The following is a 144,179-nucleotide window of genomic DNA, read 5'->3' as shown; positions in this document are numbered from 1 at the left end:
GAATTGGTGTTTCGTACATAAAAATAAATAGGGAATTTGAGTGAGAGAATCTGAAGGAGGGGAAATAGAGGAGGAGAGGGCCCAGCAGGGGGGAATTGAAACTTGAAAATCATATTTGTGGAAATTTTAAAAACAAGGATGTCTAATTTTTGATTACACATTTTTTTTGTGAGTGCTGTAAACCTTTCCCTCTTCAATAAAGACTCCCTCTCTTTCACTTGTATAAGTGAGTGTTAGGGGAGAAGAGAGAAATTGTGGAAAAGATGCTGAGTTCCTTGTTTGTACTGGCACTGACAGCCCACACAGGATGGTGAGGTTATCCATAAGCTAAAATAATTCAGTGGAAGCGGGCGATTAAGGAAGTCCTCAGAAGATCGGGGCAGGAATGAGGATTGTACATCGCATGTAGGACAGGGTCTCAAACCAATTTTTATTTGACCCTCAAAAAAATGAATTCACAAGAGCTCTTTGGTTAGAAGTGACAGAAATGGATTCTGGCTAACAAGCAACTAAAGGTCTTCACTAGGTAGCTTCTCGCTCGCTCATAGAGCTGACAGCCAAATGGGCCCATCAGCTCCCAAAGGGCAGGAACCAGAACCTCTCCCGGGCATCCCCATGGGGGAGAATCAGCCTAGGCTTTCAGCATGCTAATAAGGTTCCCACCAAGATCAAGTCTCAGAGAGGGAGTCCTGGGGACAAGTCTGGGTCAGCTGTGCCACTGCCCACCTCTTTTGGTTGCAGTAACAGGGAGTAGGGGTGTCATCATTTACCATCCTCTCAGACCCACGTGGGAGAATAAAGGGAGACTTTTCAAAGCACGGGGAAGGGGGTACTTCAGCCAAAATCAGAGGAAGGGATGCTGGGCAAGCAAAAAGAGCAGATGTCCACACCCATGGGGTATCTCAGCTCTGAGATGTTACTGTGGACACGTTATGGGGCAATGCGTAAGCTAACAGCCCCCCCCCCCCTTGAAACCAATTTCACAACAGGCCTATGGTCAAAACAGAGCAATGCTCCAGCATGTGGCTGGCAAATGGAGGAGGAAGGAAAGGGCTGAGAATCCAGTCCCTCATCTTCCAGTGCTCGACCTTTCCTCTCTAATAAGCTCCCTGGCACCCCCTGACCTCTAAACTTTTGCTTGACCTGTGTCCTCTGCCTGGAAGTCCTTCCCCTTTCTTGGTCACCTGTTCATTCACTTTGTCCTTTAAGACTCAGCCTAAGAGTATCACTGAAAAGAAACCTTTTCTAACCATCCCCTCCTTTCTGGGTTAGGTGTCCCTCCTCTATGAATCCCTTGATCTTTTTTTTTTTTTTTTTTTAAGATTTTATCTATTTATTCATGATAGACAGACAGAGAGAGAGAGAGAGAGAGAGAGAGAGGCAGAGACACAGGCAGAGGGAGAAGCAGGCTCCATGCAGGGAGCCCCACGTGGTACTCCATCCTGGGACTCCAGGATCACGCCCTGGGCCAAAGGCTGAACTGCTGAGCCACCCAGGGATCCCCGAAGTCCCTTGATCTTATTTCATCTTTAAAGTAGGGATTATTTATCAAAAGAGTTAACATAAGCACATGGTACAAAGTTCAGCCATGGGAAAGATATAAAGAGAAAAATTGGGTTTCTCTTCACCTGTGAGCTTGGTTTGCCCCATAGAGGCCACCACTCTTTTCTGTGTCTCCTTCTAGAATACACACACACACACACACACACACACACACACACACACATTACCACTGTCAAGGTAGGGACCTGCCTCGCAGACTCTGAGCTCTCCGAGGACAGGGCCTCCTTGCTTGCCTCTGGGGCCCTGGCAGCTAGGACCTGCTGGCTCTCTGCAAAGGTCAGCTACGGACTGCTAAGAGCCACCTTCCCACAGAGGGAGAAGTGGGAGGGAAGGGAGACAGCTCCTGTCTGAGATCACTTGGTGCCACGCTCTGTGATCTACGAGTTGCTTTTAATTTCCTGTGCTTGGCCGCTGGCGGCCTGATGAAATGAGGCAGATAGCGGGACTTCAGATGTAGCCCTGCCGGGCCCGGGCTTGTCTGCGTGCTGCAGGGCCATGACCTCCGGACCTCGGAGAGAAGAGTGGGTGCCTCGCCCATCCGTCCAACCCCAGCCCCGCTGGGGGCATCACCGAATGAGGCAGCACCCCATGGTTTCGGGGCTGGGGAGTAGAGGTGGTGCAGAGTTCACTGCCTGGGCTCTGGGCCAGCAGAGGTGCTGAGGGTCCCGGCTCTGTCGCCTCCTGGCCTCGGCTCTCTGAGCCTGTTGCCTCCAACAGAAGTGAAGGCTATTAGTAGTGCCCATGAGGACTCAGAGAGAATGAGTTCAGTGTGCAAGGCTGGGAGCCTGGCACACGCGCTGGCATTGCCGCTCCCTTTACCACATGGTCATCAGGATCGGCCTCCGAAAAATGTCCCATCAGAGACTGTCATCTACCTTTCCTTTAGGCCCTCCTTTCCCTTCCAGGGACCGTGTGTCTCTATCATTCCTCATCTCTCCCCCTGTGGACGGTAGCGCCCGCCACTGCTGCTGCCACTGCCGCTGCCACTGCCACTGCCACCCAGTCAGTGTTGTTGGGTCTGTGCCAGGCATCTGGCCCGAGGGTGCGGTGTGCCCCCTAACCTTCACCACCGTGGTGACACTCGCTTCAAGCCTGGGAAAAGGGAGTCACCGGGAGTCGTGGGATGCCACCACGCCCGCTCCTTCCGTGTTCCTGTCATCCCTCTGCTCCTCCCCTCGTCACCTGTACGATTACACACCCTGTAAGCCCCCCTGGCTTCCACCCTGCCTCCGAGCATCCATTCTCCATACAGCAGGAGCTGACTTTAAGGATTTGGTTAGAGAGACCTGGAGAGGACCTTGCACCGCACGCCACTTCCTTGTTTAAAATCCTCATCAGTAAGACGAGGGTAATGAGCACACCTACCTCCTCGGGTTGATACGGGCAATCAAGGAGAGGCCTCCGCTCAGAGGGTTGGCAGGTGGCGAGTGCTCCGGCATGGCAGCTCTTCGTATGGGGGACATATGGGTCCCTGCCCTTGTGGACTTTTGATACTAATTAGGAGACAAGAGATCTGTCCTCATTTGCTCTGCAGTCTTGGGTAAGCTGCTTAGCAACTTCTGAAGCTCAGTTTTGTCATCCGTGTAGTGGCAGTAATGATAATACCTGCCTCATAAGGTTGTTCTGAGTGTCAAGTGAGATTATGCATAAAGTGCTTGGCATGATTGATTCCTGTCCCATAGTAAGTGCCAAACAAATGGTGACTGTGAGTTCCTGTTACAATTGCTACATCTTGCTGCCTTTGGGGGATGGGGCTGGTTTTCACCAATCCTATGGGTCGCCTATGGTGACCCCTACTCGCATGATTGCTGTAGTCCACCCACCTCTAGGGGAAGGACTAACACCCTCTATAGGGCAAGTAAGATGAAGGTGGACATCCTAGGAACATTTTTTCTTGTATCTGCCTTGACTCCTTGCTATTTCAGGGCTGTGTGCTGTGTGCCTTCTGCAGGTGAGGTTATTGCCATAGCAAGACTGGGCCACCGTGCGCCGGGTGACTGGCTCTGGGTTCTGCACCCTAGTGTTGACTTTGGCCTTTGGGACGTTGGAGAAGGGCTGCCATGGTCACATTCTTCAAAGCAACAAAGAGAAGAGAAAACAGCCCAGCTCTTGCCAATTTCCTTGAGCTCCCAGGGAAAGCAACAGAAACAAGTAACATGAGTAACAACACGAAAATGAGATTGGAAGTGTGTCGGAATGAGCTGAAAGCCTTAGGGGCATGCTTCAGGAGCATGGAGGTTCCTACTTGGCTGCCCAGGGTTTTGTATCCTGCTGGGGGTAGTGTGCTAGCTGGGGGGAAGTAGAATTTCACTGTTGGAGGGGTGGAGACAGCCCTGGGGACAGCCCTGGGGAGATGGGGAGATCATGGGAAAACTGGAAAAAGAAAGCAGGGATGTCTACAGGAGACAAACAGTTTTTCCATGGATTATGTGATATAACCCTCTCTCCACCTCGGAGTTCAACTTACAAATATACCTGTACTCATCTCAAGCGTATGGGGCATTGGGCTTATTTTGAGGGATGTGGTAAAGGGCTGAATGTAAACTCCAGACTGGCCTGAAGCAAGAGCAGAGGCAGTCAAAGGGGACCCTACACAAATTGACCGCCCTTATATAAAGATGCTGTAAACTGCTTATGATAGAGATCTCACCTTCCGCAGGAAATACAAATGTGTCATACAGAGAGCAGTCAGATTACTGTATTAGTGTGAATTAATAAGAAAAAACGGGTTGGCCTAAACCTCTCCTCCTCCTCCCCTCGCCCCCTGGAAAGAGAAGCCAACATTGTATAGCTAAAGTCAGGTTAAAGGAGATTACACGGGATCTTCTGTAATGGGAGGAGGAGAAAGGAAATGTTCCTTGAGACTAGAGGGAGCCAGAAAGAGTTGTTGACACCTCAAGACTGGTGTTCTTTTTATCTATTGCCACTTAAAGGAACATCCCAAAACTTGGTAGCTTAGAACAACAACATTTATTTTGCTCGTGAATTGGCAGTTTGGCCAGGGTTCGGTGGGAACAGTGTGTCTCTGTCTCTGTCTGTCTCTCTGCACTCAGCTGGGGCGTCTGGAGGGTTGGGATTGGAGTCCTCTCATGGTCTGTTCGCTCACAGGCCTGGCTATTAATGCTGCCTGTCAGCAGAGCTTTAGTCGGGGCTGCCGGCCAGAACACCTACACTTGTCTTTGTGACCTGGCCTTCCTCCTTGCCACATGGTGGCTAGGTTCCAAGGACAAGCACCTTGGGAGAGAGAACCAGGCAGGAGCTGCATTACCTTCTCTAGCCCAGTCTGAGAAGTCACACAGCCTCCCTTGGACTGCATTCTGCTCATTAGAAGTGAGTCACCAAATATGTCAATTTGCTAGGGCTGCCGCAACAACATACCTCATAGACTGGGAGGCTTGAGCAAAGGGAATTTATTTCTCACGGTTCTGGAGAAGTCCGAGATCAAAGTGTCATCATGGTTGGTCTCTTCTGAGGCCCCTCTCCTTGGCTTGTGGGCAACTGTCTTCTTCTCACGTCCTCACATAAGGACGCCAGTCAGATTGTATAAGGACCCACCCAAATCGCCTCATTTTAACTTACCTCTTTAAAGGCACTATCTCAGTTAGTCACATCCTGGGATACTGGAGGCTTAGGGCTTCAATGTATGAATTTTGTGGGGCAGAGGTGGCGGGGAGAGACACAATTCAGCCTATAACACCAAAGCTGGTCCATATTCCAAGGGAAAGGAATTAGATCCCCCCCTTTTGATGGGAGGAATGTTAAGGAATTTGCAGATGTGTTTTAAAACCACCACAACTGGGTGTCGGGGTTTGGGCAAGTTGTCTAACTGGTGAGGCCCTACGATCCCTTTCCACCTAGCACCCTGCGAAGGTTCTGGAATCTCAGAGAACAGTCAGATCATGGCTACCAGAAGAGATCCAGTGCCCAGAGGTGTGAGCAGGATGATACTACTGCTCATCGTCAAAAGGGTCAATGATTTAAGAACAGCATTTCAGCAGTAAGGTGACTCAAGACCCTTCTCTGGTTACCCAACCTCCGAATAAGATCCTGGAAACTTGTATGAGTTCAGGGAGTGGAAGGACTCTCAAAATCACAACTCAAATTAAATTTTCCATCAACCTGGTAAGCGAGGGCCTAAGAGTTAGATTTAGACTTGAAGTAACGGTACTGCCCCTTCTAACTGAGCTGTGGAGCAAAGTTCATCCTCCTTCCTTGGGGTCAGAGCATATGGATTATAGTGGGATATGACTTACATAAGCTTCTCACTTTAGGGAACTCTGTGCTGCCTCTCTTCCATTCACCCAAAAAAAGTGAAGTAGTCAGAGTTCTAAGCTCACCATCTCCATTCTGACACACGATTCCAAGCATTTCCCCCAACAGCTAGTGGCATAGGTGTTGTTTAAAAAATAAACTCAAAATAGCATTTTTAGATGGGATGGGTTAGGAAGTGGGCACTGACTGTGGGGCAGACCACTGGGCGGGGGAGGAATGTGTCTCCACCCCACTCACTTCCCTCCCACCCTGCCCACAGGTACCCTTTCCCACAGACCTGAATGTTTTTTTTACCTCCCCTGTTATATTTCTTGAAATGCCACCAACACAAGATTCAGCTAAGTTGGCACATTCCTCTGGAAGGCTTAAGAGATGATTGATTTGTTCGTTAATTTTATAATAGGACATTTTGGTTGAGTCAGAGACTCATTACCAACTCCTCCATTAGTATGAAGGGGCTTTGGTTTCTCCTGGATGAGATGGCTGAGCTATTTGCACCCATATAGTTAAGAGCAGAGTGGGGCCCCCAAGAGAAAAGGGACGAATATTCCAGGTTAATCTCCTGGACACTCAGAGTTATGATATTTGCTTGATGGTCTGTAGTGACCTCATCATGGTCAGGTTGTAGAAAGGGCAATGAGGTCCCAGAAAGAGAATTCTCTGTGAGGGTAAAGATCAGACCTATGGTCTGTTTTTTGTTGCAAAGGTGAGATGTGAAAGGAGTGTGGTTCCTAGTCTGTGGGGGTGGCTGACCCAGTACCATCCCCAGTACTCATACCCGGTGGACATACAGCTCACAAACATCCCATCCACCCTGTCTTGGCCTCTGGCAGCTCTGACTCTCTGGGTCTACAAAGGACCAACCGGGCAAGGAAATGCTCTCTGAAGTGGATAATCTCATTGCTGATTCTTCCCCCATCACCCTGGTCTTTATAAAGCAAAAAAAAAAAAAAAAAAAAAGATTCAACCACATAAAAATTAAAATGTCTTTATGGAAGCAGACTCCATGGATCAAGAGACAAATGATAAAATGGTACATGATATCTGCAACACATATAACAGACAAAAAGATAATTTCCTTATTTTACAAAGAGCTCATACAAATCAATAAGAATAACTATGAACAAACCAACTGAGAAATGGACAAAGGATATGAAAGGCAGTTCACACACACAAAAACAACCTGCAAATAGCCAAAAAATGTGCAAAAAGATGTTCAGCTTTCTTCTAATTAAAGACATACAAATCTAAGTAACAATGAGATGTCATTTTTCACCTATCAGATTGGCAAAAATCTGAAAAGTTTGATAATAGTTCATGTTGTTCAGTGAAAAAGGAAACAGGGACACTCATTCACAGTCAATGGGTGTACTACTGATGTAATATTTTAGTTGGGCATTTTGGCTATAATTGTAAATGCATATACCCTCTGATCCATTGGTAATAATTTAACTGACATATATATTTGCAAATTATAGATTCAAGAATGTTCACTGCAATATTGTTTGTAGAATGTAAAAATGGGAAAGAGCCATAAATAGGATTTGTTATTTTAGTTATGGCACATCCATATGATGGAATATTATGCAGCCATTAAAAAGCATGTGCTAGGGGGATCCCTGGGTGGCTCTGTGGTTTGGCACCTTCCTTTGGCCCAGGGCGCAATCCTGGAGTCCTGGGATCGAGTCCTGCGTCGGGCTCCCGGCACGGAGCCTGCTTTTCCCTCCTCCTGTGTCTCTGTCTCTGTCTCCATCTCTCTCTCTGTCTACCATAAATAAATAAATAAATCTTAAAAAGAAAGACTCTCAGAGAGTCTTAAAAAAAAAAATGTGCTAAATAATTTCCAAGCTGTTAATGGAGAAAATCAAAGTACAGGAGAGTTTGCACAAAAAAGTCCCATGTGTGAATTAAAAAGAATATATATATATATATTTATATTCTTTAGTATATATATATATATATGTATATATATATATATGCTAGCATGTGCATAAAACATTTCTGGAAAGATTCACACAAAAAGTTTTGGGGATGAAGTAATCAAAAGTGAGAGAAAGCCATTTTGCTTTTTGTTTTACATACTTTCACTACATTTGTGTGGGTGTTTTTTAAAAAAACATTCACTTGTCCTGCTTCTATTGATTTATTTTTTTAAGGTTTGCAGAAATCCCCCTGTTGTATAGTAGCCTATTTACACGTCTGTGTTCCATATAAGTCTGAATTTCCTGGTTAGGGTGGTGCCCAGCAAAAAACATCCCTGTGCAGGACACATGACATTTGGTAATGTCAGCCTGATTTATGCCATCACACGAAGTGCTGGAGGGAGGCTTGGGAAGCTGAGGTCCTCCATGAACAAAGTGGAAAAAAACAGTGAAATATGTGGTTTCATATTGAACTCCTCTGTATTTACAGGCTCGTGACATCTTGGAAAAGTTGGATCACAAGAATACATGCTCTTTCTCATCTTCTGGCTAGTTCTGGTTAAAGTTTTAGGTAAAATTGCAGTCTGAGGCAGAAGTTAAATAAGCCTTCCATTATTGAATAAAAACAGGGTTTTGTAGATGTCAGTTCTTGAGCGTAAAACTCCAAGGATAAGAGAGTAATCCTTCAACTTTATATACCATCTTGTGGCTTATGGCCTATTGGCCTATGTAGGGACCAGACAGAACTCTTGTAGGGCGATTCTTCATAAGAGCAGAATGAAGATGCACGGCATCCAATGACTCTTTATTTCGATGAATGCTGGGAAGAAAAGTGTAACCTGGTGTGCCTGGGTGGCTCAGTGGTTGACTGTCTGCCTTTGGGTCAGGTCATGATCCTGGGGCCCGGGGATTGAATCCCATGTCAAGGTACCCACAGGGCACCTGCTTCTCCCTCCACCTGTGTCTCTGCCTCTCTCTCTCTCTCTCTCTATGTCTCTTATGAATAAATAAATAAAATCTTAAATAACAAAAAAGGAAAAGTGCAACCCTATCATTTTGGTGATCCACATCCTCTACTCTTACAGCCAAATTGTGTGGCCAAAGAAAGAGTGCGATAGTTTCAAATGAACTCAAGATATTTTAACTCTGATTCTCATTTCTGTGGAAATAATATGTAGTTCATAATAACAGTTTTCAAACTAGCAGGCATCAGAATCACCTGGAAAGCATGTTAAAAAGAGATTGCTGGCTCCCATCCTCTGACTATCTGATTCAATATGTCTGAGATGGGGCCTGAGAGTTTGCATTTCTAGCAAGTTACTAAATGATGCTGATACTATGGGTCTTGGGACCACACTTTGAGAACAACTGCTTTAAAAGGACACAACATCTATTTTTTCTCTCCCATCAACAGCCCTCACATCCTTTAGCTGCTCTCCTGTTTTAAAACTCACCTAAAACATTCTTTATGACCTCTAAATCTTGTACCTCTTTTCCCCTTTCCTTGTCTTGCCAAATGCTCATGTCAAAGAACCCAGGTGGCAACCGTAGCATACTCCTGAAGGAGTGTGGGGAGGAAAAAACTAATTGGGTAGAGGACTGGGGACATTCATGTGTTAATTTTTGACTCCTCACCAGGCAAGTGGACATTTAATCCCTGCAGGACTGGGCACAGCAACAGCAGCAGCAGCAGGTTGCTGTGGTCTCTGAATCTGCCCCGTGGCTACCTAAGGATGGGGACCATAGAGGGTCCATGTGGCCTCATTCCCAGAAGGGAGGTTTTGGCAAGAGTAGAGAAAAGCCATCCAGAATGTTTGTTTTTAGAAACTCACTCAGTGGGGCCTGGTGCCCTGCGGAGCCCTTTCAGCCCCTTCCCTACTTCTTCATCGCCCCACATCCAGGGCCTCTCTTCTGCATCTTCAGCTGGATGGCTCCAGGGGGCTGTGTTCCTGGGTATGTGCCAGAGCACATTCCCCAGGGTTATCCCAGAGGGGACTGGGCCCCTGAAGAAACGGGAGTGAAAGAATCCTTTGTGGGAAGATGGTAAGAGTTTTTCCTCTCCATTTTCTCAATGAAGAAGGAAGGAAGGAAGGAAGGAAGGAAGGAAGGAAGGAAGGAAGGAAGGAAGGAAGGAAGGAAGAAAGGAAGGAAGGAAGGAAGGAAGGAAGAGAAGGGAAGGACAGAAGGGAAGAAAAGAGGAAAGAAGGAAGGTAGAAAGCCAAGAAAGGAGAGAAAGAATCCAGTTAGAGCTTACTTAGGTGTGTGAGCTGAACAAAGCCTGTTCAAAAAGCCATATTTCCACTCTCTGATGCCATTAATCTCTTAGGTGGATGCAGCTCTTGATGGAATTCAAAGGACTTTCCTAGAAGGAGAAGAAACTCAGTCTAGCAATCAGACCTGTGGTTTCCTAGAGCACTGCATTCTAAACTTTGAGGGTAGAGGAATCCCCTAGGGACCATGGTGAACTTCTAATTCTGTAACTCTGGGTGGGGCCTGAGTGAGACTCTGCATTGCTACCATCTCCCAGGTGATGCTGAAGCTGCTGGCCTGTGGACCACACTTTGTGTAGCAAGTTTGTAGAGTACTTAGAACAAGACACAATCTTAGGGATCAGTTTGAATCCAGACTTTTCACAAATTAAACAACTGGAGCCCTGAGTTGTTGTGACTGCCCCAAGGCTACACGTGTGGGCAGTGGTAGAACCAAGTCTAGAACACGGTTCTCACAGTTCCATACTCTTTCTGCGTCCTCAGGAAGGAAGCAGGGAAGGAATAGAAAGCAGGTGCTGGACATACCAGAATATGAACATTTAAAAGCAGTGTCTGGACCTAGGGAAGCCAACAGCAATATCCACTCTGCCAGTGGTCACCATGTTGGGACCCTGGGGTGAAGACCTCTTCACTAAAGAGCTAGTTGCTATTACCCATCACCTAACAGCCACAGATTTGGGGAAAGCAAAAATTTTGGTGTTTCCTCAAGTCCTGCTTGGACCTGGTAATTTATGGTGGTTGTCAAGTTAGAATCTTTAAGTGGGTGCCTTTAGGGTCCATCGGGCACCTCCTGGGAAGACAGAATTGCCTAAACTATGAAGCTGGGGCGGGCAGCCAGGATCCTCACCAGGGCAAACCCTCAGGAGAAAACCTAAACAGCTGTTGGGCATGTTAGACCCTGAGGAATGTTCAATTCCTGAGAGCCCTCATACTTCCTGAGTCCCACTCATTTTTTGTTTGGTTGGTTTTTTAAAGATTTTATTTATTTGACAAAGAGAGAGTAAGAAAGAGTGCACAGGCAAAGTGGCAGGCAGAAGGAGAGGGAGAAGCAGACTCCCTGCTGAGCAGAGACCCTGACACGGGGCTCAATCCCAGGCCCCTGGGACTATAACCTAAACCGAAGGCAGACATTTAAGCGACTGAGCCACCCAGGTGCCCCCTACTTGTTTTTTTATGTCATTGCTCTTCCTCATTGTTTAGAAGGTAGCACTTTGTCAAGATAGCTGGGACTTCTGCAACTGGAGGTAAAACTTTCCAGGAGGCAAAAATATTTGGTCTGCTCTGTTGACCGGGCCAAACCACTGTGGTAAGCTATGTTGCTACTGGAAGGCTCCCTGGATGGGATGTTTAAAGACCCACATTTCAGGCCTGGCTCTGCTAATTATCAGGCCTAGAAAGGGCTTCTAGGAAAGAACTCACATCACTCATTTACTCAATCAACAACCGACTCATGTGCCAGAATTCAAAGACACGAAAACCCCTCGGTGTTCTCAAGGGATTCACAGCCTCATATGGGACAGCCTCATATGGATAAACCAACTACTAATTATGATATAGCTATAGCTATGAGAGGGGCAGGAAACACAGTATTTGGAACATAAAGGAGAGAGAGTGACATAGGATTGATTGGTGGAAGAAGGCTTCCTGGAAGAGGTGCTAGTGGAACTGAGACTTGAGGGAAGAGCAGTGAAAGATGGGAGGCACAGAATGAGCCTTCTAGGAAGAGTGGATGGCATGCAAGTGGCCAGGCCTTAGAAGTGCACAGATCAGGGGTGCCTGGGTGGCTCAGTGGTTAAGTGTCTACCTTCAGCTCAGGTCATGATCCTGGGGTCCTGGGATGGAGTCTCACATCGGGCTCCCCACAGGAAGCCTGCTTCTCCCTTTGCCTGTGTCTCTGCCTCTCTCTCTATGTCTCTCATGAATAAATAAATTAAAATCTTAAAAAAAAGAAGTACACAGATCACTCAGGAGATGGGAGGTTGTTAAGTTCAGTTGGACCACAGGGTCTCGGGTCACAGAGGCTCAGCTTTACCTAGCCAAAGCTGTGAAGAGAAATTTTATGTAATTAGTTATAATAGTAATCATTGTAATCATCCTCCCAATAACTGCATTCATTAAGCCAATTGCGAGCACTGAATCCTCACAGCTAACCTGTGGGGTAGGTGCTGACATTATCCCTATGGTACAGATGTGGAATTGGAGAAACAGAGAGCATGAGTAACTGAAGTTCTGACACCGCCATTCCCCGTGTCTCAACCCTGCCAAGGTTCAGAACACCCCTTCATAACACTTCTCGCTCTCCCTTTATTATTGTGACACCAAATTCAAACGTAACATCCATGCCGACACATAATTTCCAAAGATATTGTAACGCCCATCTGTAATAGAAATAAAAAAAAGAAAATTAGATCTATGATAAAAAAAAATACGTGTTGCAATATAGAAAAGCATAGACCTGATTATTCTGGAAGAAGTATGAAATGGTTGATGGCTGTACTTGTACGCAGAAACACTTTGAATGTGACAGCCCAGACGCAGACTGCTATCTCTGTGTTTAAAGAATGAAGTAAGTACCCTGAGCCACAATGCTGATGGTGAACCGATTTTGCAAAACTGGGAGGGTGGTCCTGGAGGCTTTCTCATACCTCCATCTTACCAAACACATCTCTGTGGTGACATTTAATAGATTCCCCTGTTCTTTGTGTAATTTGGTGGTTGGATGTTGAATTTTGATTAAGTTTACAATCGTTTTTTGGCAAGGCTGCTTCACTGAAGGTGCTTTGTTCTTCTATCAGGTCTGATTATTTCTGTAATGTGAGCAGTCAGTGATCATTGCTTAGATCCATTGATTCACACTGCAAAATGATGATGGACTAATTCTGGGTTCCATCTTTTTTTTTTTTTAATATCACTATGAAGAGAAACTTCCCTTCATCAACTATTTGGTTATGCCAAGGCATAGTTCTTACAGAAAAATATAATTAATGCTTGATTCTTTCCCTTTCTTTTCTAAATAATATCTTAATTCCACTGCAACCTCTAAGGGCAATTAATAAATGTTTTTAAATATCATGTATTGAAATATATTAGAAGTGATTTGCAGGTTAGATGCTCAAGTTACTCTATCTTTGGTGGATGAGAGCCTCTACAAGTTGGCTCCTGAGTCCTTTTGGCACAATCCTAGTAATCTTTGATAGCTTCCTTGCTTCCTGGTATGATGAATTTTCCAGGCTTACTTTGTACATTTTCTGCCCAGACAAGAAATCAGTCATTTCTCTGAGGAGCCCTGGTTTCTTTTAGTGAGAAATGGAATTTAGAGATAACAATCTAGACCAAGCAGGGCTCACTGCTCCTGGATTGTTGTTTCTAGGCCTTTTCTGAGGATAGAACTAGGAAATATGTATCATACTGATATGTATCATGCAGATCGCTTTTATTCAAATTCAGCATTATAGGGTTTGTACTCACCACCATCTGTCTTACACTTGGGTTTCCTTTCTCCCACATTGAAAAGCTTGGTTTCCATGATACTCACAAGATTATTCATTTGAGATATCCTCCACTATATTCACATTACCAACACTATTGTCACCAATGCAATTACTAACAACAGGTTTTTTTTTTTTTTTTTTTTTTTTACCAGTTCCTTTTTCCTTAGGGTAAATCTTTGTAGGGATGTGCAGCCAGGTAATTGTGCTTTAAAGACACTTTGAATGAATAGTTCCTCCCTATCTGGTTAAGCCAACAACCGGTTACACACTTACATTCCTTTGCTCCACTTTACCTTGGGATTTTTAGGGAGTGCTTTTATTGTTAACATACCTTGTTTTGAAGTCTCTGCCACCTTGACCAAATTCCTTCTTCCTTCCTGTAAGAAACCACTTAAAAGTTTTTACAGCTGATTTTTCTATTGCATAGGTATTGACATGGATATAGATCAATCAATCAATATGTGGGACGGCCTGAGGCTTTGGCCATGACAGACTCCATTTTGAAAAAAGCCTTATTTTCCTTGCTAGAACAAATGGCTACTGGACTCTTGAACTGAGCAAAAGGGTCCTTGGACTGGGCCAGAAGCAGTGACTGTTTTACAAATAATTGTAAAGCCAGCAGGACAAGTGGCTTCCTGACCATAAAACTGTTGGTTTCAGACTTTCTGGAGACAGAATAGTTAGCCAATGCATCCCAGGAATGGTTCTATTTGTTAACACCAATAGAAAAGTCCATCAGGGGATCCCTGGGTGGCGCAGCGGTTTAGCGCCTGCCTTTGGCCCAGGGCGCGATCCTGGAGACCCGGGATCGAATCCCACATCGGGCTCCCGGTGCATGGAGCCTGTTTCTCCCTCTGCCTGTGTCTCTGCCTCTCTCGCTCTCTGTGTGACTATCATAAATAAATAAAAAAAATTAAAAAAAAAAAAAAAAAGAAAAGTCCATCAGTAGATAACCAGCCTGACGGCCTGTCCGTACCAATTGACAATTTGTTTCTCTTTTATCCAAGTTATGTAATCGCTCCCCTTCCTGTTTCTCAAAAAAAGTCATTGCAGGTGGGAGACACTTTCCTGGTTATTGCTGGAATCTCTACTATCTGTGTAGCAACCTTTTTAAACAAATTTAAATGCAATTTAATTAACATATGCTGTATTATTAGTGTTAGAGATAGAATTCAGTGATTCATCAGTTGTATACAACAGCCAGTGCTCATTACTTCAAGTGCCCTCCTTAATGCTCATCACCCAGTTACCTCATCTACCCAACTACCCCACCTCCAGCAACCCTCAGATTGTTTCCTATAGGTAAGAGACTCTCATGATTTGCCTCCCTCTGCTTTTTAAAAAGATTTTACTTATTTATTCATAAGGGACACACAGAGAGAGGCAGAGACATAGGCAGAAGGAGAAGCAAGCTCCCTATGGGGAGCCTGATGTGGAACTCGATCCCAGGACCCCGGGATCACGACCTGAGCCAAAGGCAAACACTCAACCACTGAGCCACCCAGGTGCCCCAGCCTCCATCTATTTTCATCTTATTTTATTTTCCCTTCCCTTTCCTTCCCTTCCCCTATGTTCACCTGTTTTGTTTCTTAAATTCCACGAGCGAAGTCATATGGTATTTGTCTTTCTCTGACGTATTTCTCTTAGCATAACACCTCTAGTTCTATCCACATCATTGCAAATGGCAAGATTTCATTCTTTTTGATAACTAAGTAATATTCCATTGTGTATATTTATACCTCATCTTCTTATTTATCTGCCGATGGACATCTGGGCTCTTTCCATAGTTTGGCAATTGTGGACATTGCTGCTATAAACATTGGGGTGCATTTGCCCCCTCGAATTGCAACCTTTTGATCCCAAATAAATGTTGCTTCCCATTGTTGGCTCTTTATTTTCAAGTAGACAGGTAAATAATGTTTCCTGTGTCTAAGTTGTATCCACACCTCCTCTTTCTTAGATAAATTGTAGTATATTGTACACACTATTAACCATTTTATCTTTTTTTAAACTTAATAATATATCCTGAATCACAAAAAAACAAAAAACCAAAACTGGGTTCAAATCCCACATCTGTCACTGACCTTGGCATGTGTCTTATGCTCTCTTGAGGGCACCTGGGTGGCTCAGTGGTTGAGTGATAGCATTATGATCCAAGCATCCTGGGATTGAGTCCCCCATTGGGCTCTCTGCTCAGTGGGGAGCCTAACACAGGGAGCTGGCTTCTCCCTCTTCCTCTGCCTGATGCTCCCCCTGCTTGTGTGCTATCTCTCTCTGTGTTGAATAAATAAATAAAATCATGCTCCCTGAGCCTTAGCTTCCTCATCTGCAAAATCACACCCACCTTCCAGGGCTGCTGTGAAAGTTATGTGTGCAGCCATGAGCCCAGTGGGTGGTACATGTATAGGATCTCTAATGGTTTTATAGATGCTATATTTAATACATTTTATGCATGTCCCACTTGACGAGACCCTTGTCATTTCCCATCAGTGTCCCACAGTGAAGTGTAAGAGTGGTGGGTGAGCAATTTGAGAGTCACTGAGTAAGGACTCAAAGAATTAGATTAGTACTGGCAAGAGCACCGAGAGGCCTTAGTAAGCATCCTACATATTTTATGGGGAGAGAAATAGACACCAAGAGAGTATAATTTGCCCAAGGCCACAAACCAGGATGGGGAAATCTGTTGGGGGTGCCCAGTTCAATTCTTTTTCAAGGTAACTTTCTCTAAAGCAAAATTCATCTTCTGCAGTGGGTAGAAGTTTCTCTGTACATTCTTGCCTTTTCTCTGTAAAAGGAGAAATGGGGTGAGGGATGGGTCAGGGAAACTATGCCTTGAAGAAGAATTTCTTCCCTCCCTGGGTATGTAAACATAGTAACAATGACTAGGGCTGATCTCTATCACTGAGCAAGGGCTCATGAATATATCCAGTTGGGAATTGGGATGTGGAATGATAAATGAGTTCAAGGAACAGTCCCTTGTCCTCAGGGGGCTTTAAGACAATTAAAACAACTTCAAGCTCATTGAAAAACCAAACACGGCTGTAAAAGTGTGTGTCAGTGCTTGAAATAATAATCCACTGTAACAGCATTATCTTATTTTCATTACAACCACCTTTGGAAATGGTTACTATTATGACTTCTTTTTTGTATATAAAGAAACTTAGGTTTCCCAAAGTTATGCAGCTGATGAGCAGGAAAAACTGGGTCTAAACACCCATGCTCTTTATCAAATGCCAGTTTCGAGTCAGATAAACAAGAGCAGAGTTCTCAAACTTGAATATGCCATTAGTCAGTTGAGGATCTTGTTAAAATGCAGATGCAGAGTCAGGTCTGAGATGGGTCCAGAGAGTCTGCATTTCTAACCAACTTCTAAGTGATGCTGAAGCTGCTGGTCCACAGTCCATACTTTGAGGAGCTAGGCTTCCTAGCTCAACTCACGAGCTGTGTGACCATGGGAAATGTACTTAATTTCACTTCTTGCCAGGTTCTTCATCTATAAAGTGGGAGAAAGTAATGCCTACATCATAGGATTGCTGGTTTTACAAAATCAGATCATGTATGTAAAGCTGCTTGCCACAGCACCCACCATGTCTGCAGGTATAAAGGTACTCTGATAGTACTACTATAATAAAATTTCCACTGATTCAGAATCTTAGGAGGTGGGATGCTGGGAATGTGCATTTTCATCTAAGATCTGTAGGCGACTCTTACACATACAAAAGTTCAAAACTTTGTACACATACAAAACCCTGCACTCTGTCTCTGTCAAGGACAGGAAAGTCCCCAAGCTAACTTGAGGTTTCCAAATCCCACATGCATCCAGCTTAAATAAGTTTGATTCAGGAAGCCATGTGGTGATGCCTCTTATAAAGCTGTTGCTCCCCAAACAGCATAGGTAATGAAAGTTTTGTGAGGCAGCTTTCATTGCTTTCTAAGCAAATGTACATTGGAGGACATTTGTTTCTCTGCAAGGTGTCAGAAAGAGACTTGAATCATCAAATCAGAAGTATGACCGTAACTATCAGAGCATGCATGCCAGGAGATGAATGGGAAGAGGTGCCTGGGATCGAATGCTGAGTCATAGGCTCAGAGCCCCTCACCATGACCGAAGTTCCTGTGGGAAAGAAAACCATTTATACAACAAACCATTTCCCTTTCTATGTGGGGCCTCTGGCTGTAAACTGACCTGGATTTGGAATCTAAAGTTTTCATTTATTGAGTTTGGGGAATGTAATTCAACAAATATTTATTGAGCATCCATCATGCCAGGCACCGTGCTAGGTATAAAGACACAAGAATAGCAAGACATTTAACATTCCTGGGAGGGGTGGCAGCAGTTGATAAGTAAGTATATAAACTAACAAATAAAGAAATAAGGCCATTCTAGATTCCGATGTAGGCTAAGAAGGAATAAGCAGAGAAATAGAATAGAAAGGGACAGGGTGAGTCTATATTGAAAAGAGTCAAGAAAGGTCTCTTTGAGGAGCTAATAGTTGAGGTAAGTTGCATAATATGAGCATGAATTGGCCCTTCAAAGAGGAAAGGAAAAGCATTCCAGGAAGAAGGAAAGCACATGTTAAATTTTGAAGAAGTAAAGAGCTTGGTTTATTGGAATAACTGGAAGAAAATCAATATGGCTGGGAAATTGTGTGTATGTGCGTGCGTGCGCATGTGTGTGGTAGGGAGGTGACTTAAATGAAGCTGAAGAGATGACCAGCAGTAATGCATAACACTTCTTGAGGGTTTACAGTGTGCCAGGCCCCATTCCAAGTGCTTTGCCTGTAATACTCCTTTACTGCTCACAATCACAAATCTTATCATAGCCATTCTGCAGATGATGAAACTGAGGTACAGAGTGATTTACCAGGGTCAAAACCAGGTGGGACCCGATCTACTAACAATTTGCAGTGTCTGTACCATGCAAAATGTGGATCAGAGCACTTCCTTTGGGGACCCTTGCCCCCATGCCCTGTTTTCTCTACACCTATCTCCTCACCCTTTGGTACTGTTACCATTTCACCCCCCATCTTCCCATTGCCATCCCCACTGGTTACACAGAATACTAGAAAGAAGAAGAAGTTGAAAAGAGAAAGAAGAAGTTGAAAAGCTCAAAACTGTGGAAGTGGGGCATCTTCTACTTGTTGGACTACCATGCCCAGCCAGCTAAGTGTTGCTAATAATTTTTCTCTTCACATATAATGATATTAAACACACATTCATTAAATGCAGTGTGGCAAAGTGATTAGGGTAAGGGATTAAGACGGAACAGATCTGAGTGTCAGCTCTACCATTCATCATATATCCTAGAGCCTAAGAAGCCAGCAGGTGTAAGATATATCTCTAAGGCGATAAAAATGGGCCAGAGGAGGATCTTATGCGAAGTGTACATCAGTTGTGAGATCATCTTTGTTCCAGAGATGTTCAAATGTGAGGGAGAATAAACATGGTGTTTTAGAATCAAGGAAATAGGGTGTGACAGTGGGGTGATTTCTCCAAACCTTAGGTGCCTGTAAAGTGGGTGCAATGTCGCCTACTTTGCTGGTTACTGTGAGCAGTTCTAGGTTTGTGAGCTCAGGCAGACTGAATATGTGCTTAAGGTATTAGCAAGGAAAAAAACTGAAATGTGAAAAGTTCAGCTTTGATGAAGGAATTCCAAATTTTGCAATGATACATCTAGAAAGAAGCTATTTTCATTTTGAAACGCATGCAGGCTTCTTTATTTGATTTACCACAAGTAGTTTGTTTTAATGTTGAATATGGTCAAGGGGGGTCCACTGTAATCTTGTCTGTGTTCGTGTCTCCTGGATGTCTTATCTGAGCCCTCTTTGGGCTTTGCAAATGTTTTCATCATTATTTCTCCACATCGGACCTTGGGTTTTCCACCAGAGAAACATGAAAAGCCGTGAGTAGTGTGACCCTAGAATTGTCACCCAAACTGGAACAATTTTAAGAATGCAAGAAAGTGCTATTATACAGTAAGGATGGGCATAAAATGGGGCTGTATCTGGCACGCTGGTACATGTGGTTTCTGTAACCACAAACCCCAGACCCTATTGTTTGGGAATTTACCCGCTAATGGAGAGCTCATAACAAACCCCACTGTTTCCACAGTTCAAAGAATTCAAAACCTCTCTCCAATGCATGGACAATTATCTACCCATTTGAGATTTCTTTTTTTTACTAAAGTCAAAGTTTCACATAACACAATATTGCATTTGAGCGTGTGATTTCATTGTAATAGACTTTTTCTTTGCAAATGCTTCAGCAAGACATGGGTATACAGATTCTGTGTGATATAACAGTGAAATTCCTTTCCTATCTAGGGAAAAGTCTCGTTCTAAATTACGATGTTACAAGGAGAAGAAAGCCAATTAATTTCAGACTCCACTAACCTGGGATTTATATTAACTTGGGCAGAGTCTGGGACTGATATTCCCCTTTGCTTTAGCTATTGATAAATGAATTTGTAAAAATGCATTTTTCCCCATGTGCATGAAGAGGGGCCAGATACAGGGTTCAGAGAGTTAAAAAAAATACATAGTAATAATAGCTGATAGATTTTGAGTGCTTGCTATGTCTCAGGCACTGGGCTAAGCCTTTCATGGATATTAATTTATTTAATTCTCCCCTAAACCCTATGAAATTGGTACAAGTGGTAAAAACCAGGGCCTAGAGAAGTTTGTTTAATTTTCCAGCTGGTGAAAAAATTAAGCCAAGAAGCAAGCCACTATTCTCCACTATCTCTTCAGAAAACTGAAATATTTTACTTCAGATAACTGACAGGAGAGGGGATGTAGAAGAAATAAAACAGTGTAGCCCAAACCTTACATTCACTGAGAAACCCAGAGTAACTTTAGGTATAGCTTATATTCTAGTTATAAGTTTTCATTTTTGTCTTCCCTCTAGACTTTGAGCAACTTGTAGTTATATGTAGATCTGTCATATTTGGTGTCCAGCACATCACCTGGTGCTCATGACTTTATTAATTGATTTAACAAATATTTATTATAGGCCCTCTATATGCCAGGCACCCTGCTCGGTGCAGAGATAAACAATGAAGGCCCACCTGTCTCTTTCCCCTTTGAGTTCATTATCCCCCACCTCGAATGCATCATTGTTCAAGAAAAATTGCAGGAAAGACAGATTGAGCCATCAAGCTGGAGGAGACTTCATGTCCTCTAATTTGCCCCTAGACTCAGGTGGCACAGAATCTTCAGGTTGAAGATAAGAAGGAAAGATGGGCTGTTGACTAGGCAGGTAAAATCAACATAGGTTTCCTCAAATCCCAGAGTGTATACAAATCATCTGAGGCCCTTATGAAAATTGCTGATTCTAGGCATTGATCCCAGAAGATATGATCTAGTGGGTCTGAGGTACTCCCAGATAAGTGTGATTTCTTTACTGAACAAATACTTCTTAAGATCCTACTGTGTGCCAGCTACTATTTAGAAGCCTAGGCTTTAGCAGTTAATAAGCTAGACATGCCTTTACCTGGAGATACTTAGATCTGTTCCAGCAGAGAAGATAAAGATGAATAAATTAAGATCATTTCGAACTGGGAAGAGTGGGTGATGGATCAAGAGTGGCTTGGAGGGGATAAGGGATTAATTTACGCTTGAGGACCAGAGAAGCCTCTGTGAAGAACTGACATTTGAGTTGATTCTTGAACCATGAGAATGACCCAGTCATGCAAAGAGTTAGGGAAGAGGAGGTTCTAAGGGATTGCCATGTTCAAGAAACAGAAAGGAAACCTGTATTGGACTAAATAAAGTGAGCTAGCTATGTGATGACTTCAGACAGGTAGGCAGGAGCCAGATCATATCAAGTCTTGTAGGCCTTGTTGATGACCTTGGATTTTATCCCAAGAAAAATGTGAAGCCTTGGAAAGCATTGAAGCGACAGAAAGCCACAGTCCTACACTTTGAGAAACACTGATACTGTGGCTTGACCTCAGCCAAAGAGGATCCTCAGGAATCTCATCGTATTACCTTTCCGCCCTGTCGCCAATGTCTGCTCTCCTCAGAGCAACGTGTGATGGTGGCTCTCCTTCTCTGTCCCTGTTGTTACCTGACAGCTAAGTGGACATGTTTGGGTGAGGACCCGTGACAAACAGTTGACACAGTCACCTCATCAAATACTTACAGCTGGCTAAATAAGGGGCAAACGCTCCTTCAGAGCCCCAGTGTCCCAAGGAGAGAAAGAACAGCTGTTTCCTCTGCTCTCATTAAGGACTTAAGCCTTCTTCATATTGAAGAGCTTCCATAAACAAAACCAGAGATTACTGGATGTTCCCACAAAAATTGTTTGTGTAACTGAAAGGCGTCTGTATAAAGGGGAGCTCTTGGTGTTGGCGAATGGCATGACAAATGTTCTATCCAGAGGCCCGGGGGGCCAGAGGGCCAGGGCAGATTCCCAAGCTGCATGGGATGGTCTTTCCTGGATTAATTTCATTCTTTAAGATGAGTCCTGGGCTTGAGGAAGTGATCATAATAATGCCTGTTTCCCAGCCTCTGCCTTATACTGCTGATCCAGCGCTAAGTTTATCTAGCATGGCCATGTCTTCTCTTAGGCCGCTCTGGGTCTCATCTGGGTTAGGAATGCATCTGAGTTAGTTAATTTCCCCCAGGTGGCAGCACACTATTCTTCTTGAGTTCCTCTTATCTTGAGCATTTCTGTCTTATATCCCCCAAATGCAAGATTATCTAGAACTTCTGGAATCTTCCAGAGAATTCAGGTGACACTAGATGTTTCTTCTCAAGCCATTTTCTGTAAATATGGAATTATATATCCTTGCCCAGGCCAGTCCTTCATCCTCCTCTCTGAGGACTGCCCTCTTCTTTGACCACCATATTTATAGAATGTGATCCTTCCCTTCGTAGCCAAGGCAGATTGGATGAGATATGGATACTTGACTCAGTGTGGGCCAAACAGATTTTCTGTCCTGAAAGACTAAAATGGATATTCAGAGAGGTTAGCCATTCCCAGCTGGTTGCTAGAATCAAAGAAATGTGAACTCTAAATCTTTGCTGTCCAGTAGCCACTAAATACTGGTCATATGAACTATGGCCAATCTAAATTGAGATCTTCTGTTAAGTGTAAACTACACATTAGATTTTAAAGATTTAGCATGAAGAATTCAAAATATCTCATTAAAATCTTTCATGTTGATAACATGTTAAATTATATCTTGAATATATTGATTAAAGGTATATTTTCAAACTAATTTTTCCTTTTTAAAATGTTTCTACTAAAAATTTTAAAATTACATTTGTGACTTGCATTGAATTTCTATTGGAAAATGCTACTCTTATTAGAGAAGAGGAAGAATAAGGAGAAGAAGTGGGGGTGGTGGTACATAGGGAGCTAGAAAGAGTTAGAGAATCAGAAAAAGAAAATAACAGGGAAAATCTGCCCGGGTTCCTAATGAGAGTTCAGTTGTTGGTTTTAGTGCATGTATTGGCTTGTCAGCATTTCTGGTCATTGGGTTCTATGAGATACTTCCCTATTCTTATAATAAATTTTCTTTTTTTGGCTTAGGTGTATTTGAACATACTTGCAATGAAAAGAGATACTTCAGAGACATAACAGTCCATAGATTGCTGAAATAAAGGGATAAGTTTAAGAGTATAACTATCATGATATAGCATAAGATCACAAATGACTGGCCCATTTACTACCACTTTCTTCTCCGGCCATGTCAGATACTGCTAATCAATCACAGCCTTGGCATGACCTTAGAGTCCTTCTCAATGCTAGATCTCTGGGCAGCCACCACCAATAGATTAGAAATGGCATATGAGGAAAATTCTATTTGTTATTCTTGAGAAAATCATTGAGGTAGAAGTCCAAGGAGCTACAGATCTTTGGTCTGGCTGAAACATAAGCTTGTTTTTTTCATCATTTCCTTTTTCTGAGCCTCAATTGCCTTGCCTATGAAATGTCTATAATAATAGGACCTAAGCACAGGGTTGCTGTGAGAAATGGGGGTAGTAGGAGACATGAAAGTCCCTAAAAGCATTAACATAGGAGTGAGCTGCTGTTCTGACCAAGACTCTCAGCATTCAGGACCAATAGAGTCTCTCCTCTGCTCTCAGCCTTAAGACAGCTTTGTAGTAGAGGGCACTGCCATAAGAACCTGGGTTTTGGAGGCAATTCTCAAAATACATTGTAGATGAAATGGAGTTGTTTTTAGAAGCCTGTAGGACCCATCAATTTCATGTCTTATTTTCTTATTTTATTTTATTTTTATTTTTATTTTCTACACAGAAGAAGCTGGCTCTAAAAGGCAACACTGACAAGGGAGATTTTGGAAAAATGACTCATCTGGAATTTGCTGGAAGAGCCTGAAATTGGTGGAACTTCAGCCTTTGGGGAAGAAAGGATGGGTGTGTATATGTGTGTGTGTGTGTGTGTGTGTGTGTGTGTGTGTGTGTGTGTGATTTATGCCCATAAGTGCTGTTCTGTCCCTGAAGCATCTAGAAAGCAGTTCTCAGGGAGCAAGGGCACAGTATATGACTGGATCTGGATCTAATGCAAGTGGCATTTCTTCTTGGGCTATTAAAGTGTTTGTCGAAGGGGCAGGACATGAATTCAGGCAAATGGAATCTCCCCATAATTACAGCAAGAACGTGGGACAGTTTTTATTTCATATTATCTTTCCTACTTACCTCATAAGTGTGGCCAGAGTTGTAAAATCATATAGCCTAATTTGGGGTTCTGAAAATATGGTCACCATATGCCTAATGCACTGCTTTACTTCTTCAAGCCCAAAGGAGATTACCATCATGCCTGCTCCTGAATTACATGGTCAAGGGGATTGTATGTATCAAACAGTGTCCACCTTCCCATGTCCTAGCTTTAAGGGCCCCTCATCCTAAAAGAAGTCAGGAAACAAAACAGTGAGTAATTTTGATAATAACCAACAGTTATATCGCACTTATAATTTGCCTCACGCTGTCCTAATCATTTTACATGTATTCATTTATATGTGTTATAGATGAGGAACCTGGGGGCAAAGAGAGATTAGGTGATATGCCTGAGATCCCAGAGCTAGTTAATGGAAGGAGTCATGGCCTTAGTGGCCCTGTGAAGACCTAGGCCACAAGGCAGGGAGAAGTGAATTCCAGAGCTATCATGAAGGAAGGATCAGTTATACTCATCTCCAAAAATAGCAGTGCAGAATGTCAGAATGGAAAAGGAAGTCAGTGACCACACAGTCCTCCCAGCTTATTTTAGAAATGAGGACTGAGGTCCGCAAAGGTTAAGTGATTCGTTCAAGATCATGAAGAGAGTTAGTGGCAGAGCCAGGGAGAGAACTCGAGTTTCCCGGTTCCTGTTCTGTCATCCATCTGTGATTCCCTTGCTGCTGTGTGGGCCTGAGGATAACTCCTGCCCAACTGGACTTGTATCAAACAGTGTCCATGGCCTTCTGGTTTAGGTCTCTTCAGATGCCTCCCGATTCTACTTTGGCTGGTCTTTCCTGCAAAGTGGGAATTGAAGTCTCAGGCTTAAGAGTTTCCATGTCATTGTTGACTCCTCTCTTTTGTCTGTCATCATCAATTCACATTCCCATCAGATTGTTTTTTCTCATGTCACTGCTAGACAATTCATTCCATCTCTGCTCCAGAGCCTTGACTGTCCTCTATCGCTTTAAGGATATGGTGATACAGAGGACCACAGACCTGGGCCACAGTGATGGGTCCAGGGTTGTGCGTGTGACCGCAGCTGAACCAAAGACACTCAATCCTGGAACTTAGCAAGAGGCTATTCTCTTTCCTAAGGAGTTGCTAAGCTAATAGGATATAAGCCTTATAGGCAACTGGAAAACCTATTTGAGATCAAGGCACCACAGTGGCAAGCTGAACCAATTGAGGGATTCTCAGCAGCATGGAACAATCCATGAGCTTCTCAATTACACTAGCCAATACTTTCATTTTTCATCGAAGCCAGTTGGAATTGGATTTCTGGGAACTTAGAACCAAACAATTCTGATAATACTCCTTATCTCAAAACAAGGGAATAGATTTGTACTTTCTCAAGTTTGTTCCCAGACTATCCATTAATTCTGTGAATGTTGAGTATCTATAGTAAGTATAGGTAGCAGAAGCCAATAAAGACAAGAAGGACATATTCCGTGCCTTCAAGGACCTAATAGTCCAGCAAGGTAGCCAAGACTCATACATAATTGTCTATCATATAAAGCAGAACCTAAGTGGCCTGAAGAAAATGCAAACAGTATGCTATGGAGGTGTAAAGAAGGAGGAGTCCACACTTAAGTGGAGAGCAGATGAGACATTCCTTAGAATCTATAGGATTTGAGATAGAATTTGAAGATTGGGGAGAAATGAGAAGAATTCCAGACAAATAGACCAGCATATGCTAAGATGTAAAAATGGACATTTTCTGGATAAAGGAAATAAATGGATAATCTGGGTTATTCAGAAAACGGATTTCAAGGAAATTCAATTCATTGTGCCAAATAATGTGATCAAATTACTATTATGTAAATGTTGTCCCACTTGGGATGGATTAGGGCCATATCTGGGGAACAGTTGTATAAAACAGTTTTTGAATGAATGACTCAATGTTTTCCCCTTTCTCCACTACATAGAAGCTCCATGAAGGCAGGGAGCAGTTCATCTCAGTCTTCATCCCCACTCCACCTCCCACCCCACCAGCTCCTAGCACAGTGTCTGGCATAGAGTGGATATCTGATAAATGTTGTTGAATAAATTAATGAATATCATGGAAGACTTTCAATATCAGACCAAGGACTTTGTATCTAACTCAACAGATGATGGAGGGTCCTCAAAGATGTTCAGGAAAACCTATTATTCAGGAATGTCTACTGTGGTTCACTCTGCAGTTGTGTGACCTGATCAGGGTGGCACTTTAGAAAAAAGATACTGTGTAGCAGTGAAAGAAGAGACATTAGAGTAGAAAGTCCATGTCACTATTAACACACTGAACATTGTTTAAATCTTATCCTGAAGAGAGAGTTATGAGAATAGAAAGCAGAGGGCAGTCGTAGAAGCAAAATGTCAGAATTTGGTACCAATCACAGAAAAGAAGTCAGGAAGAGCATCTGAGGGATAATATGGCAAATTACATTTTCCAAGGACAGATACAACATTATCTTCTTCCCCACCACATAAGAAAATACAGTCTAATTCCCCTATTCTAGAATCCGAGCACGCTCATCATTTGCTTGCAACCAAGAGAATATGGAGGAAGGGGTACATATGACTTCTCATGGGAAGTCATAAAAAGTGTTTCAAGTTCTGTCTTGCTGTCTGGAATAATTTAATCCTTGATATCCTTAGTCACTGTGTAAATTGCCTTCCTACCCAGAGGCTCTGCTATGCTGTAAGGAAGCCCAAATTTGCCCCCATGGGAAGAGCACACAGAGAGACCCTAAGACCACACTCAGAGAGAAAGAGGAAATGCTTGAACAGATCCAGTAGGGGCAGCCCCTCATTATTCCAGCACTGTTAAAGAGACCTCAGAGGAGAGCCACCCAGCTGAGCACTTTCTGAATTCCTGACCCACAGAAACCATGAGAAATAATCGATGCATTCAGTTCATGTTATGCTGAGTTTAGATAAACAAATGGATCCTGCAGGCATGATGTCCAGCTGTCTGCTGGGAATATGGATCTGGCACTTGGAAGTGAGGGCCAGACTAGGGAAATAGATTAAAGGGTCATTTGAAGAGATACGAAGCTATGGGAATAGATGAGAATTGTCAAGGGAGACAATTTGGCCAGAATAGAGGAGGGCCAACATTTGGTTGGATGAGTAAGAGGAGTTAGTGTAGAATAAAAGAATGTTAGGGACGCCTGGGTGGCTCAGTGGTTGAGTGTTTGCCTTCTGCTCAGGGCGTAATCCCAGAGCCCTGGGATCAAGTCCTGCATCGGGCCTCCCTGCGAGGAGCCTGCTTCTCCCTCTGCCTATGCCTCTGCCTCTCTCTGTATGTCTCTCATGAATAAATAAATAAAATCTTTTTTAAAAAAGCAATGTTAGATACATGATTATCAGTTGGTTCGTATGTTTATTACTGGCTCCCCTGATTAGACTATCCGATCCATAAAAGCAAGGATCAAATCTGCTTTTACTGCATTGATGAGTGCATTAGCCAGGCTTGCTACAGTCACTACCTCATAATCTCAGTGGCTTTCAGCAGTGGACACTTTTTCTCCTATAACATGCATGCTCCACTGCAAGCAGCTCCACTGCTCCATGTGTCTTCTTATTCCAGGATTAGGTGAAGAGTACCACTTCCGTCTGGGACATTCTGTTTTCAGGGAGGAGAAGAGAAGCAAGAGGTCTACAGGAACTGGTGATGCCTCTAAATGCTTCTGTTTGAATGTGGTGTATATTATGTCTGCTTTTTTTCCATTGGTCAGAGCTTGACCCATGGCTAAGCCCAACATAGCCCCCAGAAAGCACAGCGAGTTACATGGTGCTAGGTGAACATGTAACCTTCTTATAGATATGTGGGTAAGAGTGAGTGATTGCAAAAGGTAACGTACCCTCCCACCAAAATAGTCCCCATGCTAGTACAACCCCCGGCACTTAGGAGGTGTTAAAAATTTTTGTTGAAGGAATGAATGAATGAACATGGTCAGAGACATGGGAGAAGATTGAAAGATAGGCAGTATTTAGAAACTCAAGGGCAATTTGACCTCCAATTCCAAAAGGAATCTGGGAGCAGAAAACAGATTTTATGAATCCAATGAGGTCATATACATAGACTGCACTTTATTTTCTACCATTTTTCTACCATTTTTCCATGGGAAATCTTATAGACACACCTGTCTCAGGTATGGATTCTGGGAGATAATTCATTTGTCCAAAGTTCCAGGACACTTCTATTCTGCATCTTCCCTGAATGCCACCCCTCCTTGCTTGTGAATTCCATTTAGATCTCTTGGAAAACGGAGCTGTAGGTGTGAGACTAGAAAGCAAATTCTCATTGAGCAGCATCCCACAAATCAAAAGAACTGTGTCATGGGAAGGAAGCTGTTCTCCTCATCTTCCCTTTGGAACAAGGTCGGTCACACTCTCCAAGGACACAGAGAAGGCACTGCAAAACTGGAGGAGCTCCAGACTGGGGGAGGTAGGGGTGGGGGCAGGGGAGAGAAAGCCATGAGGTTCAGCTCTATAAACAACAGAATGAATGACAATGTTGCTGTGTTTTAATTTAGAAATATCCATGCAAGCCATGCTTGTTAGCTTTTTTTTAAATGTTTAATTCAAACTAATGAAAAATTGAAAGGAAATGAGATGTTCCATGAGATTTAGCAAACCACTGAATAGGTCTTATGGAATCTGACTGTAAAATTAGTTATGGAGAACTTTGGGCAAAAGCCACTCCTGAGATTAAAACGCTGCCCACCTGTTCCTAAAAGGTGGTGGTGCACACTATGAGGCCTCCGGTGGGGCTGTGCAAGGCCACTGTTCTTGTCCCATTACTAATTACCTAGAACATGAAATTTTTTTAAAAAGTGCAACTTTAGGGCAGCCCGGGTGGCTCAGCAGTTTAGCGCTGCCTTGAGCCTGGGGTGTGATCCTGGAGACCCAGGATCGAGGCCCACATCAGGCTTTCCTGCATGGAGCCTGCTTCTCCCTCTGCCTGTGTCTCTGCCTCTCTCTCTTTTCGTGTCTCTCATAAATAAATAAAATCTTTGAAAAAAATAGTGCAACTTTAGTCTACGAGCTGTGCTCAGTTGAGGTTTCTTGGCCAAAATACCACAGATTAACCAATGAAGAGAGAACTTTTTAAAAATCAGATTCTGAGATTATTTGTGTGTATATGTGGTATATGCATATGCATGGGTATTGAGATAGATGGAAATGGCACACAGATGTGACAATCTGTGAATTAGAAACCGCAAGAAAAGCCATCATTGAATAGTTATAATACTTCTCTTGCATGGAGCTGAGTATCTCATGAATTTGTTTATCTTCAAAAGCTGAAACAATTTGGGGTAATGAACTTTCATCCCCTGAGTGTCTAGACTTAACCTTACCATGGTGCCTTCATGTGAGTGGAAGGGAGATGTTTGAACCTACTACATATTCTCTTCCTTTCCTTCTAGCTGATGGGGAATTTAGTAGAATTCCATGTTAATGCAGCAAGAACCTGTGAGTTAAATCCAGTTAGTTTAGTTCTGTTATTTAGATTTTCATACATCATTCTGGCTTACCAGCCATCTTGAAAATTGGCTAGAACAATGAATACAGATTATCCCTTGTTGCTAGCAAGCCTGTGTGTGTTGTGCCCCATGCTCTAGGCACACTGAGCTTCTCTAAGCAATTTCCAGGCTCTGGGCTTTTGCAGGGCTGTTTCCTTGGCCTGGCCTGCTCTATTTTTTTCTGCCTTTCTTTCCTGGCTAACTTCTCAGGTTGCAATTTTAATACAGCTTCTACAGAAAAGACATCCCTGACTATCTATACTGCTCCCATTGCATCTGTACCAAGTTCCTCCTCCATAGTGCTCTCTTATAGCACCCTGCTCTTTCATCACTTGTGACTCTCTGTGTGCTGGCTTGGTTGTTGACTGTTGTTTTCTACCACCCTGTAAGGGCAGGGACACTTTCTGTCTGGTTCCCACTGCTTCCCCAGCACCTAGCAGAGTGTCAGACATATGGACACTCAGTTGCTGAATGGGTAAAAGTTCTGCCAACAGAAGGTAGTAATCTCTAGAAATGTTTTATTGTGGGGATAGAAATCCCTTAGAGGTCATGTGACTCTAACTAACCGTTGGAGACATCAGCTCCATGTTAACTGGTTGCACTTTGGTTGTTTTCATTCTCTTCTACAGGTCATTCTTCTGGCAATTGGCATGCAATGTGTGTTTCCAATTTCTTGCTATAAGAAACAATGCAGCTGTCAATATTCTTACATATGTTTCATTGTGCACATTTGCAACAATTTCCCCAGAGCCTATGCTTAGAAATGGAACTGGTAGGTAATAGGATATGCAAATCCTTATCTTTACAAGTTAACACCACTTATTTTCCAGAGTAGCTGTTCCAATCATCACTCCCAGTAGCTGTATCTGAGCGTTCCTGTTGCTCCACTTTCTTGGCAAGTTTTGATTTGAACAGATTTCTTAACATTTGCTAATCTTGTGAGTGCAAAATGGCAGGTTTAATTTTCATGAGTCCAATCTGTTTGGCCCAGAGGTTGCACACTGGTTGTGCATGGCTGAATGGGGCCTGTGATCTGGATGCCATCCATGGATGTGTTTGTTTGACCAAAGGATATTTTTTGAACCAAAAACTTGAGTTGGTTGCCAACATTTGAAAAATGGAAGATTTCACTTAAGAGTCTGGACTTCTGCTTTTTTCTTGGGGAAAAAAATGGGAAGACATCACTACACAGGGCCCATGTTCACACATGACAACAACTGGCAGTAGTTGAGAAGCAGCTACCATTGCTGGTCATTCAAGTGATAACTCTTTGCAATTGGACACAGTCTTACAGCCAGCCTATATCTTGTGGTTATCTCAGCGTTCTGGCCCCTGTAGACTTTTAAATTGTTTGCCCTGTTTTGAGCCTTTGTAAAATTGAGAAAGGCCTTGATAGATGGGTGCCCCCTTCACCCAAGTTTAACCAGGAATAGCCTTGCACAACAGCACTGGACACGTGGCTCCAGATAAAGATTAGAACAGTTGCAGGGCTCAGGTCTACTTCTTCCCTAAAACTTCTTCCCATTCATTTCCCTCTGCTGTGTCCTGCTCCTTTCTTTTATCCCTTCCTCAGATGTGATCTTCCCTGACTCTGAACTTCCTAAGCCCCTTTGTCTGTACTCCTCCTGAAACATCTATTTATTTTCATGAACTATTATGGTTATTCGTGGCCTTCCCCCCTTTCTTCTCTTTTGTGGAAAGCCCCTTGAGGTTTGGGACCATGTATTTACATGTCTGTCTTTTTAATGCTTGTTTATTTGTTTATTTTTGGTCCTTCATGGTACTTTAAAGTGGTGGCTTACACAGGGAAGTCTTATCTATTCATTTCAATACACATTTACTAAGCGCTCATATACCAGGCATTGTGCCGGGCACTAGGACCAGGAGATGCCATCATTGCCTTCAAGGATCTAATAGAATCCTGGGGGAAAGGACTACATTTGTTCCTTCCTTCCCTCCTTCCTTTAAACAACAAAATATGGGGACACCTGGGTGACTTACTGGTTGAGCATCTGCCTTTGGCTCAGGTTGTGATCTCTGGGTCCTGGGATCAAGTTCTGCATCAGGCTTCCTGCATGGATGGAGCCTGCTTCTCCCTCTGCCTATGTTTCCGCCTCTATCTCTGTGTCTCTCACGAATAAATAAATAAAACCTTAAAAAAATATGTTGAATGCTTACTATGGGCCAGATACCGCCCTAAAGGCTGGAGAGAGAAGCAGACAAGATCCTATCTCCTGGAACTTACAGACTAGTGATGGCACAGACGCTCAGTTGCCTAAGACCTAAGAAGCTAGCCTACCCTGGGAGTCAAGCATGGGAAAGAAGCTAAGACCTGAGCTGATCTGAATCTAACCAGATGGGCTAACCAGATGAGCTTCTGGCTATGACAACCTCCCCACGAGAATATGTCCCTCTCAAAGGACCTTCCCCACCTATCCCTAGAAGAGGAGAAGAGGAAGCACAAGAAGAAGTACCTACTGCAGAGCCCCAGCTCCTACTTCATGGATGGGACATGCCCAGGATGCTACCAAAACCACCGTCTTTAGCCACCACAAGCAGTGGTTTTGTGTGTTGGCTGCTCCACTATTCTTTGCCAGCTTACAGGAAGAAAAGCAAGGCTTACAGAAGGATGCTCCTTCAGACAGAAGCAGTGCTAAAAGCATCCTGAATCAAGATGAGTGAGAAACTATCCTAATAAATACATTTTGGATTAAAAGAGAAGCAGCAGCAGCAGCTAACCAGATGAAGTGGGGAGGTGGAAAGGAATATTTCTTCCATGTCCACGCAGAAGAGCTAATGTGTAAGAGTTAGTTATGGTGAGATGGAGGCCCAGCTCTCAGGCGAGGGAGCGGAGTCAATGTAAGCTGGAACTGAGAGTGTCGGGCACCAGGACAGTGGGACATGAAGCTAGAGATGCAGGTAAGGGTCAGACCCCAAAAAGAACTGAGTGCAATCAAGCATTTAGCTGTTAACTAAAGGTGCATGAGACACTCAGTTGTTGATTGAATTAATGCACAGGTAAGTGAATATATAGCTGAGTATTCTGGAAACTTACCATCTGCTAGAGAAGTTAGGAGGTTGGGTAGAAGTTGGAGGTTGCAATTGTTTAATCAGGAGGGGAGAGAATGGATGTCGAACATTTCAGAGACCTAGCTACCATGACAAGAATCCTGTGAGCCTGGAGATTTATTAAAGATGGATGGCTCTTTGCCCTCACACCTGACTGGAAAAGGAATGGCCTTCCTCAGGCTTCCATAGTTCTGGAAAAGAGGAGGATTGTTGCCTGGGGAGGATTAGCTGAAATAGGTCCATAATGAGCCAGCCCTAAGTCATTGACAGCACTTGGCATTTAACTGTAAGGAGCGGGTCTTATTTCCTAAGCTCTTGCCTTGCTAGTGTACCTCAAGGCTTCTCATGCGAACAATCCTAATAAGTCGATTTTTTTCTCCTTCTGCTGCATTGAGGCTGCCTGAAAGCTTCCTGCCCCTGAGTTGATATTCTAGGCCATGCTGGTGGCAGAGCTTTCTCAGGCGCACAATTGAAATCTAAAGCATCCTTGGGGAAAGCTCCCCTTTGACCCAATGCAACTCTTGACTGGAAGAACTTTCTTCTCACGGGGTTTATTACAATTGATTCCTGAAAATTATAGCAAAGTGTAAGGCCCTGCTGGCCTGTGACTGGTTTGTGTGTCTGTTCATTCTGTTGTTAATTTACCCAGTATTAAGAAAAAGAGCCTCCTGTGGCCCTCTACTTGCTGCCATCCACCTCTACCCTTTTGTGCTCTCTGGACTTTTGTTTGGAATGCCCTCTTTCGTTTCAAGGGCCATGTCTTCCATAAAGTCTCTCCAATAATCCCAGACCACAATGCTACATCTCCTTCCTGACCTGCTCGTAACTCTTACCAATTACTCTGTATGTGTTGCATTTGATTATATTATTTATTTGTACACCTTTTTATATGTATGTGCCTTGAGTCTGCAAGTTACAACTTGGTAGTAGCCCAATAACTATTTGCTGAATGTATTAATGACGTATAAAACTGAAGGATGAGGACTGAGTGATATCCCTCTTTGCTTGCCCCTGCTATGCTGCATCCATTGATGGGACCATAAGAAATACTCAGTGAATATTTTTGAAGCAAATGAAATAACAGAAGTTAGACTGGAGGGTAGTACATCACAGTGATTAAGAGCATAGAATATCGAATCAAGTAACTCTAATAAGTTACAAGCTAAGGATGTAGATGAGTTCAGTAACTTCTTTGTGGCTTAGTTTCTCCATTTGTAAAATGGGGTTTGTAGCAGTGTCTACTTAAAAACGTTTTGCTGGAGGTTGAATAAGGTAATGACTATATACAAAGCTAACTAAAGGCAGCTAAAATGAGCCACAAAGTGGGCTGTGAACAATTTAACTGCACAGGTATGTTGAGGGTTCGACTAAAGCTTTGAGATTGAAAAGGGAAGCAAAGAAGTAGACAGCTTTGTTGGAGCTTAGAATCAACCTCAAAATAATACAAGCCTCTAGGGAACATTCCAAGTTAAGTGACCTGTAACAGATAGGGACATCAAAAAGTAAAATCAAGCAGGATGGAGCAGACTAGTTGTTCCCAAAATCACACCCCTCATACCCCTTGTGGTTATTCCCTTTTAATTCTTTTTCTATACTCAAAGAGAAAAATTTGATGGCATTTTCATTTGATGGAATCTTAGTTTGGTGGTTCTCATCCAGCCACACTTGAACACTTGCTGATCTTTACCGTGGAGGAGAGCCTTCACCTCTGGCTGCAATCATTTGACAGCCCATTGTATATCTTAGCCAGAATTCAATGTCATTGTTCTGCTACTTATTTTTATGACTATCTTTTATTTAAGTAATACTGGATTTTCCATTAATAGTAATATAAAGTTTCCTTTTACATTTTGAGGAAAAAAAGAAATCAATAATTAAAAATTAAGTAGATCTTAAGTCTCGGAGGTCCACAGTTAAATAAAATATCATGAAAGAGTTCTAGGAGTTATGCAACCTAGGCATTTCACTTCGTTTGCCCGAGCCTCCCATTTTCTGGTCTATAACGTGAATGAGTTGGACAAGAGAGAATTGCTGTGGTTCTGTCTCGCTTGTATGTTCAAGCATTTGGTCGGGGGAGGTGTTAGAAAAATTCTCCTTGACGGTGGAGGGCTGACTTGGCTTGGAAGAGTTTGCTTTGCAGGGAGGTGGTGAACGGTGAGGCTGAACAGATGCACTGTGCCAGGGACACATGGGGTGTATTTATTCTCTGGCTATGTTTATTCATGTGCACCAGCCCCAAGTTTGCCATCCTTATTTTAGGACTGAAAATGTTCGTTTCAGACCCAAACTTGGAATTGGCAAGTAAAACGACACCAACATGTGGCCAGTTGAACTCTTATTTCCCCATATTTCCTTCGACCATATTTCCATATGACCTTGGAAAAGACAACATTTTCATTCCTCTTAAAGAAATGGCTCTAGGTGGGTCCTGTTCTCTAATTTCTGTTATGCTAATAGCTATCATTTACCTAGCTTTTAGTAGTACCTGGCGCACTGCAAAGCACTGTAAGCATTTTATATTGCTAATCTGGCAACAGTTTGAAGAGGGAGACACTGCTATTCCTCTTTTACATTGAGGTAACTGGGGCTCAGAGAACTTAAGTGACTTGCCCAATGTCACACAGCTCGTAAGAGACAGGAATGGGATTCAAATACGGCTCCGTTGGGTTCCAAAGTCCGTGCTTTGAAATCGTTACGTTATACATTGTTAGCATTTTCTGTATCAGATTTTTTTGAATCTTGAGATGAAAAATCTATGAGTTGAGGACTTGAATTCAAGGGTTACTTTTTGTAAAAGAAACTTAATGTATTCGAGAAATGTTAACCGAATGGAATACTATCAGGTTATTAAAATCACAAGCGTAGGGACCGCACTAATGCAGGAAAACGTTCATGTGACATACCACTCACACTGGTGAAAAGCCAGTGTGGGGGGAATGTACATACTGATCACAATGCTGCTAATATAATCTTAATATATGTCGTCAGGGACCTCACAGAATTTGGAGGATATGGATAGTTCAGAGGTCAGTGTCTTTTAGGCTCTTTTTTTCTGCAAGATTAATATATAAATTTATGCAGAGGAGTGAGGAAGGGTTTTTTTTTTTTTAATGGGACTAAACCAGCATTCATTTTAAAAGAAGTATAGCTATGGCTAGAGCCCTAAACTTGCACATTATGGGACCACCTGAAGCAATGACCTGCTGCTTGGGACCAGACTGAAGTAAAAATCTCTCCTGAACTTCCACTCCTCTGTGGTCCTGAGTCCACTTCATGGAATCAGAATTTGGAGAGAAGCTTCCTCGTACCAGAAGTTTGTAAACGTTTTGGGTAACTGACCTCAAGAAAAATCCATACATGCATACGCATAGAATACTTTGCAAACCCATGAGCCCCTGGGCCTATGTGAAGCACCTGCTAAAAAACTCTTCTGAAATCCCAGCTTGGATGGTTGGGATAAAGTTAGGTCAACCTGACAGGGTCTGATTTCATGGCAGGAAAGCAGAAACGTTCATTCTGGTGGTCTCATTGGTGTGGGGTCCTTCGCAACTGTTCCCGTGTTCATGACTATCTTCCAGGCTGGACAGAGCAAATGATGCTGTGGTTTTAAGAGTGCCGTTTTGGGAACTGGTTGCTAGGATTAAAATGCCAGTCTTGTTATTTATTACCTATATAAAACTGAGTGTGCTACTTAATTTTTCTGAACTTCTGTCTCTCCTATAAAGCGGAGATGAGCAGTGGATATGAGCTAATGGCGAGGAGGAGGACATTGAAATTTCACTGACTGGTTGTGAAAATTCAATAATACACGTCATGTAAGCACTTAGCACAGTGCCTGGCACAGAGAAAACCCTAAGTAAACAACTTACTTAAGATAGCACACTAGTAATGAGCATGGTGGAGCCTCTATCCCAGATTATTCTTCAAGCTCACTTCTCCTTATGCATTATTAGAAGTCATATAATGCATCGTGCATTTTCTATCTACGTATGGAACTAGGTAGCTATATACTAACCATATATTTTTTTCCTTTTTTCCCTTTCACATAAATTAGGTATCTTTTCAGAGAAATTAGTGAAATGAGTCAAAAAGTATGCCTGTCAATAAATTTTACTTCAACAACAGTGAAGATTTGTTCTTGAGACATTCTTGTAAAATTTTGTCATTTAAATCAAAGGCTTCCCTGGCTAAAGCTTGCTAGTAATTTATGTGAAATTGCCAGTGGTTAAGCAAGCCCTATGTCTGCAGCTACCCCCTTGTTCTCTCCAAGGGCCTCCTTTCCAGATGCTGTCTCCCTGGGCCTGCGGTGAGTCTCCCCCACCTGCATCTCTCAGTTCTAAAGTTACTTCCTCCATCTTCCTTCATCCCCACCCTGATTCCTTGTCCACCCCCAACCCCACCTAATTAGCAGTTCCTCTGCTGGAAGTTCTCCTTTATTGTATTTACTTCCATCTCTAATTAAAGTGAGTGATGATTTGACTCCTATCTGTTTTCTCCACCAGACTATAACAAACAGGAAAGCAGCATCTGTATATTGTGCATCACTTTTGGTTGAATAAGCCAATAAACATGTTCTTTGGGCACTCACTACTGCACCCTTCCCTAGGACTGAATCTTCCATTCTCACAGAAAACTTTCAGGCAGGTAGCATTTATTCTTCCTACATCCCAGAAAGCAGAGGGGCAGAGTGTATAAATAACTTGCTTCAGATTACAGGGTAGGTAAATGGTTGGGGCCTCACCTCCTCCGGTGATTTCTGACCCTCAGGCAGTGAAAGGCAGGAGTCTGCAAACCTCTGTAGGGCCAGAAGCAAAAATCTTAAGAGTTCTCTAATACCCCAGAGAATGGCAGTCTGCAGCTAGTCAATTAGAAGAGCATCATCAAAAACTAAGTCCCCCTGACTAATGAGGTGCCCCAAATTGAGATGTCACTTATAATATCTTTCCTCCTACACTATCTGGATCAAAATCCCAAGGTAAAGGAGTCATTTTCATTTTTTCTAAGGGAAATCTAAACACTTGAACATTAAAAAACAACTTGTCCTCAGAGAGAGAGAGTTAAAATAGGTTTCAGTATTAACTTCTTAATGATTTTTGAAATATGCAGATCTTGTTGGAACAGATGTGCCACAAATGGATGGTATCCAATGTCCTGTTAAAATCTGGGATGCCTCAGAGACTATAAAAATAAAATTCTAAACACAATTTCATCCTGGCAAAGGCTGGATAACCATTCTGGATTGGACCAAAATATCTAATTGGCTCGGGTGCAGAGGATCAATGGCATTCTCCAGTTGGTGAACTTCTTCTGTGAAGATTAAATGGAATCATGAGATTGTAATTAGTCGTAATTATAGCAATAGTTTCTTCTGTCTTTTCTCTTTGCTGAAGCACTCGCCTGTGATGGCTTTGAGATAACTTATTCCTGAGCCTGGAAAGAGCTCTGAAAAAGAAGTTTTCCATTCAATTCTCTAATACCCCACTTATGCTTTAGGACAAAAACCAATTGCCTTTAGAGTTAGTCATTTCAAAGGTTTTTTCTTTCTTCTGCCTCAAAGTAAAGCAGAAGCAGTGAAGTAGGTTGGGGAAGTAGCAAGTCCAGCTACAAGGTACAAACCAAACTTCTTCACTGAGGGACACTGTACCTGAGATGGAGATACTAGTAACAACAAATGAAATCAGATAGAGGCTCATTTCCTTGGGAAGGACAGGAATAAGAAGCTGCCGCTTACACCCCAGGCTCTTTGCACAACCTCTGGTTTTGCTCTTTTCCAGCTATGGAGTGTTGACATAAACTACTCCTAGGATGTCTGGAGCACCTCCCCTGTGGAATGCTGGTTTTATTCTTTCATCTCCCATCCAATTGCTGAGTTCCATACTTTTCCTCCACTCAGTAAGAGAATTCTTTGGTGAAAATACCCATCACTTCCATTCCTTTTTTGAGCCCATTCTTGAAGGAAATGTAGAGTAATATGAGTCCTGCCAGGCCCATGTATGGAAAAATTCTAGAAACTTCTTACCCTGGGCAAGGAGATTCCAGGCCCTGATTCCAGGCCCTACTGAGGTCTGGAAATACAGCAGACAGGGTCAGAGTGCATTTATAGCTTGTCTTGGAGCCTTCTAGAAGGAATATATGCCTTGTGAGATTGTTATTCCTCAGAAGTAAGAAGAATAATGAGCTACAATTATATAGTGATTACTATGTGCCAGCCAGTCAATCAACGGATCTTTCTTGCATGCACACGTCGTTGCCAGTACCATTTGCACCCCTGGGAATAAAGCAAGGAAAACGTTGCAGATCCAGTGCTTACCCTGGCCCTTATATTTGCAGTGGGAAGCTGCCTCTTTGAAGCTCCGTATTTGACATTTTTCGCTGTGAAAAAGGAATTCGACTCGCTAAGGCATTCTGGGCATCAGAGTTAAGGAAGAGGGAGAAGAAATTCCAGGGAGATGGCCAGGGTGAGACCAGTGGTTCTCAAATGCCGGACCAGACCAGCAGCACCCACAGCTGGGAACCTGTCTTAGGTACACATTTCTCAGGCCCCACCCCACAGCCACTGAGCCAGAAACTCTGGGGGTGGGGCCCGCAAGCTGTGTTTTGCAAACCCGCCACAGATTCTGACGTTTGCTGAACCTTCAGAACCATTGGATTGGACCTAAGGAAGAGTGCTCTTCCTGGGAGAGTTTCCCAGCAGCACACCAAACAGCCGCTGCCAGTGGAGCACAGTTCCCCACCACTGGGGAGTCTGCAAAGAAGATGACTTGAAGAACAAATAGAGGGTGTGGGCGTCAGCATTTCCCAAGCTTATTTAACAATGAAATAATTTTATAATTATGAGATACTGACAGGACACCAATGGGAGCTTAGGAAATAGAACGCGTTAAACAGATTGCACAAAATGCTCCCGAAGGAAATAATTGCCCTATAAATAAACGAAATAATTTGCCAGTAAATTGTAAAGTTGTTTTTTTGATACTTTATAATGTACAAACATATTAGGCCAATAAGATAATTGATGTATTAATGTGAATGCTGCTAATATACTTTATCTCCAAACCCCTTAGGACCCAGGGCTTCAACTCCCTTCTCACACCCCAGTCTTGCCAGTCTTGTCCTGTGTCCTTGCTCCCAGGAGGCCTGTTCAGGCCTTTCTAGCTTATCAATCCTGATGGGCCTGTGCTTGTCCCTCTAAGTGCAGCCCATCTGTCTGCTCACAAATCTGTTCTGATGGGATAGCAGTTGTTAATGAGTTATTGGTTCATCTCTTGGGGGATCTGTTTGCTTTTTCACTGGAGCCTTCTAGAGCCAATGCCGGCTAGGGGGAGAGTTTTAGAAAGTCAACCTGGCAGAAGGGCTTGATGTGGAGAGAATTTCTCAGGGTCGGCCCCCAGAATAATTTCCTGCCTCAGAATTATCCAGTGCTTTCTGAAAAGAAAATTCTCTCCTTCTACCCAGATACATTGAGGCACATGTCTGCAAATGTGGCCTGGATCTGCCTTTTTTAAGTGTCCCAGAGGAGTCATGGACTCCCTTACGTTTGCAAACCATGGGAGCCCAGTCTCCTCCACAGCTCCTATGGAATCATCCTTTTAAGCTCAGTCAAGTCCATATTTGACTTCTCTGGTATTTTCCAGAGAGAAGAATATTCTTCTCTGGAGTTCTGACTGCCTCAAGACCTGACAATGAAGGCGAATTATAACCACTGACTTGGCCTGAATTTGATAGGGGGTATGGGAGAGACAGGATGTGCTTGCCGTACTCCTGTCACTCCAGCAAAGTCTCAGTCTGCTACCTCTTTGGGGTTCTAAGTCTATTTGCTTTTCTCCCAGTGGGTACAGGGATGGGTGGGGATGATAGGATGAAGACAGGGAGACAGAAACACTTTATTCTGCTTTTCCTATAACTATTGTATGTGAATAGATACCTGTTTATGGTCATTTATTCTTCCCCCTAATATTTTGGCCTCATTTAGACTGGGGATTAACATGATCAAGAAGCAGCCCTCTGGGTTCCTTTGCAATAATCTAAAAATAAAGAAAGCCCAAAGGATCCATTCCTTCTTCTCATTAATTTGAAGGAAGGCAGATGGTGCCCAATAACCTGGTTTGAATTGCCAGTGAAGCTCATCATCCTATTGCTATGCACTTGCTGTTAAATTTAACGGATGGTGTTAGGTGTGCAGAATGAGCTCAGAGAAAGGTTATCCTGTGCCCATAGGGCAGGAAAGCAAGAAAGGGTGTAAGTCTGAGAAGGAGGGTGTTTTAAGGCATGTGAACAACTAAGGAAGACTCTGAACTATTGAGACAGAGGGGAAAGTATGGCAGGTGGAGATGAATTGGCAGGAAAGAAGCACTTTCTGAGAAACCTGAGGATGTCCAAGTTGTAAATTCGAGGGCCCAACCATGTCTCACTTGTCACTCCTTTCCTGTCATCCTTACATGCTTCCTGGGCAGTCCATAAATGCGAGCTGAATGAGCGGTGGATAATATAACAGGAGGAAAGAACAAAGAAAGTAGGACCAAGAAAGGGAGAGGACACGAATTCCCACCACAAAGTTGCAAGAAAGAGTCCTAGGCTGGGGGAACTTGGGTTGTAGTCCTGACCCCAATATGATGTCGCTGAGAAAATTCTCACAAATCACAGATGGTGGAAGGTGGGAAGGAACCACATTGCATAAGTAACCTGCCTCCTTCATCTGGAACTAGAACTCAAGACTTCAAACCTTCTAGTGCTGTTTCCACAGGCGTCAACAAACTTGCTCCCTCCTTGCGTGCTCAGTGAATGGTTTACTGATTTTTCTAACTCAAAATTGTTAATTCTGCTGGTTTTTTAAAATGTCAAAATTAAGTGACTGGACTGGAAGATCGATAAGATCTGGAATTCTAGTGTGTGCTCCATTCCATTTGTAAAGGGCCAAGTTTGTCTTGTTTTGTTTTGATAGTACCTAAAATGTTAGGGTCCCCGAACCAGCTTAACTCAGTTATGAGAATGGGAAAAGCCTGAGGGGTCAATTTCCCTAGAGAAGAATCAGTTGTGGCTTGGTCATCTCTGCTCCAGGAATCAGACATCTTGCTCTAATGCTGGGTTTATGTAACGTTCACCTGCCTCTTATCTATTCCTTTTATGCCGTTCATTATTACTATTCTTTTTTAAGAGAACCACCTCTCCTTCCGTCTCATGTCATGTGGTTATGGGAGGCCTGACCCTGCACCTCCCACTCCCTAGCCAGGTTTAGCCACCCGCTGGCCACAGTGTTTGTTTCAAGAATGAGAATTTAACTCAACACAGCTTAATGAGTTTCAGCCTCAGAATTTTTGTCAAAATAATTGAGATTGAGGCTTCCCCTTTCCCTAGGAGTCACTAAACTACATGAATATAAGCTTGAAGTTTCAGATGGCTATTGGCTCTTGAGAGGAGCCTGCACCTGACAATGTAGCCAACATAGGGCCACTCAAAAGTGGACAGAGATGAATTCCAGGTGACACCCAGATGACTAGTTGACAACCTGGATTAAGCCATATCTGAAGGTAGGTTTACCCCTGGAGTCTTCAGTTCAATGGGCTAGTGAATTCTCTCCTTTTGCTAAAGTTTGTTTTAATTGTATTTTTGTCATTTGAAATGAAAAATTTCCCAAATAACAGATACCTTGGTACTCAGGGCTATGTGCAGAGAGGGGAGAAAAAAACATCTGCAATGTAATGAGCCTGTACAGGAGCAGCAGCCTCTGTACAACCAGCTGCAGGGAGCAGGCTTTAGCAATATTATGTTGTTAGAACTGAAATCCAACTGACCAGTTTATGTCTGATCTGTTACAGTCATAGAGACAGTATGGTGAGGCAGGGGTTGGCAAAGCATTGTCTTCAATTCTGGAAAGTTTAAGAAGGCAGATTCCTGGAATTTCCCTGGATCAACTGATTCAGATTCTGGGAGTAGAGGCCTGGGCTCTGCTTTCTTACAAGATCCCCAGGGTACACACTGAAGTTTAAGATCCACTATCATGGTAATGAGAGGCCAGACTTTGAAATTAGAAGATCTGGATTTGAAGGTGGCCTCCACCACCTCCTTTTAAACTCAGTTTTCTTGTCAGTAAAATAGAAATGATAATAATTTACAGAATTGTGAGGATAAATGAGGTAATGTGTGCACATAAAGCACTTAAGTCGGTGTTTGTAGAGAAGAACAATCCAAATATTGTTATTATTAAAATCTAAAACTATAAGAGAAAGGAGCATGCCTGCGAAATCTCACAAGGACAGATAAACATAATGTGTGAAGTACGGTGCTCCTCAGAGTACAGGACATTACATGCATGGTGGGTAAAATCAGAGGTTCTCGAGTCAGAGTGCCTCAGTCAAATTCTGTTTCTGCCACTCACCAGCCGTGTGATCTCCTACTTGACTGCTTTGTGCCTCAGTTTTCTCATCTGTAAAACAGGATTAAGAGTGGTACTTAACACAGCATTTTGGCAATGACTAAATAGGAAAATAAATGCAAAGGACAGAAACAACACTTCCCCTTTTCTGGTTACTGTGATGCTTTTCCCTTATGCTTCACACCTACATTGCTTTATTCCTCTGGGACCCTCTCCCATTGGCTCTTGCCTCTCTTACTGAATGAGGAAATTAGATTCAGAAGGAGGGCCTCCCACTCGTAGCTCTTGACTTGAGCTGAAGCCCCGTAACGAGGCTAGCTGGGGAGGGGTAGAGATACCTGCTTTGTGGTGTGGGGGCCTGGTTCTTGTACCGACAACCTACATGTTAGGAGAAATGTCTGGAACTTCCAACTGACATTTGCAAAGTGCCAAAGTCCCAAAGCATTTCCCCTCTGATCAAGCCCAAGGTAACGTCAGGGCCCAATGTATTAATTAAGCAAATGAAGAACAAACTGCCATCTTTGGGCTGTAAGTCATTCTAACGGATGTAGTTCTCTAGTCCTGCCTGCAAGATCCGCGTAGGTATGGAACATTCAAAGATCTGTTCAATACAACTTTTTAGTGAAAAAAAAAAAATGCTAGCAAGCCATATAACAAGCATATAACTGCAGGAGAAAATGACTATTTGGCTGTGCTGTAAAAGTGCTTGGAAGAGTTGGAAGAAATGTCTAAACCTGAAATCCAGGTTGGGCCTCCTCTTCCTTACCTGTTAAATAAGAAGATGATCTTCAATGTTTCTTTTAACCTTGGTTATTTAAGATTCTTAGGTTCCACATTCTGTAATGTTATTCAAAGTTTCTTCTCTGAGGAAGTCTCTCCATCCCTCTAAATTTCCAACAGGATGGGTGACATCTGCAGTTGAAACCAGGCCATGTTGTCGAACAGTTGGCAAATGTAAGCTATTCTCTTCTCAGTAGAATGGGTGCAGGGTTGCATATTAATTTACAATTACTCATAAAGTAGACGACAAAGGCTTCTCTTTTGTCAACACTTGGACATACAAATTAGGTAATATTGAATGGGCAATGAATATTTCATTTCCACCTTGCCTCATGATGCCAATCACCTTAAATGAAACTAGATTAGCATCAGAAGTGACTCACACTTGGTTAGGTATCCAAGTCCGGCCCCTCAGACTTGCTGCATTTTGGCCTCAATTTGTGAGCCAAATTCTCTCACTGACTATGCAAGGGCAGAAGAAGAACTACATTAAACCAACTTCCAGTTTATACTGGGTATGAACTTCAGTGTCTCAAAGTAATCTCAGGTTCTGACAGTATGGCAGAACAGATTCATAGAAGGGCTGAATTAAAAAAATAGAAATAGAATTTTATAAAATTCTGGCATGACAGACAAGAAAAAAAATCCTCCGGTGCAAGGATTGAAGAGGAAAATCAAAGCCAGGATTGTAGTGGAGGGCTGGCATTTCAGCAAAATTTCTGACCCAGATATTGGCCCTAACAGTGAAAGGTTGGGGACTTGACACTTGCTAGATCTCCAGGAGATGTGGCCTCAGGCCCTTGCTGGGCAGGGAAACCAGACCTGAGCTTCAACATAAAGCTCTGAGCATTGACAAGTTACACTGTCCATAGGGTGGCAAGTATAAAATCTCCACATTTGAGTCTAATAAAGCGGGAAGAATGCTTGCCACCTGTCTAAAGCCCTAGTTTATAGAGGAAAATAAGTTATATCCAAAGAAACCAAAATCCCAAATCTGTGCCACATATAGGTGTGGTATCTAAATGTGTACTACTCCTAAGACAGCACAAGCTGCTTGGGTCAGTTGAGCCCTTAGGATAAAATAGAAGCAATTGTGAAACTATTGGAACACAAATAGCCACAAAGGATGCACACAGGGAAATGAACCACCATGAGTGAGACTCAGCAGGTGCAGAAAAAAAGAGAAAGAGCACCCTAAGAATAAGAAATAATAGAAATATCTGTAGGAGACTATAAGAATATTTGAATGCTCTTATGAAGAAATTAAATAAGAAATATTTGAAACTATTAAAGATGAGAGAAGGAATAGAATGATAAAAGAAGCAGCAGATTTTTAAAAAAGGATTTTACTTATTTATTCATGACAGACACAGAGAGAGAGGCAGAGACACAGGCAGAGGGAGAAGCAGGCTCCATGCAGGGAGCCCGACGCGGGACTTGATCCTGGGTCTCCAGGACAACACCCCCGGCCGAAAGCGGCGCTAAACTGCTGGGCCACCAGGGCTGCCCAGAAGCAGCAGATTTTAAGAAATTATACAAACAGAGCTCCCATATAGGTTGACCAACTATCTCGCTTTACCCAGGACTGAGGGATTTCCCAGGACACAAGATTTTGAGTGCTAAAATAGAGTCTCAGGTGAACCAGGCTAGTTGCTCACCCTACCTCCACTGGTAATTGAAGAGATATTAATAAAGGAACTATTCACAAGCTTATGGACATGGCTTGGGGAGCCCAACAAGAAAAGATGAAGTACTCTGAACCCAACAATAATTAGAAGCCACCTCTAAGTCTGAACAGGCAGGAAGAAGGTGTGGTTCCTAAAACCCAGTGAAATAAGTAAGCTCCATGGAGCTGACAGGAGCCTTTAGTGGAGGGAAACACATTAATTTCCTCCCACCTTCTCTCTGAGCTTTTTTTTTTCTCCCTGAGCTTATACTGGGGCCTCTCACTGGCTAAACTCCATCAAAAGCCAAAGGACAAGGGAACCCATTGACCTAGGCAATACAGATCAGCCTCTTGAGACAAAGAGCAAGGTAAAGGATGATACAGAATGGATCTTGGGGGGCAAATAGAAAAAAAAAAAACAGGAAAAATGCACAACTAAATTGGCCATCTGAAAACTCAGGAGACATCATGCCCTATTAAAGCAGGTCACACAATATCAGAATTAGAAGAAAGAAAACCAAGACAAGAGTTATGAAAGCTGAGCCCTGGTGACCTATCCAGTCATCACAATTGATGTGACTGTGAAAGCTCTTCTTTACATCAAACCACTCATCCATTACTAAATCATGGAATCTTTCTAGAAGAGTTCTCCAACTGGACATCCAGGGGTCAAATCTTATTTGTAGTGTGGTTTGTTCTACACGATATTTTTAAATAAGTCTGAATGACCCAACAATATTGAAGAAGTCAGGAGAATTCACATTAGAAAATGGATTTCTAGCGTTCATGTTTCTATGTTCTTGAGTAGCAACACTTGCCAAGGAACTAGTTTGGGCGGTCCTCACCCCACCTCAGTTCCCCACTGGCCTTACCTGGCCCTCTGTACATTTATACAACCCATTTGCTCCTCATAGGGATCTGATTTGCAACCCTTGAATGAGCTCTTTCAGCTTTCAGCTTTAACAATCTGTGAAATATAAGTCAGGCTGTATTTTTTGCATATGAACATAGGCTTTTTGAATTTTCTAATCTAGGTAGATTGGGAAGTTGGCAGGTGTTTATTTTTGCGTATCTTCCTGTATATCTTAAACACAGCACATATGCAGTTTTATGAAGCATATGGTTTTCCATGCGCATAACTACACTTTGTTGATTTTTTCTTTCCCTAAGTTCTCCAAAAGCCCAGTAGAATAAACACAAGCTGCCACTTGGAAAACAGTTCTGAGAAAGAGCCCAGCTGGGGCAGAAGAAATGAGGGGATTCAAAAAGCTGCCAAGTGACCATATTTTGGGTATAGGTTTCTACGGTTCATGAAGACCACAATACTTCTTCTCCCCTTTGCATGGTATATGGTGAGCATGAGTGTGAAGCAACCCACTGGTGGGTGCCTTGGCTTTTTTAGCTTGTGGTGAAGGAGCAGAAAGGCAAATTCAGCTTCTCTATCCATGGCAGACTTTCAGTGGAAAACACCTGGAAACATTTTACTGAGTGATGGGCCCTGGGTTATAATCTTCTGCCAGCAGCTGTGGCAGGAGGTCCCAGTGAACAGGAGATTCTTTTCTAGGCTCAGGGGAGAGATAAATTTGAAAAGGAGTTTTTCCTCCATAGACCAGCCCTGCTTAAGAGGTGCAAACAGTGAATTGTCAGGCCAGGGAACCTTAGATAAGCATTCTTGGAAATTGCAGGAACATAACCCAGAGGGATCAAGAAACTGGTGCTGTCTAGCCAGCATTCTGCGCTCAAGCTAACCGCTTGCCTGACTCACAGAGGACCACCCGTCAGCCTTCCCTCAGTGCTTCATCTGTACTTGGCTTCGACCACTGCTGGAAAATGATTAGGCCAAAGGATTAAAGTGTTGAAAGAGAAGCTCCTAACTCTTTTTCTAGAATAAACAAGGATTGTGGGATGAATATAGAATATGCATTAATTTTCCTGTAGACAAGACTGGTGCTAATCCCCTTCACCTCCAGGAAAGGTCAATGTGTTTTGTGTGTTTCAGGCTGAACTAGCACCTGCCGAAGTTGTTAAGGAGAAAAGTTTGTCTTGACATCTCCTGTTCCCTTTATGAGATCTCGTTCATTGCCCACCGTTTACCATTCCCACACCTTCCTGGATTTTTGGCCCCTCCTATCGGCTTCATGTACCTGTCTCACCTGCCAGCTACCTGTCCTGCAGCCCCCACCACAACTTCCCTCTCCTCCTTGTCACTGCGTCATGGAGGTTTCCTACTAGGTAGGATGACAATAGAATTTTATGTCCCAACTAGCACATTTTTAAGAGTAAAAGAGTGCTATTAATAATGATACCTACATGACAACATTTTACCCACCCCAAAGAATATATTTATATTTCCACAGGGTCTTCCAGAAATATTTTTATCTTGACCCAACAAAGATATCTAAGGTTGAGGATTCAGATATTTTGACATATTAGCAGGTGAACGGGAACAGGGGGCAGGTAGGGCTTTTGCAGCAGGCTATATCAAAACAAGTGAGTGGCTAGGGAGACCCACTTGGAAATAAATAAATCTGAATCATACCCTTAGGAACTTTTAATTTAATTTGGAAAGTCAGGACTGGCGGGATGAAAAAGTACTTGAGACAGGTTTGGAGAAAAAAGTGATGTATTTTGCCTTTAAAATAAAACAAATTTTAGGGGTGCCTGTGTGGCTCAGTCCGTGAAGCATCTGCCTTTAGCTTAGGTCATGATCCCAGGGTCCTGGGATTGAGCCCTGTGTCAGGCTCCCTGCTCAGTGGGGAATCTGCTTCTCCCTCTCCCTCTGCCCTTCCTACCCCTGCTTGTGTTCTTTCTCTCAAATAAACAAAATCTATTAAAAAAATAAAATAAAAACAAGCTTTAACCCTACATCCCCATTTCATTCCAATAATGAAAAACAAAATTCTGAATTACTATTGACAGAGCTGGGAACTTACATTCTGTGGTGGCAAAAAGAAGTAACTAGATCACAACATACAAAAAATTGTTAATAAATATGGTGAGTACAATCAACTAGGGACAGAAGCAAATGACCAAGAAGGGAGGAACACTTTTAGGTATAGTCAAGGAAGGCTTCTTGGAGGAGGTGGCATTTATCGGAAACCTGAAGCATGAGAATGACTCGGTCAAGTGAAGGGGCAAAGGAGAGTGTCCAGGCAAAAGGGACAGTATGTACAAAGGCCTGGATTACTAGGGCAGGCTTGAAACCCTAAGAGAAGCTCATATGCCTAGAGAAAGGGGAGGGAAGGACGGTGTGGAATAAGGTAAAGTAGAAAGGGGGCTGGTATTTTAAAGGCCTCTAAAAGTTTGAATTTTATTCTCAATGCAGTGAGGATCCTTTGAAGTTTGTAAAGTTAAAAATGCTGAAACACACAGAACTTAAGTGTGCCATTCTACCAAGAATAACAAGTGCGTACACCCTATGACAAATTCCCTAGTTGTGATGTAGAATATTTTGATTCCTTCTAGAAAATTCCCTTATGTCCCCTTCAAATCAATTACCACCCCCAATAGGTAATCACTCTTCTGATTTCTATCCCCATATATTTATTTTGCTTATTCTTTTTTGTTTGTTTGTTTTTTAGAGAGAGCATGGCACAAGATGGGGAGTTGGGTGGGGGAAAAAAGAGAGGGAAAGAGAACATCCTAAGCAAGCTCCATGCCCAGTGAGGTCTCACAACCCTGAGATCATAACCCGAGCTGAAATCAAGAGTCAGATGCTTTACCAATGGAGATCCAGGCATCCCTATTTTACTTATCCTTAACTTCATACATTTGAAATCATGTAATATGTATTATTTTGAGTCTAGCTTTAGTGCGCCATAATGTTTTGGGGATTCATCCAAGTTATTGAATTCTTTGTATTGTTAAATATCATTTAATCGTATGAATATACCACAATTGGCTCATCCACTCTCTTGTTGAAGGACTTTTATCCTTCAGTTTTTGGCTTTTCTGAATAAAACTGCTGTAAACGTTTCTGTATGGGTTTCCTTGAGAACATATACTTTCACTTCTTTTGGGTAAATAACTGGAGTGAAATTGCTGGATTATAAGTAGGTATATTACTATTCTTTCTTTTATGTTTAGAATGAATCCACTTTATGGAGGAATCATTTACAGAAAATAAAATCCACCTATTTTAAATAAATCATTTGATGAGTTTTGACAAATGTGTACAGTATATAAACATTCACCATAAGCATAACAAAGAACATTTATATGTTCTTAGGAATCTAAGAATCTAAGAAATGTTCTAAAGAACATTTATATGTTCTTTAGGAATCCTCCTAAATTCCCTTATATCCCTTTGGAGTCAATGAGTTCCTCATCCATTGTCTTTGCCAACCATTGATCTGATTCCTGTTGCCATAGTTTTGCCTTTTCTAGACTTTCATATATTAATGAAATCATGTTATATAATATTTTGTGTCTCATTTCTTTCACTTAGACTAATGCCTTTGGGATTCCTCCGTGCTGACACATGCACCGGTTGTTCATTCCTGTGTGTTGCTGAAGAGTATTCCATGTAATGGATATGCCACAATTTGTTTATTCATTCATCAGTTGATGGATACTTAGGTAGTTTATAGTTGGGGCTGTCATTAAAAAAAAAAGCTGCTATAAGCATTCAAGTATAAGCCTTCATGAGATCCTATGTTTCATTTCTCTTGGGTACATAAGAGTGGAGTTGCTGAATTATGTGGTAAATGTGTGTTCAGTTTATATGAAAGTGAAGTTTATATGAATTCCAAAGTAGCTGTGCCATTTTGCATTTCCATGAGAAATGCGTAAGAATGCCAGGGACCTCGTGTCCTTTCTGGTTTTAGCCATTCTCGTTAGTGTGTAATAGAATGTCATTTGGTTTTGATTTTGACAGTTTGATTATGGTATATCTAGGCATGGATCTCCTTAAGCTTTTCCCACCTGACATTTGTTGAGCATTTTGGATGGGTAGGTTGATGCTTTTCCTCAAATTTGGCTAGTTTTGGACCATTATTTCTTCTAGTATTCTTTCTGCCCCTTACCATGACCACCCTCCTTACAGGACTCCAATTTTGCATATTTGATGGTGTTTTCCATAGGTTTCTGAGGTGTTCCAGAGGTCTCTGAGGCTCTGTTAATTTTTCTTTATTCTTTTTTCTTCCAATTCTTCAGACTGGTTAATCTGAGAGGACCAACTTTGTATTTGCTAAATCTTTTTTCAGCTAGCTCAAATATGCTGTTGTGCTGCTCTAGTGAGTTTTCACTTTGGTTATTCTACTTTTTGACTCCATTATTTCTATTTGGTTCTTTTATATAGTTTCTATCTCTTTATCAATATCTTGTGTTTGGAGAGACATTGTTCTCATAATTTCCCATAGTTCTTTAGATGTGGCATACTTTATTTCTTTGAACATATTTAAAATGATGAATTTAGATTCTTTGTTGAACTAAGTACAATGCCTGTGCTTTCTCAGAGTTTCTATTGATTGCTTTTTGCTTTCTGTTTTTTCTCCTGTGTATGGGTCATACTTTCTTGTTTCTTTACATATCTTAATTTTTTTTTGTTCAAATTTGGACATCTTAGATGACATAATATAGCAACTCTGGAAATCAGATTCTCTCCTCTCCCTAGAGTCTGTTCTTGTTGTTTTTTATTGTAGTTATTGTTGTTAGTTGCTTAGTGGTTTTTCTGACCTATTTCTATAAAATGGATATTCTTTGTTCAGTGTGACCACTGAAGTCATTGCTTAGTTAGCTTACTGGTCATCTGATGATTAGATAGAGGTTGTCTTAAAATACCTAGAACCCATATGAGTCCCACTCTTTGCAAAGGGCTCTGCATTAATGCTGGAATATGCCTTGAACACTCAGCCAGGCAGTTAACATTTCTATCTTATCTTTCACTTCCTGAATGTACAGAGCTTTAAAGTCAATCAGATCTTAGGCCTTTCTCAGATCCTTCCTGTGACTATACATAGCCCCATGTATGCACATGGCCTTTTAGATTCTCAGAGATATGTCAAAGCTTTTCAAGGCCTTATGGTTATCTCATCCCTAACTTTCCCTTTTAAGCTTCGTGGTTAGTTCACTGTTTGCCTCAACTGTTATCCACCACCTCAGACAACCGTGAAATTAAGCAATTGCCTGTAACTGTTTTTGGCTAGTGCCTACAGTGAGGCACTGAGTTCTGACTCAAGCCAAATAAATATAGCAAGTGCAATCTTCTAGAGAATCACCAGACATATCATATAATGACAGTTCTTTGGAAATGGGGCTTTAAAGTAGCTCCAACCCCATTCTACCTCCTCTGGTGGCTGCTAGATCTGCTGGGTTTTACCATGACCTGGGGCCTGTTAGTTTTCAAAACTACTCTGGAGCTAGAGAGTAGGGCATGGGAATAGGGCAACTTAGAATGCCACAGAACTTGTGTTCTTCCTGAGTTATCTGTTTTTCTTGAATAAATGCTCCCCAGATTGCTGCAAGACTGGTTAATTCCCAGAGTTCTGAAAAAGTTTATTCTAACCATTTTTGCCAGATTTTTTTGTTACTTTTCTTGAGGAAAGAATTTTCAAATATCCTTACTCTGCCATTTTCCTCATTTGGTTCTAATTTGCATTTCTATAATGACTAATAATATTGAGCTTCTTTTCATGTGCTTATGTACCAGTCTCATATTGTCTGATGAAATGTCTGCTCAAATCTTTTTTAATTTTTAAAAAATTAAGTTATTTGTTTTCTTGTAAGTTTTGAGAATTCTTTATATATTTTCTATACAAATCCTTTATCGAATACATGTTTAGCCGACATTTTCTCCTGGTCTGCAGCATATCTTTTCAATTTTGTAACAGTAAATTTCAAAATGCAATTTTCTTTCTATTTTGATGAAGTTCAAATTTATAATTTTTTTCTTTTATGGTTCATATTTTGTGTCCTTTCTAAGATGTCCTTCCTAAACCTAAGATCACAAGGTTTTATTCTAGAAGTTTTATAATTTTCATCTTATGTTTAGATTTATGATCAATTTTGAGTTCAAAATATATGATGTGAGATGAGAGTCAAGGTTCATTTTTTTTTTTTGTATATACATAGCCACTTGTTCTTGCACCATTTTTTGAAAAGGTTACCCTCTCCCTCATTGAATTACCTAACACCTTTGTCCAAAAATCAATTTATCATATATTATGAGTCTATTTCTGGATTGTCTATTCTGTCCCATTGTTCTATATGTCTACCCATCAATCATTATCACAGTTTGATTACTACAGTGTTATAGTAAGTCTTGATGTTGTATGGTACAAGTCTTCTAATTTTTTTCTTCTTTGAAAAAGTGTATATTTAACTTTATAAGGAACTGCCTAAGTTATTTCAAAGTAGTTGTGGATTTTATCCTCCAAACAACAATGTATTAGAGTTCCAGTGCTCCATATACTTGTCAACATTTGGGTTGTCTGTTGTTTGTAATTTTAGCCATTCTAATGGGGTATAAGGTGGTATCTCATTATAATTTTAACTTGCCTTCTTTTTATAACTAATGATTTAGAGTACATTTTCCCTTGTTTTTTTTTTGTTATTCATATGTCTTCTTTTGTGAAGTTTCTTTAATTGGGATTTTTGTCTTTGTTATTTCATATATATGTGAACACACTCATAAATATACACATACACATACACATAAACATACACACGTATATTAAACCATTTTCTCAGAGCATAACTAGTGCTTTTGCTTTCTAAATTGTGTCTTTTGATTAAAATTAAGTTTTTAATTTTGATGAAATCCATTTGATCTTTTTTTCTTTTGTGGTTAGTGCTTTTTATTTCTCATCTAAATCATCTTTGCCCCCTAGGTTGTGAATTATTTTCCTAAGTTTTCTTCTAGAAGCCGTATAGTTTTAGTTTTTATGTTTATATTTACAACTCACCTTGAGTTGTATTTTTAGCCATGTAGGGGTTAGGTTCTTTTTTTCCCAGATGTTTATCCAGTTGTTACAGTATCAGTTCCTGTCTCCCTTTGAACTGCTTTGGTAATTTTTTGAAGGGTTTTAAGTAGAAAAGTGGTGTGATGTATTTGCTGATGCGAGGAAAATGAATTGGAGGTAGTGAGGAGATCAGTGAGGAAGATACTGTTGAGGTCCAGGCTCGATATGATAGTGGCCTCAACCAAGGTGGCAGGAGTGGAGATGCAGAGAATTGTTTGTCTAGACTGTTGGAGGCTGATTTGTGTTGGCCTTGCATCTGTCCCATTTTCACTCCTCTCTACAGTTTCTGCACACAGAAAGAGACAGCATAATGTGGTAGACAATTCCATGAATGATGAGTCAAGTGTCAGGAGTTTTTGTCCATGCTCTGCCACTGAGTCTTAACTAATCTTGTGAAGACTCTGTTTTCCCATCAAAAACCAGGTCATCAATAATGTCCTATTCCACCTTTAAGTTGTATGATTCTGTGCTGTTCTCTGAATGCTCCAGGAAAGGTAGCCAGTGAATTCCAGATGTCACTAAACCCTCTTTGTTCCTTAACTTATTTGAACTCTCTGTAACACTATAAACTTCACTCCTTAATACATCCCCCAAATTATCCCTTTTTGATTCCTTGTTTTAATGGCTGACACTACTACTTATGCAGCCTCTCAAATCAGAGGCCTCAGACTCATCCAGGACTCCTCTATCCTTGACTTTGCACACTAATCCCCAAATCCATTTCATCTTGATATTGTTCATGCTCTTATCTAAATTGGAACATTTTCAAGAGTGTAGTGGGCACTATTAGTAGTTATGTCAGGACAATAGGTATAAAGCAGGACTGGTCTGGGCAAACAGAGATGTGTAACAAGCCCAGAGCAGAGAAGCAGAAAGAATTCCAGAGTCATATAAGAAACATATAGCTTTTGAAGAACTGAGAATTGGTGTCTAGGTAGCATAAAATGTGTATGTGTGTGTGTGTGTGTAGTAGTAGTAGTAGTAGTAGTGAGATGAAGCTGGGAAGGTAATTGCGATGTCAAATTCTGTTGGTATAAAATGCTTCTTCTTTTTTTTTTTTTAAGATTTTATTTATTTATTCATGAGAGATTGGGGAGGGGGGAGAGAATGAGAGAGGCAGAGACACAGGCAGAGGGAGGAGCAGGCTCCATGCAGGGAGCCTGATGTGGGACTTGATCCCGGGTCTCCAGGATCATGCCCTGGACTGAAGGTGGTGTTAAACTGCTGAGCCACCCGGGCTGCCCTAAAATGCTTCTTACCTTTAGAATTAACCACAAATGGTAGATGTTATTGGTAGCCTGCTTAGCATTCATCTCCCCTCCTTCCAACAAAAGCTATTCCCCATGTCACCAGTTCAGGAGAAGCCAACCCTATCCCCAGCTCCAGTGGTGGGTCTAATTGATTTGAGGGTCAACTCTCTGTCCCTTTGCCAGGGATTGTCTCATGGAGCACATGATTCAACTCTAGCCAAGGGTACATTAGGGGAATTTTTTGAAAGGTTTCCAAGGAAAGTTTTCTCATTCCTAATAGAAAACCGCAAGAAGGGATTGTTATCTCTCAATGTCATGCCTATAATTGCTGCAGCCATTTTAATTCCAAGTCTGAGGTTGAAACACTCACTGATGGCAGAGTGAAGAGATGGAAAAAAGCAAGATTCTGGAGGACTTCATGAGCTACTACACAATCAAGCCATGCCCTACCCTCTGGACTTTGTCAAATATGAAGTGATATTTCCTTTATTACCTAAGTCCTCCTCAGTTGGGATTCTTCTGTTACTTGGGGCCAGTAGCATTCTGCTATGTCATGAAATTTAAGAATATGAAGCAATAGCCTTGACTTTGTGAGAGCTAGGGGAAATGATCTACACATGTCACTTACTGTCACTATCACTTGTTGGATAATTATGGATACTATTTATTTTACCTTGTATTATTGTTGATATTTCTATGTGATAATTTTGAAAATCCAACTAGTCTAGAAACTTTCTGCATCAAGGACAGAGATGTACCCTTTACTCATTTGTAACCCAACAACATTTTGCATTACCCATACATTTTTTTCAATTATGAACCCCCTCTTTATTCCACCCACAGATTCTTTCAGATGATGACCAGAATGCTATCCCTATTTGGAGATAATAATTAGTCTCATCTTTATTGGCTTTCTCTTCAGTGTGGAGGGAATTACTAGATGAATGAATAGGAACATGGTGGCCATGTGGCCTGTTGCCCCCAAGTACTACTTGGAGACTAGCCTGGCATGGAAATGACCAGATGTTTGAAGCTGAGCCACTGGTGAATGAAATAAATAAGTTAGCTGTCACACTTCCCATCTGCATGGACAGTTTCTGCACTGCAAAGCCACTAGTGCCTCTGATCTCACATGATTTTTAACGCTTTCCTGAACTTGGAGTTGGAAGGCTCTGGAAGGTTAATTAGACCACATAGGTGTGTGTACACTGCTGTATATCTGTTTCCAGGAGTAGTTTAACTCAAATCACTGCCTAGTTATATAGGTGCTTGTGGACCTGATGGGGATGCCTGTGGAACATGAAGAATGGCCAGGTAAAGGCAACAAGAAGGGAAGTAGAGGGATTTATTAGGTAGCTCTGAACAAGCAGAGGAAAAACAATGGCCCAAAATGTGTGGTATACCAAAAATAGGCTAGTCTTCCAGGTTATTGGAAGATAGGGCTGGGTCTCTCTTTTTCTCTCAATCTCTGTCTCTCTCTAGCCCTGACAGTTGGGTTTGTTTTTTGTTTTGTTTTGTTTTTAAAGATTTTATTTATTTATTCATGAGAGAGACACAGAGAGAGACAGAGACTCAGGCAGAGGGAGAAGTAGGCTCCCTGCCTGGAGCCCAACGCAGGACTTGATTCCAGGGCCCTGGGCATGATCTGAGCTAAAGGCAGACTGCTCAACCACTGAGCCACCCAAGCATCCTGGTTTTTTGTTTTTTGTTTTTTTCCTTCTTTTGTGATCCAAGTGCCTGACTTAAGCTTTGATTGCTGAGATATTCATTTCAAAGAGGCATCCACTACAAAGGCAGTTATCTCCAATAAACACTTGCAGGCCAAAAGAGAAACAGCCAGGCCACCTCTCCAATGGAGGCTCCTTTGTTTTAGAGATCTTAGTTGATTTCAATAACTGATCATTTGAGCCCCTTGGCTTTTCTCTTCCCACACTGTAAATTCCCACTCTTTTATTTTGAAGATTTATTTATTTGAGAGAGAGAGAGAGAGAGATCCTCAAGCAGACTACCCACTAATGCGGGGCTGGATCCCAGGACCCTGAGATCATGACCTGAGCTGAAGTGAAGAGTCAGATGCTTAATTGACTGAGGTGCCCCAGCCCGCTTTCATATTTTAAATTCACCAACAAAGAGTGAGCATGAAATACTAGGCCCCACCCTTCACCCAATAAAAGCAGAATTCCTAGTCCCTATTCCAAGAACTCTACTTGTGGCTTTGCTCTTTTGTCCCAGGTGTGCTGTGTAATTTCTGGCTCTCGTAAGTAATAAACTTTTATTTTTTCAAAATTCCCCAATGGTTGTTGCTAAAGGGCATCTTGCAATCATAATAAGAACCGTATGGGTTGGTCCAGTGGTTACATTGGTTTGGAAAGGGGAAGCATCTGTGGGAAGCTCACCAGGCCCAGGTTAGTGCCTGTAAGCATTTGTGGCCAATAGCATTACTATGAATAGACTGAGGCACAAAATTCTCTTTTTCACTTTCTCCCCCTCTCTTCTTTCTTTTGACATTGATTATTTTTCTGAGTATACTAGTAATATATGCTTTTTGTGAAAAACTCAAGAAATGGAGGAATATATTAGAACAAAAATCACCTATGTACTTATCTCCTAATATTTCAGTATATTTCTGTGCAAATTTTCACTCCTAGTTGTATGATCATTTATTCAGTCAACATTTCCACAAATATTTATGAGTGTATAGGCATCTTGCAGGCACAAGGAATACAGTTGTGATCAAACGCATAATCCTTTATCTCATGAAACTTTGGGTCTAGCAGAAGTGACATATAAACCCACAACTACACTAAGAAGTATTTACTCTCAAACTTGGCAAACTCAGCAGAGGACCATTACTGAGTCTGTTGAGAGAGAAGAGGGGTCCTAACCTAACCTGAGTGCATCAGGGAGTGTATCTAGGAATGGACTATGAAACTGAGGTCAGAATGATAAGAAATCGCTGGCCAGTAAAGATGTGTTGGGCCAAGGGGCTAGAGGTAGGGGACAAAGAGGGGACAGAGAGAATGGGAAAACCCCAGTGGAGGGAACAACTTGTCTGAGGTCCTGTTGAAGGGGACTGTGACTAGATGAGGGCTTTGTGGAAGTTGCAGAGGGAAATATAGGTCAAAACCTATAGGCAAGTGTCAGCGAACTACAAGCCATAGGCAAAATCCAGCATGCCACCTGTTTTTTAAATAAAGTTTTATTGAACACAGACACACCTATTCATTTATGTAATGTGTGATCGTTTTCACAATACCGTGTCAGAAATGAGTAGGTAGTTGCTGCAAAGACATACGGGTGGCCCACAAACCATAAACATTTACTATCTCCCTTTACAGAAAACTCACTATCTCCCTCCACCTGCCCTTTACAGAAAAGTTTGCTGACCCCTGCTATAGGATCTTGCAACTGGGCATGAGATAGAATTGTTTTATTACAAGTTCAATGGGAAGAATTTGAGGGAAAGTGGGGAAGAAGCTTAATCAGATTTTTTTTTTAAGATTTTATTTATTTATTCATGAGAAACACACAGAGAGGCATAGGCATAGGCAGAGGGAGAAGCAGGCTCCATGCAGGGAGCCCGATGTGGGACCTGATCCCAGGACCATGGGATCATGCCCTGAGCTGAAGGCAGACACTCGACCGCTAAGCCACCCAGGCATCCCAATCAGATTTCTTTTTAGAAGTAGAACTCTGGATGTGGTGGGGAGGACAGATTAGAAGTGGGGACTGTGTGTGGGTATAGTGAGACTCCAAGTATACAGGAGAGAATGGTTGGTGGTTTGGACTAGGGTTATGTGAAGTGAATAAGAGAGAATAGAGGGATTTGAGATTGTTTTAGGAGTTGTATGGGGCAGGACTTGGGGACTGATCAGATAGGAGAGAGGCATCCAGGAGCATTCCCAGATTTCTACCTGATATGCCTGCATGGATAAGGGTGTCATTGGAGGGGGAGCACTGGAGGAGAAGCAGAATTGAGAAAGAAATTCACAAGCTTTGAACTAGCACCTGCCTACTTAACCACAGTGAGTCAATATAACCCATCCCCTATTTTTGGACAGGTAGATTGCTTCCATTATTAATTTATTTATTTTAAAAATAATGTTATTATAAACTTTTTGTGCAAACCTCAGATTGTTTCCTCAGGATACAATCCTAGAAACAGAATGGCTGGATAAAAGGGCATGCATATTTTTAAGCTTTTTTTTGATACATATTGCTAAAATACCCTCCAGAAATGTTATTTCAGTTTATAATGCCACCAGTATGTGATGCTGAGGCCAATTTTGGTTCAATAAGCCCCAAATTGCCTCAGATTTGGGTGTCAGAATCTGTTCTCTGACTTAAAAAAAAAAATCTCCATTGCTTCTGGCTCAAGATATTACTGCTTCAAAATTTTCCACATTTGAAGGGATTTTTGTGGTGCAGGCCTTTAGTTGACCTTTTTTAGGGGTGGAATATTCTTTAAAACTGTGGTTGACATCCAAGGTAGGAATACTGACACATGAGTCTTTCTAGTTCCACTTCTCCTGGGTGTGATAAAAGTTCACTTACAACCTGAGTCACATTATACCCCTAATATATGTTAGCTGGTGTTCTGGGGCATATCTCCTTTCCGTCTCCAAAGAGGCTTTTGTTTTATGTGGCACATCCCTCTCCTGCCAAGCTCAACAGCCTCTTATCCAGCCTGGCAGTTTCGGCTGCCACCCAGGAGCAGCCAGACTAATGAAACCTTTTGCAGCAGGGAGCAGGTTTGTACCATCAAGGAAGCTTTCTGGGGTCACAACATGGTGATGTGGGAGTTCTGGCTTTGCAGCCAGGCAGCCCTGGACCAGGTTACCTATTACTGATTGTCTATCTTGAGAGTCCATGTGGCTGCTCTGACTTCACTTTCTCACATGTAAAATGGAGTTTTCATTGCTAGTTCATAAGTTTTTGTGAAGAGTGATGATAAAGCCTATCAGATCCTGAGACCAGTCCCTGGCACTGAGCAGGTGTGGGCTATATGGTGCTTTATTAACAAATCAAGCAGGAGTGGTGGTGTCTGTGGAGTTGGGGGCTTTTTGACCTTCTTACCTCAGTTCCCTAAGCCCTGAGACCCTGAAGTCTCTTAACACACCAAGTTGATCACAGCTCTTCATTTAAGATTGAGGTAGGATGTCTGGGAAAGGAGAAATGATGAGTGAGGTTAATTATCCTATCCCCTTTTTTAGGTGGTGGGCTCTCAAACCAAAGGAAGATAATCCTGGGTGAGGTACAATGTGGAACCTGTCTTCCCCAGCTGTCTCTCTCACCAGTGGGATATACCATCTGAAATGTCCACTGTTGATTTAGGTTAAAATGTTATCTTGTTGAAATATAGATATCTTCTAGGGGAGGTACAAGACATTAACACAAGTTCTGCAGTCAGATGACCTGGGGGTAAATTCCAGCTCTACAGGACTGACTTTGGGACCTTGGGCAAGTAACTCCACATCTTTGTGAGTTAGCCCTTCAGTTCCTTTATCCAGACAATGGGAATAATAATAGGGTTTGGGAAGGAATAGATGAGAGCATGCCTGGGACATAGCGCTCAGTAAAAATTAGCTATTATAAGTAGCTATTACTAAACCCTGAGAAGGAGGGGTGGGTGGTGATAAGACTACTGGGAACAAATTAAGTTACTTTCTCCTTACGTGGGTGAATCTCCATAGATTTGTAAAATAGGCACTGTTTACCATTCCTGTTTCACTGATGAGGGCAACTAAGTCTCAGAGAGATTAATTGAGTCTGAGTCACACAGCTTTATCAGGATGCCCTCAAGAAACAGGCTATAATACACACCCCCCAGTCAGCTGCAGCCCTAATAACTCTTGTGAATCATTTTTCTGCCTTCCCAAGAGAGGGCAAATGATGGTAGCCCTTGAAATCCACCTGTGCCCCCTCCCCCAGACAGTCTGTGTTGGAGAGCTCCCAAATGCTACCCAATTTGGAAGACTGGGCCTTTCTTTGGTTTGGAGAACAATTTGCAAAAGCAAGGTTGAATCTCAAACCAAGAAGCCATACAGATTTTACACTTAAGCTCCTATGGCGATGACTCGGCATTTAGAGATGAAAAATCGTCTCTGAGACTATGTAGGCGACTTATTTACAGACGATTGATCCCTTTGTGTACTATGGCCAAATCCACTTCTGGCCTTATGCCTGGTGACGTGGGGAAAATACCACAGCTGCTGTGTCTTGGGTACATTTCCATCTGCCGGGCATTCTCTGGGTTCCTGCGGGAAGTGAGTCAACGGTCTGTCAATACTATGGATTTAGTGTCTTCACATGAGTTCTGGTGTGAGAATTTTTATAATGCTTCACACACTCCCACCCCCATCAGCCACAATTATGATCTCAAACCCAGAGGCCGGGCACAGAAGTCCTCTCTCTCCTCTAGCTCTAGATCTTGTGCCTGATAGAATCAGAGAATCTTCATTTTATTCAATATGTGGTTAATGAAGACCTACTCAGTGCATAGCACTATCCTAGAAATCACCAAAAATAGTTAGTATGATTTAGATGTTTAGATGAAACTGAGCTCAGACAATAATAATTATTAAAATATCTCCTACTTATTTAAACATTTACTATGTGCCACCCACTGTGCGAAAACATGACAGTGCATTCTCTCCAAAGACCTTGGTTCTATGTCCTATTGTTATTCTTATTTTATTCAGTGAAAATAAAACAGAGAGCTTAAGAAGCTTGCTCAGAATGGCTCAACTGAGCAAGTGGTGACATTGAATTTCAAATTTAAGTACAATCAATTCTTGCTATTCATGGTAGTTATGTTCTATAAAGTCACCACAAACACTGAATTAGTGAATACTGAATCCTGAAACATTCTAGGGGAATTGCAGTGCTAGGTTCCTTTTTTTGCCCCATTATCAGCTGCGAACATGTGAATTGAATGACTCAAATTTTGCACTGCTTTGCGCATGTCTGCAAATGACCATGAAAGTACCATAGCTATTGATTTTGGAGTTACAAGTGAATTTTAGCAAGCAGGCAAATTTACAAATTTGCAAATAATGAGGATTGGCTGTAGTCTTATTCTAGAACATTTTTCTGCATGTCTTCACAATTTACACTGTGATCAACATCCTCTATGATGGCCTCCAGTGATCTCCACCTCCCGGCCTTCATGTCCATGGTAATCCCCTGCCTTGAGAGCATCCTGGACCTAGTGATTGATTTCTAATGAATAGAATGTGGCTTAAGGTAATAAGATGCCACTTTTAAGATTCAATTACAAGAAGACTATAACTTCCATATTAGACACTTTATTTTGCTTTCTTGTTTGCTCTGTGGGAAGCCAAATACCATGGCATGAGCTGCCCTATGGAGAGACCAACATAGCAAGCAGCTGATGGAGCCAGCAAGGAAATGAGGCTCTTGTTACAGCATGGAACCAATTCCTGACCCACCCTGTGATGCTCCCCAGTCAAGTTCAGATGAGAATGACATCCCTGACCACAGCATTTAGTTGGAGTCTTGTATGAAACCTTAGAATGGAGGCAGCAAGCTAAGCTATGTGTGGATTCTTACCCCAAACAAACTGTGAAATAATAAATTTATTATTATAATAATAAATAAATGTTTGTTGTTTTAAGCCGCTAAGCTTTGGGGTAATTTGTTACCTCGCAAAAAGTAACTAATGCAATTGCCTTCTTGTAAGCTATTTTGTTACAGTGCATGGCAATACCTACTATGAACCAAGTTCTTGTATGCTTTTGTGCATTTAATCTTCACCATGACACTGCCAGCTACTGATATTATTCCCTTTTTATACATAAAGCAACTATCCATCAGAAGGGTTGGGTAACTTGCCCAAGGTCACACAACTAGAGGCAGAACAGGTTTTTGACTTCAGATCTGCTCAACCTCAAAAGCCAAGCTGGACTTGATTTGCATAATACAGTGGAACTGAGATTGGAATGTAGACTTCCTGACTTCAAAGCCCATTTTTCTCCCTGTTTGTCATAAAACACACACACACACACACACACACACACAACCCCCAAAACAAAAAACCCATCAGGTCCATCAACCCACAGGCAAAAGAATGTTGAGATGGAACTGAGCAACACTCATTATGAACCACAGTGATGCCCAGTGTCTATTCTTCCTCTTTCCTAATCCTCATCTGCAGAAGAAGCACTTTGAGCTAAGCACTGTGTCATTGTTATTCCTCACAAAATCACCAAACCAGGAATCTAGCTGTACTAATCAGCAAGGGTGGCCATAACAAAACACCACACACTGGGTGGCTTGAACAACAGAAATTTATTTTCTCACAATTCTGGAGATCAGAAGTCTGAGCTCAAGATGCCAGTAGGGTCAGTTTCTGGCGAGACCTCTCTTCTTGGCTTGTAGACAGCCACCTTCTCACTGTCCTCACATAGACTTGGGTAGACAAGGAGAGAGTGGGCTCAACAGAGACACCAATCCCATCAGATTAGGACATCACCCTCATGATCTTGCTTAACCTTAATTACTTCCCTTGCAAAGGCCCTATCTCCAAACACCATCACTTTGGGAGTTAGGGCTTCAATATGAATTTGGCAGGGGTGAGGGTGGGGGACACTTCATTCCATAACATTAATCAACACTCCTTTATTGACTGTTCTCTTCAAAGCCACACAGAGAGTATACATGCTATTCCCAGGGCAACTGGTGCTGAAGGACTACAGAGATATATTCAGTTATCCAGTCAGCTCCTCACCTCCCAACTCCCTGCTCCTGACAGACCCAGAAAGACTCGTAAGCCCCACATGGCATGCCTGCACTTAGGGTAGATGTAGCATTAATAAAGGGTCCAAAAAGTCCAGCCCCCTCATTTTACAGATGAGGACACTGAGACCCAGAAAGATAAAATGACCTAAGCAATGTCATATGGCTGGTTAGTGGCAGGGCCAGGACTGAGTCTAAGGGCCCTAGCTCCCAGCTCTATACCTCTTCCCTTTGGCCAGGTTGGGAAATGGGGGTCCTGAGAGACCCTTAGAAGGAAAAGAGATCCTTACAGTCTCCTGGTGGGGAGTGGTGTATGTGTGGGGATGTGTAGTGTGTGTGTGTGTGTTGGGGGGGTGGTTATGTAAGGTCTTGGGAGCAATATGCATACATCGGGTGGGTGTTTTGTGTGGGGATATGTATAGGTACATGAAATGTGTAGGAGTATTTCAGGTTGTGGGGAGTGTCCATGGATGCAGGGTTTGTGTAGTGGGTCTGAGTGTGTCATGTGTACTAAGTGTGAGGATGGTGTGTATGTATGTGTGTATGTTGATTGGCAATAGAGGTCAGCTCAGCCAGCACCTTCAGCTTTCCTCTTTTGGGCCCCCTCTTCCTAAACAAAACCCCTCTTGCAGTCCACTAGAATAGGGATTGGCAAACTTTTTCTGAGAAGGACCAGTTAGTAAATATTTCAGGCTCTGTGGGCCATATGGTCTCTGTCACAACTACTCAACTCTGCCGTTGTAGCTTGAAAGCAACCCTAGAGAGTATGTAAACACATGGGTCTGGCTGTGTTCCAATAGAACTTTATTTACAAACAGATGACAGGCTGGATCTGACCCAAGGGATGTAACTTGCAGAGTCCTTGCAACTAGGGTGCTCCCTGCATCCCAGACAAACACTATGAGAGCACAGACTCACCCATCCCTATTCTTACCTCACTTTGCCAAGTTCTTAGATTCTAAACCCAAGACTTCTCGTGGATCTGTCAGCACCCCTTCCTCCCAGCTCTAAGCCTCAATGTCACTCACTATCACCATCACCACCACCACCACCAGCAGCAGCAGCACTGTCATTATCCTGCCCCATGCTAAGCACTACACCAAATACCTCCCAGGCATGATCACATTCAATCCTTCCCATAAGGATACCTAGAGGTATTATTCTCCACCTAACAGGCAAGTTGATGAGTAATTTGCCCAAAGGAACTGATGATTTAGACCTGGATCTCCTGATTTATAAAACCCAAGCTCTTAACGAATTCTCTACTAGCTCCTCAATAGATGGTTTTGAACTAGCACAAAGAAAATCACCAAAGTAAAAAGAACAAAGTAACATGTTAAATTAAACCTTTTGCTCCTAATTGCAGGCTTAGGGACCTAGAGCCATGAGATCTAGGCCAGGGGTCATGGGAAGGGTACTCATCAGACGCTCCTTTCGCACATTTTTGGTCCAGCCCCTTGAGATTTCTGATTTCATAGACACAGAGATCTGCATTTGGAACAGCACCCAAGGTGATTCTGGTGTAAGTGTTCTGGGACCAGTGGGATGCACCACAACTTCGGAGATCCTACTGGAAAACTGCAATCAGACTTGTAATTAAGCCGCTTTAGAATGCCCCCTTCCGGGCTCTGTGGTCCTGTGGGTGACTCAGGGGGTACCATGGCTCTTGCTGAGACAGCACTGATGATGACCTAACATTATGTAAGCTCCTTAGAAAGCATGATTGCCCATCATGAAGTTTAGCCCCAGGAGGACAGAAGATGAGAGCTCTTCCTTCCTTCCTTTCTTCTTTCTTTCTTTCTTTCTTTCTTTCTTTTCTTTCTTTCTTTCTTTCTTTCTTTCTTTCTTTCTTTCTTTCTTTCTTTCTTTCTTTCTTTCTTTTTTTCTTTTTCCATTCCTGTGTCCTTCAGCCCAATTCCTGACATGTCCATGCATACCAAATGAACAAATTTATCAGAAACCTTTAATGCCTTAATGTGGCCATCTCTAGCCCCACTGGGGCTTTGGTGGGGAAAGAAAGGGGATCATCTGAATTTGAACCTTCTGTAATATCACTAATACAGATAAGTGATGGCTCTATTTAACATGGGAAGAATTGGACTTTATGGGAATGTGAAGGTTATTGCAGATTCTGCACACACAATTTTCTCTGTTCGGTGATTGGGGCACTTCACTTCTCCCCTTGCAGCAGCATCTTAGCTATAGTGAGGGAAGCAGTGAGAGCTCTATTTTGGAAGATAGTCCTGTCCTTTCAAGCTGACAACTTGCTTGCTTTTTGGTCAATCCTCAGTCATCTGTTCCAGACCTGTTTTTTCCAGAGGTGTCCCACTCTCCCCACGAATGAGAAATGAATGCGCCATTGCAGCCTTGCAGGTGCAATGCATCATTCTGAGCGTATGCTGAGCTCCTCGGCTCACACTCCAAGCATGCTGCGAATGTTCAATTGGGACCAATGGATTTCTCCAACATGACTTCTCACCTGGTGGATATGGTTTATGAAGGGGTGATGGAAAGTGAGTAATGTCATATAGTTTCATGAAGATACTAGTTCTATCAAATATTTCAAGGTCCAATGTTTCAAATCTCAGCATGATATGTCCTGTGGGAAGAAATGGTGTATGTGTATGTGTAGAACAGATCGGGTTTGTCTCCCCATCTGTTAGAGTAACAGAGAGCGCAGCTCAGACAAAGATGGAAAACAGGTCAAGATGTCCCATCTGTGACACAGATGTAGCCTAGGATATTTCATGCAATGACTTAAACCTCCTAAATTCCCAGTACGTAGGAGCATAGCTGTTGGAACGAACCTTGCCTCCACTGCTCACTAGCTAGCTCTGTGGCTTTGGTACAAAGCCATAACCTTGGTAAGTCTCAGTCTTCTCATCTGTAAAATAAGAGTAATAAGTACTTCTCTCACTGGCTGGTTGCAAGGACAAAATGAAATAATATATGCAAAAGTGCCTATATGCTTGGTATGCAGTAGGTGCTTACTAAATATTAGCTTTCTATTAATTCATTCAAAATATGTTTATACAGTGCCTTTCATGCACCAAGAACCTGACACCCCACACCTAAAGAGGTAAGGCAGGTAAAATGCTACTTAGTAATAGTTACTGTGGTGTGGGGTGATAGCAGGCTACACGTGAATTGTTTTCCCCAACCACCTCCTGAGCTGTATGAGGATTGAGGTATGGGATATAAGGACTGGCATGGGAGTCCTGATGGCTAGAGAAATCTGGAATGAAAGGCAAAGAGAGATTAGTGCTGATCTGATGGTGTCGAGGCAGAGTATTTAGGGGGAAGATGGGGATGGGGTTCATTCAAGACCACACAGAACTCTGAGGTCCCCCTCTCTTTCCCTCATATTAGTTAGTGAAGGCTGGGGAAGCGGGGGTTAACAGGCCATTATTATTATCTTTGCTGTAAAATGTTTCCTAGCTTGAGATCGACAGATGGGGTAAGGAGGGCTTTTGGAACTCCAGAATATTTATGAAAAACAATGTACATTTGTGCAGGCTGAAAATTCAGAAATTTCCTCCCATTCTCAAAGGGACCCATGATCAGAAAAAGGTTGGGACTGTTTGTCTCCATGATTCATAAGAAGGGCAAACACACCAGCCCATGCCGTTTTATGTCTTGTGTCCTTGCATAAGTATGAACAGTGCTGCCTTTCACCCTCCAAGCTGTCTAGATAATCTCATAGTCACCCAAACTACAAGGCCCCTACCTCACTTCTCCATCTGATATATATCTACATCTCTGAGATGACCTTCAGCCCAGGGTTGAGAAGAAGGGTCTAGAACTCTGTTCAAGTGAAGCTGGGACTTGAACTTGTGGTTATACTGCTCATAAACTGCTCAGGCTAATGTCCCCAAGTATGACAAAACTGCAGAAGTAGGTCAAGAATGACTCTGCTTTAGAAATCAGGGGTAAGGTTTTAGAGGATTCCTTCCAACATGATGGAGAACGTATTTCCAGCCTTTTCTTTAAGTCCCCATTCCCATACTTCCTCATTCTCCAGATTGATAATTTGACATGGAGCCTATTCAGGCAGTAGGCAAGACGAAACAAAACAACAAAGCACTTGGATCATCAACAAGATAGATGATCAGAGCTGACAGCCCCTAACACTGGGGACTTAGGTGGTGAAAATCCCCAATCTGTTTCCACTGAACCAAGCTTGAGAGATGTGTCTGCAGGTCTGGGAGGCTTGTCTGGAATGGTGGCTGGAATATCCTTCCCTTCTGGGCACTTAATATGTCTGAATTTTGCTTCCTTATCAGCAAAACAAACAGTGGTAAATGGAAAGTAAATGTCAAAGAGCATAAAAAAGGAACAGAATTATAGATGGATGACCTCATTTTAGAATGCCCACCTCTCCACTTTGTACCTCTTCCCTGTTTTCTCTCTTTGGTTTCCTCATGAATTTATAACTTTCTCTGCATGAGAAAGACATGGGCTAATGGCTTTGGGCTCATCTGGGTCTCCTAACCTTGGGGAGCCAGAAAAGAAAAGTTGAGTATAAGGTAGAAGGAGAGAAAGAAGAAAAGAACAAGAGACTGAGAATCAAAGTGTCCATAGAGACAGATACTCTAGCCTCAGTCCTCTTTGTCAGTTTAGGGGGCTCAGGTTTGGAGATCTAAGGCCTTCAGTAAATCCTATTACATTTGCTCCATGGCTTTGGTATAATAGGTGGAGACCCACCAGAGATAGGCTTTCTGAACAACTGCCGTTATTCATGAAATTAGTGATCATAACAAAACATTATCTAATATAAAAGTATCTGACCTTTTAAAACCAAACCTTTTTATTAAAATATACCACCACATAGACATCCTCCTTTGGGATGGAGGAGGCACAGTACCTCAACTTTTCCATGGGGGATTGTGGTGGTTCACATAGATTTAAAGCTCTGGATGCTGTCTCTTCCAGAAGCCACCTAACCTAGCACTGGGGATTGGATCTGGAGTGAGGTCTAGAGTCCCCAGCCAGAGATATGACCCTCAAGCACCAGGAGAGCACCAGGGAAGCATGAGAACTGCATTGTGACAAGTGTCATGGTGCTATGGAAGCTCAAGGTTCTCATTCTTGGTAAACCCTACTAGTTTGACTACCATACATGCTGGCACTGCTACCTCCACCTGTCAGGCTATAAAGCTGTAGACTTTACCTGAATGCAAATCAGGCGACTTTAATAAATTGATCCTAGCTGTTCTTCGTGACCCTCCCTGGCATGTTGGCAGCTCTAATGGGTTGGTATGATAAGGTATTATGGGACTTGGAGTAATAATTTAACATATACACCATACTGTGCCAAGGGCATGGCTCAGATCGAATCTATAGATATCATTTTTTATTGTTGTTGTGTTGTTTTTGCCCTGACAGTGTTTCTTATTGTTGTCATTTTTGTTGTTTTGATGCTCACATTTTAAAACAGTGAGATTTCACATTACGATCTGATTTGTTTTGGTTTATTTCTTTTCTCACAAGATCTGGTTTCCCTGGGTCCTCATTATCATCTGCCAAACAGGAGGAGCCATTTGCTCTTTATCTGGCTCCTGTTTCTGCCTGGCACAGTTCTTTGTCCCTGCAAGCTTGTCACTCTGCCACCTTGATTTGGAAGCAAACATTCTCTCCCTTAGTAAAGTTGATGGCCCCTAAATCCATTCCTGTAGTGTCACTCCAGACTGGGGATGTCCATGTCTCCATCTGAGGAAAGACCCTCCCAAGGACCATCTCTCCTTTCCAGACTGTAAATCTGTACTGGTGACTGCCACGGGCCGGATTGGCACACCTTGGGCAGAATGTGATGAGCTCAGATTGAGAGAGGAGAGCCCATGACTCCCTTCAGATGAGGGTATGGTTTTTTTTTTTTTTTTTTTAAGATTTTATTTATTTATTCACGAGAGACACACACAGAGAGAGAGAGGCAGAGACATAGGCAGAGGGAGAAGCAGGCTCCATGCAGAGAGCCCAACATGGGATTTGATCCCCGGTCTCCAGGATCACACCCTGGGCTGAAGGCAGTGCCACCCCAGCTGCCGGAGGGTATGGGTTTAAAAGCACACCACACCCCATGGTGAGTAAAGGGAAAGAGAACACCAAAAGATGTCTCATCTAACCTTCCTGTTTTATAGATAAGAAAACACAAGCCCTGTGATTATTCCAGAGTCCCAAACCTAGTCAGTGGTAGATCCAGGATGAAGATCCAGATCTTCTGATCCTTTACTCAGATAACTTAACCTTCTCCTTCATCTCTTGTCATCATTTTGAGTGTATTTTCCTGGGGTGAAGCCATCGCTGTGTCTGTTTCTCCTCCTCCTAGCCAGAGGGCCCTTCATTTGTTTTCACCCTCTGGGCATAGGCTAGTCTGTAGTCTTGAATTTCACCAGTACTGCAAGCATGAATTGCCTGGGGTTATGTCTTCTGGTTGGAGTCTCTAGCAGTCAATGTTTTCCCAGTATGGTATCACTCAGCAAGACTTAAGCCAATAAGTGGTAAACAAGCAATCAACAAGTACTTATTAGTCCTCTGATTTTTATTCAGCCTTCTGAAGAGGTATTACATTTAATGCCTCCTAGAGCAAGTGACAGACATCCCTGCCAAAGTTGCTTAAGTAAAGGGGAAATTTATTGGCTCTAGAATACAAGCATAAATATCAACTCACAGGAAGGCAGGGCTACAGCCGGGGCTTAGGAAAACTGGAAGCAGAACCTCAGCCTCTGCTTGGTTCTCACACCTACTCTGCCTTGTGTGTTGGTCTCATTCTCTGCATGGTAGGACAACGTCCATGAACATCCCCTGATTTTACTCTTTCTGCTCATGCTCCTGGAGAGAGAATGACTTCTGCACTGTGGAAGCTTAGAGAAATTCTCTGATTGGTCTGACCCAGGCATGGCATGACATGGGTGAAGAACGAGGAGGACACTCATCCAGTATGGACCAATCAGCTGTGATCTGGGTGGCTTTAGATCTTTGAAGAGGACATCTTCCTCATATGGAAGGGGGTGAAGTGAAGAGGGTACTCCCAACAGAGGAATGAGAAAGAGGTGGCCTAGGAACACCATCTTAATCTGCTCATGCTGCCAGAACAAAATACCAGAGACTGGGTAGTTTAAACAACAGACATTTATTTCTTACATTTATGGGGGCTGGAATTCCAGGGTTCCAGAAGGGTTAGGTTCTAATGAGATCCTTTTTTTCCTGGCTTGCAGAGAGCCACCTCCTCACTGTGTCTTCACATGAGCTCTCTTTTGTGTATGAGCATAAAAGGAGAGAGAGAGAGAGAGAGAGAGAGAGAGAGAAAACACTAGCTCTCCAGCAGCTCTTATTCTAAAGGTATTAATCCCATCGTGAGGGCCCCAATCTCGTGACCTCGTCTAACATTACTTCCTAAAGGTACCAGCTCCAAATACTATTAATTTGGGGATTAAGGTTTCAACATATGAGTTTGGGGGAGGGAGATACAACCATTCAGTCCACAGCAGAGTAGACACTACATCCAGTACATCTGCCCACAGGATCTTACAATTAAATGGGCAGTCAAGATCTACAAATGTAAGAGTGATGACAAAAGACTGCATGTCACTGATGTGTCATTGATTATTCAGAGGAGACCTACCAAGAGGGCTGGTGTCACAGAGGATGGCACCACACAGTGCTGATCTTCCCAGAATGATGGCCAACAGACATATGAAATGATGCTCAACATCACTCATCATCAGGGAAATACAGGTCCAAACTACAATGAGATATCACCTCACACCAGTCAGGATGGCTAACATTCAACAATGGAAGAAACAACAGGTGTTGGTGGGGAAGCAGAGAAAAAGGAACTGGAGCAGCCACTGTGGAAAACAGTATGGAGGTTCCTTCAAAAGTTAAAAATAGAACTACCCAATGATCTAGTAATCACACTATTGGATATTTATCGAAAAATACAGAAACATGAATTCAAAAGAATACCTGTACCCTGATGTTTATAGCAGCATTATTAACAATAGCCAAATCATAGACATAGTCCAGTGTCCATTGATAAATGGAAAAGGAAGATGTGGTATATATAGAAATTATTTGGCCATAAAAAGAATGAAATCTTGCCATTTGCAATGACATGGATGGAACTAGAGGATATTATGCTAAGTAAAATAAGTCAGTCAGAGAAAGACAAATACCATATATATGATTTCTTCATGTGGTATTTAAGAAAGAAAACAAATGAGCAAAGGAAAAAAAGAGAGAGACAAATCAAGAAACAGATTTAACTGTAGAGAACAAACGATGGTTATCAGAGGGGAGGTGGGGGAAATAGAGATTAAGAATACACTTATTATAATGAGCACTGAGTAATGTATAGAATTACTGAATCACTCTATTGTACACTTGAAACTAATAGAACACTGTACGTTAACTCTACTGGAATCAAAATTTTAAAAACATGGCTCTTTCTCCTGGAGCTTTAATTTTACTCAAAATTGGGTGGAGGGAGTCCCTTAAAACCAAGATACAACACAAACATTATGGAGGGTAATACAAAATTTAGATGACTTTCAGAATAAAACTACAATTTAAAAGATAAAGGAATTTGGGTTTTGAGCCTTAGAACTCCAGTCCTCTTCCCCATACAAGTTCAAACTGCTGCGTTTGAAACTTGGATGAAGAAGTTTAAAAAGTCTGGAGGGTAACTGGAGTTCTTGAGCATTGCTTATCAAGAAGCTGTGTGGCTTTGGAATACTTAGTAGCTCCCCTGGGCTAAAAGAATTTGAGGTGGGCTGGGATAGATGAGACAGGCTATAGAAGAAGGCCCCTGAACGCCCTCTGGCAATAGCACTCTGTGTAGATTTTGTTTTATTTTACTTAGGGAAGCAGTCTTGCAGTCATGGTACCACAAACCAGATAAGGTTTAATTAGCTTATATAGTTCTTTACACTCAGTTAAGAGATTTCTAGACTGTCCTTGTGATTTGCATATCACCTTCAGTACTTTCCAGGTAAATACTGCTTAAGTGATGCAAATGAGTAGAGCTATTTTACTAATTAGACTGCAGGGCTTGAGGCCTCAAACAATCAAGAGAGATCAGATATATATAATAATGGGATTCTTTGGGATAAGATCAGTGGAAGTGGGAGGCCTGGGGTAGCTATTGGGTACCTGTCTGTGGGGCAGTTTGTGCTAGAAAGAAATAGATCTTTTTAAAAATTTATTTATTTGACAGAGAGAACAAGAGAGCACAAGGAGGGGGAGGTGCAGAGGGAGAGGGAGAAGCAGACTCCCCGCTGAGCAGGGAGCCCAATGTGGGACTTGATCCCAAGACCCTGAGTTCATGACCTGAGCTGAAGGCAGACACTTAACCAACTGAGCCACCCAGGTGCCCCAGAAGAAGGTCTTGAATCACGAAGATGATCTCTCTGGGACAGCTCAGCAATATCTAATTGTGGCAGGCATTTTTTTTTCACCCATTCCAATGGAAGCCACACCCTTTTAACCTGAGACACAAGTTTCCACTTCTGTTCTGAACACCTTCCTCCCCTCCCCATCTGGGATCAGTTGATTGCCAGTAACTGTCAACTTCTGTCTAATTTCAGCCTCTTCCATCTGATTGAAGACCAGAGGCTCTGCTCATCTGTCTCCTGCAACCTTGTTCATTTCTCTCCGGTCACACTGGCCTCCTTGTTTCCATGCGCATTCCTGCCTCAGGGCCCTTGCACTTACTGCTGTTTCTTGCTGAAATGCTTTTCTCCCAAATAGTCACAAACTTCCCTTCTTCCTTTAAGACTTTGCTCACTTGCCATCTTCTTGATAACATCTTCCTTGGCCTTGGTGGCCTTGAAATCTAAAATTTCTGCCTTCTTCCTCCAAACTTATCCTCATTCCTGCCTCTTTATCACTTTAGCACTTATTTCTATCTGCTGTATTATAATTATATATGTTATTTATCTATCTTGGTTGTTCTCTTTTTCTCCCATTGGAATATAAACCACATGAAGGCAACCTTTTTTTTTTTTTTTTTGTCTTTGTTTACTACTAGATTCTCAGACCTGGCACATAATAGCCACTCTATAAATATTTGTTGAATGAATGAACTTAGTCATTTGAGTATCACCTCTGCAGTTTTTTGCCAATATTTTTATTTTAATTGGCTCACCTTTTAAACTCAAATTAATTTCCTTACAAGGAAACTTTATAGCACTGTTATTCATGGAAAAACCAGTATTACTTTCTATAAATAAAAGGTATGCCTCAACACATTTATAATAAATACATAGTTATTAGATAACAGAAGATTATTTCTAGAGCACTTAAGCTCAATTTAGCACCAATGGCATTAAAATGACATTTTCGGGAATGTTGTATTCATGCCCATATTCCCTGAGGTTCTGCACTAGATGGTCTTCCCCATATCCATTCATCAGCAGCAAATGGTCTCAATTTACACGTTGTTCTGACAAAAATTCTCTGACACCAAATGGATTTCCTACAATGTAATTCAATTCTGACATCAGCTACCTGGAGTTAGTGCAAACCCTACAAATTAAAGGAAAAATCTCTCACAAGATTGCCTCCACTTCAGATGCCAGCCACAGGTCTCAGGGAATATCTACACTTCTGTCTGGCTATACATTTAGGGGTTCCTATAACCGCCTCAGTTTCCATAATTAGCTAGCACATTTGGCAGAATCCACTGAAAATGCCATATTTATGATTATGATTTTATTATAAAGGATACAACTTGGGAAGAGCCAAGAGATGTATAGGGCACTATCTGAGGCAAGAGTGGGGGCCTGGGGCATAGATGCAGCTTCTATGCCCTCTCTTCATGGGATCCAGACATACCATCCTCCCATTACCTCACCAATCAGGAGCAACTCTCAGCCTTGATGTCCAGAATTTTTATTGGGGTTTCATTATGTAGGTATCATTGGTCCTGGGATCAAACTGTCTCCAGCACTTTGCTCTCTGGGGTTGGGCTGGCCTGAAGTTTTAATCCACTAATTATGTGGCTGGTCTTTCTGATCACCAGCTCCCATTGCAAAGCTATCTATGGCTCACCAAGAGTGACTTCACTAGCAGAACAAAGTCACTCTTGTCACTAAGAAATTCTAAGGTTTTTGAAGCTTTGTGCCAGAAGCTGGGGACAATATAAACAGATATGTTTTTGTATTATATTATATATATGTACAGATGAATCATAAATTTGTCTCAAATCATATATATTCTCTGAAATTAAGATTCTAAGATTCAACTGCCACCTGGGTGTCTTTTTTAAGGGGGTACCATAGTACCTTTAATCCATCAATGTCCACATGACCTATATTCATCCCACCACCCCATCCAACAGATTGTTCTTTCTCCTGTATTTCTTCTTAGTAAATGTCATCATATCACCATTCACTCAGCTGTTCCAAATCTGAAACCTAGGTTGTACCCTTTCACAACCATGCCACTTATCACACAGTGTGATAATTTTCTGTTTGTGTTGCTTGCCCACTAGCTTGTGAGAACAGTACTGTGTTTCTTTTATTCACTTTTATGTCCTTGCACCTGGCACATAGTTGGGACTCCATAAATATATACTGACTTGATGGATGAAATGATTCAAAATTGGAACATTTCAAAATTAGACTTCTGAATAATTACTTTCTGCACCAGTAATTACCTGCTTTCTTATAGGTGAAACTCTGGTATCTAATTTTGAGAATTAAATAACTTATGTATGCTCATAATACTTGGTTTATAAGTGTCTTTTTGCATATATTCATTACTTATTTATTGAATATCTGCTAATGTCACAAGCAGTGCCCTGGTCCCAAGGGCTGGGAATGAGTGGTGACCCAGTTATTATGGGAGAATCGTATATATAAATACAATTGTAGTAAGGTATGATGGTCCTATAAAAAAGAAATGAGCAAAGTCCTATGGGAAATACTAAGTGTGGTAGATTGGATTATTGCTCCTGAGTCTTTATTCCTCCCTATAAAAAATTATACATCCATGCCCTCTGCCACAAACTTCCTAGTGTCTGTCACAAGAGTAGGTAGAGTGTATATTCCCACCCCATTCACTTGGGACTTGGCTGTGGGGCTTGCTTTGACCAATTAATTTAGACAAAAGTAAAGTGACAATGCGCTGATTCTGCACAGATACTTTAAAAGGCATAGTAAATTTCTGCCAGACACCTCAGATTTTTGCATTTGACCATACAGTCATGTCTTAAGTAGTCATTGCTCTTTCAACCCGAGCTCTAGAATAAAGACACATGGAGTAGATTTATCCTTAAACCATAGAGTGAAGTTCAGCCTCGCCCTGCTCGGCCAAGCCAATTCACAGGTAGCCTACATTCCCAAGAGCATGAAACAGATTCTTCTTGTAAGTCACTGAGATGGGAAGTTTGGGATTGTTTGTTATACAGCATTATCACAGCAGAAATATGTCTAATACACCAAATCTCCAACTAACTACTTTAGTGGAGTATGAAACAATGGAAAAGGCTACATGGCTGAGGCTATTTCCCAGGATACGGCCTGGGGCTATGCCCCAGATTCTCTGCTAATTGCAGACTATTAAAGAAAAGGTCATTACAGTGAACTCAGTGCTTTATTCCTTACACCATGAAGCTCAGCATCCAGATAAGGTAAAAAATAAACATGGGGCTCCCTAAAAGCATCTAAACCATTCATATTTGAAAATCTACCTTATATTTACAGATATTTTTCCCCATGGCTTGAGTTTGCATAACGGAAACTAAACGTAGTGGCATTGATCAATCAGAGCACACAGTTTTACCTGTGCAGGCCATTAGAGTTCTGATATGATCATCAGATGATCATCATACCACTTGGATGAGAAAAGTTGGTCTCCCCAGGCAGGAAAGCACAATGCTACCTGTCAGCATGGTGAGTTTGTCAGTGTGGGTTGTTGGCCATTTGTAGTTGCAAACTCTGCTACAGTTTCATTGTTGTGCTAGTGTTGGACAGCAAAGATGGTAAAGTTGTGTAAAAGAAGATCTCTAACTCCTAATCTCTTTTTCTCCAATGCTCTAACTTGTCTGTTTGTTTGTTTTAAATGGGAAGTAGTCAAAAATCGTGGTCAAGAAAGAGCCCTATGAATTAGACTTCTTTGAATTAGAGTTTGAATACAGGCCCCATTGAGAATAGTATAAAAAAGACGAAAACTTCCTGCCTCAATTTCTTCATTTGTAAAATGAGGATAAAAGTACTGTTTATCTCATAAGATTATGAAAAGTCAATGAAGTAATCTTGGGAGCCCTTAGCACAATGCCTAGCACACAAGCAGCAGTCAATAAACGATGGAAATTATTACAGGGTGAATTTTGTTACTACAAGTTTTTTTTAAGGAAGCAGCTGTTCATTATAGAAAGACAGGCTGTGTCATGGCATTTGCTTTGACCTTTTTACTATTGGGGAAAAAAAACCTCAGGACCTAAATCATGATTAATTTATATGCTATGTTTATAAACAGCTAAGCTTTCTCCACTTTGGTTCTCTGAAAGGAATAGGGTCAGTGACACAGAAAATTTGGACTCATTGCAAAATGAATGCTTCTGGAACCTCAATTTGGTTGAGATCAAATCGCCTGGCCTCTCTGGTAATGAACTGTGGGCAAGTTTTCAGGCAAACATGTAGTACACTTGGATTCCTCCACACACACCACGCTGGAGTGACAGCAGTGTGCTGTGGAGCGGCCAAGGTGAAATGTTTCTCCAGTGAATTTGCCAGGAAGATAAGAAGCACATTCCAACAGCAAATGTGTTACCCAAATGGCAGGTCACCTCATTCACAGATCTACTCCTTTCCTGACTGCAGAGAAAACCAGTGTGGACAGCCTTGGGTTTATGGAAAATGTGATTGATAGAAAAAATTCATTCTCTTCAGAAACTGCAAGTTGATAATGGTTCTGATTTATAAGAAAGAATTTGTCATAAGACATATTGATGGTTTACCTTGAAAGATCCTTCAGTGTGTGTGTGTGTGTGTGTGTGTGTGTATCCCTGCACACAGATGGGTGTCTCTTGTTTGAAATGAAGAAGCATTTGTAACTTACAAATTATATGAGATAGCCATTTGAAATATGTCTCAAATTCTTCCCTTAAAGAAATATAGTATTTCACCCCCCTACCCAGGCATTCTGTTTCCAAGTCCTTTTATGTTCGCCACTTCTGGTGAAACTAGAGCATATATACTGAACTCAGAGACGAAGCTAGAGCAGTTTACAAATTTATTTTCTGTACTACAGAGCTTGGAACTTGCTCCCATTCAAAATATATGTAACACACTCTCTCAAGTTCACTCAGAAAAGAAACAAATAGTTAAATGTGTAATCTCAGAGCAAACAGCAATATGACTCACAAAAAAAATTAATGAAGGGTCACATAGTAAAAACCCACCTTATTTTATTTTTTTTTAAAGAAAATATAAGACATTTCACCTCTCAGGAAAAATAAAACAATAGAGGAGATTATATATATATATATATATATATATATATATATATATATATATATGGTTTGTTGTTATTGGTCTGCTAGTTATTTATATTTATTCTGTTTTGTACTTGTTATGCTCTTAAAATGTGTGGCTTAAAGTGTTTCATCTGTTTTGGAAAATTTGGGGCCACCATCTCTTCAAATATTTTTTTCTTCTCTATTTGCTCTCTTCTCTATTTCTGAGATTCCAATTACACTTATGTTAGTTGAGTGTATACTGTTCCACAGGTCTTTGATACTATTTTTTTTTTCAATCTATTTTTCTCTCTGCTCTAGTTGAATTATCTCTATTGGCTCACTTTGAGTTCATTAATCCTCTGTTATACTTTGTGTGGTCTACTGCTAAGCCCATCCAAATGATGAAGGATAGTTATAAGAAAGACTGGAAGGGAGAAATGGCCCCCCCCCCCGACCAAGAGGAAACCACTCTTAAAAGGATATTACACCACCCTGAAAGGATCTCTCTACCCTTGACCACATGATACACAGATGACAAAAACCTGATTGGATGACAGGTGCAAAGAGGGTTAATCAGATTAAAACGACCTGCCAACAAGCCCATAAAAAAACCTAGACCCAGAAACTCTGGGTCCCCTCCATCTTTGGAAGCTTTGTACGATTACTCAATAGCTTTACCATCTTTCAGTAAGCTTTGCTTTGCTGCCCACCACTCTTGGTCTGGTCTGCCTCTTCATTCTTCAAAGCGGCATGACCAAGAACCGTGAGCATTTAGAGAAGAAGAAATCCTGTAACACAATAATTTATATTTCTATTTGGTTCTTTTGTATATTTTTCATTTATTTGATAAAATTCGCCATCTCTAACCCCATTTAAACCTTCTTTCTTCTAAATTCGTTCAGTTATAGTAATCATAAATAAGTTCTTTTCTGAAAATTTCATCACATGGATCATCTGTGGGTCTGAGTCTACTGATATGTTTTATGTCTCTTTACTGTGGGTCACATTTCCCTGCTTCTTCGCATGTCATGATTTTTTATTATATTTCAGACAATGTGTAAAAGACCAGTGGAGACTGAAGGAGATTATCATGGCTTCCAGAAAGGGCTCACCCTTTCGTCTGACATGCAGCTATTATTAGGGGCTGAACTCATCCAGCTAATTAGCAGTTGAGCTGAATGGGGGCTGCCGGGCCAGCAGAATTAGTTCCCTTTATCCTCTGGTTTAAATTTCTTAAAGATCAGGCGCCTCCCTTCAGCAGGGTTTGGGGATTTAAGCACTGTGAGACTTTACCATCTATCTGTGCTCACCACACCTATTCCAGGCTTTCTGAGGATTCCACTTATTGAATAAAATGCCTGTGGGGGGCAGGGGGATATGGTAGGTGGGGAGGGCTAACTCTGAGTTTGTGGCTCTTCCATATCCCAGTTGGCCATGTCAGCCTATGCAGGTCCTTTGAAAGCTTGGCTGATTACTCCTTGTTCCCACTAAACTGTTATGCCCGCAGCAGGCTTCCTTCAGTCCTAGATTGAGCAGGTCCCCTAGAGATGAAAATGGTCTCTGGTCTGTGCTTATTGAAAGCCCTTCTCCTTCTTGTGTTTGTTTGTTTACATGGTTTTCTGTTGTTGCTAGGCAATGGTGATCTCTTATGAATCTCTACATCCTGATAGTAGAACTCCTGATTTTGATTCCATGAGTTAAATAGTAGATTGCTTCAACAATTCATTTTATTTTTAAAATAAAGGTGATTAATGATTTATCAAATTATAATCTACTTGCAGACGATTTTTCCCATTTTTCCCAAAGCCACTAACCTTCAAGATTGTGCTTCACTGCCCACATGAAAGATTGAGATAGAGATTATAAGAAAGACCTAATTTATAGAAGGGAAATGAAGGATAACTAATATTAAGTGTTAGGATTTAGTAGGTCTCAGTGTTCTGCTTGGTTCTTTAGTACATCGCTTTATTTTTTTTAATCAAAAATATTTATAGGGCATTTACACTGAGGTGGAGGGAACGGGTAGAGATGGAGGCTGCTTGGGAACCATGAGGTCAAGATCCCAGCCAGGGAACTTAAACAGATGAGGAATAGGTCTTCCTGATGGAGGAGGAGAGCTGAGCAGCTAAGGTGTTGGACTTAGAACAAATTCACTTGTTCCTGATTTAGTGTGTACCAGGCATCAGGAGGTGAGACATCTGGACCCCATGTGTGAGCTGCCAATGCTCTATTCAAAAATAGTACCCTTAGGCACCACCAGGATGGGAATTGCAAACACAGGGCAACCTCACAAATGTGGAATGCTTAGCAGCTCTGAATTTCTCACTATATCACGGACATTTCAGTTACTTTCCCTGTTCTGTTTCCTGGGAATGATTTTGTTTGTCATGGAAATAATGGCACCACATGGCAGTGCCCTAAGGTGAAAGGCTGGCTTCGATGCTTTTAATGCAGCTCAGGCACAGCTGATGAAATTGTAGGTAAGCCACATTACTCTCGGTGGGAAATGGTGCATTTTGAACAATGTTCTCCCAAAGTCACAGGGATGCCTGCTGAAAGGAAAATGAGCAGTTTCTTCCTGTTCTTGTCACTTAGACTGTATTTCCACTCTGTGCAATTCCACCTGCCGTGCGTTTCCTCTCCTCTGCTCTTCCTTCCCTCACTTCCAAACTCCTCCTATGCCCTTCTCTTCCTTTTTTTTTTTTTTGGTTTCTTTATCTCTTCTTTCCTCTTCTCTCCTTGAAATCATAAGTCCTGTTGGTTTCACTAATATTCTTTTATTACTAACTTGAGGTGATCGGTGTTATCAAATTGCCCTCTTATGCTTTCACATAGTGCACTTACATTCCTCAGAGTCCTTTCAGATGTAATAATAATGATAATGATGATAGCTAATACTTATATAGTGCTTACTTTTGCTGGTTGCTATTGAAAGCACCTTACATGTATTAACTCATTAAGGCCTAATATAAGCCCTTTGAAACAGGTATTATTTTTATCCTCATTTTGCAGAAGATGAAATTAGGGCACAGAGAGATAATTTGCTTATTCAATTTACAAGTGGTAGAACTGTGGTTTCAACCCAGGGTACATGCCTTTAAGCTCTGTCCCAAATCCATTCTCATTTAAATTGCCTTATTTAAGTTTTATCCTAAGCCTGTGAGATCTTTAGGGAAGATGCTACTCTTATTATTTTAGAGATGAAGAAACTGAGGCTATAACTGACCAGAACACTCTGGACAGATGGGCTTGGACTAATTCTTTGAGGAAGCAAGGTCCCCAGCCCTGAGATGGGAGGAAAGTGTGTGTGTGTGTGTGTGTGTGTGTGTGTGTGTGTGATCTTAGATAATTAGATATTTAGAAAAAGTCCCTCTCATATATGTTTATTTCAGGTCAAATGTATCAACTGGGATACTTTAGGCTGAAAATAATAGAAAACCTAACTAACAATGACTAAACCCAGAGGTTTTTCTTGCTGGGAAAAAAAAAGGCAGAAGTCCCCAGGATGGTCAGTATTTCAGCAAAATAATCAGAACCCAAGCCTTTCTTTTCTGCCATCCTTAGCATTTTAGTTTTTCATCCTCCTCCTGGGGGCCTCATGATTGCAAAGTGGCTGCCTCAGTGATAGGTGTCACATTTTCTCCTGGCCATATACCAAGACAGAAACAAAGGCAGACAAGGTGCTGAGAAAGTGCTTTCCATGTGTCTCTCTTTTATCAGAGAGCAAAGTATTTCTCAGCATGCTTTTGCTTCACAGACCCATATTCAATCATATGGTCACCTATGACCACAAAGAAAGGCTGGAAAAGTGAATATCTGATAAAAAAAAAAAAAAAAGGCTTCATTTGTCATGATTGCATTAGCAAAAGCAATCACAATTCATCTTCCAGGGCTGCATACTTGGAAACCCAAACAAAATCAAGGTTCTGTTAGTGGTATGTTGTGTGCCTAGTAATTTACTTTAAAATACTTCAGTATAAGTGGTATGATGTGTATGTGTGCAAGTTAATGCCAATCAACACTCTAAGAATGAGTGGTTAATTAGTATATGAAGAGTCCTTATCTGAATCAATACCTTTGGTTCATTAATTAGCATAAGGAATGTTAGGAATAAGTTTTTATTGGTGAAATGAGCTGTGTTTAAGATCACTGAGTAGTGGGGTAGCAGAATGCACCACTTATGCATGAATAACATAGAAGAAGCTAGTATGGGATGCCTGGGTGGCTCAGCGGTTGAGTGTCTGCCTTCGGCTCAGGGCATGATCCCGGTCCCGGGAGTGAGTCCCACATTGGGCTCACTGCAAGGAGCCTGCTTCTCCCTCTGCCTATGTTTCTGCCTCTCTCTGTGTGTCTTTCATGAATGAATAAATAAAATCTTAAAAAAAAAAGAAGAAGAAGAAGAAGAAGCTAGTATGCTCAGCTGTCAGCACCAGAGGCGGAAGTTCTGGAACCATGTGGCCTTGCATCTTCCCATAGAGGATCCTACCACTTGGCATGGTGATGAGTCCTCTGATTATCCTTTAAGGAAATCTGTTTCACAGGGAGCTGCTCCTGCAAGGGGCTTGCCAGGGAACCTGAAGGCAAGGAGAGAAGGACAAAGAGCAGGCTTTCCTAAGACAGAGAGCACTTGTTTGCCTGCTTGCTAATAAATACCCCCATATGCTTGATGAATTTCACGTGAGACTTGCTTTCACTTCAAGATACCATCTGGGAGCAAGATTGCAAGAAAAAAGGCTAAATCGGGCAGCCCCGGTGGCTCAGGGGTTTGGTGCCGCCTTCAGCCCAGGGTGTGATCCTGGAGTCCCAGGATGGAGTCCCATGTCGGGCTCCCTGCGTGGAGCCTGCTTCTCCCTCTGCCTCTGCCTGTGTCTGTGCCTCTCTCTCTGCGTGTCTCTCATGAATAAATAAATAAAATCTTAAAAAAAAAAAAAAAAGAAAAAGGCTAAATCACTTCTTCCTGCCTCTAACCACCAAAGGTTACACTAAAAAGAATCTGATTTGTGCCAATTGCCCTAGGTCTTTTCAGTCCAGTTAGCCAAGGAGGAAAGAATGATGGTTGTTAGAGTGGCCATCAGACCCATAATAACACATAAGATGTTAAATTGAAATCATTTCAGCTGAAGTACCACAATACAGTAGATATAAAATTCCAAAGTGAGGGACTAAACCAAAATACAACTTTAAAAATAATCAATTTCAGGGCACCTCAGTGATTCAGCTGGTTACACATTCGACTCTCGATCTCAGCACAGGTCTTGGTCTCAGGGATGTGAGTTTGGGCCCCATGTTGTACTCTGCATTGGGCATGGAGCCTACTTTAAAAACAAAAACAATTTCAGGGCATTAGATGATCCAGAGTAAATTTTGAAGAATTTGTGGCAAACTGTCTTTGGACTGATCTGCTTCTACCTAGTGAGCCCCACTTTCCACAGGGAGAAGTGGAGAGTGGTCTATCCCTCACCTTAAGTATGAAAAGAGACCTTTATCAGAAGACCACTTGGCAGCTGATATATGCATGTCCCTTGGAGTTGGAGGTGGGTTGATGGTTGATACACACTTGAGAAATCTGAAGAATTTCTACTGTTGGTGGCAAAGCAGAAGGAAATGTAGTTGTTGCCATGTTAGGGAGTAACTGGTCTCTCCTCCATTGGCAGGTGACAAGGATATAACTACTGGGGACCATATGTAGAATCCTGAGTAGGAATGTTATTATGGGGCTGTCTTAAAAGGAATCTTGTTCCCAAAGGGGTTCTTCTAGAAGGTGAGTTACCCCTACAGAGAGCTTGCATGATGTGGCCTTTCAGAAAATGAACTGAAGATGAGGAGTGAAGTAAGGAGCGTTCACATGATGCAGAAATTTTGTTTGCATCATGGAAATAGCAGGACAGGGGAACCCAACTGGATAGACACTGAAGAACCCCAAACATGCTCAGAAAATAAAGATCCGGTGGAAACCTTGCTGGCCTCTGGAGCCCAGAGCCATCTTATTGTAGTGCCAGAGAAGTAACAACTTGGTTTACTTTCTTCCATCCACCCCATCGAATTCCTTTCTGTACTCCAATGGTGAAGATAATAGAGGTCATCATCAATAAGCTGAGGAAAGATAAGTAGAGCAAGAAATGAAAAGCTGACCCCATGGCCCACTCAGAAGGCAGGAAGCTGGGCTGTTGCTGGTCCCACCAGAGACAAAGAGAGGAAGGACAAAGGGAAATCATAAGTCTCATCTACACTCCACTTTTGTTTATTTTAAGGGACCACATGTTGTAACTACCAAAGTGAGACCGTATTTGGTATATAAGGTACTGGTAGGACTTTCTGTTACCCAAGAGTTATCCAGCAATGGGCCTGCGAGAGTTTCCACCTGGGTTGCTGAGCACAGACAAAAGTACAAAGGGAGTCTGGCTCTTCCTATTTCCCTGCGTCATTCACTACCTTTGCTCTTCTCTCCAGCGTCTGCTGCTTCTTTCTCTTGCTTTCCATATCAGTTATCTATTGCTGTGTGATAAATTACCATAAATTTAGTGACTTAAAAAAAAAGCACACTTTTATTATCTCATAGTTTCTGTGGGTCATGAGTCCAGGCCCTGCTTAGCTGGTACCTCTGGCTCTAAGTTCCCTCACAAGGCTCCACTGGAGGAAGATTGCTTCCAAGCTCATTGGCAGATTTCAGTTCTTTGTGGCCTGTTGGACTGAAGGCCTCAGTTTCTTGCTGGCTAATAGGCAGAAAGCCACCCTCAGTTTCTTACCATTGTTTGAAGAAGGCTGCCTTCAATCCTTTACCATGTGAGCCTTTTGAACATGGCCACTTGCTTCAGCAAAGCCTGCTAGAGTGTCTTTTTTTGCAAGACTGGTGTCACAATCTTTTATAATGTAATTACAACAGGACATCCCGTCACCTTTGTCATCATTTCTATTGGTTGGAAGCAAGTCACGGGAAGGATTACACAGAGTGTGAATTCCAGAAGGCAAGGCATGGGGTCACCCTGGAGTGGGTCCAAGACTATAGCTCTTAATCTCTATATCTTGTGTACCTAAGGCTTGGGAAACGGAATATGGAGGAGTTACCAAAAACAGTTTCAAGGTGGAATGTCTATTAAACAAACATGCCGACCTACTGCTCAGGTCAAACAACTCATACAGTACAATCCCAGTGGATTAATATGCTAGAAAGTGTACCATTTCTCAGTTTACCCCAGATCTCCCGCATGTGCCAAAGCCCAGAAGAGGTGGGTATAGGGTTTAGTCAAGGCAAAGGCTTAAGATGTGAGAAGGCATCCCAAAACACTGACTTGTATGAAGAACCTGCTAAATGCTAAGCACTCCATACACATAATTTCAAATAGTCCCCACAACCTTATGATGGAGGTACTCTTATTAGCTTCATTTCGTAAATTAAAAAGTGGAGGCTTAGAAGGCCTATGTAACTTGCTTGAGGTATGTGATGGAACCAGGACTTGAAATAAAGTCAGTTTGCCTCTCAGTGATGAAGGGTAGTGGGAAGAAAGGCAGGCAGGGTTAAGCCCCACTCTCCCCCGACAAGAGGAAACCATACTTAAAAGGATTTTACACCGTCCTGGAAGGAGCCCCCCACCCTTTCCCACCTGATGGATAGATGACAAAAACCTGATTGGACAACAGGCACAGGGAGGGTTAATCAGATTAAAAGAGCCTGCCAATAAACCCATAAAAACCCCTAGACTTAGAAACTGGTGACAAGAGTTTCTCTCAGTTCCCCTCCCTCTTTGGGAGCTTTGTACTATCACTCAATAATAAACTTTGCTTCACTATCACTCAATAAACCTTGCTTGCTGCCCACCACTTTGCCTGGTCTACCTCTTTATTCATCAAAGCAGCATGACTGAGAACTATGGGCACAGAAGGAAAAAATATTATAACACCAGCCTAGCTTTTACTACTACTTTCAAGTGCAGGTGCTGGGGATGCCTGGGTGGCTCAGTGGTTGAGCAACTGCCTTCAGTTCAAAGCGTGATCCTGGGTCTGGGGATGGAGTCCCACATTGGGCTCCCTGTGAAGAGCCTGCGTCTTCCTCTGCCTATGTCTCTCCTCTGTGTGTGTGTGTGTGTCTCATGAATAAATAAGTAAAATCTTGAAAAAAAAATAAAGTATAGTTGTGTAGGTAGTGGAGGCAGTATGCAAACGGCAGTTTCTTTGGAATCAGGAGACTGGGCCCAAGTGTAGCTCAGCATCTCATAATCTGTGTGATTTGGGGCTCCTTACTTGGCCTCCTTGGCCCTCTTTTTTCATCTTTAAAAAGAATTATAAACACTTTTATTATTCATGTACAAAAAATTGAACCTTGATCTTTAACTCACACCATGCACAAAAATTAACTTCAGATCAATCAAAGTCCTATAAATGTAAACAGTAAAACTGTGAAACATAAGTTGGGGAAAGATTTCTTCAATATGCTCTCAAAAGCACTTTAAAGGGAAAAAATTTATAAGTTGGACTTCATGAAAATTAAGAACCTTTGCTTTTAGAAAAGCACCAATAAGAAAATGAAAAGACAAGCCACCTGTGGGGAAAATACATGTCTGATAAAGGACTTACATCTAGACTATATAATGACCTCTTATAGCTTAGTAATATGACAAAGAACCCAATAAAAAATGCAAAAGATTTGCATGGACACATTACCAAAAAAGACATTGGGATGGTACATGAGTACATAGAAAGATGCTTAACATCACTGGACATTAGGGAAATGTCCATGAACGCCACAGCGAGGCATCAGCATAAGTTCACCCTGTCGTTATTAATTCTATCTTTTGGTCTTTACATGGGGCCCTTATTATTCCCATTTTACAGAAAAGCACACTCAAGTTCACTCAGCCAAGATGCAAGGTGGCAGGCTTAAAACTCAGGCACTCTGGCTCCGGTGCCCATGTGGTATTGTGTCTCTCACTGCAGGTTGGCTCCATGGGGGCAAGGACCTCGCCTGTCTTGTGCACTGCTAGAGCTCCAGAGCCAAGCACATAGTAGGCGCTCAGTAATGCCTGTTGAATAAAAGCCAGCCAGGGCACAGTGGGACTCAGTCAGCACTTTTTGCTACCATCGCAGATGGATGGAACCTTTGTGAATGGGCCAGCCGCATGCACTGTAGTTTGGAATGTCCTTTTATGATACCTTTCATTTCATCTCAGAAAACCCTGCAGGTAGTCTTGCGTAGATCCTCTCCATTTTCCTCTTTCTTCTTTTCCTTTTCTCCAGTGGGTTGATGTGGATTTACTTCATCTTGTCCTTTGAGAGAAGACACATGGTGATGGTGACCTCCAGGTGCCTGGCTTTCTGACATGGTGGCCCCAGAGACCAAGTGTGAGACCCAGAAGGCTTCCTGGACCACCTTGAGGCCCCTGTTTCACCTGTGGCTGGGCTCTGTGGACCTTCCCTGCCTTACACTGTGAGGGAGGCTGGCTGGCCCATCCCCTCCTGACCTGAGGAAGGTTTGTTAGCTTGAAGTCCATCCATGGAGGAGCACAAAATGCTCCTTTCTGAGAAAAGGCCCAGAACAGTCTAAGAATCATCCCTGTGGAGAAGGAGGAGCACAAGATCCAGGGCAGGCAGAGTCGGGCACCACAGGGCTGACTGGGACCTACTTCCCCCGAAGCTGAGGATAGGAAAGACAGGACAACAAAGTTTGCTTCCTCCCCTACTAAGAAGGGAAGATGGGGGTTAAGCTGGATTTGCTTTCAACTCTTGGATCAACATTGAGCCCGCCTTGTCTGCCAGGCCATATGGTTTGCAGAGAGGCAGCCGGGACTGGGTGTTGGCAGATGGAGGGAGCAGTGCTGAAAATGACAGAGTCTAGCAACTGGGGAGGCTGGGTATTGGCAAGCAAGAACCTGGGGACAAAGAAAACCTACGAGAGGGCAGGAGACAAGGCAAAAATTAACACTTTTCTGGTAAAGAAAGGGGGATAAGCATTATTTGTTGTGGAGAGGAGAGTATGGAGGAGTCCTGAGGAAGGCTTGCTTGTATGGTGCTTGGCCATATTGCCTAAGCTTTTCTTCTTGCTTTTTGTTTTTGGCCACGTTTGTATACTAGCTATATTGTAATTAGTTAATATTTTTTCTTTATACTGACTCTTGAAAAACTTAAATATATTAGTTTTAAAAAGGAAAAAATTACAGCTGCCACGTGTGAAACGTTTATCATAATTGGATGTGGATCATAAGTATAAGTAAAAGAAGGACAACAGGTAATATTAAATACTGACCAGATGTATTGCCCACTGAAGACTCTGGATTTGGACCTATACTTTCTTTAAAAAAAAAATTAAAGTGTTAAGGACATAACAGAATCAAAGTGAGACTTCTTCTTTGATATAATCAGAAAGTTTTAAAAGGAAAGTTTTTCTCACTGTGTGAGTCAATGTTGTTTAATGCAGCAGTATATCAATGATGCGAGTTTCACTGGAACGTTCTGGAAAACCTTGTGGGAGGGTGCAGAGCAATCATGGCCCTCAGAATTAGAGGATCGTGTTCCAGCTCTAGCTCTGCCACCATCAGCTTGGACACATTTCTTTACTGTGGGTCTCCATCTTCCTCATCTACTGAGAGGAATGGAGTTGAACTTCCCAAGAAATAGCAAATTGATTTCATCCTTTGGAGTTACATATTGAGAACTATTCTGAAGCTGTATCCAAGCTTAGTGGGAAAGATGCCATCATAGATTAGTGAGGTCTGCCTCAGGTGCAGATCTGGGAATGACAAGAAGCATGTTGGCCACCTACTATTCCTAGATTAGAGAATTTCTAGATTACCCCTGATTCTGACAGCCTGTGGATGTATGATTTCCCTAATCACTCAAGAACGTATTTGGCTTGCTTATTTGCTCATGATTGATGGCAAAGCATGAAACAAAACAATTTTTGTAAGTGATAGGCAAACAATTCAGTTCTGTCCAACAAACACTCATTGAGCATCTATATCGTGCCAGGCCCTGAGCTGGGGATACCAAGATGAATGATAAAAATTATTTCCCATACTGAAAGAGCTCATGGTCCTTGGTGGTGTGGAAAGGGTTGGTGACAGACACACAAATGGATTTCACATAGGTTTCAATATGATGCAGTAAGTACTATGTTAGTAGTACGTGGGGATGCCTGGGGAGCTCAGGACACAGACATTCAGTCAGCAGTTTCCTAGAACATATCCTAACATGAAGGTGATGAAGTCAGCACTATGGCAGTTCTCAAGGATTCATGGAAACTGAGTGTTTTAGGTTGAATTGTGTTCCTCAAAAAGATATGTTAAAGTCCTAACTCCTGAGTGTGAACTTATTTGGAAATAGGATCTTTGCAAATTGTTATGGGGTGAATCTCCCCCTACCTCCAAAAATAAATATGAGAGTCCAAAACCCCAGTACCTCAGAATGAAGACAGAGTTTTTACAGAGATGATTAAGTTAAAATGAGGACAGTGGGGGTAGGCTCTACTCCAGTATGACTGGTGTCTATATCAAAGATGAGTGAAGATACAGGGAGGAGACAGCCATCTACAAGCCAGGCTGGAACAGACCCACAGATCTTTCCCTCATGGCTGTTGTAAGGAACAAATCTGGTCTACAGCTTGATTCAAGACTTCTAGTTCTAGAACTGTAAGATAATGCATTTCGTTGTTGAAACCACCCAGTTTGGGATACTTTGTTACAGTAGCCACAGCAAACTGATACACATATGTAATTAAGTCAAGATGTAGTCATACCAAATTCAGGTAAACTCTAATTTATGACTGGTGTCCTTATAAGGAGAAGAAATTACACACACACACACACACACACACAGAGGGAGAGAGAGAGAGAGAGAGAGAGGGAGAGAGAAATACCATGTGACAATGGAGGTAGAGATCATAGCAATGCATCTACAAGCTAAGGAATGCCAAGGATTGCCAGCAATCACCAAAAGCTAGGAGTGAGGCCTAGAACCAATTGTCCTCAGAGCCCTCCAGAAGGAACCAATCTTACCAATACCTTGATTTCAGACTTCTAACCTCCAAAATTGTGAGAGAATAAAATTTGTTTTAGGTCACCCACCTCATGGTGATTTGTTACGACAGTCCTAAGGGGTGAACATGCTGACCCTTTATTTTGCCCTCTCCCTACACCCCATCCCACTTTTTTTCCTCCACTTTTGGGATATCTACTCAGAAAACAGATTACACAGGCTACCAAGATGAACACCATATTTATCAGATGAAAATATGAGGAATATAGACTTATGACGTCCTCTAGTATTTTCTATAATGACCATCTTTTCTTTCCAGGCTACCCCCACATTTGGACAGCTGCGCAGCTCTCACTGCTTCAGAAGAATGCACAAGTAGATCTTGGTTTTGAGTTTCCAGAGTGATACTGAGAGGCCTTATGATGAGAGCAAGGGGACAGAGCAGTTATCTGTGTGGGCAAGTCACCAGAGATCCATGGGAACAGGGCCCTCTTGGTGGATGTCACCTGGGTTAGGATCAGCCCTCCCCAGCTCCACTCTGGCTTGTGCATAGACCCTGAAGCTCAGACACAAGCCAGGGGAGACCAAATGACGAGGAAGTTGCAGGCTTGACTGAACTTGCTTCCACTGCTAGCAGAATGAGACATGCGCTGGGGGCAAGGTGAGAAGAGGGACCCAGAATACAAATGAAATGAAGCTCAGTTGAGAAAACTTAAAGTGGCTTTTTTTTTTCTTTTTACCCTCTAAGATTGAGCAGAGAGATATATATGTGCTTTGAGAATAAGGCTCTTCTCTTTCCTCAGAGGAGACATAAACTCAGGAATGATTAGCATGTGTGACCTTTTTTTGGGGGGTGGCAACAAACTTATTAAAGTATAACATATATCCAAGTCAAAAATAGGCAGCTCAATTAATATTCACAAAGCAAACTCACCTGTATAACCAGCACCCACCACAACAGAACATTACTGGCACTGCAAGAGCCTTTACATACCCCCTACCAATCACGCTAATCCCCCCAAAGGGTATCCGCTTTCCTGACTTCAAACATGTTCGTTCAGACAGTCTTTAAACTTTGTATAAATGGAATCGATCAAAAGGTATTTTGTGTCTGACTTCCTCTGCTCAAGGTGTTTGCAAGGGTCTTTCATGGTGTCACATGTTGCTGTAGTTCATTTCATTTTATGACTATGAATATACCAGGATTTATGTATCCACAAGACTCCAGGCAGGCATTTGGGCTATTTCTAGTTTGGGGAAATTGCATGTAGCACTGCACTGAATACTCTTGTGCATGTCTTTTGGTGCATTGAGGTGGGCATTTCTGCTGGGGATAATCTGAAGTGTGAAACTCTTGGGTCATAGAGGCAGTGTATGGTTCAGCTTCAGCAGATACCCCCATTTTCCAGACTGGTTGTGCTGATGACACTCCCACTGGCAGTACACAAGACTGTAGCCTTTCCACATCCTTACCAGCACTTGCTATTGGTTCTCTTTCATTTTAGCCATTCTAGATTATGTCCTGATTTTTGCCAGCTTATTTCTAAGGCGAACACATGTCGTGAAGCACTAGCAAATTCCAACCCTCTGCATAACTGTTTCCCATCACTTCCTGTTGGAGGGGGCCTAATCCCCGCCTCCATTCCCTCTGCCAGGGAATTTGGGAAGATAGGAACAACTATGTTTTTACCATATCACAACTTTAAGAGATGTCTTTCAAGATCATCTATACGTACTCATCATGCAAATAAGAAAACCAACAAACAGGGGGAAAGGAATTTTCCAGAATCTTCTAGCCTGCTGATACCTGAGGCAAGACTAAGACTCAAGCCCCCAAATCACAAATCCACTGCTTTTTCTACCACCCACTTCCAAATTTCACTATCAAACCTGACAATTGAGGATATTCCAAAGAGAGAGTAATAAATGTATCAGCCTATATCTGAACAGCTTAACCCACCCGTGCAGCCCACCCCTCTGGATAGTGAGTCCAATCACAGTGAGAGTTTCTAGATACAGTGGATGAGCTACATTTTTTAGCTTAGACGGCCACCAGAGGATTAAGATAAGACTATTTCAAAGCTCTGGGGAGTGTCCCTAATCCTCTGTTCTCATCAACCTCAGCATCTGCCCTCAAACTCTGTCCTAGTTCCTGAAAATCACAAGATCAATCAGGATGGAGGGTGGTAATTGTGCGTTCACACTCTCTCTATCTCTCCCCATATCATGTGTCTTTTTATGTCAATAGACTGATCTACTCACTTTTTCTTATGTAAGCCTAATACCAATACCTACTAAGAGCTTGATATGGAGCAGATATCATATTATCTGATGCCCACAGTAGCCTTATGAGGCCAGTGCTATTTTATCTTATTTTATCCCTATTATAAAGACAAAGCATGGGCATCTTAAAGAAGTCAACTTGTCCAAAGACCTACTGTGAAGTCATTAAGCCAGGGATTAGACCCAAGACTCTCAACCATGCTCTGAAGCCTCCATTACCACAAACCGTCATCATGGGATTGAATCAGAAGAATATACTGCCCAGGGCATGCCTTTCTTTAAGAAAACCATATAAAGGAAAATCTGAAGTGATAAAAAAGATATGTTCCCTTGTAGAAGAAACACAGTGTTGTTTAAATCCAGTGCTCCACCGAGAGCACTTATACAGTGTTTGTTATCACAGAATTTACTACTTGACTTAGGGTCTTGGCAGAGTAAGGGAAGCCCAATCAGAGTGTGAGGGAACTTCCAGCCTCGAGTGATCGCTGGGAAATTAAGATAAAGCATCTCTACATCAGAAGAGGGGCAGGAAGGCATTGTGTTATCATAGATTTTGAAGTTGCTTCACGTGTGAGAATACCTATGGGTGTAAAAGGTAGATTGAATTACACAGGACAAGTTCAAGAGGACTTCCTTCACAAAAACAGAGGCATACGTACCTGCATTTCCTGCCCCTGAAAATAGAGAGGAGCCCATGGCAGAGGGAGGTCTAACAGGGAGAAGTCAAATGTGCCTTTTGTCCTGATGGTAGACCAGTAACTAGTTAGTTAGGTCAATTTCTGTTAGAGAGAAGTATGTTTAGGAAACGAAGTCAAAAACCTCTAAAAACTTATGTGGAATATTGGCTGAGGGTAGAAGTGACTGTTGGAAAGCTTGATTTTAAACATTTGAAGCCTGCTTACCACAGCATCCCTCATGTACTGCCCCTGCTCCTCTGCCTAAAACCTTCCTAATCTCCCACTGCCCGGAGACGAAACTCAAACTCAGTACCATGGCATACAAGTCCACCCAAGCTGGCTGATGCTTGCTCTCCCAGACCCTTCTCATTTCTCATCCCACTCTCCTCTTTATTCCTTCAGCCACCTTAGTCTTATCTCTGTTCCTTGAACATGTCACACAGGTGCCTGACTCAGGTCCTTTGCATTCGTTGCTTTCTCTACCTGAAATGCTTTTTCCTAGCTTTGCATGACTGGCTCCTTCTCTTTCCACTCTCAGCTCCAATTCACCATCTTACAGAGCCTCACATTTATCAGGTGGTCCTACTGCCTGCATAGTGCTTACCATCATCTCTAATTACCTTATTTATGTGTCTCTTTCCTTGTTATTGCCTGTCTGTATTCACTAGATTTCAAACATAAATGAAAGAAAAGAACTTTTTTTTGTATGTTTGTTTTATTTTTTTTTTTTTTAACTCAGTGTCATAAGCACTTAGGACAATGCTGGAGATTGTCAGACATTAGGCATGAATTTGCTGAATGAATGAATGAATGAATGAACTGCTAGTAGAACCAGATATCTCACTAACCATGAAAAAAATATTCAGACCCCTAGTTCTTACTAATAAACATTAGATTTAAAACAGAATAGAATCAGTCCTTTTCTAAAAACCACACTAAGCATTTTCCAAGGATCATAAGTACTACATGTCCCTGATACAAACCCATTAAATACAAATATCTGAAATGCAATGAGATCAATTTGCGGAATGAGGTTTGAGGAGTTTTGTGAACTCACTACCCAGTGGAACTGGTGAAAATTAGTAGACATGGCCATGTAAAGCCTCTGGAAATGGTCCTAAGAGTATATAGCAAATGAAGAAACATCTGTCCCCCCCCCCAAAAAAAAATCCATGAAAATTTTGTAAGAAAACTGAGAATCAGTGGTATTTGTAACAAAACCACTCCCTTGATCCCCATTCCAAGCTCAGTGGGACTTCACTCCAGACTGGTACAGCCAAGAACATAGTAAATGAGGAACAGGTAGGGCTAGGTAGGAAGAGATAGGTGGGGTGCTACATGATCAGACTCACCAAAAAAATCCCAGAAATGCTGAGGCGTAATGAAACCAGAGATAAGGGAACAAACCAGACCATCCTGCCCTGGGCATCAGAGATGGGGTCTTTTTATGGCAGTCCCATTGTGACCAACAAAGAATAACTAGACCCCAAAGAAGTAAGCCATTAAAGATGTTATCACTAGTCCTTACTCAAACCAAGACATCACAAAAGTGATAAGGCCATAAGCTCCTCAGTCAGTTCTAAATAAAAGACTTGTCAGGGAAGGCCCGTGTTGGCAATTCTGTCGGGAACCCTCTCACTTCTAGGAGCTTTTTCTGTATCCTTGCTTAATAAAACTCTATCCCTTTACTCTCCTTTGTCAGAGAGATTCATTCTTTGACACCATGAGACAAGAACCTTGCTCTCCCACTTCAATAGGACTCCCATCCCAGCTTCCACATGGAGGGCTTTCTTCCCAGGAGAAGCAAAAAATCTACATTTCTCATCCTGTCTCCATTGACCTGCTCAGTCCCAGGGGAGTGTGGGCTAGAGGTGGAGGCTCCCTTCTGCTTATCCCATTTGTGGAATAAGGCTCTGGGTTGGGTGTGCAGTGCTGAGAATCCCGGGGCCCTGGCATTAGGAGTTAGTTAGACAGTTAGGTAGTCAGAGCCAGGGTCTTTGACAAGAAAATATGGAGTTAGGACAGCTAAGATAAAACAGCACTAACATCCTGTTTTGCAGCCCAGACAGGACCACTCTAGTACTCTGTTTTGCAGCATTTGCAGAAACAAATTCTGCAAAACATCTTAAAATAAGGCAATTAACCACAAAGCATTTGTCAATATACCAGGCAAGGGGCAAGTAAGACATAACCTCCTGGGTATTAACAAAAGAGACAGATCATCAGCACATTGACATTAACCTACTAGGTAGACAGATACGTGACTAAAGCCCTGATTGGCATTACTCAGCACACCCGGATTGCTTAAAATAGTTCCCCGAAAGATTTCATAAAAACCCCTGGACTTAATTCCAGAGATAACCCTCTTGGGACCCCCTTCCTCTCTTGGAGCTTTATACTATTGCTCAATAAACTTTGCTGCCCACCATTCTTCATCTGGTCTATCTCTTCATTCTTCGAAGCAGCATGACCCAGGACTGTAGGCATCAAAGGAGAGGAAATCCTGCAACAGGTTCTGTGTGTTGAATATAAACAAATCTTAGACTTTGGTAGGTAAGTAGTTCACATTCCTCTGCTGAGATTTCTGCACTGTGTTTCTCAGAATGAAAACTGAATTCTATGAATTCCTCAAAATCTTTTGGGGGAAATGTAATGTTTAAAACACGTGCTGAGCACCTCTTATAAGACAAGAACTGTGCAAGATCACTTAGACATACTATCTCAATTAATCCTTTCGGCTACCCTGTGATATAGGTCCTGTTAGGATCAACTCATTTTTATGGGTAAGCAATCCAAATTTTGAAAAGTTAAGTAAATTTTTCAATGACATGCAGTTGGTAAGTGGTAGAACCAAAATTCAGATCCTGAGAATCTCATTCCAAAGCCCTAGGACTTCTTAGAGCCTTTACTATACTAGAATGTATTGTGTAAAACAAAACGCATTAGAACTTCCCAGAAAAGAGTTGACATCAACGACCACAGAACTCTATACACTATGTATCTAGCCGGACTTTGAAGTGTTAGTGTCCTGAGTAACACACTTGGGTTCCCTCTGACATTCCCACCTTTGAAGCTCTAACTCTTCTAGCCAATTCCTACTGCCCCTCAAAACTTCACCTCATCCCCAAGGTAGCTTTTCCAGATCTCTAAGCCTGATTTTGGTGTCCCCTTCTATGATTTCATATTGCTGTATGCAATGATTTCCAACAAGGGGCAAAAATGCACCATCCTCAGGGGACATTTGGCAATGAATGGAGATAGTTTTGGTTGTCATAACTGGTGCAGGGGCAGGGTGCTAGCGGTATTTGATGAGGAGAGGGCAAAGATACTCTGCGTATCCTCTAATGCATAGGAAACACTCCTTCCACCATAGCCAAGAATTAACCAGCCTAAAATGTCAAGAGTGCTGAGGTTGAGAGACCCTGCTCTCCAATGATTTCAGACACTGACTTACAGACTTCCCGAATCTTGTATTTAGCTGTCTGTGTAGGTCCTTCACTCAACTGTCAGCTCCTGGACTAGAATTCAGGGCTTCTCAGAACGTATAAGTTACTGGCAGATTACAACATAAACTGTTGGAGGAAAGAGGTTAATGATAGGTTACAGTAGGTGCATTTGGGGGTGCTACCTATCCCATAGTCCCCCATTCTTGAGCACTGCTGCATATTAGAGTGGCAGGCCCTGGCAGCCAAATTTATGCTATTTGACTCTGCTGCTTTGTCTTAGATATTGGAACAGAAGCGGACACCAGTTCTCACCTCAACTCATCATATTTCCTCTCCAGGGAATTTAGAATTGCCACTAAAAAGGCACTAGTCAGTGTCTGCTGGTTACTTGAAATCTATAGAGCAGCCATCTTTGGCCATGGTGTGTGAAAACTCTCATCAGAGGAAGATGAATCCATGGGGAATGGGTACAGATGCAAGAAAATGTGGCATTCTGGGGACAGTAACCATGGTTTCCAATGGCTTTCCACTTGCTGGCTCCACTGAGCCTGTGTGCATCTCTCTTACACATTCTTCTCCAGGGTTTTGTTCTTACACCCCTATCATAAACTCCCACTATTTTATTTTGGTCTGAGTGGGTTTCTGTTTACACAGAACCAAAGATTAAGCTATAAGTCGGGAAACATAGCCTTAATCTCTGAATCTTAAATACAAGGTTCTTCCTTCCCCGCAACTATGAGATTGAGGAGAAAAAAGGAAAGAGCGCCAGAGAGTCCATGGAAGGGATGTTAGAAGGCACCTTTATCATCCCATTTTCAATGTTCTACAAAGGGTATCTGGAAAGGCCATCCCTATTTTTAGATGATTGCCCAGAAAGAGTGACTGATGCCTGGGGGGCTTGCTTTAGACTCTAAACTATACAATGTTGCAGAGGCATGAGCTCCCCTCTGTAAATGAAAGGCATTAACAATTTACTTCAGTTTCAATACATCACAAGAGGCTCATGGAGACAATTATTTGCTGAAGGGCACGTGACCTTGTTGGACCTGACATTTATTTTATCTTCCTTTGAAAACAGTTAAGATTGCACAATTGATATTTTGCACTTCTAATCTTTTGCTTCTTGGTGATTATTATAAAGAAATAATATTAATAAATGATTAAATCTGGATATTAGCTCAGAATAGACTTCGATCTTTTTTTTAAGTTAAACAGAGAAATAGAACATTTCTCTGGCTGCCCAAAGGTTTCAGGGATATGGCCACGCAAATGGGAAGCACCCTAATCACCTCTAGCTTTGATGGCTGGGGGAGCACGAAGATGGCATTCCCAACTGCTGGTGCTAGCTCAGCCATCAAGTTTGGCTTGAGAACAAATTCTGTCCGTGGCGTGTTTTCCAATGCAAGGCTAGCCATTTCCCCGAAGTGGACCTCCCCTCTGCTTGTTCTTTGACCTCCTTCCATAAATCTGGGATAGTTTTCTAGAGAAATAGCTTTTACATTCCCCCACCTATTGTGTCCTTGATTTACCCAGCACAAATGCCAAGTAACATTTACATGATGGATTAAGGACCCTCTGAGATCATCCCAGTTCTCTACAGCAAGACTGTGCATTTGTAAAAACTTGACTGTGTCCTTGTCGACAGCCTGCGTTTCTTCTTTTTCTGTACTATCAAAACTCCACCCCATTAGATCTCAAAATAATTTTTTCCTAGTCTATTTTCTTCAGTGATCCTCAACTCCAAAACACCTCTCTCCTTGGTGTTGGTTGAATTATGATTTTAAAAAAATCTTGTTTTCTTACAGGCTTTATTTTAGGCTATAGATCTTCATTGGTGCAGAGTATACAAGGTGAGCCCTTGGTTTGGCAAGTCTTTCTTTTCTGCTCCCTAAACCTTTGGCGTCAGGATTAGATATGGAATAAAGAGTTTGAAACATTTCATTAACCTGTAGTCAAACAATAATTTCAGATTCAAAAAGCTTTCTATCTGCATGAAAGGATTTTGTACATTGATTAAAAAAAAGAATAGAAAAAAATAAGATAACTCCTTGGATGTAGGGCCAATAATCAGAGTCCGAATTGCTTTGACTCTCTGGAGAAAAATCCCATGCTAGCTCATTCAAATTTTTTTTTTTTCTTTCAGAAGCCTGTATTAGAATGTGGAAAAGCAGCAGGGGAAGGGGAAAAGTCTGTAATTTTAATGGGACTGCAGAGACCACTTTGAAACATGGAACATTTCCACGAGAACAAATATAATAGCTTCTACCTGATGTCGTAGCCACTCGTTCTCTTTAAGGATCCAAGCGTGTAAGTGAGTTTTCCTGACGTAGAATACGATCGGATCCTTTGGGACACTGAAGGATGTCTCTTGCAGGGCCCGGGCAGCTCCCTGGTCTGGGCCTCTTCCTTGAGCTGGAACTTTGATTTCAGTGTTCCTTCTCTGAAGCCATGGCCCACTGCAGCCCAGCAGTGACTCAAGCAGATGGCTGCCTGTGACAAGCCTCTTCTGATTGGTAATAAAAATACCAGAAGCTCCACTGCACTGTGTACAAATACGTGAAGCCATTGCAGATTCCTTTGTATCTCTAGATTCTATTTTGAGAGCGGGCTGATCTTTTCCATGCAGAACCCTCACAGAATGAGCAATCATGCCAGGTGGGTGTTGGAAGCACTACTGCAGTTTGTGAAAGTCAAGGGTTTTTGTTTTGTTTTGTTTTTTGTTTTGTTTTTATCAGCCTTCAAAAACATACTCTCACCTTCTAGGATTTCTGACCCCACTGCCCATGATTTGTGGCGGGCGGAGGAGAGAATTTTGATTTTCTTATACACAAACCATCAGACGCACTTCCAAATGAAAGACCGACTCAAATTATATTGCCCCTCACTTCCCAGAAGAGATGCTGATGTGAACAAAACTATGGGAAAATGTAGAACTGGGGATGGGAGGAGAAGTTGGGGTAGAATCTAAAGGCCCAGTAAGCCATTCCCTGGGTAATAAGTCCAGGAACGTTGAGAGTTGATTTTGAACTTAACTTGCTTAATTTATTGGAGCGATTCACAAACTTTCCATCATTAAATCACCTGGGGAGCTTTTATAAAAGTGCAGATTCCCAGCGCCCACCCCCTACCCCCCAAAAAGTTCTGATTGGACAAATTTACACTGGAGCCAGGAAATCTGTATTTTGGACAAGAAACCTAGGTGACTCTGACCTGCTATTGCTATGTTAAAATGTGATATTAATAAGTTTAAAAGTCACAGGTCCAACTGCAACCCAAGTCAGCTAACTGCTAACTCTGTGGCCTCAATCTACCAATCATGAAGATTCTGGGTAGGAGCGTGAGAAGTACTGGGGTGGAGGGAAAAGATAACGGATAAAGGATCAGAAGGTCCTGTTTCCAAGTCCTCGCCCCATCATTTATGAGCCATGTGACCTTGGGCAAATGTCATTGGAAGGCTCAGTGCCCCATCTGTAGAATGGGGCCCATAATTCATGCCTTGCTTACCTCATCGGTTCATGAGGATCAAATGAGAAATTACTTTGTAAAACATTACATGTTAGAAGTCACAATATTTTCAGAGATGTAGTATTTTCCCTCTTCAGTCTAATGATAGCATACTCACACTCAGCAGCCCCAGATCCAAGTGCCTCTGCTTGATGAACCGGGAGAATCCTGGTATACCATAAGGGCTGATTCCAAACTTAGTTGTCTTGACCTGGAAAGAATGGCCAGCTGCATGTTGAAAAAAGGAAGATTCCGAGGCTCCATCCTGCATCAGTCCCTGGGAGTGTAGGTGGGAATTTTAATATTGCCAAAGACCATTCTTATATTAAAAGTGGGGGGGTCACTGGGCATGGTCATAATGGAAGTTGGGGGCCTATGAGTGGCATGCACAGGTCTCTTCCTACTTCCTGTGGCCCGGGGTGCCCCATCCTGTCCTTCATCTGCCCTGTCTACTCATTTTACCAGAGCCCTGCCCCCCACCCCTCACCAACCGCCTCCCACCCCCCGCCCCGGCCCCAGCCACCAGTCCAGCTAGACACGACTGCAAGCTTCACCCTCCACTCTGAAATCCTTTCCCTTTATCAAAACTTGTTCCCTTTGTGCTGGTTTTCAAGCTAATTATCTCCAAATCCAGTTCCCTAGAAGTCACCTGGTACAGGTTCTGGCACTCCCAAGGCTTTTGTTTCTCAACAATTTTTTTGTATTTTATCATTTTAATCCAAGCATTCTGTCAAGGCTTTCCTAGAGCAGTTATAGCAGAGGAATATGGATCATCAGCACCAGGTCAGCCAGGATAATATTGGGGACAAGCGTCCCCACCCCCCAGCCCACATAGCTGGTGAAAACCAAGCCAGCAGGTGTCCATGTCTGTGGACCTGGACTCTATCGTCTCCCTTTTTCACTCCTATTCTCTGTTTTTCAAAACAAGGCAACAGGGTGTTTCCGTTCTGTGTATGGAAAACCCCTTTCCCCCAGAGTTTAGTCATTTTATTACCCAGCTCCAGAGTGTGGCCTGCTGGACTGTGAGCTGAGACGGCTGCCATGGATTTCCTAATGCCTTCAGTTCCTCTCACAAAGAGTTGGCAGCCACCGTCCTGGGCAGGGCCTGGCTCATGGAGCCCTGCTCTTCTGCTTACTGATTTCTGGTGGGACATGGGGCTCATCGGATCAAAATTCTCAAGGCTGATGTTTCCCTAAAGCACCATTAATGAAAACTCATTCATGAATACTGTGTTTTGATGAGGGCAGTGTGTCTTCAGCCAACATTTCTAAGGATTATTTTTGTTTGGTGGGAGGGATGATTTTTTTTTAACTTTTTTTGTTGAAATTGAGAGGAAAAATCAAAGGGACAGTAGATTAAGAAAAGATAAATACTGTAAGGTGAAGCGGAGGAAAAGACTAATTCTAGCTACCTCCAAGGGGCGATAGGAGGTGACAGGCTTCCTCCAGTTGGTGAAGCATCGAAGTCAGGCAGCTATGGCTGAAGGAATGCTGGGTAATAAGCAAAACTGAGAGAGTCCAGAACATAGCTACTATCTTATGATATCCTAGGTCTTACAGATATACTCTAAGGAGTAATAGGAAGAAAAAGTCCTGCTGCATCTCATCAACATGTAGGAGAGGGGTCACAAACTGCCATCTGCCCTCTATTTTTAAACATAAAATTTTATTATAACAGGGCCATACCCATTCCTATATCTGCAGCTGCATTCATTCCATACAAACAGAGAAATTATACCCAATAATATAATATTTATTGTTTGGTCCTGTATGGAAATTGTCAACACCTGGTCTAGAATGCTATATCCTCTATCCTCTAACTCATTACTTTATAAATGCATTTTTTTGGTAAAGGATACATTTTTATAAGTTTTTTATTTAGGCGATCTCTACACCCAACATGGGGCTTGAACTCATGACCCTGAAATCAAGAGTTGCATGCTCTTCCTACTAAGCCAGCCAGACACATCTGTAAAGAATATTTTAAATATGGAAGCTCATGAAAAAGTTAAGTGCAGAGCTAATAGGGGAGAGAGATTTCAGAGTACACCAGCTCAGCTCAGCTTCCTTCTCGTCCTACCTCAGTGGTGTCTCTAGAACCCAGGATTCCATAAAATAGAAATTGAAAAATCACTCCAAGCCAAAGCAGTCTTGAGAAAGAAGGAAAAAAAAAAACCTAGAAGTATTACAATTCTAGATTTCAAGCCATACTACAAAGCTGTGGTAATAAAGACAGTGTGGTACTGGCACAAAAATAGACACATAGATCAACAGAACAGAAAAAAGAGCCCAGAAATAGAGCCACACTTAACATGGTCAATTAATCTATGACAAAGGAGGCAAGAACACAGAATGTGGAAAAGACGGCTTCTTCAATAAATGTTGTTGGGAAAACTGAAGGGCTACATGCAAAAAGAATGAAACTGGACCACTTTCTAACACAACACACAAAAACAAACTTAAAATGAATTAAAAACCTAAGTGCAAGACCTGAAACCATGAAAATCTCAGAAAAGAACATAGGCAGTAATTTCTTTGACAACATTCATAGCAACATTTTTCTAGCATCCGCCGATAGATGAATGGATAAAAAAGATGTAATATATGTGTGGAATATTACTGAGACAAGAAAAAGAATGAAATCTTGCCATTTGCAACAATATGGATAGACCTAGATGAGATGTCATGCTAAGTGAAATATGTCAGATTGAAAAACACAAAAGCCATATGATCTTACTCAAACGTGTAATCTGAAAAACAAATGAATAAACAAATAAAAAGCAGACTCAGACCTATAAATACGAAGAGCAAACTGAAGGTTGCTAGAGGGAATGTGGGCAAAATGGGTGAAGGGGAGTGGGAGGTAACAGGTTTCCAGATATGGAATGAATAAGTCATGGGAGTAAAAGGCACAACATAGGAAATATAATGAATAATATTGTAGTAGGATTGTATGGAGGCAGATGGTAGCTACACTTGTGGTGAGCATAGCATGAGGTATGGAGATCATGAGGAATCACTATGCTGTACAACTGAAACTAAGGTAACATTGTCAGCTATACTCACATTTAAAAATAGTCAATAAATTAGTGCAGAGTACATGCTCTTGAAGGCAGGGAATTGCCTTGGTTTCTTCTGTGTCTATTTAGTGTCCGACATGGAGAATACACTCAACATAAGTATGAGGGATGAATCATGGAATGCAGTGCCCCTAGTCAAGAACCCCCCGCCTTGGACACTATTAAGTCTCACTCTTCTACCTGTCATCTAAAGTCTCCCCAAGAATGATTTGTGTCCACTGTCTCCTCTTCCTATATCCTCATTACTGGTTTCTGATTTTAGCCCTATTGTTCTGTTGGAACTGTTGTCACCCAGGTCCCCAATGATATTCTCAACTACCACAGTTCATGGACATTATTCAGTTCCTGTCTTCAGGTAAGCCTTTGGCCTTTTGACAATTTCTGAATCTTACCACCACCTGGGCTTCTCATTACACCATAATCGCCTGGTTGTTTTTGTTTCTGACCTTTGCTTCCCTGTCTGAGATGGGCTCCATTTTGTCTGCCCCTAAATGATGGTGTCCTGTAAGCACTGGCATCGCACCAACTGAAATCAAGATGTTGAGTGCTCACAAGTCACCACTGAAGGTGCAGCCTCCTTCCTAAATTCCAGACTCACATACTGAATCCCTTGTGAGACAGCCCCACCCAGTGCTCCAAACTCAACCTGTGCCAATCTGAATTTACTGTGGTCATCCCAAGCTGCTTCCTCTTCAGAATTCTTGCACACACCTGATGACACTCTCACCCGGCCTCTTCTTTCTTTCTTTTTTTTTTTTTCTTCTTTCAACTCCAACCTTGACACCTCAAATCAAACAGCAAACACCAAAGTCTACCCACTTTCTGATCTAAAGGCTTCTTGACTCTGTCCCTTTTCTCTATCTCTTATCACCTCCCTGGGATGGCTATAACCGTGTCCTAACCAGTCTCCTGAGGCCTACAGCATAGCCCATTCTCCACTGTGAAACTCTGAGGATTATGTCACTCCTGCTCCCCCAGTGCTCACATACCTCCAAGTTCTTCATGGCATCTTACTGCTCATGGCATAAAGACCAAAGACCATCAACGTGACTTACAAGGTGCTATAAGGGTTTGTCCCTTCCGTCTCTCTGAGCTCATCATGCACACTTTTCTTCACTCACTGCCTCTGAGCCATGCTGGTCTTTTAGTCAAACATGTCATGCTCTTTCCAACCAGAGAGGCTTAATCCACCTTTTCCCTTTGTCTGATATGGTCATCCCTAAATAACACCAAACACTGCTAAATCCAAACTGAATCTGGGGTGCTGTTCTCCTTGACCACATCAAATGCAGCCACCATGGGATTTCAGGGCATCATGAATGTCTTCCTCCTAACTCTTGTACTTGTCTGGTACTTTTATAGTTGTTCTTAGAATTATTACTCAATATATATCTCCGGTTACTAGATTCTCATCTCCAAGCAAGGAGGAAAAAAGTCTGCTTTTGCTCCTCCACATACCCCAGTGGCTACCCTAGCACTGCATGTCTATAGCCTCTAGCTCAGGGCTGGTGCCTGAAAGTGCAAATAATTGTTGAGTGAATAAAAGTGTTCTCTTTTCTAGATTCATTCCCCTGAAATCTATCCTGAACACATTCTATCCACCAGATCTTATTCCTACTTGCCCTTAAATGCCTCCTCATTGGTGGCAGGATAAGGTTAAGCCTCGTGCCATACGAGCCCTGTCAGGATTGTGACCATTCTCTGGGTTCATCTCCTAGCTTGTGGCTGGGCACCTAATGCTGTGGCAAGCCAGGCCTACTTCTTGTTTTTTAGCACAACTCATCCTATGTCATACCTTTGTCTCTTGTAGGGGCTCCATCAGGATTTACTGATTGTTAACATTTTGGGACATTTGCTTTGCTCAATGTCTTTGGGACATTGCTCCTTCTCTCTGTCTGTGTGCATATGTGTGAGTGTATGTGCAGTTGGGGGGCATCAGAGAGTCCGTTGTTTAGCATTAATATAATACCATTAGGCAAACTAAATTCATATTTCCCCAATTGTCCCAGTAATGAACTTTTATAACTTCTTGTTTTGTTTTCCCTGCTGTCTCATCTAATTGCCCCTTCCCCTTCCCCTGTTCTATGTCTGGTTTGCTGACTCTACCTCCTCGTGTCCACTCTAATTTTGGGAAGGGCAGAGGTTTCAAGCTGTACATCAAAACCCATTTCTCCTGCCAGAGCACAGAGCTTGACCTCATTCTGAGCTTCCCCTGAAGTTGGGTATGTGACCAAGTTCTGTTGACAGTGAGGGGTGTAATCTTCAAAGTCAAGGTTTTGAAGAAGTAACGAGATCTCATCTGTGCTCCCTCCTTTTGCCAGCTGAATGCAGACAATGAAGACAAGGCTCTAGAGAACAGTAGAGCCACAAGATAGAAGGAACCCTGGGTCCTCAAATCACTGGACAGAGGAAAGTGTCATGCCAACCTGGGACACCTGCCCTGGGTTGTTAGGTGAGTAGAAATACACGTCTATTATGCTTAAGCCATTATACAGTTGTGGATCTATTGGGGACAGCAATCAATGTCACCAAAAGAGGTCAAAGATCCTCCCATGGCAAAGGGAATATATGGACCTTCTTACCCAGAACCTCTCACAGGGGAGAGAGAGCAATGCAGGGAAGGCTTGGATGTCTCTGGTCAGGAAACAGGTAGTCCCAAGATCTACTGCCCTGAGCCAGAGAAGGAGTAGCAGTAGATGCAGAAGCTTAGCCCACGGGAACTCCAACCCCAGGTCTCTAACTCTCTAACTTGTGTGTGTGCTTATGTCTAACCATGCCTTTGTGCAATGAGGAGTCCATTTCTAGTACCAGAGAAAGTAGTTCACACAGAGGCTTTTTATAAATGCAGAAGAACTAGCAAAATAGAGAAAATCCATAAAAGTTTGCTTTGACAATATGAAAGTAATATGAAAAAATAATTACAGCCATTATGTGAACTTCTCATTTTGTCTAATTACCATGCAGCACAATAATAGGATTTATCATTGAATGTGTCAGATTTGCTTTGTTGTTAGTTTATTTGATCACAGTGCCAAACTTTGTTCTTGAATGTACAACCTGCACTGTTTCTTCATGTTGTTGCTTACAGCTTAAAAAACTAGAGGGAAACTTATCATCCTCCTGTCATAAACAGCTTTATGGTTGAGTAAAATCTGAAAACATTTCATCAGTATTTACAGTTTTAGGGGTTTGTTAACTTTAATTTTCGACCATGTGGAGTGAATTGGAAAGGTCCTAAGCAGTGAGACTGTTGCTAAACCAGAGATCTGAGGCTTTTGATGGATCCTTTGACCCCAGCAAACTCTTGTTGCTTCGTGCCATGTTCCTGGTCAGGCAAACAGGCTGGGATTTGCCAGGCAATCCAACTTTGCTTCCAAAACCTCAGCATCTCTGTGCATCTGATTAATTGCATATATTACTTGCAATATCACTTGTATATATTAAGCACATAATAATATAGCAGTGATGTTAAAGTATTCTCGCAAAGCTTCTCTATATGAGCAGAAATGGAAAATATCACATTCCAACACCAGAGGATGCTGATAAAATAATAATAGCATCTGACACTTACTGGGCAGATACCACATGCCAGGCCTCATGCTGTTTTACATCCTAATGAATCTTTATAGCAATCCCACAAGGGAGGTAGTGGCTCACCACTTCCTCACCTGAATTTTGAGAGGATATGGAACTTCCCAAAGTCACAAAGTCTGGCTAACTTGGGGCTAACTCATAGGTGAGGTCAGGAACCTCGTTCATTTTCTCTAAGTTCTCTTTGGCACTCTTTCTCCCTTAGTACATCCTGAGAAAATACAAGTCCTGGTTTGGGCAAAAGTGAGAGGAAGGAGAATTTGTGGTTAGTGCTCCCCACTGCTCACTGGAGATGTGAGTGGTATTGACATTGTTTTGGGGTGAGGTAGGAGAGCTCTCACTGCATCTGTTTCAACAATTCTATATTCAACAAATATATATTGTATTTAACATATTATATGTAACAAATACATATATATATGTATATATAACAAATATATGCACACATATGTTAAAAAATATATACTGTGTCCTCGGTGCTCAGGGCAACCTTGTTCTCAACCAGCTTTTTATGAGATACTTGGGGAAGGCTGAAGAGCAAACAATTACAATACACTGGGTAAGCGCTGTGATGAAAGAAGCCTAGGCCTCTGTGGAAACCTCTAACCCAAATTTGGGAGCAATTGGGGAAGGCTTCCTGGAGGAAGAGGCATCTATGCTGAGGCCTATAGGACAGGAGAGAATAAAACAGAAGAAAGAAGGCAAGAAAAGAGAGTTCTAGGCAGCAAACCAGCATAGTGGTTTGGACCAGGAGGGACTGTTGCATGCAGCCTGTTGACAATAATACTGGCTTCACCAAATAAGCACTAAATAGCCCTTTCCAGAAAGTTCTCCCCTTTCTGCACCTGTGCCTGATTTTCTCAACATTGATCTATTAGCAAATATTTCTATCAATACACCAATTGGATTTATTATTTACTACACAGAAGGCTTTGGGGGAGGCCTCTAGGAGAAGTCAAGAACTCTGAGACCCTGCCTCTATTTTCAAAGAGTTTAAGTGAGTGTGCATTTCAAATATTCTCAAGAAAAAGAGAACAAGGGGATTCCTGGGTGTCTCGGCGGTTTGGCGCCTGCCTTTGGCTCAGGGCGCGATCCCGGAGTCCCGGGATCGAGTCCCATGTCGGGCTCCTGGCATGGGGCCCGCTTCTCCCTCTGCCTCTCTCTCCTCTCTCTATGACTATCATGAATAAATAATAAAAAAAAATTAAAAAAAAAGAGAACAAGATAGAATGTTAATAGTAATGCGACATTAAAGGAGGAAGAAGAAAGATGGGAGGATGAAACACTGGCCTCTGGCTTTTAGACCCTGACTCAGCCACACTCACTCACTATGCCAGCGCGCATGGGCTGCAGCCTTCCGGAGCCTCAGCTCCCCATCCATCAAACTAGAATAATAAAAGGTCCCTTTCAGAATGACAGCAGGGATTAAATAGGGATTGCCTGTACAGCATTTAACCTGCTGCTCAGCACAGAGCAAGCTCTTGAGAAATGTTTTAGACATGATGATATTATTATAATTATAATTAATTCACCCCATCAATACGTGAGTGCCTCCCCCATGATACCTTTTGTGCTTTTATATTTCAGAACTTCTGGTCACATGCCACACCAGCCATCACCCTGACACCTGACTCCCCTTTGCCCACTGGATTACTCTACCTTCACATCCTTGGCATCTGGCCAAAGAATTGTAAGTCGGGAGCTCTGGGGAAGTTGGTTTGCCGGTCCCACAAGCCATCCTCAGAGTCTCCTGGGCACCTCCCTAAATCTCACTGCACAGATTACTCTCTCCTGACCACTTGCAGCCCTTCTGTCCTTACTTGGCCATTAATTGTATATCATCCACTGACCTCTTTTACCATGGTCTAATATATTTGTATTTATTCTTGATTCTACAAATGCCTAACCTTTGCTAAATCCATACTATGTGCTGGCCTCACTTAGCGATGGTCTTGCTTAAGGGATCGAATATTATTAAATTGGGTTGAAACATCCAGTCCTAAACTGTTATGGAGTATGTGCTCAAATAGAATCAGTAACCAAAAACATATTTTTTTTTAAAAAAAGCTAAGATCTAATCCATCAATTACCCATTAAGAAACAAGGAAAGACTTATGTGAGAGTTTTGAAATAACAACACTAAAAGTAACTCTTACTTATTTGTTTATTTAATTGATGGGTGATGTTGAGGATGTCTCCTGCACCTTTTAAACCCTGTACCTGGGAAAACTGGAGCGCCACTAGTAGAGGCAAGAGGATGTTGGGGAGAGCAGGTTTGATGGTCATGGAGAGACATGGTAGGTTTGAAGTTGTAGACAAGTTCATTTCAAGGCCATGGTAGGCCATGCAAGTGAAAATGTCCAGTCAAGCAGCTGGCAATTTGGGAATGGAGTTGAAAAGAGAGGACAGAGCAGAAGTAGATGTGGACATCCTTTCCAGAGGGAATGGCCACACTTTAAATAGAAGGCTTCTGGCATCAGAAGTCCAAGGAAGGGGTACACATTTACCAGGGTGAGTAACACATCACCAGGCCAACTTGCACTTTTTTGCCCAACTTGGAGAAAACTGGCTGAGACCCAAGAGGTCTGGGTCTACAGTCCCAGGGGCTTACTTTTAAATTTTCCTATCCTGTCTTTAAACATCATGTGAATTTTCCATTCCACTCCATGCTACATAAATAAGATTTTAACTTACTTTTGAGTAACTGACTCTGCTGGATGACAGGCAGCATTTAGCCTATGGCTTCACATAGGAAAAATTATCCCAGACATACTAGCATAAAAGGGAGCTCACACTGCAACTTGAAAAAGCAAGGCATTCAGCAAGGAGCCAAGTGTTTTCTTTCTTTTTTTTTTTTGGCAGGAATCAAATCATGGGATTGGCTAGCCAACTAATAGGACAAGCATGGGAGTGAGTGCGACCCCAGACAGGGAAGTTTTGATGAGGATGAGATCATCAGGAAAAGTCTGGCTGATGAAAGGGTATATAGTCAAGGGGACTGCCTGGGTGACATCAGGTCTTGGGACCTTACTGGATGGAATGGGACCTCAGAAGGGAGAACAAAGTGTCAGGAACCTGGGTCTTGGCCATACTATTGACCATGAGTGGAAGGACAGGGAGGATGCTTCAGGCTGGGCCATCAGAGCACTGTTTGCTTTGGGGCTCTATGAACCAAGGACTCTGGAAGGTTTCCCTGCAGGGCCACTAACAGGCTGAGATTTCTTTCCAGACTGGAAGCAGATTGCCAGAGCTTCAGTCCCATGGCATATTTCACTGACAGATTGGGTGCAATCTTCCCCAAGATGGGGGTGTTTCAAAAGCAGAGGAGGAAAAGGAGGCTGGGAGCGGGGACAAGGTGGGGGAAGACAGCCGTCAGCTTCAGTGTGACTTTAGGACAGTTCTTGCAGATGTGGGCAGAGCAACAACTGCCAATTCTCTGAGCCTCTGGCGATTTACCAAACCTGGGGATGGGTGGGGGGAGGAGGGAGTGAGGCACAATGCAGATTCCGCAACAGGATCCTGAGGGGCTTCAGGACACAGAGCCTACCTAGCCTCAGCATGGGTTTGCTGTGCGTGCAAAAGGAACATCTCTCCTTGCACTAAATTAAACCAATTTGATCAAAATTTGTAATGCAGAAGAGCATAATTAAATTGAAGATTTTAATTAGGCACAGTTTTGATGAAACTTAACGGAGCCGGCAGGAATACTCTTGCTGTCTATTAGGCATAATCCTGCCTGGTGAAGAGCTCTTTAGTTGACTGTCTTTAATGACTGCCCAGCACTCAGCCTCCTCCCTGGTACTCCAGCCAGCCTGGAGGAGATGGGGAAGTGAGAGGGGCTTGGGGGGATAGAGGACTGGGGTATGCATCTGCGGGGTGGCAGCTTTTTTAAGGAATGTTGGTGCTAAACTTTGGGGGTACCCAATTATCCCCTTTACATCTGTCATGGTGGAGAAATGGTGCAGAATGATGTTGAGGGCTGTTTCACAGTAATGAGTCAGGAAGGAGAGGACAGGGCTCCCTGTGCCTGAGAGGCACCTCTGCCAGCCTTCCTGGCTAATTGCTCGCGCCTCTCAATGTCACTTCACAGAGCTAGAATCTTCCACTGGCCTCCCGGCAGAAAAGCCAGAAAGAAGGCCTCTGGGGGTAGAGATCTGGGAAGAGCCCTCAGCCTGTCTGCCTGGACTTTCATAAACACCACTTCGCCAAAAGAATGAAGGGATGAGCCGAGCAATACCTGAAGAGGCGATTCACCCTAGAACTCTGCTGACAAAGAGCAGGAGTTAAAAATACTGGTCATGGCTGCTGCCTTTTTACAAAGAATGCCTGGGCTTCAAAGAGAAATGATCCCTTCCTTCCTCATCTTTCCCTTTTCCTTCTTTTATCCAATTGATGTTTCTGGAGCCTCACTGCAGCAAGCGCTCTCCCAGGCACTGCACATTTTATGGCAAATATGTAAGAGTCCTAGTTCTTTGCCCTTCTGGAACTAACAGACTAGTGGGAGAGGCAGGCTACACATTTAGGAATTAGAAGAAGCTCTGTGGAGGAGCTTACTCTGGATAGGGCCAGGGATCAGCAAACCATAGCCGGGGGGAGAGGGGCAAATTTGCCTGTTGCCTATTGTTGTGAATAGATTTTTACTGGAACACAGCATCTCCTGTTCGTTTGCATTTTGTTTGTGGCTCCTTTTGCTTCAAAAGCAGAGTTGAGTAGTTGTGACAGAGACCTTATGTCCTGTGCAGCCTAATATTTATTTTCTGGCTCCTGAAGGAAAATATGTGCCGACTCTGGCTTTGATGGTCAGGGGAGGCCTCTCGAGAAGGTGAGTTTTAGCTCAGACCTGAAAGTGAAGGTAGCCGTGTGAGGAGTTCCATGCAGCAGGAAGAACAGGAGTGGTGGCCCCGCAGCAGGGAGGGGTAGGTGTGTTCAAGGACCTGGGAGAAGGTCTGTTTGATTGGACAATGGTGATGGAAGCAATGGGCCTAGACAAGTTACAAGAGGAGACAGGGCCATTTCACCCTGAACCTTACCATTTCAGATCCTGGGAAGGGATGTGGATGTGAATCTAAGTGCTCCGGGAAGCCCCTGGAGGGTTTTAAGCAGGGAGGTGATGCGCTGTACTTTTTAAAGAGCCCTCTGGCCCTGCTGGTCAGAGGTGCTTGAAGAAGAAACTATCCCTGCCCTGGTTCGATAAAGCAAGAGGCGGTGGCATCTTGGATCAAGGTCACATGGGCAGAGGTGGAGAGTCATGGGCAGATCTGGAATACATTTGGGAGATAAAATGGACAGGGGTTTAGAAATAAGTGAAGTGATAAAGGAGGTAGGAGAGAGAAAGGTCAAGGATGATCCTACCCAGCCTTTTTGGCTGGAGGGACGAGGGGAATGGTGATACCATTGACTGAGGTGGAGAAGATTGAAGTTGGGAGAGGAGAAGCCTGGGTGGCATGATTTAAGAGTTCAGTAATTTTTATCCTCCATAAAATTGATATTCGTGTGAGACTACAAGTAGAGATGACAGAGAGACCGTTGGATATATGACCCTGAAGTGCAGATGAGAGGCCCAGGCTGAAGATAAAAATTTGTGAGTCATCGGCATATAGATGGTATTTAAGCAACGGGGTTGGATGAGCTCACCTAGGGTGGGAGGGAGAGAGAAAAGGAAAGAGCACCCATAGCTGATGATTTTATGCAGACTGCTTAGCTTTAGTTTGGCCTGTTACTCATTGATATTTATCAAAGCATGAGGCTGAGGGTAAATTACTGAAGAGACTTAATTAAGGAATATGCTCAAAGAAATGCCATGAATTATTCTGAAGCATATGCAGCTATTCTCAGATGATCCCCCGCCCTTCGCAAAGGGATAGCAAATGAAGAGCCTTACTTCCCTTTATATAAAGAAAATAAAAGTATTGTTTGAATGGTTTTCTTTTCTAAGCATTTATATGTCCTTCTTCAAGTTGACTGGTGGTTGAGTTGTTTAAAGTGGTGGTTCTCGGGATCCCTGGGTGGCTCAGCAGTTTAGTGCCTGCCTTTGGCCCAAGGCGTGATCCTGGAGTCCTGGGATCGAGTCCCACGTCAGGCTCCCTGCATGGAGCCTGCTTCTCCCTCTGCCTGTGTCTCTGCCTCTCTCTCTGTCTCTGTGTCTCTCATGAATAAATAAATAAAATCTTAAAAATAAATAAATAAAGTGGTGGTTCTCAATCACAGCTGCCTACCAGAGTCATCTGACCGGCTGGTTTAAACAATGGGTTCCCTGGATTCCTACTTACAGTGATGTGAAGGTCTGGGGTAAGGTCCCTTGCCCTACCCAAAGAACGATATCTTCTGAACTAACAAGGATCTACATTTGTGAGGTTGGGGTAAGATAAAAATATTGTGTTTATACACAAAACAAAATCATTGAGTTACCATATTCCTTCTTCCTTCCTCTTCCTTCTCTTTCTCAACACCTACTGAGGCATCATGATCTTAGTTCATAAAAATACTTCAATCAACACACATATATATACAACACTCACACATATGCATACAATGTCTTTCTCTTTCTTTCTGTCTCCTTCTTGTACATATTCATACCCATCCATGTGCACAGGCATGCACACACACACACACACACACACACACTCTATGTGTCTTTGTCAATGATGCCTTGGTTCAGGTCCTTGGCAACTCTCAATCAAGCTCTGTGAGTTTCCTAATGAAGTTTCCTAACTGCTCTCTGCTAGTCCAGTCAACACCAACTGTAGTCCATCTGCCAAATTGCCGCTGGAGTTATCTTTTACAAACCAAATCTGATTCCTCAAGCTCTTACCTTGTGAAAAAACCTTCTGTTTGGCTCCTCATTGCCTATTGGAAGAGATCCAAACCCCTGGTCATGGCATTCAGTGACTGATCTCCCTTGTGAGCAAGGTTTCTCCCATTCCTAATACCAGTTCACTCCTACCCATCCACACTTACCCATATACTCCAGCCCATTCACACCTGTCCCTTCACATTTGCTCAACCACGTCTGCCCCTCTACACCTGTCCAAGCACAGTCGCCCATGTTACACTTATCTATTCATACCTGCTCCCAAACACCTGTCCATACACAACACCATGTCTTGGTCTGAAATTCATTTATTCCTGTCAATCCCTGGTTAACTCATACTCATCCTGAGTGAAGATCCATCTCAGATGTTCCTTTCACTCTAAAGTCTCCCTTGGCTCCAAAGGCAGCAACATGGCACTTTCCCCCTTGTTTTCAAAGTAGCAATTTGCACATATTTTGACTGAAACATTTACCATATTGCATTGTGACTGTTTCTTTCTCACCAAGCCCCAATTCCTAAATCCGACTGTGCAACTATTCATCTTTAGCAATAATGCTTAGCTCAAAGCCACGCTTAACTCAAGGCCTGGAGAAATGCACTGACGAATTTTCCTCCCTCTCGCCTTGCTCTCAGACTCCCAGTAAGGGGAGTTCTTGAGGTTGATCATTGTGCCTGTCATAGTAGTTCATCTTCCATCTTCAATTTGTTGGAGGCTTGGAAAACAGACTGCTGGGTTTCTCAGAATTTTGTGAAAACCAAGAGTTAATGGGTTCCTGGAGAGTACCAGAGTAACTCTTTGAGTAAAGTGTTTCAGCTTTAATGCATTTCCTTCCTGCCATCTCATATCTCACTTTCTTCTAGGTTCTTCATTGTGTTCTGGTGACTTAGACTTCTGCATACCCATCTTTACACAGTCAGGAAGTGTCTATTAGGCACACACCAAGTAGAACCACACTGTTCATTGTCTTTAGTGCCAAAAATCAAAATTGAGAACAATATAGATGAGAGGCCGTGAAAATTCCCAGTAGGTGTCCTTAACCTAGAGCCCACAGATGGACTTCAGGCAAGCCATGAGTCCTTGCTATGTTGTATATGACGTATATGTACATATGTATATGTATATATGCGCATATGCAGTGGATTCTTCTGGCTATAAGTTTCCTAAGTTTTATAAGATTCCCAAAGGGCCCTGAGACCTATAGAGTTAAGACCTACTAACTTAGAAAATATTTTGGGATCTTTCTTTTTTAATGTCCATCCTTAAACTTAGCACGCAAATCTTAAAAGGCCATGGGAATGGGAATTATTTTGATGCTATATGTGGACATCTTTGTCCTCTGATCTTTTCCAGCATCTCCAGACTTGTTTCCTTCACCTTTTATTTTGGCCTCTCAGGAGAGAGCAAGACAGTATCATTTCTAATGAGTCTTGTAAATAAACCTGGCTTCTGCTGTATTAGATCACTGTAAAACAATTCCCTGAGGCCCAAGGGATTAAATAATAGAAGAGAATGCTTTCCACTAAACCAGGCAGATGATAGAAAATATTCTTGCTACAGTAATTTACACAGATTACTCCATGACAAATTGGTTGTTTGAGCCAATCATGTTGATCACTAAAACACTCTGCAGGTTTTCTCCTGAGTTTGGAAATGTTGCAAATGCATTATGAGGCCCCGGGTCTTTGTAACTGACTTACCAGCATGCAAATGGACTTTAAAAATGCTTGGTGGTCTTAAAGCCAAAGCAAGCATGTTTTGCTTACAAAACAGTTGTTTTCAGTCTTTCACGAAGAAATTGTCAGAATTCATTTCACATTCTTTGGGCAGAGTTGCCACCAGGGTCACCTAGGAAAATGATATGAGATACTGCATGGTAGTGGATGGCCTGGGTGGCTTCATCTCTCCTCCATCTTCCACTGTCCCCAATCTGTTCTTCATGTCTTTCCATCTCATTATATGATGCTCATTCACCCAGTTGACTTAAGAGGAAACTATGGGCACCATCTTGACTCCTCTCTCTTCTCATTGCCCACTCCTAAGTTCTATTGAGTTTACCCCATATCTTCCCATATCTTCTCACTTCCTTTGACTCAGATTGCCAAAACTTTTTGTCTAGATGATAGCAGAGGCTTACTTACTGGCCTCCCTTACTCCATCCAACCCAGAACACCTTAACTCTGATAAACAGATGACTGCATCCTTTCCAGGTATCTAGGTGCCATGTGTCCATCTTCCTACCGGGCCCAGTGTGAGGTGGGTAGTATTTCACATATCTGTCCGTTCTACCCCAGCCTGCATTTCATAATCCATCTTGGGACGAGGTCCACTTCTCTACTGCATGGTGCTATGGAATCAAGTTGAAACCATGCTCCAAGGATTCAGTCACCGGTTTCTGTGATAGCAACAGGTTTAAAGACTCAATTTGAGAAAAGCCTTCTTTGCTAGCAATAATTTTTTGATTGACTATTCTCAGTCTCCCCCTCACCATCCCCTAGCCCCAGGAGAACTACAATTTCCTTTTCTGATGTCCTGGTAGGACAATCAATCATAGTGTCCCAGCCCCACTATAGGAATGGTCTGTGACCCAAACTGGTCAGTCCATGTGCCCCCCATATCCTGAGCCACAGTGACTGGCTCACATCTGGTCATGGAACCAGGCCAGTCTAATTAGAGTGTCTGGGATTGATAACTGAATGCAGAAAAAGAGAAATTCTCTTTCCTTTGAGAATGCTAAGCTGGGAAGATGTTGGTGTGTGGCTGCCAGTAGCCATTATGCCACTGGTAAGATCTTATCTGCAAAATATAGTCAATCAAGACAACTGATGATCGTGGTGGTGAAGGACAATATTTATTGAGTGCTACCCATATACCACCAGCTATTCTAAGTGCTTTACATGTATTAACTCATTTAATCTTTTTAGACCTTATACTTACAATTGTTATTATCATGATTGCAACTATTATTGCTATTATTATCTTTACTTCACACAGAAGGAAAGTGACACTGAGAGATTGAGCAACTGAAGGTTAAAAAAGCTAGTAAGTGGGGAGGCATGACTTGAAGCCAGGCAGCCTGGCTCCAGAACCCATGCTCTCAACCATTTTACTCTGCTGCCTTAGCAGTATTGACCAAAGAGAAGAAAGAGGAGGAAAATACTATCCCCCAAGACACTGTGGAGCCCCTGGATCCAGCCATGTCTGAACCCAGGGCTCCTGGATTCTCAGCAATTCAGCAATGACTCAATATATTTCCTTTATTTTACTTAAGCCAGTTTGAGTTGGATTCCTATCCCTTGCAACTTGCCTAAAATATTCTCTCATCGTCTCTCATTCTGTCTCTTGTCTTACTACTTATTACCTTGCCTTAAGCAATAATAATTTTAAAATATATATAATATTATAAATATATAAAATATATAATACCATAAAAGTATTTAAAAAGACATCATAAAGATATCTTAGAAAATGTCTTATATCAAGATATCATAAAATTTGCATGTGATACAGCCAATTTGAGAGAATTATTATATTTTATTTTCTTCCAGTCTTTTTTCCTAATCATTTGCATATGCACATATATACAGAGAAGCTTGTATGTTTCTTATCTTACTTTTTTTTTCCCTTACTACTATACCATATGCATTCTCCCTTATTAAATATTTTCAAAAGCATGATTTTAATGGCTTCTTAATTCATATGTGTGCACAGGTGTGTCTTTCCTCCACCAACTTCAATAGGCTTCCTAATGCTTGACTTCTTTCTTGCTTTAACCTTCTGCTCTGGAAACAGGAAGGATACTAAAGGCTATGAGGACAGGCTTGGGTTCTACCAGTGTTTCTTGGCCTGTGTCTTAGTGTTCAGAGGGCTGGTGACCAGTCCTAGAATCCACATCAGCTCTTGCCACAGCTCAGCCTCCCAGCCAGGAAGGTGACTGTCAAAGACGTCAGAGGCAGAGGCCATTTGCTGCTGCTCATCCATCTGCCCCTGAGCAGAAGCCAGGAAGGCTCTGCAGCCAGTGGGCTGGGAATCACACACATGTAGGGAAAGGCCCATGCTTCTGTCACAGATCAGCAAGCAGAAAGCTAGGATGGCTCCGCAGCTCCAGGCATGATTTATTCTAAGGCATGCAGAGTTACCAGTTAGCACAGTGAGAAACCTCTTGTTCCTGCCTTTTTAACTCCACGCATCAATAACAATTTGCTTGCCAAAGCCCCGCGTGCTGAATCTAAATATGCAAACCACATAGGGGGAAACACAGGGATCACGTGGAGAAATTAGATTTAAAATATCAAATAAACTCTTTTCACTGTATTCCTCCCAGTTAGTACTGTAAAAAGCCTCATAACATTTATGAAGCATTAAATGCCACATAAATGACTAGTTATTGATGTGTGGATGAGAGAAAATGAATGGAAACAGCAAAAATAACATGACTGTGTATGATACAGATGTCAGTCACATATTTGATAAATCTCTGGAGGTCACCCCAAGCCATGGGCAGGAGTGAATTAAGAAGATAGGTTAAAAAAAATAGGCTTGCAACCCTTCAAAAGGTATCTAAGATAAAGCCTAGAGACAGAGGGGGCTGTAGGTGGTCTGTAGCCAAGGAGAATGTAAAGCCAGAGTTCAGAACAGGGCAGTCATTCCAAGTCAAGTATAAGCACAAAAGCAGAAGCATCCATCCATTCATCCACCCATCCATCCATCCACATTTCATTATCTACCAATTGTACTATCGTTTTTACAATTAGTAATGACTCAATATTGGACTTACTATTGGTTACTATCAGTTATTGAGCGCTAACTTTGTGTTAGGTATTGCACAAAATGCTTTACTTAAACCATCTCATTTAATCTTCATGACCATTCTTGAATCGAGTGTTTTTATCTCTACTTCATTGATGAGAAAAGTGTAGCTCAAAAAGCTTGAACAACCTGTGGATAGTCTAGCAGAGAACATATGTCAGACCCACATACCCAGCGATATAGCCATTCTCTCCTCGATACTATAACTGTTGAGTTCCTACCATGTACCAAGCTTTGGATTAAGCACTGGGGCTGCAAAGGAACCTTAGATATGGCCCCTACAACACTACTGCTGGGATAGGTGAGGTTGAAATTGACTAGATGAGTCTTTGAAGTCAGAAGGCTGGTATTTTCAGAGATTTTCACTGGAACACCTAAACAGCATTGTTCAGAGGGTCATGGTGACCTCAGGAAGAAATACCTAACTCTGCTTGGGTGGCTGGGGGTAATTCAACCTAGATCTTGAAGAATGAGTCATATTCATGAGGCAAAGAAGTGGGAAACATACTGGGGGTGGGGGTGGGGCTCGGGGGGAAGCACAGGCAAAGACTGCTTTATTAATAATAATAAAAGTATTAGAACATTGTAGAAATTTGGAAAATGCAAACAACAACAACAAAAAAAAAGAAAGGAAAAGAAAAGATTGCAAAGAAAATAAAATTCGTAGGGTGGATTGAGGAATATGGCTATGACAAGCAATTCAGAGACCATCCAGCAGAAGTGAGAGGATTTGGGAACCAAGGCATCTCCTGGACTAAGCTGTGCACGTTGACCTCCAATTTACTACAGCCCAAAGCCTGAAGGTACAAAAGGAGCCGTGCCATTGTGGAGTTGACCACTAGACAGCGGGGTCTCCCTATCACCCCTACGTAGAGTCTCCACTCCTCCCACCACCCCAGTCTCATTACACTGGATCTTTGTATTCACCTCCATCTTCCTGAAATGGCTTATGGAACATAAGAAGTGGTCCCGAGCCTGCCATCCAAATGCTTCCCTCCACCCAGCTTCAAAGGCTGGTAGGCAGATAGCTTACACTAGGCCAATATTTCCCCCTCCCATGCCTATGGCAGACATTGCAAATCAATCATAGCAATTTTTCTCACAGCCTTAGAATCCTTGTCAATACCCTACTTCAGACAGACACTGCTAATCGATAGGAGGTGGCATTAGAGATGACACTTATTCTTCGTCCTGAGCAGGAACAAAACTAAACAGATGTGAGAAGGAATAATATAAGTAAATGTAAGAAGGAAGGAACAAATCTATATTCTAAGGAAACATTGTAAGCTTTATGTCTTCAGACTTTCACAACAATGACAAATAGAACAGCTCAGAGGCAATATAATACAGTGATAATGAACATGAGCATTGATGTCAAGCTGGCTGGGATGCAGTCCCAGTTTTGTGGCTTCCTAACCACGTAGTTGTGGGCAAGTTGCTTAACCTCTCTGAGCCTCAGGGTCCTCTTCTGTAGAATAAATAGCCTTATCTAAATAACCAGATTATTGTGGAAAAAAATAATTTCATCCATGTAAAGCACCTAGTCCACTGCCTGGGACAGAGTATGTGATCAATAAATATCATTGATTTTTTTTAAATTAAAATTTGTATGCATAAAATTAACCAGGGGCTGAATCTTGAACTCCAGAAACACTTAAGCTGAAATTGGTCCACGTCTCCATAGAATATAAGACCATTTTCTGCTCATACTCAAAAAGTTTTCTATTCCCTTTCCTGATTTGTATGCATATTGAAACCACTATTGTAAAAACATTAAAGAAAATGTCTTAAACAATAAGCACTCACCCACAATCACAGCCCTTTTACACAAATCATTTCATTTTGCACATTCCTTTCCAGGTTTTTCCTGAGTGTAGGTAATGTAAACATCTTGGTCTTCCTGTTTTTTTTTTATTATGTCTCTGAGCCCAGAGATTTAATTTTTAGACCTCTGGCCACCAGTTTGTTTCCAGGTTGGCCACTTGGTCTCTCTCTGGCTTTGCATAGTTGTCTGTCAAATGGGGGGAAAATAATACATGCATTGCTGACTTACTTCATGGATTTGTTGGATGGAGCAAATGAGAAAATGAATATGTGAATAGCATTATGGTTTTAAAAAAATAGCTATCTCCACCACTTAAAAGGTGAGTTAATCTTTAGGAGCAAATGAAGTGATAAATGTGAAGGAACTTATATAAAATATAATGGTATTATGAAACAAGCAGGGGCGAAGCATTGAAATATAAATGTAAAGGAAGTTAGAAAATCATTCTGCAAATCTCAGAATTGGTTTGAAGTCCTTCAGGACTGATAGTAAATTTCACTTAAATAATTCTCTTGGGTGATTACTGTAGATTGTTGGATTCTGTGGTTTGGTTTCTTTTTTCTTTTTTCCACAAAACCGTTTAGATTCAGCTGCCATTTTCTTTCCTACCTTCAAAAATAATACAGTCTCCTTCAGTGTCCTCAGATATTTAGGGATCCTCCTGAACAAAATGACCTATGCTACACTAGGTAGTAAAGAAAAAATACCAAATAATTCACAGGCAAGAGTACACACAGACTTCTATGAAATCCAGACATCAGTAGTTACTTCACCTTCCTGGAGCTTCTCCAAAGGAATCTCCTTCTCCAAAGGAATCAAAGGGTTAGTGAACAATGTTGAATTAACTGAGGCTCTCACAAGAGAGATGACAGAGAGAATTTACCATAGCAAACAACTTGAAATAGACTACGTGAGTCAAGAAAAGTTCTTGGTACCTCTCAGAACATCACTCTCCAGTTTATTCCAGTTAGATTATGAATTGGTTGATAATGTAGAATGAGAAAATGTCCAGGCACAAAATAAATTTACACATGATATACATTCATGTGCTATCACATCTCCATTTTTGTTTTTTGAACTTTGATGAACTTGGTAAAATAAACTGGTCCTACCTAAATTATCATTCAGGGTTCTATCAGGATAAAAGTAATTCTTTAACAAAGAAGATACTTACTCATCTTAAGTAAGTCCATCATAGCTCCAAAATAAAATTTTTTAAAATTTATTTATTTGAGAGAGAGAGAGCAGGAAGAGGGACAAAGGGAGAGAGAGAATCTCAAGTAGACTCCTCAGTGAGTGGGGAGCCTGATGTGGGGCTCAGTCTCATGACCCTGAGATTGTGACCTGAGACAAAAGCAAGTCAGCAGCTCCAGCCATCCAAGTACCCTCAAAATAAAACATTTTACTTTTCCCAGCATGGCAAGTTGTAGAAAACACCATGGCTTTGGAAAACAATCTGCTTGGGTGAAGCAGAAGGTTGATTCATGTCAACAGTTTGTTTGGCTGATATAGGAAGAATTCAAGGGCATACATGGAATGGAATCACTGCACGTTGCCTCCCATGGGAATGCAGACACATGCAGCAGGGAATACAACTACACATCATAATACAAGTTCCCCCTGGTATTTGGAAACTGCCTCTCTTTGCTTAACACAGACTCTGTTCACACATCCCAGCCTGGGAGGTTCCTCTGGAATGCCAAGGGACAAGGTCTCCATGGGACATCTGATTCCTATTAGAGGTAAATTGAGAAAGGTTATTTTTTAAATTTATTTATTTATTTATTTATTTATTTATTTATTTATTTTTATTTTTTATTTGTTGTGCAAGAGCACATGGGACCAAGGGCTAGTTGGCTGTTTGGACAGATGTCATCATTCTTGTCCTTTGGCCCTTCAGATGATCATTGCTGGGACTCGGGAAGTGGGAAGCAAAAGTGAAATCCCTTCTTATGATTGGCCTGAAACTATCTTTTACCTGATGCTGAAGTTTTACTTCGGTTGCTGAGACCCTTCCTTACTTTTCCAACAATGTCGTGTACCTTCTAGCCCTCTTTCTCAGTCCTATAACTGAAGTAATTCTTTCTGACGACATGTAGAGACCTCTGACATTGGAGAAACTGTAATAAGCACTCTACATCTATTACAGCTTCTATAACAGCCACTCAGGCCCTAGAGAGAAGTATTATTTTAAACTTATTTTGCAAATGAAGACACTGAGGCTCATAAATACCAAAAGACCAGCGCATGACAGCAGAGATAAGAATTGAAGCCAGGCCTGATGACTCCCAGTGTAGACTCTTTGACACCCTACTAACTGCCATATCAGCACTCAGCACCCTTCCCTCCTGGTGGGTAATTCCACCAGTGTTGACTGAGCTCCTGCTACCTCATGCTAGCCTTGAGGAACAAGGAGAGATGTGACACTGTCAAGTCCTTCAGGAAGCTGCCAGTCAGGATATCTGGGTGGCTCAGTGGTTGAGTGTCTGCCTTCAGCTCAGGTTGTGATCCCGGGATGCTTAGGATTGAGTCCTCCATCAGGCTCCCCACAGGGAGCCTGCTTCTCCCTCTGCCTGTGTCTCTGCCTCTGTGCCTCTCATAAATAAACAAATAAAATCTTTAAAAAAAAAAAAAAAAGCTGCCAGTTATCACTCAAGAACTGATTTGGAGTAAGGGGATTGTAGCCAACTGGAAATTTGTTCATGGTCAGAAGAGATGATCCTACTCCTGAGTTGGATCCAGAGACATCCTTAGATATGTTGTTAATGCTGCTCACTAAACACCCACAAACTCCTCTCCAAGACCTGATGTACCTCTGTTAGAGATGCCATCCTTTGGTCAAAGGAGCCTGTGACAGCCCTAGCGGCAGGGTCCTGGGGTCTCTGGTTGCTTGAGCCAACTTCACCCTTGTGCCCAGAGAGGTTAAGATTGTGTCTACACAGACACACTCATGAGGGTTTGCAACCAGGCTTGAAAAAGGCACAAGTGAGCCCTGAGTGTGATCTGGGAGGGTAAGGTGGAACAGAAGGCTCCCACTGAGAGTATCTCCTCTGAAGAAGGTGGAAAGACATGTGATGGCTTGATGGGTAGGAGCCTTGGGGGGTAATGTTTGGAACAAGGTAGAATTGACGGTTGCAAAACATTATGGATGTATCAAATGCCAGTACAAAGTTCACTTTAGCCCGATCAATTTTATATTATGTTTTATTATATATGCTATGTTATGTTTTATATTATGTTTTGTCATTGAGTTTCACCTCAATAAAAAAAATAAAGTTAAAAAAAAATAATAGATTGTCCCTGCCAGGTGCCATGGTGCCTGCAATGCTGTTGCTCAGAATATACTAACTGTCCTCCCCCTTCCCTTCCCTGCAGCCCCTGTTCCCACTAGGACCCTTTAGCCAGGACCTCTGCCTTGTATGAAGCAGTGAGAAGGTAGCTTCCATGCCTCCTTTTCTTTCTCACATTCACCTCCCTGAAGGAAGCAGTGTGCCTTCCCAGATTGGTGAGGTTGGGAAAAGGAAGCAGAGTCTTTCATGTCTTTCTCTTAAGGACATTCATGAACCCAGTTAACAGCTCTGGGGTTATATTGTTACCCAGTTATTGTATACAAAGAGAACCAAGGCCTTTCCAGTGGGGCCCAGAGCCATCTCTTCCTCTCCAGCTGCTCCCTGAGTCACTGCCCATCCCCAGACCAAAGTCTCTCCATCTGTGTTCATGATCTCATGTGCAGGAATACACTGGCCAGTTTCTCTGGGTAGAGCTTTTCTTTAGGAAACATTCTACCCACTTCCTTGTCTACCTTGAAATTCTTAGTGTTGAACAATCACCACCAAAAAATGACATGAAGCTATTTTTGTAGCAAAAAAAAAAAATGTATTTATTGATTTCCTTTACATCAGTTTGCATTTTAAATTCAAGGCAAAGGGCTGCTCTCACCGTCAATCACCAGCTGCTTCAGCCTCATTTGTCCTTCTAGGCCGATGGATGCATGACTAAATGGTTAGAAGGACAAAGAAGCTCGTTCTTGTGAAATTTGTCATGTTCAGAAATCTGGAACTTCAAAGGAAAACAAAAAGACCTTTGCATTCCCTTCCTTAGTTTGAGTTGTTTCTTCTTTGGAAGCTAATTTCTAACTGTAATCACAAGAGAAAGGAGGTTTGAGCAATTATGCTGTGAATCTGATCTGCAGAGGCAGCCCACTGGGATGCTGTTTTCCTCAGGATCTATAATTTTGGCCAAAATCATCTGGGAAACTTTCCCTTCTTCCAATTTATTCTGCCTATGGAGACCTTGTTAATCATGCCAAAAATGTTTTGCGTTTGTATAGCCATTTTAGACTTTTTCCAAACCCTTGTCCCATTAATCATCTCACTTGATCTTTACAAATCTCTAGAGAGGTGTGTAGGGAAGGAACTGAGATCATACATTACAGATGAGGGAAGTGAGTCCCAGATAGCTTAAGCAACTTGCCCAAGGTCACACAGCTTTCCAGTCAGAGAGAACCAAGTCTGGAGACCATAATGCCAATCCTCTAGCTTTTTATGCTGGCTGGATCATGAACATGGATCCAACTATGAAAGCTCTAAGAAGAGAAACTCCACTGCTGGACATACTTGGTTCTCTCTCTTCATTAATATTTGACTCGGGCACCACAGTTATTCTTTTGGAGTTACGTGTGTCATGCTGGTGGCTTGTTGTTCTCTTTGCCATCTGCCTGATGCTTGCAGAAATTAGAGGATGGGGGAGTGATTTGGGCAAATAGTCCTTTGATCTGTTTTAAATGAAATCCTATTTACAAGATACACTTCACTTCTTTTGATGTGCAGCTCACTAATTAGCTCACATCTGAGAGCAGGTTCCCTGGGAGAAAAAAAAAATTAATTAGCTCATTCCATCTCAAAAAGACACAATTCTTGAACTAATTATGGTATTTGAATGATTAATCTCCTTTAAATACACATGTGTTCAGGAGTTTTACAGTTAGGGAGAACGTGTAATGAGAAAGAGGACAGAAAGCAAAGGGAAGAGAAGGATCAAGGTAGCAATCCGAGGCAAAAATCTTGCCCTTGAGGAACAGGGAGAAAGTTTGGAGATCCTTGATTATCCAGGTAAAATATCATGAATTTGCAGAATGGAGGAGTATTTGTTCTGTTGGAACCATCCTCGATTTTCTAATTTTTTCTTCTTTACTAGCCTCTGGTGGCCAATGTCTTCAAGATCAATCAAACTATATATGTGAACCTGCTGTCAGAGAGAGAAAGAGAGAGAATTATTTAATTTATATTGCATTTTTAAAAGATTTTATTTATTAGAGAGAGAGAGAGACAGAGAAAGCACAGGTTGGGGGTAGAGGCAGAGAGAGAAGCAGAGTCCCCACTGAGCAGGGAGCTGAACATGGGGCTCGATCCCAGGACCCTGAGACAATGACCTATGCTGAAAACAAACACAACTGTCCAAGCCACTCAGGCGCCTATGATTTATATTAAATTGTTAATGACCGAGATCATTTTCCACCAAGCTTTACTCTTCCCACAATTAATTACTTTTTAATAGGAAGCTGAATGAGTGATCCTCTATTTGTGGATTGTAGAAGATGGCACATATATCCCTTTCTAATTATTTGGCAGTGGCTATCTGATTCCTGCCACAGCCTGTATACAATAGATTTGTGGAAAATAATGCTGTGATACATTGTTGTTGGAGGCTTGCAGAGTTCTTGTCTTACTGTGTCGAAGAATGAATCTCTCTTTTTTTTTTAAGATTTTATTTATTTATTCATGAGAGACAGACAGAGAGAGAGAGAGAGAGAGAGAGAGAGAGCAGCAGCAGCAGCAGAGACACAGGCAGAGGGAGAAGCAGGCTCCATGCAGGGAGCCTGACGCAGGACTCGATCCTGGGACTCCAGGATCATGCCCTGGGCTGAAGGCAGCGCCAAACTGCTGAGCCACCAGAGCTGCTGAAGAATGAATCTCTCAGACAAAAGGGTGAAGTGAGAGTGGCATCCTTGTCGTATTCCTGATCTTAGGGATAAGGCTCCCAGTGTTTCCCCATTGAGAATGATATTTGCTGTGGGCTTTTCGTAGATGGCTTTTAAGATGCTAAGGGATGTTCCCTCTATCCCTACACTCTGAAGAGTTTTGATCAGGAATGGATGCTGTATTTTGTCAAATGCTTTCTCTGCATCTATTGAGAGGATCATATGGTTCTTGTTTTTTTCTCTTGCTTATATGATCTATCGCATTGATTGCTTTACGAGTGTTGAACCAGCCTTGCATCCCAGGGATAAATCCCACTTGTCATGGTGAATAATCTTCTTAATGTACTGTTGGATCCTATTGGCTAGTATCTTGTTTAGAATTTTTGCATCTGTGTTTATCAGGGATATTGGTCTATAATTCTCCTTTTTGGTGGGGTCTTTGTCTGGTTTTGGGATTAAGGTGATGCTGGCCTCATAGGACGAGTTGGGAAGTACTCCATCTCTTTCTATCTTTCCAAACAGCTTTAGTAGACTAGGTATGGTTTCTTCTTTAAACGTTTGATAGAATTCCCCTGGGAAGCCATCTGGCCTTGGACTTTTGTGTCTTCGGAGGTTTTGATGACTGCTTCAATTTCCTCCCCGGTTATTGGCCTGTTCAGGTTTTCTATTTCTTCCTGTTCCAGTTTTGGTAGTCTGTGGTTTTCCAGAAATGCGTCCATTTCTTCTTTATTGCCTAATTTATTGGCATATAGCTGCTCATAATAAGTTTTTAAAATCCTTTGTATTTCCTTGGTATTGGTGGTGATCTCTCCTTTCTCATTCATGATTTTATTAATTTGAGTCTTTTCTCTCTTCTTCTTAATAAGGCTGGCTAATGGTTTATCTATCTTATTAATTCTTTCAAAGGACCAACTCCTGGTTTTGTTGATCTGTTCCACAGTTCTTCTGGTCTCTATTTCATTGAGTTCTGCTCAAATCTTTATTAATTCTCTTCTTCTGCTGGGTGAAGGTTTTATTTGCTGTTCCTTCTCCAGCTCCTTTAGGTGCAAGGTTAGCTTCTGTATTTGGGTTCTTTCCAGTTTTTGGACGGATGCTTGTATTGCGATGTATTTCCCCCTTAGGACTGCTTTTGCTGTATCCCAAAGATTTTGAAGGGTTGTATCTTCATTCTCACTAGTTTCCATGAATCTTGTTTACACTCTCACTACTGCTATTCAACATAGTATTAGAAGTCCTAGCCTCAGCAATCAGGCAACAAAAAGAAATAAAAGGCATTCAAATTGGCAAAGAAGAAGTCAAACTCTCCCTCTTTGCAGATGACATGATACTGTACATAGAAAACCCAAAAAACTCCACCCCTGCCACAGCAATTTGGCAGTGTGGCAGGATACAAAATCAATGCCCAGAAATCAGTGACATTTCTATACACTAACAATGAGACTGAAGAAAGAGAAATTAAGGAGTCAATCCCATTTACAATTGCACCCAAAAGCATAAGATACCTAGGAATAAACCTAACCAAAGGGGTAAAGGATCTATACCCTAAAAACTACAGAACACTTCTGAAAGAAATTGAGGAAGACACAAAGACATGGAAAAATACTCCATGCTCATGGATTGGCAGAATTAATATTGTGAAAATGTCAATGCTACCCAGGGCAATTTACACATTTAGTGCAATCCCTATCCAAATACCATGGGCTTTCTTCAGAGAGTTGGAACAAATCATCTTAAGATTTGTGTGGAATCAGAAAAGATGCCGAATAGCCAAGGGAATATTAAAAAAGAAAACCAGAGCTGGGGGCATCACAATGCCAGATTTCAGATTCCATTACTACAAAGCTGTGGTTATCAAGACAGTGTGGTACTGGCACAAAAACAGACACATAGATCAATGGAACAGAATAGAGAATCCAGAAGTGGACCCTCAACTTTATGGTCAACTAATATTCGACAAGGCAGGAAAGACTATCCACTGGAAAAAAGACAGTCTCTTCAATAAATGGTGCTGGGAAAATTGGACAGCCACGTGCAGAAGAATGAAACTAGACCAGTCTCTTACACCATACACAAAGATAAACTCAAAATGGATGAAAGATCTAAATGTGAGATAAGATTCCATCAAAATCCTAGAGGAGAACACAGGCAACACCCTGTTTGAACTTGGCCACAGCAAGTTCTTGCAAGATACATCCATGAAGGCAAGAGAAACAAAAGCAAAAATGAACTATTGGGACTTCATCAAGATCAAAAGCTTCTGCACAGCAAAAGAAACAGTCAACGAAACTAAAAGACAACCTACAGAATGGGAGAAGATATTTGTAAATGACCTATCAGATAAAGGGCTAGTATCCAAGATCTATAAAGAACTTATTAAATTCAACAGCAATGAAACAAACAATCCAATCATGAAATGGGCAAAAGACATGAACAGAAACTTCACAGAAGAAGACAGACATGACCAACAAGCACATGAGAAAATGCTCCCATCACTTGTCATCAGGGAAATACAAATCAAAACCACAATGAGATCCCACCTCACACCAGTGAGAATGGGGAAAATTAACAAGGCAGGAAACAACAAATATTGGAGAGGATGTGGAGAAAGGGGAACCCTCCTGCACTGTTGGTGGGAATGTGAACTGATACAGCCACTCTGGAAAACTCTGTGGAGGTTCCTCAAAGAGTTAAAAATAGATCTGCCCTATGACCCAGCAATTGCACTGTTGGGGATTTACCCCAAAGATACAGATGCAGTGAAGCGCTGGAACACCTGCACCCCGATGTTTATAGCAGCAATGTCCACAATAGCCAAACTGTGGAAGGGGCCTTGGTGTCCATCGAAAGATGAATGGATAAAGAAGCTGTGGTCTATGTATACAATGGAATATTACTCAGCCATTAGAAACGACAAATACCCACCATTTGCTTTGATGTGGATGGAACTGGAGGGTATTATGCTGAGTGAAGTAAGTCAATCAGAGAAGGACAAACATTATATGTTCTCATTCATTTGGGGAATATAAGAAATAGTGAAAGGGAATAAAGGGGAAAGAAGAGAAAATGAATGAAAATATCAGAGAGGGTGACAAAACATGAGAGACACCTAACTCTGGGAAATGAACAAGAGGTAGTAGAAAGGGAGGTGGGCGGGGGGTTTGGGGAGACTAGGTGACGGGCACTGAGGGGGGCACTTGGCGGGATGAGCACTGGGTGTTATGCTATATGTTGGCAAATTGAACTCCAATAAACAAAATTAAAAATAAAGGGTGAAGTGAGGAGTTGAGAATAGAAAAGAAAGAATAGGAGCTCTCTGGAGTGAAAGGGGTCCCGAATGGGTTGTCCCTAAGGGATTTTATGGTTGATCTTTTATAGAAAACTGACCAGGGAACTTGGCAGATATCTGTAACATTTAAGACAAGGTGGATTTGTAAATATTTATGAAAATATCTCCTCTATATTTAAAACAAACAAGGTAGATTTGGTATGTTCCCTTCTCTCTGGTTAATATCTATTGTCTATAACATTTCTACACATCTGGGATTTTGATGAGCCCGTTTACATAGCCCCATACCTGCCTCTCCCTACCTTAACCTCACCTGTCCTTTGCTCATTGTGATATCTGCCTTGGGCACAGAAATTGGGAGTTGCTGTATAAATCATGTATCTATCACCCTGATTGTAGCTGGGATAGTAAGAAGAGCTTTTCAGGGTTCATGAAATCACACTCTTCAGAGTATCACATGTTCTACTCAAAAGGTTGGCCACCACTCTCCATATTTCCAGTGAGTGTTTTTCTTTACTTCAACATTATTCTATACATCCCTTGAGAATACAAGCTATTTCTTTTTGTATCTCAAGGGTGTGGCTCTCAATGGGCCCTTCATAAATAGTTGTTGAAAGAACATAAAGGAGGTAACATAGTAAGTGTGGAAAGAAAGGAGTTACTAAATAAGAGTTTATAACTGAGTGAGGCTGAAGGAATGGTACGATATAACAATATAACAGACCTATATTAGGATTTTCCAAGGAAACAATCAGTAGAACTGATCTATCCATCCATCATCTATCCATCTACCTACCTATTTGTTTATTAATTTACCCATTTATTTATTTATTATGAGGAATTGGCTCATACAATTATGGACACTGAGAAGTCCCAAGATAAGGGCAGCCCGGGTGGCTCAGCGGTTTAGCCCAGGGCGTGATCCTGGAGATCCAGGATCGAGTCCCACATTGGGCTCCCTGCATGGAACCTGCTTCTCCCTCTGCCTGTGTCTCTGCCTCTCTCTCTCCTCTCTCTCTCTCTCTCTTTCTCTCTGTGCGTGTCTCATAAATAAATAAATAGTAATAAAATCTTAAAAAAAAAAAAAGTGCCAAGATCTGCTCTCTGCTGGCCTGGAGACTCGGGAAAGCCCACGGATAGTTCAGTCCAACCCCAGAGCCTAGATTTAGGGGAGCTGAAAACGTAAGTCTCCGTCAGAGAGCAGGGAAAGACAATGTCTCACTTAGCAGTCGGGCTGAATTCTCCTTTTCTCCACCTTTTGTACTATTAATGCCCTCAACCGATTGGAGGAATTGGATGATGCTCACATACTTCCAGAGGGCAATTCGCTTTACTGAGTCCACTGATTTAAATGCTCATTTCATCTGGAAACACTCTCAAAGACACACCCAGAAATAATGTTTAGCCAAATATCTAGACACTCTGTGATTCAGTCAATATGATACATAAAATTAACCATCACAAGACCCCTTGGATGAGCTGGTACCTGAAATTAAGCACAGAATTTAGCTCTAATCATCCTGGCAGCCAACACAAAATGAGCAACATGTTTGGTTATGGAGTTCTCATGCTATAATTTAAAAACCTATACAAATCCATCTGGAGGAACAACATTTTTCCTGTCACTGAGTCCTAGGAGAAATGTATCATGTGGCTTATCCTTATTGCAGACCACTGAGTAATAGAACGCCCGATATTTTTGAAAAGGACTCGGCAAATGATTCAGCAATACTTTTAAATGAAATTTTTGAATTAATTCTCTTATATATAGATGACATAGCATTAAGTTGTGAGGCAGTGAAGATATTTCTGGAATAAGGTAAAACAAATTAGTACGGTAGGAAGGTGGCCATAGGAACCTTCAGCCCCAACCCCAACTCCTAGAGGGACTCCAGCCTTCTCTGTGAGCCTTTTCCTTGTGTCTGGCTCTTTGTTCAGGGCCCTGCTGTACCCTGGGCTGGAGATGCATCTCTCACTGTCAGCTGGAGTCTGAGTCTGCCCTCACACACAGAACAATATCCTCCCTCTGAATCCCCACAAATAATTTGAAGCACAGTGCAGCATGCAGAGAGGGTTTGGGTGTAGCCCTCCCTCCAACTCACATGTTATGTGCCCTTGGATAAGTCATTTTCTCTCTGGGCTTCACTTTCTTACTTGCAAGGTATAAAGAGTTGTATTACCAGAGGTCAGCACACTTTTTCTATAAAGGTCCAGGTAATGAGTATTTCAGGCTTTGCAGCGCATACATTGGAGTTTGCAACAACTCGAAACTACCATCACAATGTGAAAATACTCATAGGCAATCTGCAAAGAAAGGTGTGGAGCTGTGCTTAAACTCAATTTTACTTATAAAAATAGTCAGCTGGACAGCCCATGGGCCATAGTTTGCTGACTATTGGATTGGATGATCAGGAGACAGAGCCATGAAACAGAAATAGAACATAAGTCACAAATAGGAGTCAAATATATGATTTTAAAGTTTCTGATAGCTACATTTTTAAAAGTTCTTTTTTAAAAAGTAAAATTATAGGGGAGGTGGAAGGGGAGGAGGGCGGGGGTGGGGGAAAAAAATTAAAAAAGTAAAATTAGTTTTGATACTATATTTTACTTAACTCAATATATCCAAAACACTATTTCAACATATAATAAACATGGAAACTCATCCTTGAGATAGTGTCCCCTCTTTTTTTTTTTTTTTTAAGACTTCATTTATTCATGAGAGATAGAGATACAGGCAGAGGGAGAAGCAGGCTCCCTGCGGGGAGCCTGATGCAGGACTCGATCCCAGGACCCAGGGATCATGGCCAACACTCAACCACTGAGCCACCCAGGTGCCCTGTCCCCTCTTTTTTATATACGAGGCTGCATTTGACAGATCAGCACATCTCTGTTGGACTTTCCATGTTTCAAGGGCTCAGTTGCCGCAAGTGTCTACTGATAGACACGAATACTGTACTGGACAGTGCAGCTCTGAGAGGTTCTTTCTACTCCACAACTATTCCCCACATTCTTCCAAAAAAAATCACAAAACAATGCGCTGTTGTTCTGTTTACTTATCCCTGATAATTTAACATACCGTCTGCAAAAAATGTGATAACGAATGCCAGTAGGTCAGTGCAGCTTCTGGGTGACTTGATTACAATCTCCACTGCAATTAAGAAATAGCTCATACTGTCTTCATGCAGAGCTTCAGGAAATGCCTCCTCCACCCACCCTAAGCTCTCTCCTAACGGAGAAGTACTCCCGGCAGTTGTGGAGCTTAGGGGAGCTTTGTTTGAAAAAGCCACCATATATAAATATGGAGTACATGTATATAATCTGTTTTAACTTTTAATTTGCATTTCTTGCCAAGTAATATGTTCAATAGTTCCCCCATCCCACTGTCCTACACACCCACCTCTAACCCATGCTTTTCCCACCTCAAATTTGTGACCAAAGTTTGTGCTCCAAGAAGATGTACCACATTTACTTTACTGTGGTCCCTTGGAAATTAGGTTCATGTAACAATGTGTCAAACTAGAAGTTTTAACAGAAGCCATGAGATACAACAGATATCATGTACCAAAGTCATTTGTGGCAGACCAGGCTGCAGCATTTCCTCTGAGAATCAGTTAGGGAAAGCTTTAGTCATTTACCCACAGTGAGGTATAAAAGTGTTGCCAGGGAGGATCTGTGGCTAAGGCTGCCCTGGAGAGAGCTGTGCTGTGAGCCTCACCCGCCTCTTCCATTCAGTTCCTTCTAACCTGGTGACAGGACCTGTAAAGGAAGCCAAGGGGCTTGACACTCACGGGCAAGAAAAGGGTGGACTGGAGCCATAGGCAAGCTGAGAGGTGGCTGTTCTGGGACCGGCTGGAACTACTAGAATTTTCCAGAGCCAGGCTACCCCTGTGGACCAAACATGGCCACATGGGAGAAGGAACAGATGGGCGGGCGGGAGGGAGAATGGGGAAAGAAAGCTGCTGGTCCCCTTCCCACACTTTTACCTGGTTGAGGATGGGTGACAAGTAGAAGTGAAGGTGGGAGTATTGCTTTTGACCTGGTTAGGACAAGTGAGATTGCACTTCGAGAGTGAAAGTGATCAGGGCACTGGTATTGTCTCAGTGTGACCAGGAAAGCTCTCCTCTCTCTGTAAAAGAGACCAGTAAACAAAACATGACTGTGTAATGCACTGCTTTAGCACTCTTGGCCTTAGTATGTTACGTACTCTTGGATAAAATATTTGTGTAAAATGAGGGACAAGTAATGGGGGTGGGAGCTTCCCATCAGATTAACTCCAAAGATGGGATATTCAAGCTTGTCAACACTGATATTTGGAGGGGGGGGGTGGTCTTCTGGTTCCTCAAATTATACTCCATTACCTATAACAATACTGGTCTCTATCATGTGTAAATAGCACACAAACTTAGACAAACAGAAAAATCCAGTCTAGAGGAAGAGGAAGCAAAAACACAATCGTTTACCGAGAAATCACCATGTGTTTTATTTTATTTTTAATTTTTTAAAATTTATTTATGATAGGCACACAGTGAGAGAGAGAGGCAGAGACACAGGCAGAGGGAGAAGCAGGCTCCATGCACTGGGAGCCCGACGTGGGATTCGATCCCAGGTCTCCAGGATCGCGCCCTGGGCCAAAGGCAGGCGCTAAACCGCTGCACCACCCAGGTATCCCTCTGTTTTACGCTGTACTTTTCTTACAACTAAATTCAAGGTGATATTATATCCTTTTATAAAAGAGGAAAGTAAGGCTCAGAGAGGTTAAGCAACCTCTCCTAGTCCCACAGGTGCTAAGTAGCAAACAATGGGATTGGAATTCAGTCTTATTCACCTTAACCACTTCTCCCTGTGGATCCTTTCCCAGCCAACATGGTCTTGGGCCTTTTATTTTACCTTTCTTTCTTTTTTTTTTCCAAGATTTTATTTATTTATTCATGAGAGACACAGAGACATAGACATAGGGAGAAGCATGCTCCCCACAGGGAGCCAGATGTGGGACTCAATCCCAGGACTCCGGGATCAGGACCTGAGCCAAAGGCAGAGGCTTAACCACTGAGCCACCCAGGTGCCCCTTATTTTACTTTTCTTTTCTGCCTTTGTTCTTCCTTTAGTGTCTGATCTCTCCCAGGTGATGGGATTCTATGCTCAGCTGTACCTAAATCCCTCTCTTTTCCCCACACCTGGGATGCATGAAATGATCAGAGACTCAACAATTTTAAGCCAATGAATTATTTTGCTTCAAAGAGCACACCAGAAATCTTAGCCAAATCCTAGAAAATGCTGGCCAGGCAAGAGAAGAAGGAAAGAGAGAAGCAGGTTCTTACTACTTAGTGCGATTAGGGTTCTGTGGAAATGGAGCTGTGTTGAGGATCAGGAGAGATCTGAGGGCTCCAAGCAAATATCCTGGTTGGGGCTTGTAGGATAATAACAAAATGCCACTATCTCATTAATTTGCCCCTCTCTGCCGGCTTTCATGAGAAGGCATCTGTTTGGTATCCACCAGAGTAAAGCAGTTTGCATTGGCAAATGGGTCAGCAGTTTGGCCATAGGCTCTTTCTTCCTTCTTTCGGGCCAGTGTTGAAGCACACTGGTTCAGAGCTGCAGGAGCACCCTGGCAGCAATTGCTGGACACCCTCAAAGTTGCTGAGCTCCGTTAACTTTGTCTTTGACGACACTATCTCTTCCTTGTTCTTTTCTTCCTCTGCTCAGTTATTTTTCTTAGGCTTCCATTATGAAACTGTAAAAACTAGTGTTCAGACAGCCAGTGAAATCAACAATTCGGCAGACCTCTCATGCTAAAGCAGTGCTGGATTCATATGACATTTTTTGATGAGTAGCATCAGATTTCAGATTTACATGAATGTCTTCCCAGAATGAGCTTCCTGACCTGGGAAGAAGCCAGAGGAGTTTGTTTTATTTTTGTTTTTGGTTTGGGTTTTGGGTTTTGTTTTGTTTGGTTTTTGCCTGGATCTTTATGTGAACTCTGCCCTTGGATGTACATTTGAAAGAAGATGATAGAAATTCCTCTTTGCAAGGAACTGATCTGATCCCTGATTAAAATATGGTCTACTCTGAAATTAGTGAAGATCAGTGAAAAGGAACAAATGATGGCTTGATTCTGAATGCTGGAGCTTCTTAACAGGGAAGGAGTGAGACCCAGCACAGAAAGAAATGACAAGAAATCATTGCTGAAGCAGAACCAAGCAAGAGGAGGCAAAGAGATTCATCTACAAAGTCTTTCATCGATCCACTGATTTTAGAAAATGTTTATTTAGTACCTAGTAGGTTTGACATTGCTTCAAATACCAAGATGGATGAAAACAACAACAGGAAACATTGTTTGAGCATGTATGTCTTAGTTTGGGCTGATGTAATGAAATATTATAAACTAAGTGGCTTATACGTTGTTTCTCACAGTTCTGGAAGCTGGCAGGTTTAGGATCATGGTTATGTTCTTGGTGAGGGCTCTCTTCCTGGTTATGTCCTCACATGGCCTTTCCTTGGTGTATGTCTCGTCCTCCTCTTGTAGGAGAGATCTCAAGTCTCTCTCTCTAATTATTAATGCCATCATGGTGGCTTTACCTTCAATTCTTCATCTAAACCTAATTACCTTCTAAAGGTCCCATCTCCAAATACTAACACATTGAGGATTAGGGCTTTGATACACAAACTTTAAAGGGGACACAAGCATTCAGATCATAATATTATAACTATGGGCTGGGCTCTGGCTAACTACTTTAAGTATATTATATAATCCACTTAACAACACTATGATGTAGATACTACTAATATCCTTATTTTATAGATGAAAATGTTGAAGGCCAGAAAGGCTAAATAATATAATTTAGGTCACACAATTGGGTAGTGTCAGTCTAAGACAGGAAGCCTGCCCATGCTCTTTAGCACTATGCAAGTCTGCCCAAAAGGACAGATGAACTGAATGAAAGTATAAATTAAAGCAGAATGTATAAATAGACATTTTTCTTCCAGCAATGTTTTGGACAATATACTCAGAAGGACCCCATTCTCAGTATTCAGTGGCCTTATAACATACCACTCCAGGATTTAGCAGCTTCAAACAGCACAATTTATCATTTGTCATAGTCCTATGGGTCGGCTGGGCTGGGTAGGGCAGTTCTGCTGTACATGGTATCATTTGCGGGACTCATTTAGCTCCATTTAGTGGGAAGCTCTTCTGGGTCTTGAAACTTCTCACACTCCAGCAGGCTAGCCTGAATCTCTTAGATTGGCACTGTTTCCTAGCTCGCTTTCTCCCCTGGCCAAGCCAGCTTCCTCCTCTCCTTTCCCTACGTGTTGGTCTCTGGGGCATTCCCCAGTAAGCATTTTGTATGCTGACCTTGGTCTTAGGGCTGCTTCCTTTGGAACACAGCCTGTGACAGCTTCCTTATCTGGGTCTTCACTTTCAAGAGAGCTTTGTTACTATATTGCCACTAAGAATAAGGTTGCAGTAGGTTTTTGTAGATAGCCTGTATTTGGTTAAGGAAATTCCTTCTATCTCTCCTGTGCTGAAAAGGTTTTTTAATATGAATGGGGTCAGTTTTCTCCTGCTGAAAGGTGACAGTTCTTTGATGAAGATCTGCTAGAGGTAAACTCCCTCAGTTTACCTGAAAGTATTTTTTATCTTGCCCTCAGTGTCAATGAAGACCTCTGCCAAACCCACAGTGAGTTCTGGAAGTGAGTGGCACCTTAGAACTGTACCCAATTGGGATAAAGAGGCTAAGGCTTTGTATCCTGGTGTTAGTCTTTGGATGAGGGTAGGACCTGAGAGGAAGCATACCCTGAGTAGGACAGCTTTCTTCAGTCAAGGTGATCCTCAGAAAGGAAGTACAACTGAGGACCATCTTCAGCAGCATCCCTGCAGCTGAGAGAATGAATCTGATTCTGAAAGGCAGATCTGGGTAGTACACTACAGCATCCCCCACCTATGCCCATTAACACAATTTCTATGTAATATTGTTTGGAAGTCTAACCAATATAGTAAGACCAAAAAAAAAAAAAGTTAATAGGATTAGAAAGAAAAATTGCCATTATTCACAGATGAAATGATTCCCTAAAAAGCTTAAATGAATCTATAGGAAACGATTATTAGAATGAATCAGCAACTGAATAAGAAAGTGGCTGGCCATGAGATTAAAATATAATAGTCAACCACATTCCTAAACACCATTCCTAAACACATATAGAGAGTTCTCATATCGGGTGGTAGGTTCATGGGCACTCGTTTTATAATGATGCTTTACAAGTTACACATATATTACAAGGACTGTTTTATATGCATCAAACATTTTGAAATTTAAAACAAAACATCTTTTTAAAGAAAGAAAATCCTGTATCGTGAGAGATGCGGGGTAAGTGCTATAGTAGAAAGGAAAGAAAAAACTTCATGGAGAAGGTGCATTAGAACCTGGCCTTTGAATTACAAATAGAGTTTGAAGGAACAACGAAATTGATCTGAGAGGCAAGTGACCTAGTGGGAGGTTGGAGTCCCCTCTCCACCTAGCCTAGTGACAAGGCAGGACTTAAAACTTTCTTATGGCAAAAGTGTAGCCTTTTTCCACATGAGGAGAGGAATCTATCCTTACTCCTACACAAGGCTTCTACAAAGGCTGTGGGACCTTTGTGAAGCATTGGCTAGAGAGGCAAAGGAAGGACAACGGAGAGACTGCCCACCATCACTATATTAATACTCTAGACCTGGGCCCAGGCTCTAGTACCGGGAAAGGTTTGCAACTTCTGGGATTTGACCAAGACAAAGCTAATTGTTACATAAAGCATGACCACAAATCCAGTTCTTTGGGAATATTGTGGTGTTGCAGAGAGAAAAGTTCATCTGTTGTTCTAATTGCTAATACCCATCCACTGTTTCTTCAAGATGCTGCACTTGAATTTGGCTGAGGGGGATATCCCTTTTGGATTTTCAGCCCCTATCATTTGGAAGGCTTTGTTCTTCACCCTTGCTCCAGGGATGGGTGGTAGCTGACCCAGGTCCGGACAGTGAATTTTTATTTCTTTCCAGCGGCCATACTGATGGCTCAGAGTTAGGCTCTGGGTGCCAGAGAGACCAAAAAGACATTTCCCCAGTTTTTACCAGAACTCTAAGGAGAAAGAATCACTTCTGCTGGGGTTGCTGAAAGTAGATAGTGAGGTCTTGCACTGACAGTGGCCATCTTGCTACCATGAGTGGATAGATTGCCTAAGAATAGAGCAAAAGCAAAGTCAACAAATGGAGAAGGACGGTTTCCTGAATTTGGGAATTCTGTTCTTTATACTGAAAGAAATTTGATGAATGCACCTGATATGGTTTAAGGAAATCCTTCAGCTTTGGGTTGGGAGAGGTGATGTGGTATGGTGGAAGAAGTCAGAGATGACTCAGTTTTCCTCTACTACAAACTCACTATTGGACCCTAAAAAATGAATACCCTGAGACTGAATTTTCTCGTGTGTAAAATGGAGATTAAAAATAGTGCATATCTCATAGGCTGTCAAGAGTCAATGTGATAAGTGCATGACACACAGAAAGTGCTCAATAGATACTATTATTCCTCCATTGGCATTCCTACATACCTCCCTTTCTATACTCTGCTACTCTGCCATTTGTCCTACTTTCTTCCCTCCATACAAAGTTATTTATTTCAGGTCTACTGGCGGAGAGAGAGAATGAGAGATTGAGATTATTGATCTAGTCTCCAGGACAAATACAAGCAATTGAAGCCTGAAACAAGACAAGAAAAAGTAGTTTCTGACCAAAGAAGGTAAGCTCTTCTAGTCATTGCTAGCAATAACTGTTTAACAGATGCCAGCCCTGTGGGCTTTCTTCAACATGTCAGCCAAGCTTCACTTCAGCTTAATCTGATGGCTTTGATCCAGAGAACTTTTCTGGAAATTGAGGAGAGTTAACAAAAGATGACTCATGGTCCTTGTAGTTCTGCAGACACCTGACACTCATCATATCAGATGTGTCCAGATACACTCTGGGTTGCCTAATTCCTAGTATGTCATGAAGAAGCCAGAGTTTTGGGATAGCAGTGTCACATAGAGTCCCCCTATTTTCCAAAATGAGGTAAGAATTCTAGAATCCATAAAACACAGAGTGGGGGGCCAGGACATTCTCTGTTTACTAATCGGCACCCAAACTAGGAAACTTGCCCAAACTAGGAAACTTGACCAACGTCCCTCACCTTGTTTAAATTATAAACCTCTTCTCAGTACTTTGCTAGAATCAGGAAGAAATTTGAGCCCAGGATAGAAAAGAGATTTCAGCTAATATGCCAACACCAGTAATTGTTGATATTTGGAACACATTGCATGGAGAAAGATCTCTAGTCTACCTTTAGGAGAAAATTATGCCATCATCAGTTAGCAATGTCTGCGGTAGACAGCAGTCAGGAGTGGGAGGACTGTCTGCTACAGATTTGCTGATCTGGAATTCTGGGTCAAAAAGGTGGTCACAAAAAAAAAAAAAAAAAAAAAGGTGGTCACAGTAGGGGCAGTGGGTGAAGGTCCATTACACTGCTTATTTTGCTCTCTGTCCTTCCTGGGCAGGCCCCATATTTTTTTGGATCCCATTGTGTATTCTATTTGGCCTGGGTAGGGCTGCAGTGAATCATCCCTCCAGGCTACTCCCCATCCAACCTGAGATGAGAAAAGTTAAAACATTAGGTCCTAGGCCAGCCAGATAAGTGTTTCATTTTTTTCTTTCTGTTACCAGGGAATGATACCCTGGTCAAACAGACACTTCCTGGGGGCACACAGTCAGCCTGCCACAGAAGAGGTATTGTCACCTTTGAGTTCTTTGAGGCAAAGTTATCACAGAGTCTGGATCGTGGGAGAGGCTTCTGGGATCATCCGGTGGGATCAGATTCTACAAGTGAGGCCCAAAGGAGGGAAACACAGGCTGCAAGGCTTCCCACAACACCACACTCATTTGCTTCATCATTTCTCCAGTTCTATCTGCTCAGTTACAGCAATCAGATTTCCCACACAGGGATCTTTTGAAAAATAACAAATAAATTAATGGCTGTGTGGCATATGGCGACCTTCACGGTGAAGAGGCAACATAAATACAAAATGACAATGACTAGCTCATGTCTCAAAGGCAAGTAACAGAATGCACCAAAGGCTTGGAATGGGGGTGATAAGGAGTCCCATTTCCTGAGTCACATAGGAAGTCATATTAGAAATCTTTTATGGAAGACCCAGACTGTAATATATTCCTTTATGTGTAATATCTACTACAGACAATACATGAATATCTTGATAATTGTGCACTTTGATAATTTTGAACAGTCTGGATGGTTTTGCATTTGAACAGAAATGTCCTGAGCCCTACTCTGGGCAAAGTCTGATGCTCAGTGTCAGTAAGATACTGTTCAACAATAGAAAATTTACCTGAGTAAATCTGAAGATCTGATTGGCTTCATTAATTGAATCAGTCAATAATATCCCATCTAGCAAGTAGAAGGGGACCCCAAGGAGTTGCACAAAATGAAAGGTTTTTAAAGGAAGGAGGGTGGAACAAGAGGATTTTTGCAAAAGAAGATTGTCTCAGGCAAGGTCACTTTCCCTTAGGGGGAAGGGCAGGAGGGTTATTAGGCGAACTCTTTCATCTTCCTCTGGAGGATGGACAGAGTGGAGTGACAGATAACTTCACTGGTGCTAGCCAGAAAATTCCAGAATGATTGGCTTAAAACTCCACTCCTGGAGAGGTTGAAACTGCAATTAAGTTTAGGTTTGCTGCTCTGGGGGTAAGTGACTCCACCTTGGGCCTTATGTCTTTCTTTTTAATAATAGAGATGAATGAAACACAGTCCCAGCTTTGCAAAGTTCACAGGTTGGCTGGGGAGACAAATGGTGTAATGTAAATGAAATTATAAAATGTGTATGTAAGGTACAATAATGGTACAGAGGAGGGAGAGAGTAACACTGGAAGCAGGAAATTCTTTACAGAAACCACCTCTGAGCTAGGCTTTGAAGGATAAAGAACTCTTGTGCACTGCTCTTTTTTTCATTATCATTACGAATTTGTGGTTTTTAAGTATTTGGTGTGTTTTGATCAGCTTTACTCCTCATTCTATTGATGTATAAATCGGCCTGCCTTTAGCCAAAGGAAGTCCCTCTAGTCAAATCTTCATCTTTTTAACTGGACCTCATTACTCTTTGATAATTTCCTTGCTTCCTTTCACAACAACATATCCCCAACTTAACTGTTCTACTTTCTGCTATTTCTGCAAGAGTCTCTACTTTCTTTTAGTGGGAAGATATTTAGAGACCACAATGTGGGTTCTAATTTATTCATTGTTTCTGAGTTGCCACAGCTTCTAGGCCTTTTGAGTGGACAGTTAGGAAAGGAGGGTTTTTGAGAAAGAATCATGAGTTCATCCTAATATTTGCAATTCAATTTGAGGGCATTATGCTAAGTGAAATAAGTCAGAAAGAGAAAGACAATACTTTATGCCATTTACACTTCATGCCACTTTACTTTATTCCACTAATATGTGGAATCTAAAAAAGCTGAACTTGTAAAAACAGAGTACAGTTGCAGTAACCAGGGACCAGGGGACCTGGGGACATATTTAAACATATAAACTTGCAACTAGTAGATAAACAAGTTCCAGAGATCTGTTGTACAACATAGTGATTACAGTCAACAATAATGTATTATAAATGTCACAGTTGTTAGGAGACTAGATCTTTATTATTCCCAATACAAAAAAAAAGATAATTATGTGAAATGATAAAGGTGTTAGCTAACACTATTGTAGTAATCATATTGCAATATATAAATGTATCAAACCAACACATCACACACCTCATACGAATACAATTTATGTTGATTTCAGTTTTAAAAAATTAATGTTTTTATTAATTTCTAAATAATAGGTGTATTATTTCGTTTTGCTGAAAACCTTTGTCTTAATATTAACATAATTATTTATTTGTTTTATTCTATATATATATATACAAAATATTTCCAAAAATAATACCAACATTGCTATATTTATATATTACATTTATATTATATTTATATTACATACAAACATATTATATTTATAATATAAAATAGTGTTACCATATTTGTATTATAATAATATATTACTATATTTGCTTGCAACATAAGAAATTGTCACTTTAATAGGTCAAATATGGTCAAATATAGGCAGTTTCATGTAGTTCAACCAAATATTAACTTTAAGAGTACTGATGAAATCTAAGACTTATTTGCAACTTTTATTTAGTTCTTAAGACATGTTTCACAAGAATGTAAATCAAAATACTTTTTATAAAAGTTATTTGAAATAATTACTTTCTGTGGTTAATGCTACCAATTTGATAAACAATTCTATTTTTTCTATTTCAATTTGGTTTCAGTTTTTGGAAATCTCTTATTTTATTTTACTTTTACTTAATGTTATTTTTTGAACGTGCAAGCACTTAGATGAATCCAAAGTCAAGATTTGTAAAATGACATATTTAGAAAAGTTTTGTTGCCAACCTATGTCCTCCATTGTAAACTTCTTCCCCTTTTATATTTATTTTGTTTTTTGGTTTCTCTTTCCAGGGTTTCTCTTTGCAGATATAAGCAAATAGCATATAAATATGTGGGCGTGTATAAATATGTTCTTTCCTCTTTCTTGTAAAAAATTATGTCTAATGTTCTGCATCTTGCTTTTTTCTCATGAAAATGTCAGATTAGCATTTTGAACAGATCCCCCATCCCTGGTAGGAAGAGAAGATTGGAAATGGATATTCCTGCAGGAATTAGGAAGGGAAAGTAGGAATCTACTTCCCTACTTGCTGTATCTAAGTAAGATTCAATACTGGCAGTGGCTAGGACTAGGGTTGTTACAGTGGAAGAGACAGACAAATGGATAGACTTGAGATAACATTTAAAGGCTGAAGGGATAGGACGTAGAGATTGGATGTAAGGGGTGCCCACAGCTTTGTGCAGAAAATCTAAGTGAGATGAAACTTTCTATGGAATGGAACGCTAAAAAAAAAAAAAAAAAAAAAAAAAGGAATGGAACGCTAGACCATAGCTACTATTTTCTTTAAAAAATTATCATAGAAAGTTTCAAATATATATAAACTAGAAGAATATAATGAACATTCAACATACTCATCACAGAGTTTCAACAACAATCAACCTTTGGTTCATTTGATTTTATCAATGCTCTCAACTACTTTCATCTATCACCATCCTCCACACCCCAAGAATATTTTAAAGCAAATCCTGGGTCTCCTATCATTTTATTTGTCTGTTCAGTATTTTCTAACACCTTGAGGAGACATTGTTATCCAAATCTCACTGTACCTTTCCTTGATCCCTGCCACTCTGCTAACTGACTCATTAAGTTCACTGTTTAATTTTTATCTTTTGATCCCTTTAAACATTCAACACGCTTGTGTTTCACAGAGATACTCAATGCATAATTTCACTTAAAAATAGAATCTCTGTTTGCCAGAAGGTAGTGGTGGAGAAAAAGGTCGTATAATGGTGACTTATTCATCATCAAAACATTCCTTGGAGCCTGACTTCCCCATGGAAACACTGCAGTGCGGTTGGCTCTAAGAAGCCCTACCCAAGTGCCTTTCGTGCCTAGAGGGCAGAGAAGAGTGTAAGTCATTTCTCCTAGAGAAGCTCCCAGATTGATGCCAACCCATCAGCCTCTCTTCCTTGATACCCACCTGAGTTGTGACTTTGAGACACCTTTCTATTCACATCCCCTAACTTTTGAGCTATGTGGTTACAACCTGTATATTTGCTTGAGTGGAAGGCAAATATACAGGCACTTGGAGTCTTCATTGTCATTGTCATTACTTGCACCTTGAAGCTGTCCTGACTTATCTCAAGGTCTCCTGCTCTATTACATAAGCCCTGCC

General features: G+C 41.9%; 1 long non-coding RNA gene and 1 pseudogene across 1 annotated transcript; one reads left to right on the top strand and one right to left on the bottom strand.

Moving 5' to 3' along the window:
- The first annotated feature begins 32,118 nt into the window (after positions 1 to 32,118).
- On the top strand, positions 32,119 to 32,406 carry LOC144311893 (small ribosomal subunit protein eS27-like pseudogene; annotated as a pseudogene).
- Positions 32,407 to 43,156: 10,750 nt separating this feature from the next.
- LOC144311892 (uncharacterized) lies at positions 43,157 to 100,970 on the bottom strand. The gene is made up of 3 exons (XR_013377381.1): positions 100,898 to 100,970; positions 100,022 to 100,114; positions 43,157 to 43,205 (listed from the first exon to the last, which is right to left on the bottom strand). It is a non-coding gene; the product is annotated as an uncharacterized LOC144311892 (long non-coding RNA).
- Positions 100,971 to 144,179: the final 43,209 nt, after the last annotated feature.

The sequence above is a fragment of the Canis aureus genome, chromosome 4 (genome assembly GCF_053574225.1).
Source record: "Canis aureus isolate CA01 chromosome 4, VMU_Caureus_v.1.0, whole genome shotgun sequence".
In the NCBI taxonomy this organism is placed as follows: Eukaryota; Metazoa; Chordata; class Mammalia; order Carnivora; family Canidae; genus Canis; species Canis aureus.
This window is presented reverse-complemented; position numbering and strand designations above follow the sequence as displayed.